The following is a 144,179-nucleotide window of genomic DNA, read 5'->3' on the forward strand; positions in this document are numbered from 1 at the left end:
CTGTCTGTCTGTCTGTCTGTCTGTCTGTCTGCCTGCCTTTCTGTCCACAGGCAGTATTCATACAACTACAAGGGACAAGAACAGAAGATCTACAGAGCAGCTCCTGTCTCAGAGTCTGGCAGCTCCAAAGCTTATGTTTAAAACACCAACATGTTATTATTCTGTATGTTTAAAACACCCACATGTTATTATTTTGTTTTGTTTCTGCATTTCCAACTGTTACTGTGTCAGGGTTAGAGCCTCAGTCTGATAGCCTGGGTTAGACCCTCAGTCTGATAGCCTGGGTTAGACCCTCAGTCTGATAGCCTGGGTTAGAGCTTCCATCTGATAGCCTGGGTTAGAGCTTCCGTCTGATAGGCTGAGTTAGAGCCTGGGCTAGAGTTCTGCGGGACCGTCTGACCAGAGCCGTATAATAGAAGAGTTGCAACATCTCTGTTGACTCCCATGGACTAGTTTTTTACATTGCAAAAGGAACTTTTTATCAAAAAGGAACTTTTGAGAAGTAAGCTTCTGGATTAAGGAGCACTGTCAAGTTGCAGCAGAATGGACCCTTTGTGATGTACTTTGAACGGGTAAGACGTTTAAATAATCAAACTGTATATTATCAGCTTTAATTTATGCATTCAAACGTAGCCCCCTTCCTGGGCTTTTCACACTGCATTCTCTTATGGCTAGCCCTGCTCTAAGAATAGGGCTAGCCCTGGGCTAAGAATAGGGCTAGCCCTGGGCTAAGAATAGGGCTAGCCCTGGGCTAAGAATAGGGCTAGCCCTGGGCTAAGAATAGAGCTAGCCCTGGGCTAAGAATAGGGCTAGCCCTGGGCTAAGAATAGAGCTAGCCCTGGTCTAAGAATAGGGCTAGCCCTGGGCTAAGAATAGGGTTAGCCCTGGGCTAAGAATAGGGCTAGCCCTGGGCTAAGAATAGGGTTAGCCCTGGGCTAAGAATAGGGCTAGCCCTGGGCTTAGAATAGGGCTAGCCCTGGGCTAAGAATAGGGCTCGCCCTGGGCTAAGAATAGAGCTAGCCCTGGTCTAAGAATAGGGCTAGCCCTGGGCTAAGAATGGGGCTAGCCCTGGGCTAAGAATAGGGCTAGCCCTGGGCTAAGAATAGGGTTAGCCCTGGGTTAAGAATAGGGCTAGGATCGGTGGTTAACACCAAAAAGTCAGGGCTAACCCTGCTGCAGAGTAGGGCCAGGGCCCCTTTGGAATGTTCCAGGATTGTGCAAGTGTCAAATCTTTCTTAGCCTGGGGCTAACAGCTCCCTTAGTCCCAGGCTAAGAGACTCACTTAACCCCGGCTAAGTGTAGTGTGAAAAGCCCTCATGCTAACACTTTAGAATGTAAAATAATGCAATTGTTTACCCCCCCCCCCATGTTATTTTCACAATATATTTTAATTTTCATAACCTGACAATGTATGAATCCCTAAATAGTATTTTAACCAAAGGTTACATCAGAGGAAGTATCAATCTGATGTAAATTGTACGAAAATGTCTAGAGAAAATAAAACTATTGATTTCTGACTTTATTGGTGGTTGTTTGTTGTTACACAATGAATGGCTGAATCAGAAAACATCAGGTGACTTGGCTTCACACCCACAAACTGAAAAACCTCACCAGAATATCCAGGAATATTACACTCAAAACTCATGACTGATGGAAGGAAAAAAATCCCAAATATGAAAACATGCAAATTATTCCATACAGTTAACAGAGTAGGCTACCGCAGGAATGAGTCTGGAAAACATGGACACTATTCACTTGTCAAAAATGAGATAGGGTGTTTGCGCTCTTGCTACAAGTCCAAAGAAACACATCAGGTGCGTAGGCCAAAAAATTGTCAAGAAGGAACCAGGAGAAGCTCGCACACTGATAGAAAAAATGGAATGTCCACTCCAAAGGTTCACGGATGTGAAGATGCCATTATGTTTAATGGTCTGTGGAGTGTCACTGTGGGCTCGCCCCGACATGCGCCCTCCCAGAGGTAGGTGGAGCTCTTTGACCCTTGGCAGAGTGATTGAGGGGCGGTACATTCCCCGGTACCTACTCAATCAGTCTGAAATGATGGCTGGTGTGTCCGATCAAGCAAGTGAGGACAGCTGTGCCCTGATCAGCTGAGTATTAAACTGAGGCCAAACCTGCTCGGTCAGAGGCTCATTCTCCTGGGAGAGGAACGCATCGTCGGGCGGTAAGCTACACACACACTCCACTATGTTTAGGAGGAGATTTGTTGTAAATGGACATATTTGTAATAAGTCTACTCTCTCCTTCCATAGGCAACCTCTGGAGACTTATAACAGTCGGAACTGTTCATGAAACGCCCCATTGGGGAAGAAGATTTAAGTTGTTTGCATTATTCCCCCCCCCCCCCCCCCCATGTGACTTTGCCCTTTAATAAACCACTTTGTTTTTGGAAATTCAAGCCTCTCTGCCTCTTGGTGTTGGTCAGCGCTCACAGGTCCATAAATGAATATACAAAACAATACAAAGGTGCTACCATGTGAAACAAACAAAAAAAGAAAACTGAACAGAAACGTTTAGGCTACAAAGCCATCTTCAGTCTGCCTAAAGGGTTTGTCGTATCGTTTTTCCAACATATTGAAGTCCACATGGACATGAGATTAGATATATGACATTGCTAGTACTGCATGTGGAAAACTGTCTTATATCATACTGTAGCGATCTGGGGTTTTACATGTAATGTGGTGTTTCTGTGTTTAGCTAGGAACTGATGTGTGTGGGTGTGTTCCTGGGGGGAAGGGTGGGTATGTGACCATCCTGTCTCGTGGTTGCCAGTCTGTATATGGGAGAGAGCTGACTGGATGTGTGTATAGCAAGCAGCGAAGCTACAGCTAGGAGCTATGAGAATGAGCCTGTGAATAAAAGCCCTGTATCAACTACAAGTCTTCTGGTTCCTGTGGACGAATACCCGATTCGTTACATTGGTGTCTAGAAGTGGGATCGGTATCGCCTCTGCGTCGGCCGAGAGGGGAGAGAGTGAGAAGGAACGACGGAGAAAGTTGGAATTAACGGCTGAGGGCTCGAGCGACCTAGCGGTAGCAGGCTAGCTGCGTGTGCTAGCTGCTAGGAGCACCACGTGCGATGGTGCGCGGCGGAGAATGGCCATCGGTGAACGGGAGGAAAGAGGAGCTGACGATGGGGATCAGCTCTGTGCTGGCGGGCATGGAAGCCCGTTTGTTGAAAGAAGTCAGATGGCTGTTGGAAGCGACTCCTGCCTGGGCAGTGGAGCTGATGCGGGCGCTGCGGGAAGTCATGCAGCGTGTGGACTTGATGAGCACAGAGGTAAAGCAGCGGGGAGAACGGCCGGAGGAGCCGCAACAGAGACTGTGTTGGACATGCGGGGAACCGGGCCACGTGGCGAGGTGGTGTCGCAGCGGTCCCGGGGGACAGACCGGGTACGCTGAGCAACGGCACTGGGGATGGCAGGGAGCCTGCTGGGCATGCGGTGCATTGGGGCACTGTGGAGGAAAAATCCACTGCAATGTCCTGCTGATTCATCAATAATGAGTTATCCGTTTTAAATGTTCATACGAGGTTTTATTTCCACAATCATCTCTGCGCAGAGGTCTCCCCTTGTCTACATTTGACAATACGAGAGCCCCGAATTATTGTTTACATCACATCTTATACTGAAAACTATCGATGCCCGCCCCTCACCGTGGAGGGCAGTTCTTTCCATTCAGCCATGTAGCTAATCTGATGTTCAGAAGAATACATAACAAGTCCAGTCTAGAGCCACAACAAGACACAGGTTCTCACAGGAAACTCTATTCCCATAGACACTTCCCAAAACAAGACATATGTTCTCACAGAAACTTACATGTTCTCCTTGAACAGCAATCTTCTGCATTGATGAAAAACACAGTTCACAAAATACATCTTAGAAGGGCCATAATTAATAATTAATCAATCAATACACACTTGATCAATAATTTGCCATTACAATTCCACACTTTTGATAAGAATAAATCATTTATCAATATTAAAAATAAATTATTGATAAGAAACTATTACTTTGCTAACAAACTTTTATCACGATAAAATGAATATACTGCTGTACAATCAACAATAAGAAAACAACCTGTGAAACATCAAATGATAGGCTGTTTGCCTTTCTGCATAGATCAAAATTTCCCTCTGTGTTCACAATTACAATTAATAAATCCTCACTTAACTGCATTTCGGTTTATGGCTAAGTAAAACCACTGGAACTCAAATTTCACTTTTACTTGTATTACAATGTATCGCTCGCTCAAATCAAACTCTTGGCGATGCTAAATATCAAATCAAGCATGATTATTTACCCAGGATTTCATAGCATAAGCAAAGTGTGTCAGAGGCAAGATGGCCTTTTTATTGTTCCACACTTATATGACATTTCTGGTAAATGGGCCCCTGTTGTCCAATCGAAGACTGAAACCTTTAACTTGTTGCAGGTTACCTTCAAATTAAGCCCTACTTGGTAGTTTAGAATATGTTTATATTCATTTAACACACAATTTGATTAATTACCCCCAACCCTGCTTAATACACAATTTACACAACCTACAGAACACATTAGTCAGATTAACCTCTATGTTTTGGGTTCCCTTCCAAGCATCCGGCAGACATACATCCCAAGTCGACTTTGGCATGTACTCTGCTCAAAAGCCGGGAAATGAACCCGCGACCTATCAGCTCACAAGTCATCTTACAAGTCCAAGTCATGTCTTGAGTCCTTGTCCTCCTCTCCGCTCTCTAGTCACACTGGAGTCCATGAACATTCCTGTCTGGGTGTACAATAACATTGCCTTCAACAATCTCACTCCTTTCACTATTCCAAACCACACTCATTCACACTGTGTTCACACTTCCCCTGTCTCCTGTGGTTCCAAAACGCTTTTTAATACACATGATCACAGTTTTTTACACAAACCACACCAAGTACGACTCTCAGCATCTTACTCGCCAGGGGGAAACCGTCACGAAGGATGCACTCGCCTGAGTGCACCACACTGTCTGTCCTTCGCCATTCATCCGGTCTGTCCTCAAACTTTCGCATGTGTGTGTGTGTATGCAGAGACTAAGCTAATTGCGCTGGTGAAGGATGTGGGAGGCTGGATCTCAGCATCTGGCATTGGAGATCGTCCCAATCTACTGTCCAATCTGATTGTCTCAGTCACACAGGCACACAAACACATACACAACAAACAACACAAAAAAAATTAAAAACAAAACAAAAAACAGACACAAAAACAAAAGCTGCTTACCCCCTTTGACAGATGCGTTATATAACGCATGTGTCAATTAATTTAGCAGTTTTTCTATATACTTATTTTTTAGAGAGAGACACCCTTTAACTTGTCTCTGCCTCTCTCAGTCCTCTTGGGAAATGTGTGTGCGCTATGCACTGTGGTTATCTGGAGGGTGCTGCACCGCTTCAAGGCTTCAGGCCGAGAAGCGGGGGGGGGGGGAAATCTCAGTGTGTTCACAAACATTTACCTTTTCGCTTGGCAATAAGGGTTTTCCAGGCTAAACACTCACTTTTCCTAAAAAAAACATAACTTCTATTAAACAATACTGTACTAATGCATAAAAGTACTTTTGCTCTGTGTGCATTGCATGTACATAATGTATGCAGTGTGTGATTCTCTTACTAAAACAATGGTTTGTCAAACAGCTGTAACATGCAAATGTTCAAGTGTGTCATTACTTATCTGCTCATAATTGGTGTCTTTGGAGGAAGTTCTGCTGTGAACCCTCCACCCTCAACTGGCTTGCGTCTCCGGCCGTGTCAGTCTCTCGCCTGTTATTGACCAGCGCCTCACACCTTCTCCGCTCCGTCTTGCTTCGCCTCGCTTGAGTCCTCTCTGCTGTTACTGTCCAGGTCGGTCCCCCCACAGCGCATTGTTCATATCCAAGGGCAGATGTTATCCTGCTGGCGTCAACCTCCGGGCCAAGCTATGAATGGGAAACTCAACGGCAGTTATATATTCTTTTACAGCACGCTAACCACTCAATGATGCATTTATTTAGCCCGTTTACACCGGTGTGGTCAAACACTTACACGGGAGGGAGAGATAAATCTCTCCCACTGCTGGCCGCTAGCTGCGGTGTTCAGAGCTGTAGTGGCTTCGGATGTTGCTGCCGTCGGTTCCCTGGCTGAAGCCTGCCCGGGGTGTTGATGGTCTGCGCTTGAGCCTGGACTGCTGGTGGTCCTCAGTGTAGTTGAGCCTGGCGCTGACTCTCAGTCTGCTACATGATGGTGGTGAGGCGCGGGTCAATTTCCAGGTTGAGACCTTTTTAAGACACATTAAGAGACACTAGCGAAATATTAAACTCCTCACATAATAAATGAAAATGTATTTATGTATGGTATGTATGTATTGCTTCTGGCAGACATACTTTCTTTTCCCCCTTATAAAAAATGTGTTGCTGTTGTTTTCTGTGGTTTTTCAAAACCACCTAGGCCATAACTTTTATACAGTCTATATTTCCCTCTAAATGTGGTGTGTAGGTCTGCTTGAGACAAATGTGCTTTCCTGGTGTGTATTTCGACCTCTGCAAATACAAACCCATAGCTCCTCATGAGCTTTCTCTAAACAGCTGTGGTTTTGTTTGTGTGTGCGAAATCAAAACCAATACCTTGTGATATTACCAATAAAAACAAAATAACAACCAATCCCTCTTTTGTAGGCAAGTATGGGTTAAAATAAAACACACTGTGTATCCACATAACAAAATAAACAACCCTGTTTGTCCCCTGCCGGCCGGCTTATCTACACACATGTGAACGTTTAAGCCCCAAAAGAAAAAGTTTAATTTGAACGTTTAGCCCGTGTTTAACGCTTGAGTCCCAAAACAAAAAGTTCAATTTGAACGTTTAGCCCCAAAACAAAAAGTTTAGTTTGTGATTTTTCTTCCTCTCATTTTTCTCATTCAGAAATTTCTCATTCATATCTCAGTCATTTCCCATTCATTTCCCATTCATTTTTCATTCTTTCCCATTCATTTTTCATTCTTTCCCATTCATTTTTCATTCATTTTTCTCATTTTTTCCTTCCTCAATGAGCCTCACTGCTCAGAGAAATTTCTCAGTCATTTCCCATTCATTTTCCCATTTTTCTTCCTCAATGAGCCTCACTGCTCAGTTTCACCCACACTCTCAATGAGCCTCACTGCTCAGTTTCACCCACACTCTCAATGAGCCTCACTGCTCAGTTTCACCCACACTCTCAATGAGCCTCACTGCTCAGTTTCACCCACACTCTCAATGAGCCTCACTGCTCAGTTTCACCCACACTCTCCCCTTTTTTTTCTTTTTTTTTTTTAATTTTTTTTGTTCAAAGGAAAAAGACCTTTTGAAAACAACTTTTCTTTTTTTTCGCAACGCTCAGGTCTGGGTATGTGTTTTTTTCCACTTTATACTGCAGTTTTTAGACGCTAAGTATACCTTTCAACTTACGTCGACGCCAAGTGTACCTTTCAACCCGCGTCTTACTGTTTGCCCGTCGACAAACAGGCCGATTTTTCTCTCTAAATCTTGCCCAAAACGAGTCGGCTCATAGTAAGCTCCCTTACGCGTGCGCTCTAAGCTACGGCAATAGTGAGTTTTATCTAATATTATCTCACGCGAGCATCCCCAGGACACATCGCACTCCCCTCAAAGGCAAAAGATTTCCCCAGCCAGAAGTTACATCCGTTTTCCTAACGCAACGCCTCACCCTCTAGGCAGTGAGTATATCCGAAACGGCGATAGTGAGTTTTATCTAATATTATCTCACGCGAGCATCCCCAGGACCCCGCACTCCCCTCAAAGGCAAAAGATTGCCCAGGCAGAAGTTACATCCGTTCTCCACTACACAATCCCCCAGACCTGTACCTTTTACCAAAAATTGCAATTGCCTATGTTTTAAAACCAACTGTATAACAGTATTCAGCTAAACAAAATTTGCGATAATTGGTCAATCAACAACAATGCATTCCACACCTCTCACCGGATTTTTTTTTGTAGATCTCAATCACCGGGCAGGGCTGCGCAGGCGGGCCGACCCCTCCACTCGTAAGCTAACTCGAGTTTTGAGGTCCTGATAACAGGAGATGATCACAATCCCGGGCAGAGCCCCCAAGTTGTGGAGGAAAAATCCACTGCAATGTCCTGCTGATTCATCAATAATGAGATATCCGTTTTAAATGTTCATACGAGGTTTTATTTCCACAATCATCTCTGCGCAGAGGTCTCCCCTTGTCTACATTTGACAATACGAGAGCCCCGAATTATTGTTTACATCACATCTTATACTGAAAACTATCGATGCCCGCCCCTCACCGTGGAGGGCAGTTCTTTCCATTCAGCCATGTAGCTAATCTGATGTTCAGAAGAATACATAACAAGTCCAGTCTAGAGCCACAACAAGACACAGGTTCTCACAGGAAACTCTATTCCCATAGACACTTCCCAAAACAAGACATATGTTCTCACAGAAACTTACATGTTCTCCTTGAACAGCAATCTTCTGCATTGATGAAAAACACAGTTCACAAAATACATCTTAGAAGGGCCATAATTAATAATTAATCAATCAATACACACTTGATCAATAATTTGCCATTACAGCACCTAGCCAGAGAGTGTCAAGAGGCTGTCGGGGACCGGAGGACAGCGGGAGAGGAGAGACGTGCAGGCGGCGGACAGGTGAGACTCTGTTGGACGTGCCGTTTGCCTGAGCACTTAGCCAGAGAGTGCACTGAGACTTTGGGGAATGGAGGACACACACAGCCGGGGGAGCAGCCAGAGCAACAGGCAGAGGAACAGCGGAGCAGCCTGAGCAACAAGCAGCGGAGCAGCGGAGCAGTGCAGAGCCGGTCATTCAGGTCAGGAGAGTGTGTCCAGATGGACGGGTGTTGCTAACGCCGGAGGAGCCTAGCTGCTCTGCATACCAGCCGGTAGAGGGCGACATCATCATCAGCGACGAGACCATCAGGAGAGCGGGGATCGTTTTGAACAGCCAGAGGGAAGAGAGAGACATCACCTGCAACGCTGTTACAGCCGGGGGAGCGGCGCTCGTGTCCCTGGGGTGAGCGAGAGGGGTCAACGCCGGAGGAGCCGGTCCAACCAAGCCGCTACACACACCCCACGGTTGCTGCGCAGAAAGCCGAGGTGGAGATCGACGCCGGTGGTGTTCGCCCTGCTGTCCTGAACACGCCGCCCCCTGGGGGAGCGGGACGGGAGGACGAGCGAGTGCAAGAACGGGAGGACAACGACAGGGACATCTGGGCTGTCAACGTGGGTGAGTGGGGAGGCAGACAGATGGAGGATGCGGATATCGGTCCGGTGTACGCGTGGGTAGCGGCCGGACGCCGGCCCCCTGTGGAGGAGATTCACTTGTGTTCCGGTGCCACGAAGGGACTGTGGAACATGTTTCCAGACATGTGTCTGGATCAGGGGATTGTGAAGAGAAAGGGGCACGGATTCACGGGGTTCCAGTGGCTTGTACCTAGTTGCCTGAGAGGATTGGCGCTACGGTGGGCGCATAAGGGCCCTGGATCCAGTCATTGTGGGCCCGAAGAGACACTCAGTAGCATGTACTACTGGGGCAAACAAGGAGGACGTGCGGAGATACTGCAGTGCGTGTGATGACTGTAGAGCACAGAAAAGGGGCTGAAAAGAGTCACCCTGCGAAGGACTAACCCCACTGGGGGTTGAGCAGGACTAGAGTGCTTCAGGTGGAACAGAAGCTTTAAAAAGGGGGGATGGAAATGGTGGTGGTCGAAATGAAGGTAAAAGGGGAAAGAAATAATGTAAAGAAGAAATGTAAATGTGATGAGGTGATTTGAAAAGTTGATGATGGGAAGTAACGAAATGGTGGAATGCAAAATTAAGTGGTGTGTTGAAAAAAAGGAATGGGAATGTTGTTGGGGAATAAGAAAAGACTGTTTGTGGGGAAATAGAATTTGATGTGGTAACGGGAAAAAAGATGTTGGGGGTAAAAGTGTTGGTGTGTTTTGGTACAGGGGGGGATATGTGTGGGTTGTGGGTGTCAACGTGGGCATTGACTTATTGTTGGGCGGGGAATATGTAGCGATCCGGGGTTTTACATGTAATGTGGTGTTTCCGTGTTTAGCTAGGAACTGATGTGTGTGGGTGTGTTCCTGGGGGGAAGGGTGGGTATGTGACCATCCTGTCTCGTGGTTGCCAGTCTGTATATGGGAGAGAGCTGACTGGATGTGTGTATAGCAAGCAGCGAAGCTACAGCTAGGAGCTATGAGAATGAGCCTGTGAATAAAAGCCCAACTACAAGTCTCCTGGTTCCTGTGGACGAATAGCCTACTGTAACACAAAAATTGGGTAGTTACTAAGGAACGAGTCAGGAACGAACCATTAGTTAATGATTAGTTCCTGAATAGTTAATAGGTAATTCCTTAATGATTAGTTCCTGAATAGTTAATAGGTAGTTCCTTAATGGTAGTTACTTAGTAACTGACCATTAGTTAGCCTACCATGTTAAGAACCAGTAAGTAATGATTACTTCCTTAAAAATATATATATATTTTATTTTTTATTTAGCTAGTTCATGAGTAGTTAATGGGTAGTTCCTTAATGACCCTTAATGGTAGTTCCTTAAAGATCCTTAATGGTAGTTACTTAAGAACTGACCATTAGTTACCATGTTAACGAACCAGTAAGTTATGATTACTTCCTTAATTTTTTCTGCTAGTTCATGAGTAGTTAATGGGTAGTTACTTAAGAACAGACTATTAGTTACCATAGTTACTAGGGAATTCATCATTAGTTCATGATTACTTCACATTACATTTACATTACATTACATTACGTCATTTGGCAGACGCTTTTATCCAAAGCGACTTACAATAACACATTTTCTGTCAGCAATAGAGCAATCAACTATGGAGCACAGTCTATGACAACTACAACTTCTGAAGGAACAGTGGTACAAGTTTAGGTTAGTGGTACAAGGTTGGTTAGTTTTTTTTTTTTTTTTTAATAAGGAAAGAGAGAGAACGAAGTTAGATCAAGAAGGGCCCAGATGGAGCCTGAAAAGGTGAGTCTTTAGTCTTTTCCGAAAGATCGGCAGTGATTCAGCAGTCCTGACCGAAGGTGGAAGCTCGTTCCACCATTGAGGTGCCAGGGACGAGAAGAGTCGAGATCGGGATGAGCGACTTTTGAGTCCCCGTAGAGAAGGAGGGGCGAGGCGACCTGCACTGGTGGAGGAGCGAAGGGAGCGCTGAGAGGTTTGGAACCTGACCATGGATTGCAGGTACAGGGGAGCTGACTGGTGTACTGCCCTGTAGGCAAGTACCAGTGTCTTGAATTTGATGCGGGCCGAGATGGGAAGACAGTGGAGCTCCTGGAAGAGGGGCTTGACGTGAGAGAATTTGGGTTGGTTGAATACCAGACGGGCTGCAGCGTTCTGAATGAGCTGAAGCGGTCGGATGTCGGTGGCAGGTAGGCCGGCCAGGAGCACGTTGCAGTAGTCCAGGCGGGAGGAGACAAGAGACTGGACCAGTAGTTGAGTCGCTTCTCTTGTGAGAAAGGGACGGATTTTGCGGATGTTGTAGAGAGAGAACCTACAGGAGCGTGCTGTAGCAGCTATGTTGGCAGAGCAAGACAGCTGGTTGTCAAGGACCACCCCAAGGTTCTTAGCTGTTTGGGAGGGAAGTACAGTGGTGTTGTCAATGGAGATGGAGAGATCTGTGAGAGGGCAGTCTTTTCCTGGGAGGAAGAGTAGCTCTGTCTTACCAAGGTTGAGCTTGAGGTGGTGGGCAGACATCCAGTCGCCAATGTCTTTGAGGCATGCAGAGATGCGAGCTTCGATTTGAGTGTCGGAGGGGGGGAAGGAAAGGAAAAGCTGGGTGTCATCAGCATAGCAGTGATAAGAAAAGCAATGAGAAGAGATCACATAGGCAAGAGATCTGATATAGAGAAGGAAAAGTAAGGGGCCCAGGACTGAGCCCTGGGGGACACCAGTGGTAAGAGGACAGGATCTGGAGAGGGACCCTCTCCATGAGACCTGGTATGAGCGGTTTGAGAGGTAGGAAGCAAACCAGGAGAGTGCAGAACCTGAAATGCCGAGGTCAGACAGAGTGGAAAGAAGGATTTGGTGGTTGACTGTATCGAAAGCAGCAGACAGGTCAAGGAGGACAAGAACAGAGGAGAGGGATGAGGCCTTAGCAGTGTGAAGGGCCTCTGTGACAGCAAGAAGAGCTGTCTCAGTGGAGTGAGAGGCCTTGAAACCGGACTGCAGAGGGTCCAGGAGGTCATTTTGGGAGAGATAGAGAGAAAGTTGTTCGGACGCTGCTCGTTCGAGGGTTTTGGAAAGGAATGAGAGAAGAGAGACAGGTCTGTAGTTGTGAATAGCAGTAGGGTCAAGGGAGGGTTTCTTATTTTCATTTCATTTCATTTATTTATTTAATGTGACTCATTGACCATGATCACATGGTATGGAGCACAAACAAAACATACAAAAACAATATACAATGGCACACGGCATGGCTAGTGCATGTCATTTGAACAAAGGCAGGACATTCTTCAAAAAGGCACCTAATTTATACATGACTTTTTGTCTGTCTGATTGTAGTAGCAGAATCAGTTTAAACATAGAGGGACGTGTTAAATAATATCTGGGTAAATATAACTGTCTGAAATTCAAAATAATTACATTCTTACATTCAAACAAAACATGATACTCGTCTCCCACACAGTTGTCACTACAGAGATTACAGATCCTCATACTTCTATGCAGTCCTTTATATCTGCCAACAACCTTGGGGATTCTAGTGTTGTTAACCCTAAAGTTACAAATTGCATGTCTATGCCTCTGATTTACATACAGCAGATAATTTTCAAGTTTAAGTTCTTTTTTGAATTCTACGTACAAGTCACATGATGTCATACTTTTGAGCTCACTTTGCCATTTCTGCATAAACTGATCCTTAAGACTTAAGCAGAGGCTTGACTCTTGCAGTCTTTAGAGCAGGCGGAACAAGACCAGAGGACAGAGAGGAGTTAATGAAGGTGGTGAGGAAGGGAGATATGTTAGGTGAGATGGTTTGGAGGAGAGAGGAAGGGATAGGATCGAGGGGGCAGTAAGTGGCTCGGTTCGAGCTGATGAGTTTAAGCACTTCATCAGGAGAGAGGGGAGAGAAGGAAGGAAATCCAGGGACAGGGGGCCGAGGAGCAGGATTGGAGTCGGGAGTGTTAGTGAGGGTGCCTGGAGGATGGAAGGAGGAGCTGATGTCATCCACCTTTTTAGTAAAGAAGGTTACAAAATCATCAGCAGAGAGGGAGGAGGGAGGGGGAGGGGAGGGAGAGGAGCGTGGAGAAGGTGGCGAACAGTTTACTGGGATTGGATGCAGAGGACTGGATTTCAGAGATGAAGAAGGAGGTTTTTGCTTTAGAGACAGCATCAGTGAAGTTTGAGTGGATAAGGTGGTAGGAAGAGAGATCTTCAGGGAGATGTGATTTTCTCCATTTTCTCTCAGCTACCCGAAGCTCAGTTCGATAAGTTCGCAGAGATTCAGTCAGCCAAGGAGAAGGGGGAGAAGATCGGGCAGGCTTAGTGGTGAGTGGGCAAAGAGAATCAAGAGCGGAGGAGAGAGAGGAGAGAAGAGTAGTGGAAGCCTCGTCGGTGGACAGGAGAGCAAATTGCTCGGCAGGGGGAAGTAGGGAGAGGACGGTAGAAAGAGGGAGTCGGGAGAGAGAGTTTTTAGGTTGCGTCGGGTGGTGGTAGAGTGAGGGGGAGATGGGAGGGAGGAGGGGAGGGGGATGGGAAGGGAGAAGGTGATAAAGTGGTGGTCGGATACAGGAAGAGGAGTCACAGTGAGATTAGAGGTGGAGCAGGATCTGGTGAAGACCAGGTCAAGCACATTCCCTGCTTTGTGAGTAGGAGGAGATTGAGAGAGGTAAAGGTCAAAGGATGAGAAGAAGTTAAGGAAAGATGGAGATTGTAAGGTTACTGGCTGGATGTTGAAGTCTCCCAGAAGGATGAGTGGAGTACCATCCTCAGGAAAGACGGAGAGGAGGGTGTCCAGCTCGTCCAGAAAGTGACCAAGCGGACCAGGCGGGCGGTAGATTACCACAATGTTGAGCTTGATGGGTAGGGATACGGCAACTGCATGGGACTCAAAAGATGAGATAGACAGATGAGAGAGAGAGGTGACAGTGTAGGTCCATTTGGGAGAGATGAGGATACCAGTGCCACCGCCACGGCCAAAGGCTCTAGGGGTTTGCGAGAAGGAATATGCAGCAGAGAGCGCTGCAGGGGTAGCAGTGTTTTCAGGAATGATCCAGGTCTCTGTGAGAGCTAGAAAGTGGAGGGTTTGAGATAGAGCATGAGCCGAGATGGTCTCAGTTTTCTTAACAGCCGACTGACAGTTCCAGAGACCTCCGGCAATAGTAAAAGGACTGTTTGCGCGCTTAGGGTGGGAGAGATTACCATTAGTTACCATATTTGTGCACCCTCAAGTAAAGCAGGCCATCATACTTAGTTGTTACTAGGGATTTCTTTACCATTAGTTACCATGTTTGTGCCCCCTCAAGTAGGCTAAAGCAGGGCTTCATACTTAGTTGTTACTAGGGAATGCATCATTACTTCATGATTATCTTACCATTAGTTACCATCACCCTACCCTATAACAAATAAATACAAGAGTTGTTCCAGGTGAGGTTTGAACCCTTGGCCCCAAGAACGCAAGATTATTAGTCTCTACCAAATGAGCTATCTATTTGTTATAGGGTAGGGTGATGGTAACTAATGGTAAAGTAATCATGAAGTAATGATGAACTACCTAGTAACAACTAAGTATGTAGCCCTGCTTTACTTGAGGGGGCACAGACATGGTAACTAATGGTAAAGTAATCATGAACTAATGATTAATTCCCTAGTAACAACTATGGTAACTAATAGTCTGTAACTACCCATTAACTACTCATGAACTAGCAGAAAGAAATTAAGGAAGTAATCATTACTTAGGCTACTGGTTCGTTAACATGGTAACTAATGGTCAGTTCTTAAGTAACTACCATTAGGATATTTAAGGAACTACCATTAAGGCTCATTAAGGAACTACCAATTAACTACTCATGAAGTAGCTAAATATATATATATATATATATATATATATATATATATATATATATATATATATATATATATATATATATTTTTAAGGAAGTAATCATTACTTACTGGTTTGTTAACATGGTAACTAATGGTCAGTTCCTAAGTAACTATCATTAATGAACTACCTATTAACTATTCAGGAACTAATCATGAACTATTCATGAACTAATGGTTAGTTCCTGACTAGTTCCTCAATAACTACCAATTTTTTGTGTTACAGTATTATAAAGTGTTACCCAAAATTCAATACAATACCCACATTGAAATACAATACACATATCGAAAAGGCAATACACATATCGAAATACAATACACATATCGAAAATACAATACACATATCGAAAATACAATACAGTTGTTGTATTTTCAAGATGTGTATTGTATTTTCAATATGTGTATTGTATTTAAGCATTTTGGTATTGTATTTATTGTTACACATGTATTGTATTCTTCAGATGTGTATTGTATTTTCAATATATTGTAGAGAACATGCTGCGGGCGGGGATCATCGAGCCGTCAGAGAGCCCGTGGGCGTCGGGGGTAGTGTTGGTAAGGAAGAAAAATAGCTCGAAGATGCGGTTTTGTGTAGATTATAGGGGGCTGAACAAAGTGACTAAAAAGGACGCGTACCCGCTGCCCATCATCGAGGAGCTGTTAGACGCGGTGGGGGAGTCATCCTGGTTCTCATCCCTAGACCTCCGCAGCGGGTACTGGCAGGTGCCCCTCTGCGACGATGCCAAACCAAAGACCGCCTTCCGCACCGAGAGAGGGCTGTGGCAGTTTCGAGTACTCAGTTTCGGCCTGTGCAACGCACCCGCAACGTTCGAGAGGTTAATGGAGAAACTGCTGGGAGACATTCCCCAAACCGAATGCGTCGTATACTTAGATGACATCTTGACACACGGGGGCTCGTTTCAGGCAGCGGTGGGGGCGTTACGAAAGGTCCTACAGAAGATAGCTGAGGCGGGTCTGAAGTTACACCCAGATAAGTGCCACTTCCTGAAGAGGAGGGTGGAGTTCTTAGGGCATGGCATTGGCGCGGCGGGCATTCGCACCCTGGAAGAAAAGACACGGGCAATCGTAGAGTGGCCCACCCCCAGAGACAAAAGAGAACTCGAGAGCTTCGTAGGGTTAGCATCCTACTATAGGAAATTCGTAAAAGGATTTTCTAACATCGCAGAGCCACTGTTCCGGCTAAAAGAAAAGAACACCGACTTCCACTGGACGACAGAATGCCACCTAGCTTTCGAAGCCCTCAAGAAAGCGCTGACCGAGTCTCCGGTGCTCAGAGCACCAGACCCCACACTGCCGTTCATATTAGACACTGATGCCAGCAATGGGGGTATGGGGGCCGTGCTGTCCCAGATGGGGCCAGACGGGGAGCGGGTGGTGGCGTACTTCAGCAAGACATTTGATAAAACAGAACGAAACAACTGCGTCACACGCCGGGAGCTCCTCGCCGTGGTAGAAGCACTAAGACACTTTAGATACTACCTCCTGGGACAGCCTCGGTTCACCATACGGACCGATCACTCGGCGCTGCAGTGGCTGTGGTCCTTCCGAGAGCCGGAGGGGCAGGTGTGCCGCTGGTTAGAAAGGATGGCGGACTACAACTTCACCATAGAGCACAGAGCAGGGGCGCACCACGTCGACGCAGACGCCTGTCACGACGACCCTGCGCAGAGAGGGGGTGTGTGTACTGCGAGAAGAGAGAGGGAAGAGAGAGGGAGCTCCAAGAGGAAGCAAGGATATGCCCTAACCATACGGGGGATGGACCAGTGTGCAAGGCGCTGCGGATGGCAGAAGTGGCAGATTGGAGGGCCCATCAAGAAAACGACAGGGAGCTGTCACCAGTACTGCAATGGGTAGAAGAGGGCCAGAAGCCGCCGTGGGAAGAGGTGGCAGGGGTCACCGACACAACCAAAGGGCTGTGGTCAGAATTCGACACCCTGAGATTGAGCAGCGGGGTGCTGATGAAGTCCTGGAAGGAGCCAGCGACGGGAGAGAGCAAGTGGCGGAAAGTAGTGCCGACGACGTTGAGAGAGGAGGTGTGCAGGAGCTGCCATGGAACTGTAGGGGCCGGGCACTTTGGGGTAAACAAAACCCTCCGTCGTATTAGGCAGGGTTTCTATTGGGGGAGGATGAGGAGAGACGTGCAGGACTTTTGTCGACGCTGCGACCTCTGTGCAGCGTACAAGGGTCCGTTAGACCAGTCTCGCGCCCCGCTCCAACAGCTAGCAGCAGGAGCTCCCATGGAGAGGGTGGCGGTGGACGTGATGGGACCGTTTCCGCGCACAGACAGTGGAAATCGATACGTCCTGGCCGCCATGGACTATTTCACAAAATGGCCGACGGTGGTCGACGCACTGGTGACGGGCATGTTCAGTAGGTTCGGAGCACCGGAGACCCTCCACAGTGACCAAGGGAGGAACTTTGAGTCACGAGTGTTCGCCACCATGTGCGAGAAACTAAACATAAAGAAAACACGGACCACAGCATTGCACCCCCAGAGCGATGGCCTGGTGGAGAGATTCAATCGGACGCTGAAAAAACAGTTGGCCATCCTCACCGAGGAGCACCAGAAAGACTGGGACACGCACCTGCCTCTCATCCTCATGGCCTACAGATCTGCCACCCAAGAATCCACCTCCTGCACACCCGCCCTGCTCATGTTAGGCCGAGAACTGCGGACGCCAGCAGAAATGGCGTTCGGCAAACCACCAGACGCACTGCATGCACCCCCGGGCCGAGAGTACGCCAGGAGGCTGCAAGATCGATTAGAGTCCGCTCACAACTTCGCTCGAGGCCAGCTGGAGAAAGCGGGCATGAGACAAAAAAGGAACTATGACGTGAGGGCAAAGGGAAACCATTTCCAGGGGGGGGAGTTGGTCTGGGTGTACACACCCCGGAGAAAGAAAGGGCGTAGCCCTAAACTGGACTGTCACTGGACAGGCCCATGCAGGGTCCTGGAGAGAATGGGGGAGGTGGTGTACCGAGTGCAGATGCCACTTGGTGGCAGGAAGGTACTCCACCGAGACAGGTTGGCCCCGTACCGGGGGGGGGTGCACCCTTCCCCCAGATCTCGGTTGCCCAGCGGTTTCACCTAGACGTGCTGGGAGAAGGAATCTGTTTCCACAGAGAGGGGCGTCCGGCTATGACCGGACGGCCACCACCCAGGGACTTGAAGTCTCAGAGACACTGCAGGTGGGATCAGCCCCACAGGCAGAATCACAGAGACTAACACGGCCACGGAGAGAGCCATGGGCTCCAGGACACTTAGATAACTTTGAGCTGTACTAAAAAAAAAGAAAAAAAAAGAAAAGAAAGGAGGATGGTGGTTGGAAATGTTGTAAAAGAAAAGAAAATAATGTACATGGCATGAGATATTGTGGGGGAGGAAAGATGTGGGAGAAGCCAGAGAATTAAACATAAAATGTGGTTAAAAAACAAAAGAAGTTGCTAAAAGAAAGAAAGGATGTTTGGGTGTGTTTTGGTACAGGGGGATGTGTGGGTGTGGTGTCAACGTGGGCGTTGACTTATTGTTGGGCGGAGAGTATGTAGCGAATCAGTGTTACACATACAGTGGTGAGCAATGGAAGTGTCTCGACTACAGATAGGAACTGATGTGTGGGAGTGTTACTGGGGGGAACACTATGCTTGTGGGAGACTTCCGGGGGAGACTGAGCATGCGCGGGCAGTCTCCGGTTACTGCCTAGAGAGAAGCAGCTAGCTATGAGCGTGACAACCGCCAAGAGTTGGAAATAAGAATAACTGTGAATAAAGAACCCTGTACCAGCAAGAAGCCTCTGCCTCTTCAATACCAGGAACGCTACAATATGTATTGTATTTCCAATATGTGTATTGTATTTCAATGTGTGCATAGTATTTCGCACGATCGATCCACCCTCCATATAGACGGGTTCATGTGCAACGTCATCACGTAGATGCGCGCGCACGATCGGGGTAGGAAGGAAGCAGGAAGGAAGCCGCTCCACACAGTCAAAACACAGAGGCAGACAGACCGAGACAGACATGACAAGGAGCTGTGGCGCTGTAAACTGTACCAACCGTCAAAAAGACGGATGGAAGATGTACAATATACCGCGGGGATCTCATCCATTTGCAAAAAACAGAAGGAAATTATGGCTCCAGGCCATTAAAAGGGAAGATTGGGGTCCCACTGGTCCTAAAGGCGACGAGAGTCTGTGCGGTGCTCACTTCATATCTGGTAGGCTAACGTTATGTTTATGTTTGCTAACAACAACAAATAATGAGTAGCTAACTTAGCTAACGCTGTCATTGTATGATTCATACCAGTGATAGCTCATGATAGGCCCTTTCAGGGCTGTGTTTTCACTGTCTGTTTTGCCAGCTGTGTCGGCTGTGTTGTGCAGTAGCTGCCTGTCAGTAAGCTGACAACACTGTCCTGAAATGGGATAACTAATGTTAGTCAGTCATAGCATAACTTTGACTAACTGTCCAACTAAAGTTGTTGTGCATTAAATGTATCATACAGCTTTCTTTAACTCTGAATAGACATTAATGATTGATTTTGTCCGGTTGGTGCTCATTAACGTTATGGCTGCAGTTCCTGGTTTGTAAAATGTCAAACTGATGTTGGTTAAACAATTAGCAGCTAACTTACAGCTTACTCTCTCTTATCAGGAGCACCGTCAATGGATTATGAGAGTCCAGATTTTGTTCCATCAGTGTTTTCACACAGCACCCGCCGAAACACCACAGGAAAGCTGGCAAGGTCTGTGTCATGTCATGTAGAAAGTTACGGTATGGCCATTCAGTCATCATTTGTAATATAATATAATCTAACCTATCTTGGTAATGTAGCTTGTTTAGTATCTGAGAATATAAGATATATGTGTGTGTCCTTTATGTTATTGCATTGTTATCAATTAATATGTTGATAATTTTTAGCACGTTAACTTGACCATACTCGACTGTTGTCATAGATATGAAAGAAAGAGAAGGCGCGATGACACTACGGCCCCTGTTACCAGCCCCACAGGTGAAACTGAGGCGGGTCCTATTGAATCCTCTGAAGGTATGTGCAATCAGACTATTTTAGTGTTAGTGTGATAAAGAAACAGATGTTCTATGTGTGTGTGCGTTGCATGCATGTCTGTGTATGTTTGGAGCTGGCTCGTGAGAGTTAAGTAATTGTTCTCCTTTTTTGCGTTGCAGATGAAGGCGAGATGGTGCCCAAAAAAGAGATGGATCAGCTCAACCTGCAGTACAAGCAGCTCCGTGATGATTATGATGCTGTGAAAAGAGAACTGGAGGCCACACAGGACGAGAATAAACAACTGAAGCAGCAGCTTAAGCAGTCCAAATTTGGGTTTGATTCTATAAAAGACATGAACTCTAAAATACTTTTTTTTACTGGGTTACAGTCAGTGCAGGCTTTCAGGTGGCTGTTGGATATTGTAAAAAAAAGCAAACTTGTGCTTAAGGGTGGGTTAAGCTGGGAGAACCACCTCCTTTTGGTTCTAATGAAAGTCCGACTTGGACTCAGCAACAGAGACCTTGCCTACAGATTTGGACTTCCATTCTCAACTGTATCAAAAATATTAAGAGAGTGGATTCCCTTGTTGTCCTCAACATTGAAGCCTTTGATCGCGTGGCCTGATAAGGATGCAGTGAGAGCAAACATGCCCAAGTCTTTTAAACCTCAATTTAAGAAGTGTCGTTGTATTATAGACTGTACTGAGTTTTTTTATAGAGAGAACATACAATTTAAAGGCAAGGGCTGAAACCTGGTCAAATTACAAGCACCAAAACACAATCAAGTATCTGATTGGAATAACACCAGCAGGAGCGATATCTTTTTTGTCTGATGGGTGGGGAGGTCGTGCATCTGACAAGCTAATAACTTTACATTCTGGCTTTTTGGGGAAACTTGAGCATGGGGATGAGATCCTTGCAGATAGAGGTTTCCTTGTTAGAGAAGAATTGGCCAGTGTAGGAGCAACATTGAGAATCCCAAGTTTCACTAAGGGGAAGGCTCAGTTGCCTGGTTCCTGTGTTGACACTTCACGGCAGTTATCAAGAGTCCGCATACATGTGGAACGAGTGATAGGTCAGCTTAAAACCTTTCAGATACTGAACACTGTGATACCCATCAGCCAAGTCGATATGCTAGATGACATTGTAACCATATGTGCTGGTCTCACCAACATTAGGCGGACTGTGGTAGCCCGGCGTTAACTGTGTTAAAAGAACATTTATATGGGACACATAACTGTTAGGGTTTTGTTTGTTGGACTCAAGGGCAGAGACAGACAGAGACAGAATATCAAGTTGTAACACAGTTTGTTTATTTAAATGTTATTGGTTGAGTCCGGATGGACGAGATACCCAGGTTGCAGGATGGTAGGCTAGAGTCCAGGTAGGTGAACGAGCAGGCATACAGAAGTCCGGGCTGGCAGAGAGCAAGCAGGCTGAAGTCCAGGCGAACAGAGAGCAGGTAGACAGACAGGGGAGGATTGGCGCAGGTAGTCAGATGTAGGGCAGCAGACGTTCCTCTCCATGCAGGTGAGAAGATAATCTGACAGTGTCTTGACGTCTGGGCTGGGTATATGAAGCCTGCTGATTGGTGATGCTTGGCAGCTGCGATAGCTGGAGATCAGCTCCACACACCTGGCTCCAATCCTGTAATCACAACAGAAAGGAGGGGGCGAGAGAGACTAGGAGGCAGAGGTTGAGGGCATGACAGTACCCCCCCCTCTACGGGCGCCACCTGGCGCACGCCTGGCTCCGTCAGGGTGCTGGCGACGGAAGTCCCGGATGAGCGTGGGGTCCAGTATGTTCCGCCGAGGGACCCAGCAGCGCTCCTCCGGACCATATCCCTCCCAGTCGACCAAATACTGGAATCCGCGGCCCCGGCGACGGACATCCAGGATACGCCTCACGGTGTAGACTGGACCACCCTCCACCATCCGAGGAGGAGGAGGGGCGGCTGTGGGAGGGACAAGAGCACTGGACTGCACCGGCTTTAACAGAGACACATGAAATGTGGGATGGATCCTTTTAAGGGAGGAAGGGAGTTTAAGCCGAACAGCACATGGGTTAATGATGGTTTCAATTTCATACGCCCCAACGTAGCGAGGTGCAAGCTTTCGAGAATCCACCTTGAGGTAGATCTCTCGAAAGAAGCCATACCTTCTGCCCTGGAGCGTAGGCTGGAGCTGGCACACGGCGACGGTCGGCCTGGACCCGTGACCTGGAGGCAGCGCGGGCTCTTTTCCAGGTAGCGCGGCAGCGGCGCATCTGGGCCTGAACTGAAGGCACTGCAATCTCCTCCTCCTGGCCTGACAACAGAGGAGGTTGATAGCCCAAAGAACATACAAACGGAGACATACCCGAGGAGGCGTTGGGAAGGGTATTGTGGGCGTACTCCACCCAGGGCAGCTGTGAGCTCCAAGAGGAGGGGTTCGCCGCGGTGATACAGCGAAGAGCTGCTTCCATCTCCTGGTTCGCTCGCTCAGTCTGTCCGTTGGTCTGAGGATGGTACCCCGAAGATAAGCTGACGGTGGCTCCCATGGCCGTGCAGAATGCCCTCCAGACCTGTGAGGTGAATTGAGGCCCCCTGTCGGAGACAATGTCTGCAGGCAGCCCATGTACCCGAAACACATGTTGCACTAATAGATCGGCTGTCTCCCTAGCGGAAGGCAGCTTGGGCAGGGCAATGAAGTGTACTGCCTTAGAAAAACGGTCTATGACAGTAAGAACTGTGGTGTTACCTCCAGATGGGGGAAGGCCAGTGACGAAGTCCACTGCTATGTGTGACCATGGCCGGCTGGGTACAGGCAGTGGACGGAGCAGGCCAGAGCTGGGCTTTGTGGAGGTCTTGCTGCGAGCGCAGACAGAGCAAGCTGCAACATATGACCGTGTATCCTGGTCCATGGTGGGCCACCAGAAACTCTGCCGGAGGAAGGCCATTGTCCGACGAACCCCCGGGTGACAGGTAAGGCGGGATGAGTGAGCCCATTGCAGAACCTGGGAGCGGACAGAATCAGGTACAAACAGAAGGTTAGGAGGACCATTACCTGGGTCGGGCTGGGCCCTCTGGGCTTGGCGGACCTTAGATTCGATCTCCCAGGTAACGGCAGCGATGACACATGAAGATGGAAGAATGGGCTCTGGGTCCATGTTTGCCTCCTCCACCGCAAACTGGCGTGACAGCGCATCGGGCTTCACGTTCCTCGAACCGGGGCGGTAGGTGAGTGTGAAATTAAACCTGCCAAAAAACAGAGCCCACCCTGCTTGGCGTGAGTTAAGCCGCTTCGCCTCCTTGATGTAGGTGAGGTTTTTGTGCTCTGTCCACACGACGAATGGATGCTCGGCCCCCTCTAGCCAGTGTCGCCACTCCTCCAGCGCCACCTTCACAGCCAGAAGCTCTCTATTGCCGACGTCGTAGTTTCTTTCTGCGGGGGAAAGTTTATAGGACAGAAAGGCACATGGATGCAACTTGTCATCAGCCAGTGTGCGCTGAGAGAGGATTGCACCTACCCCCACATTAGAAGCGTCCACCTCCACAATGAACTGCCGGGTCCGGTCTGCCTGGATGAGCACTGGAGCGGAGACAAACCTGCGCTTGAGCTCCCCAAAGGCGGTCTCCGCCTCCGGTGTCCATCGAAACGAGATGGAGGTGGAAGTGAGTGCAGTCAGGGGGGCTGCTATGGTGCTGTAATTACGGACAAATCTTCGATAGAAGTTGGCAAATCCTAGAAACATTTGTAACTGTTTGCGGCTAGTAGGCACAGGCCAATCCAGAACTGCTGTCACTTTAGCCGGCTCCATCTCCATTTTCCCCGGGGAGATGACGAAACCCAGGAAGTGCACCGTGGAAGCATGAAATTCACACTTTTCTGCCTTAGCAAACAGTCTGTTTTCTAGGAGACGCTGCAGCACTGCCCGCACATGTTTCTGGTGTTCCTGGAGAGACTGGGAGTAAATCAGAATGTCATCAAGGTAAACAAATGCAAAATGACCAATCATGTCCCGGAGTACATCGTTGACGAGTGCCTGGAAGACTGCGGGCGCATTAGTGAGGCCGAAAGGCATCACCAGGTACTCAAAATGGCCCAGGTGAGTGTTGAAAGCAGTCTTCCATTCATCTCCATCTTTGATGCGCACCAGGTGGTACGCGTTCCGGAGGTCCAGTTTTGAAAACACTGTGGCGTCATGAAGGGGCACAAAAGCAGAGTCAATCAGAGGTAGGCAGTACTTTTTAACTGTGATGTCATTTAGTTTTTTATAGTCTATACATGGTCTCAAAGACCCATCCTTTTTGCCCACGAAGAAGGCACCTGCACCCACCGGAGAGGATGAAGGTCGGATGATCCCCGCTGCCAAGGAGTCCTGGATGTATTTCCCCATGGCTTGCTGTTCCGGCAGAGAGAGGTTGTAGAGCCTGCTAGAGGGTAGAGGAGCTCCGGGCAAAAGCTTTACCTCACAATCGTATGGTCTGTGCGGAGGGAGTGTTAATGCCTGTTGTTTACTGAATGCAGGAGCGAGGTCATGATATTCTTTTGGGACCGATGACAGATCTGGAGGTTCTGGTACTGGTAGAGGCTCAGAGGAAGGTGTCTGGGCGGAACGGAGGCAGTTGGCATGGCAGAAGGAGCTCCATGACCCCACCGTGCCGGTGGTCCAGTTGATCTGGGGGTTATGGAGTTTCAACCAGGGGAATCCCAACACTAGAGGTACATTGGGAGAATGAATGACGTGAAACTGAATTTTTTCTTGATGATTCCCAAACATGTGAAGGGACAGGGGAATGGTTTTTCTGTCCACTTGGGCCAGCAGTACCCCGTTAAGGGCTGTAGTATTTAGTGGGACATCGAGGGGCTCAGTCTCGATGCCCCACTGCTGGCACGTACCATTATGAATGAAATTCTCATCGGCTCCAGAGTCTATGAGTGCAGAGAGTGTAATGGTTTGCTGGCACCACACGATGGCGGCATCGAGCTGTGGACGGACAGGGAGAGAGGCAGTGGTTGCTCGACTCGACAATATCTCTCTAACTATTGCCGAGCCGGCCCTTTTGCTGGACGGACGGGGCAATCCGAAATACGGTGGCTGGGGTTTCCACAGTAGAAACAGGCCTGTGTGGCAGCCCGACGACGAGCCCTTTCCTCCGGGGACAGACGGACCCGGTCGAGTTGCATGGGTTCTGGTTCGGGAAAGTTTGGAGTATCGGGACGTGATGAGAACAGAGAGACGGGGGTGTCAGTACGCCACAGGGCGATTTGATCTGCAATCTTAATGGCCAGACTAATGGCGGCGTCTAAGGAATTTATTTCCCCCCGTAGTGCTATTTCCCTTCCAATCTCTCTATTCAGACCACTCTGAAATGCTGCAATGAGGGCCACATTATCCCACCCCGACTCAACAGCCAAACTGTGGAACTGGCTTATAAACTCACGGACTGGGAGTCTTCCTTGGCGAAGAGTCAACAGACGCTGCCCCGCCTGTTGCCCTCGTATTGGATGGTCGTACACTCGTTTGAGCTCGACAGCAAATCCCGCAAAGGACTGGGTGAGCGGAGAGCCCTGTTCAAAGAGAGCATTGAAAAAGTTAAGCGGGGGTCCCTCCAGTAGGTTAACCAGGTATGCAATTTTGGCAGCTTCCGTAAAGAAGCGGATGGGCTGAGCGTTGAACGACAATTGACACTGTGTGAGAAATTGACGACAGCTGTGTGGATCACCTGAGTATTTTGCTGGAGGTGGGATGTGAGGCTCCGGAGCTGTGGTAGCAGGCAGCGCTGGCTGGTCGGGCTGAGGCAGAGCGGCAACTGGAGCTGGTGTCAGACGCTCGGTGAGGCCCGTGATGGTCACACCAAGCCTCTGCATTTCTGTAGTCATGGTCCGCAGACGCTCCTCCTGGCCTCCTAGCCATTGGCCCTGCTGAGCAAGCGCTTGTCTCATTGCTTCTGCCTCTGCCGAGTCCATTTTGGTCAGATTATCCTGTTAGGGTTTTGTTTGTTGGACTCAAGGGCAGAGACAGACAGAGACAGAATATCAAGTTGTAACACAGTTTGTTTATTTAAATGTTATTGGTTGAGTCCGGATGGACGAGATACCCAGGTTGCAGGATGGTAGGCTAGAGTCCAGGTAGGTGAACGAGCAGGCATACAGAAGTCCGGGCTGGCAGAGAGCAAGCAGGCTGAAGTCCAGGCGAACAGAGAGCAGGTAGACAGACAGGGGAGGATTGGCGCAGGTAGTCAGATGTAGGGCAGCAGACGTTCCTCTCCATGCAGGTGAGAAGATAATCTGACAGTGTCTTGACGTCTGGGCTGGGTATATGAAGCCTGCTGATTGGTGATGCTTGGCAGCTGCGATAGCTGGAGATCAGCTCCACACACCTGGCTCCAATCCTGTAATCACAACAGAAAGGAGGGGGCGAGAGAGACTAGGAGGCAGAGGTTGAGGGCATGACAGTACCCCCCCCTCTACGGGCGCCACCTGGCGCACGCCTGGCTCCGTCAGGGTGCTGGCGACGGAAGTCCCGGATGAGCGTGGGGTCCAGTATGTTCCGCCGAGGGACCCAGCAGCGCTCCTCCGGACCATATCCCTCCCAGTCGACCAAATACTGGAATCCGCGGCCCCGGCGACGGACATCCAGGATACGCCTCACGGTGTAGACTGGACCACCCTCCACCATCCGAGGAGGAGGAGGGGCGGCTGTGGGAGGGACAAGAGCACTGGACTGCACCGGCTTTAACAGAGACACATGAAATGTGGGATGGATCCTTTTAAGGGAGGAAGGGAGTTTAAGCCGAACAGCACATGGGTTAATGATGGTTTCAATTTCATACGCCCCAACGTAGCGAGGTGCAAGCTTTCGAGAATCCACCTTGAGGTAGATCTCTCGAAAGAAGCCATACCTTCTGCCCTGGAGCGTAGGCTGGAGCTGGCACACGGCGACGGTCGGCCTGGACCCGTGACCTGGAGGCAGCGCGGGCTCTTTTCCAGGTAGCGCGGCAGCGGCGCATCTGGGCCTGAACTGAAGGCACTGCAATCTCCTCCTCCTGGCCTGACAACAGAGGAGGTTGATAGCCCAAAGAACATACAAACGGAGACATACCCGAGGAGGCGTTGGGAAGGGTATTGTGGGCGTACTCCACCCAGGGCAGCTGTGAGCTCCAAGAGGAGGGGTTCGCCGCGGTGATACAGCGAAGAGCTGCTTCCATCTCCTGGTTCGCTCGCTCAGTCTGTCCGTTGGTCTGAGGATGGTACCCCGAAGATAAGCTGACGGTGGCTCCCATGGCCGTGCAGAATGCCCTCCAGACCTGTGAGGTGAATTGAGGCCCCCTGTCGGAGACAATGTCTGCAGGCAGCCCATGTACCCGAAACACATGTTGCACTAATAGATCGGCTGTCTCCCTAGCGGAAGGCAGCTTGGGCAGGGCAATGAAGTGTACTGCCTTAGAAAAACGGTCTATGACAGTAAGAACTGTGGTGTTACCTCCAGATGGGGGAAGGCCAGTGACGAAGTCCACTGCTATGTGTGACCATGGCCGGCTGGGTACAGGCAGTGGACGGAGCAGGCCAGAGCTGGGCTTTGTGGAGGTCTTGCTGCGAGCGCAGACAGAGCAAGCTGCAACATATGACCGTGTATCCTGGTCCATGGTGGGCCACCAGAAACTCTGCCGGAGGAAGGCCATTGTCCGACGAACCCCCGGGTGACAGGTAAGGCGGGATGAGTGAGCCCATTGCAGAACCTGGGAGCGGACAGAATCAGGTACAAACAGAAGGTTAGGAGGACCATTACCTGGGTCGGGCTGGGCCCTCTGGGCTTGGCGGACCTTAGATTCGATCTCCCAGGTAACGGCAGCGATGACACATGAAGATGGAAGAATGGGCTCTGGGTCCATGTTTGCCTCCTCCACCGCAAACTGGCGTGACAGCGCATCGGGCTTCACGTTCCTCGAACCGGGGCGGTAGGTGAGTGTGAAATTAAACCTGCCAAAAAACAGAGCCCACCCTGCTTGGCGTGAGTTAAGCCGCTTCGCCTCCTTGATGTAGGTGAGGTTTTTGTGCTCTGTCCACACGACGAATGGATGCTCGGCCCCCTCTAGCCAGTGTCGCCACTCCTCCAGCGCCACCTTCACAGCCAGAAGCTCTCTATTGCCGACGTCGTAGTTTCTTTCTGCGGGGGAAAGTTTATAGGACAGAAAGGCACATGGATGCAACTTGTCATCAGCCAGTGTGCGCTGAGAGAGGATTGCACCTACCCCCACATTAGAAGCGTCCACCTCCACAATGAACTGCCGGGTCCGGTCTGCCTGGATGAGCACTGGAGCGGAGACAAACCTGCGCTTGAGCTCCCCAAAGGCGGTCTCCGCCTCCGGTGTCCATCGAAACGAGATGGAGGTGGAAGTGAGTGCAGTCAGGGGGGCTGCTATGGTGCTGTAATTACGGACAAATCTTCGATAGAAGTTGGCAAATCCTAGAAACATTTGTAACTGTTTGCGGCTAGTAGGCACAGGCCAATCCAGAACTGCTGTCACTTTAGCCGGCTCCATCTCCATTTTCCCCGGGGAGATGACGAAACCCAGGAAGTGCACCGTGGAAGCATGAAATTCACACTTTTCTGCCTTAGCAAACAGTCTGTTTTCTAGGAGACGCTGCAGCACTGCCCGCACATGTTTCTGGTGTTCCTGGAGAGACTGGGAGTAAATCAGAATGTCATCAAGGTAAACAAATGCAAAATGACCAATCATGTCCCGGAGTACATCGTTGACGAGTGCCTGGAAGACTGCGGGCGCATTAGTGAGGCCGAAAGGCATCACCAGGTACTCAAAATGGCCCAGGTGAGTGTTGAAAGCAGTCTTCCATTCATCTCCATCTTTGATGCGCACCAGGTGGTACGCGTTCCGGAGGTCCAGTTTTGAAAACACTGTGGCGTCATGAAGGGGCACAAAAGCAGAGTCAATCAGAGGTAGGCAGTACTTGTTTTTAACTGTGATGTCATTTAGTTTTTTATAGTCTATACATGGTCTCAAAGACCCATCCTTTTTGCCCACGAAGAAGGCACCTGCACCCACCGGAGAGGATGAAGGTCGGATGATCCCCGCTGCCAAGGAGTCCTGGATGTATTTCCCCATGGCTTGCTGTTCCGGCAGAGAGAGGTTGTAGAGCCTGCTAGAGGGTAGAGGAGCTCCGGGCAAAAGCTTTACCTCACAATCGTATGGTCTGTGCGGAGGGAGTGTTAATGCCTGTTGTTTACTGAATGCAGGAGCGAGGTCATGATATTCTTTTGGGACCGATGACAGATCTGGAGGTTCTGGTACTGGTAGAGGCTCAGAGGAAGGTGTCTGGGCGGAACGGAGGCAGTTGGCATGGCAGAAGGAGCTCCATGACCCCACCGTGCCGGTGGTCCAGTTGATCTGGGGGTTATGGAGTTTCAACCAGGGGAATCCCAACACTAGAGGTACATTGGGAGAATGAATGACGTGAAACTGAATTTTTTCTTGATGATTCCCAAACATGTGAAGGGACAGGGGAATGGTTTTTCTGTCCACTTGGGCCAGCAGTACCCCGTTAAGGGCTGTAGTATTTAGTGGGACATCGAGGGGCTCAGTCTCGATGCCCCACTGCTGGCACGTACCATTATGAATGAAATTCTCATCGGCTCCAGAGTCTATGAGTGCAGAGAGTGTAATGGTTTGCTGGCACCACACGATGGCGGCATCGAGCTGTGGACGGACAGGGAGAGAGGCAGTGGTTGCTCGACTCGACAATATCTCTCTAACTATTGCCGAGCCGGCCCTTTTGCTGGACGGACGGGGCAATCCGAAATACGGTGGCTGGGGTTTCCACAGTAGAAACAGGCCTGTGTGGCAGCCCGACGACGAGCCCTTTCCTCCGGGGACAGACGGACCCGGTCGAGTTGCATGGGTTCTGGTTCGGGAAAGTTTGGAGTATCGGGACGTGATGAGAACAGAGAGACGGGGGTGTCAGTACGCCACAGGGCGATTTGATCTGCAATCTTAATGGCCAGACTAATGGCGGCGTCTAAGGAATTTATTTCCCCCCGTAGTGCTATTTCCCTTCCAATCTCTCTATTCAGACCACTCTGAAATGCTGCAATGAGGGCCACATTATCCCACCCCGACTCAACAGCCAAACTGTGGAACTGGCTTATAAACTCACGGACTGGGAGTCTTCCTTGGCGAAGAGTCAACAGACGCTGCCCCGCCTGTTGCCCTCGTATTGGATGGTCGTACACTCGTTTGAGCTCGACAGCAAATCCCGCAAAGGACTGGGTGAGCGGAGAGCCCTGTTCAAAGAGAGCATTGAAAAAGTTAAGCGGGGGTCCCTCCAGTAGGTTAACCAGGTATGCAATTTTGGCAGCTTCCGTAAAGAAGCGGATGGGCTGAGCGTTGAACGACAATTGACACTGTGTGAGAAATTGACGACAGCTGTGTGGATCACCTGAGTATTTTGCTGGAGGTGGGATGTGAGGCTCCGGAGCTGTGGTAGCAGGCAGCGCTGGCTGGTCGGGCTGAGGCAGAGCGGCAACTGGAGCTGGTGTCAGACGCTCGGTGAGGCCCGTGATGGTCACACCAAGCCTCTGCATTTCTGTAGTCATGGTCCGCAGACGCTCCTCCTGGCCTCCTAGCCATTGGCCCTGCTGAGCAAGCGCTTGTCTCATTGCTTCTGCCTCTGCCGAGTCCATTTTGGTCAGATTATCCTGTTAGGGTTTTGTTTGTTGGACTCAAGGGCAGAGACAGACAGAGACAGAATATCAAGTTGTAACACAGTTTGTTTATTTAAATGTTATTGGTTGAGTCCGGATGGACGAGATACCCAGGTTGCAGGATGGTAGGCTAGAGTCCAGGTAGGTGAACGAGCAGGCATACAGAAGTCCGGGCTGGCAGAGAGCAAGCAGGCTGAAGTCCAGGCGGGCAGAGAGCAGGTAGGCTGAAGTCCAGGCGAACAGAGAGCAGGTAGACAGACAGGGGAGGATTGGCGCAGGTAGTCAGATGTAGGGCAGCAGACGTTCCTCTCCATGCAGGTGAGAAGATAATCTGACAGTGTGTCTTGACGTCTGGGCTGGGTATATGAAGCCTGCTGATTGGTGATGCTTGGCAGCTGCGATAGCTGGAGATCAGCTCCACACACCTGGCTCCAATCCTGTAATCACAACAGAAAGGAGGGGGCGAGAGAGACTAGGAGGCAGAGGTTGAGGGCATGACAATAACAGATATTTTTGATATTGCAACACACTTTCATATGACAGCAATTCAGAGTGATCATCTTCTAACATTTGATTTATTTTCTCCTTAGCTGGGAGCAGGGCCGTAGCCAGGGTTCCGAAATAGGGGAGGTCCAGCAAGGGAATTTTTTTTTAGTTTTTTTCCCCCCTTTTTAAGCCATATTTAGAGTAATATATCATTTTAAATCAACATTAGGATTATACTGTTGTGATGTCATTATTCAGTATATTCTCTTTCATGTCACCACAGGCAGAGAACAGGCTGTCTGTATGCAAATGTTTTATTTGATAATTTTAATGTTTTTCAATTGTATGTGTTTATGTGTTTGTTTGTTGTAACTTTGTGTTGCTGCTGTTTCTTGGCCAGGTCTCTCTTGTAAAAGAGATCTTTGATCTCAATGGGACAAACCTGGTTAAATAAAGGCTAAAAAAAAAAAAAAAAAAAAAAATCTCTGAAATATTAAAAAAATCTCTGAAATATTAGGGGAGGTCCGGACCTCCCCGGTCTCATAGCTAGCTACGGCCCTGGCTGGGAGTTCTTTATGCATCAACTGACAATGTTTTAACTGTGATTCAAAAAATAATTTTGTCCACATTAGGGCAATGGACCGAAATCTGGGAATAGTTTTGTTAGTTCTGATTTTCTCCAGAATCCCAGCAATCTCTGTATTTTATGTAGAGATATAACAGTGAAACTATGATCACAGTCATTGTTCAACATTCTCTAATCGTGTTAACTTGTAATGAAAATATTAGTGGGGACCCCCAGAATCCCCTGGACCCCACATTGAGAACCACTGCTTTAAATGCAAACTAATGAAAGCAATGTGTACTAAAAGAGAAATGCAGTTGTAAAATGTTCTCATCTATAACACATGTGAATAATTAATACAAAATGAAGAGAAATAACATTTCTGTTTGGAGGTGAATTTTTAAGACTTTTTCTTGCTTGTTAATTTTGATTTTTTTCTCCAGTGTCTGCAACTGCACTTGTCTCCATGCATTATTGGGATCTATTTGCATCCACATTTCCATTTTTTTGAGTATCTGGTAATGTTCACACATGGATAGTGGAAGTGTTGGCAGCAGTCTGGGCACTTGATCATTTTCCCAAAGCTAGGCCTTTTGCAGGAGAGACATTTGATCTCTTCAGCCAGGTCGGGGTCTTTGCGGCGACAGATAAGTTCTGGAAGGAGGTGGTCCATGAAGAAGACCTCAGCCTTGGGAATATTTTCTTGGAGAAAGGACTCATCTCTCCATAGCCGGCAAATGATGGTGCTTGTCTTGGTCCACACCATGAAATCACATTTGTCCATTTGACAAGCATACATTTGTAATTGAATCTGTGTGTAATATTGGTGAGTAGGTCGCAGATCATAGTTTTTGTCAAGGCAAAATGATGCATCAGACTCTGACCCCTCTAGTCCCTCCTTGTACTTGTATGGACATTTAATCTCCAACAGCCCTGTTCCACAGCAGGCACAGGAGAATACTCCATCAGGGGAAGCAGCCAGGTATGGCTCATCTGCTTTCACTCTTAGACCCACTTTTTTTACAGTCAAGTCCTTGTGTATCTTACTCATTTCTGTTTGGTAAGATTGCCGTGCAGTATCTTCCATTTGCCTTCCCCACATGACAGCTGGAACAGTGAGATCTGTGGATTCATACTGCATTATCTGTTTAACAACACTTTCAACTGAGGACTCCTTGCATTTAATAACCCTGTGAAAGCTACTGCCCGTTATACGTCCCACTGGATGGATGTTCCATGTTGTGCACTGTGCCTGCTCTTTAGTGACGTCCTGTAGATGTTCCAGTCTGTTAGCTGTGCATTGCCTTCTCATTTTGTCATAGCTGGCTTTGCACTTCTCGCTAAGGTCAGTTGACGACAGGTCCCTAGCAGATGGGTCATGCATAGCTGTCAGGGGCTCGGGGAGTTCATCTTCTGTTTCTGATGCTGTATCTGTCTCAGAGTCTGCAGCTGTGTTGATGGATGTAAACAGAGCAGCGTTTGGACATATCTTTTGCAGAGCCTGGAGATCTTCAGTTGTAATTGCTGTGTGTAGCAGGGAAAGTATGTAAGCAATAGCATAAAAGGGGGTCGTTTTACAGTAACAGTCTTATCAAAATCATTTATGTTAAATTAGATATTCAATTTAGTGCTGCGAGAAATTAGTGAAATTATTAGGTAGGCTATTGATTCGCCTATTGGGTACAGACAGGGGTGTAGTGCTGTGGGAGCACAGGGGAGCTCCCACACTTTTTGTTTGTTTTTACAATAGTAAAATTGGTGGTGGGGGGGGGGAGTTGTTCCCCATAGGTGCGCTCCCCAAGTTCTCCAGGTAAGCACTACACACCTGAATGAGGGTGTGCGTAATAGTTCACCAAGTACCAGCGCATTTACGCATCACCCGTGGCTTAATAACCTGCAGCCAGTGTTTCGCTCTTATTTACCTGGTACATTTTGTGGTGTTGGTGCGTGACGTAATTGGGGCAACTCTGTCAGATGTCGTTTTGGTCGGCTGAAGTTGATGTTCTTCAGGGTTTGTGGCTCTACTTTTTTTCTGGACATGTCCTTCCACTGATTTGCTTTGGATGTGCAAGCAACCTCCTCCTCGGTGCGTCTGCGCCCTGACAGTTCAACCTGCTGGCACATGATGGCTGCAGCATGACTGCAACAAGAGGCGAGACTGGAGCGATGGGTAGGTTATTAGCCAAAAAAGTGTGTGAAATCATGATCTCAGATTATCTGTTGTTTGATACTTACCCTGCCATGCATGTGCAGTTTGCCAAGGACGGACATGTTCGTCATTTCAAATACTAACGTAGAGTGCCAAGGACGGACATGTTCGTCAATTGCGTTTTTTGACGGTGGGGCGTCGATCAAAGCCTTCTGCCTCTGATGTACAAATATTATAGCTATTGGATGTGTCTAACCTATTTTACAGAACCCTTAGGTGGCGACAGTGCTCTCCACATAACAGAAAGGCAAGGAAAAAACAAAGAAGAAGTCGTTATGGAAACGGAAATCGCATCGCATCCGTATGCATTGATATGCTGAAGCACGTTACTGCAGCTGTGCCTGCAGCAGCCAATCTGCTCCCACAATTGAGCCGCTCCGGTTGCGACAGTACATCCGCACATCCACACCGTCGAGTTGTTATTATTCTCAACTGGAAGCATCGTTGCCGGTGACAAACACACGCGGAACGCTGTAAAAAAGCAGGATGTCAAGCACCCTTCACTGTGCGCACAGCAAACTCAGCAGAGAGCCACCACAGACAGGAGGAGGAGTGTGCAGTTGAGGCGGGGCGGGGCGGGGGGGGGGGGGGGGGGGGGGCACGCAGAGCAGCACACACACAACACCCAGACAGACCCAGGCAGCAGGACAGGATTGACAAACGCAAGCCAGAATATCCGATACCCACCAGCAGCAAATCAAAACCAGCAAGAAGCTGCAACCAGCAGCGCACGCAGGGGCCAGCGCTGCTGGTTGTAGCTAAAAATATTATTCTGCCAAACAAAATTCCCTGGCCTAAACTGTTTTATTGAAGGAAATTATTTTTGAGGTGTGACTACATTAGAAAAGATTAGCTTCAGAGTCAGTGATGTGCTTGAAATGATTAATTTCACAAAAGGCCAATTATCTCAGCTTCTAGAAAAAAATTGCTTTTTTTGGATGAATCAAGCTATCTTCTCCGGCTCATAACTAAAGAACGGAAAATGGGATCAATAAACTTTTTTTTGCAGATGATAGAATAGAGTCTCATCGTTCTTTGTGCGTGTTCAGTGTTTACATAGTAATATCACACAATATTCTGTGGGCCTCGAGAAATCACTGAAAACGCTCTGAAACTCTGGCACTGGGAGCGTCCGTTCTCCAAAAGTGGCTGGCACTCAATGAGTTAATATGTAGCCAAGGTCCTTATGCACGTAAACCCAGGCATCGTATGGTTTAGTTTTTAAGCCTTGTCTTTGGCTAGGTAGGACACCTGCCCTCAAAATGCAAAACCCTGAACCCGTATCATAATACTTGACCTCTTGTACATTTCCACAAAGTACATAATTATAGGCATCCAAGGATTTGTATGCACGCAGATTTTCTTTTGTGTAAACACTTGGCTTCTCTATGAGATATGTGTAGATATCTGGCCATATAATGGCGGGCCACTTGGACATATCTAAAATCCATTCATTGTCCGGAATAGAATATGGATCTGGTAATTTCTCACCATTGCTTAGTAGGCTACTAATTTATTCAGGTAATCGGCGCGGTCAGAGCTACATAGGCTTACAATATAATCGATAGGCATCTCCTCACCCTGGCATGGACTAGCTAGCTACTAGCTACCTGTCAGATGTTTGTTTACGTTAGCTAGCTGTGTGGCAGTAGGTCAGTAGGTTAACGAAGGTGAACGCCCATGCTTTGTCAATTAAAGGGACCGGCTCAACAACAAAACGGCCAAAGTAGCGAAATTATGTCAGCAAACCATACATATTTTTTGCAAAAGAAAGGCAAACACACATTTCCAACTCTGAAATTGAATTTTTATTAAGCAGTCGTCTTGCAAACAGTGCGATCTACGTGAATAGTCTACAATCTACTACAAAGTGCGAAATCTGCGTTGAGCTTTTACCCCAGGGATGCGCGCGCATCCACTCGTGTTTGTATACAAGAAACCCGTCTATAGCCAAACCGCCTTATTCCGGTCTTATTCCAACACACATGTAAAAAATAAAATATAGGAACTTCTTTGAAGGCACAATTGAAAAAACTCAGTTTAGCCTAGGCTATTGTTGTCAATTGTTTCTTGGGAGAGTTTTATTTATTTTGCACCATATATCAACTACAGGCTGAGGCGGAGCAAACTGTTGAAAGTGAAAGTAAAACGTGTCAGTTCAGAGAGCGAGTCAGACCGACTCCATTTGACGAGAGAGCAGAGCAGCAGGAGGGAGAAGCAGGGTGAGTGTTATTTACTACATTCTTATTCTTATCATTATTTTATTCAGGGATGAAACTAGTCACCTTTAGGTGACAGTCACCTTTAGGTAGCCTACATAGGTGAGGTAAAAGTCACCTTCTCACACTTGTGTTAAGTTAATGATTTGAGTGTTTTTTGTGTCTCTGCCCGGGCTGATATCTGTCACCTTTTTCCACTGAGTTTACGTCCCTGTTTATTGTAAAACCCTCTGAGTCAGTTGTCTACGGTCTTCTCCTGCGTTCTCCTGCCTATTTCCCTCTCTCTCAAAGCTCATAGAAAAGATGTAGGCTAACAGACAGTGAGATAATGACGTCAGTAAAACAACGAGAGAAGTTGATGTGGGCGGGGCCTGTACTTCACAGAAGACTGACATGACGCAGTTTATTAAACCGTTAAATTAGCCCAGTTTTATTCCATCTGTGTGTCTCTGGGAGATGAGCGTAGTTTCAGTCACATGACTCCTCATAAAGAGAGAAACGGCAGGCAGATCAGGACTTCAGAGCGGGGTGGGAAACTAATCTGCTTCATATTATATTAGCCCTACAGAGGGCCTACTACTGTAGGCTACATGCGTCGACTTGCCTACAGAGTCTGACTGGTCCGCTTGTGTTGTGTCATCCGCCTCTCGTCTCGACAGGCGGATGACACGGGCGGAGTTCTCATAAACCAGCAGTTTCACTGAAATCTGTGACCACCGTGGGTGACCACAGAGGGGCGCTGATGCACCTGTTCTACAGATTTCAGCACCTGACTGACAGTATCCACCCGACACTACAGCCAGCTGAGGATCTGCTTGAAAATGCAATTCTCATTCAAGACAAGTGCTGATAAAAAAACAATAATGAATGAAGCTAGAATAAAATGGTGTGTGTGTGTGTGTGTGTGTGTGTGTGTGTGTGTGTGTGTGTGTGTGTGTGTGTGTGTGTGTTGTGTTGTTTATGTTGAGGGTTCTCTAATAACGACACCGTTGTTACGACTTGAAGTACTTTACTTGGTAGTGCTGGTAAACAGGTTACAGGCATGGAGAGTAGTACGGCTCTGTCAGTCGCTTCCTGACAGCTTCTGAATAACCCCAGTGCGCATGCTCCAACTGTTAGGCTTGCAAGGCAGATCTAGCAAATGCCTATTTGCGCTTATCATTACATCTCCCTTTCTTGAAATAAAAGTATTTTACTTTTATGAACATAACATTTTCTTTTTTAGAATTAGCTTATGCCTCTTTAGCTTGAACTCTTAACCAGCTTAAATTTCACTATTAATAAAAGTTACTCCCCACTTCAGTGTGCAATTATAGTAATACTTAAAGAGAGCTTATGACAACATAACTTTACAACTACTGTAAACAAGTGTCCTTAAATCTGCTCAATAAGTCTCTCAGGTGGTTTCACTTGTCTTGATGATCTTTTGAGAGTTTGTTCTTGAACTCGGGCTGGTGCCTCAGGTGATGGACTCTCAATTGTGGGTTGTACAGCAGCATTGGTCCTCTGTTCTGTTGTGGTTGGTCCCATGAGAAGATCTCGACGATTCCGTCTCAGAACAGCGCCGTCTTCTGTCTGTATGGTGTATGACCTTGGTTGAACTTCACTGAGCACGGTAGCTTTCTGTGCCCACGTGTTTGTTTTGTCCTTGAACCTCACTTGGTCACCGGTATGAAGTTCAGGTAGGTCATGTGTTCCTCTGTCATAGTAGAACTTCTGCTTTTGTCTTTGCTGCTCCTTGAGCCTCTTCACCTTCTCCCCCTCTTTTGTTTTCAGCAGGTTCTCTTGGATGGGAAGGTTTGATCGCAGTCGACGTCCCATGAGGAGGTGTGCTGGCGACATTCCACACTCAAGCGGTGTTGTGCGGTACACTAGCAGGCTCTGGTAGAAGTCCGCTCCGCTGTCTTTCGCCTTGTGCATCAGCCTCTTCACTGTCTGGACTGACTTTTCCACTAACCCATTAGATTGCGGGTAGTGAGGACTCGATGTTGTGTGCACAAAGTTCCATTCTTCTGCAAAGTGTCGGAAACTTGTGTTGGAAAACTGCGGGCCATTATCAGTGAAGACCTCGCTTGGAACACCATGTCTGGAGAATATGGCTTTCATAGATGTTATCGCTGCATCTGCTGTTGTAGTGTGCAGTCTACAGACCTCTGGATACAGGGAATAGTAACCACTGTAACCACTATGTAGTCTTTTCCTCCAGAAACAAAGAGGTCAGCGCCTACTTTCTGATAAGGTCTGTCTGGCACTGGGTGTGGCTTTAGTGGCTCAGCTGGATTGCTTGCTTGATATTTCAGGCATGTGGTGCAGTTTGACACTTCATTAGTCACATCCTGATTGATCCGTGGCCAGTACATCACCTCGCGTGCTCTTTTCTTGCATTTCTCTATCCCAAGATGTCCTCTGTGGATCCTCTCCACCATTTCTTTTCGCAGACTCTTTGGGATAACTATTTTACTCCCTTTGTAGATGGTGTTTTCCACTACCGACAGCTCCGCTCTGCAGTTCCAATATTCTCTGATGTCGGGCGAGCAGTCTTGTTTCATGTTTGGCCATCCATCCATGATGGTTTTGCTCAGTCTCTGTAGAGTTTCATCTTTATCTGTCTCTGTCTTTATGAGTTCCATTTTTGCATCTGAAACTGGCAGTGCATTTGTGATCATATGCACATAAGCGTCCACTTCTTCATCCAGCTTGGTGTTCGCCGGCTCCTTCGGGTCCACCGCTCTGGACAGCGTGTCTGCTGTGTACATCAGTTTACCCGGGGTGTACATCACTTTCAGTGTGTAGCGTTGTAGCCGGATCATCATTCTTTGAATTCTCAGTGGACAGTTATTGAGTGGCTTCTGGAACAACGCAACCAGTGGCTTATGGTCAGTTTCGACACTGACTGCCTGTCCTGACACAAACTGGTGGAATCTTTCACACGCATATGTAATGCTGAGTAGCTCCTTTTCAATTTGTGCGTATCGCGTCTCAGCGTCTGTCATTGAGCGTGACGCGTATGCGATCGGTTGCCAGTCGTCATATTTCTGCAGAAGAACGGCTCCGAGCCCACTCTGTGATGCGTCTGATGAAATCTTGATGGGTCTCGCTGGGTCATAAAACCTAAGAACCGGTTCTTCTGTGAGCAGCTTCTTCATGTCGCTCCATGACTTCTCATGCTCATGTTCCCACTCCCACTCAACTCTTTTCTCTGTCAGCTGCCTTAAGGGTGCCATCTTTTCTGAGAGGTTGGGTATGAACTTCCCCAAATATGTTATCATTCCATTAAACCTCTGTACATCCTTTTTGTTTTGTGGCCTTGGCATATTTTCAATTGCTGACACTTTTCTGGGATCAGGTCTGATGCCCTCACCGCTCAGTATGTCTCCCACAAATGTCAGTTCTGTCACTCCAAGCTGACATTTCTCTTTATTCAGCTTTAAGTTAGCTTTTCTTGTAGCTTCCAGGACATTCTTCAATCTCATATCATGTTCAGCCTTCGTGCTCCCCCATACTATGATGTCATCTATTGAAGTGTCCACTCCTTCCAGATGCTCATATATCATGTGTACTGTCTTGTGGTACACTTCAGGTGCTGAAGCTATGCCAAATGGCAATCTGAGGAATCTGTACCTGCCATATGGACTGTTAAATGTGCACAGTTTTGTACTTGCATCGTCCAGCTTGAGTTGCCAAAATCCTGATGATGCATCCAACTTGCTGAAATATTGTGCATCTGCAAACTGTGCCATTATCTCTTCTCTTGTAGGAAGTTTGAAATGTTCTCTTTTTATTGCTCTAATTAGATCCCTTGGATCCATGCAGACTCTGGGCTTTCCGTTCTTTTTTTCCACAACGATGAGAGAACTGACCCAATCAGTCGGCTCATCGATCTTTTCAATCACTTTCAGGCTTTCCATCCTATCCAACTCTGCTTTCAGCGGCTTTTGAAGAGCAAACGGCACTTTTCGGCATGGATGTATCACAGGCGTCACTTCTTCATTCACTCTGATTGTGTGTTCTCCAGCGAGGCAGCCGAGACCCTGGAACAGGTCATTGTATTCCTTCATGAGTTGATAATAGTCTGTATCGTCTTCATTTTCTATGACGAAAACTCTTTTTACTAGGTTCAATCTCTCACAGGCAGATAAACCTAGTATGGCTTGCACATTCTTTGGCACCACTATGAATGCGAGTGTGTGCTCTTTGCCCTTGTGTGTCACTTTAACCCTGCATTTTCCTTTCACAGGTATTATTGCTCCTAAGTATCCTTTCACTTTTGTGTTTGTTGCATGTATTTTAGGTCTGGGTCTGATTTTCATGAACTCAGTCTCTGATATTACATTGGCTTGAGCTCCAGTATCCAGCTTCATGGGAATATGAATATCATTCACTTTCAGTGTCATTATCCAGTCCGCTTTCCCTGTTTTGTTTTCTGTCACTGCATCCACATAGAATTCCTCAGTGTCACTCTCATCCACTGTATGGACTTTGCTCTGTTGGGCTTGAGATTTACAGCAACGGGCATAATGGTTATCTCTGTTGCAATTATTGCATGTTTTGCCATATGCTGGGCACTTTCTGGGAGGATGCTGTGTGCCACATCGACTACATGACTTCCCTTGTCTGTCTCTGTTCTGTGGTTTCACTCCTCTGTTCATTTCGGGGACAGTGCTCTTCTTTCTGAATGCTCTGTGTGCGTCTTGTCTCACTGCATCCACGCTGCAGCTCTCACTGAAGAGTTCCTTTGCTTGTGTTTTCACAGTCTCTGCTGCTCTACACAGCGTTATAGCTCTTTCCAGGTTGAGATCATGTTCCCTCAATAGCCTTTCCCTCAGACTATTATCTGGAATCCCGCACACCAGTCTATCCTTTATCAATGAGTCTGTGAGCCCTCCGAATTCACATGTTTTACCTCTGTTCTTCAGCTCCGTCACATATTGATCAATTGTCTCTCCTGTTTTTTGTACGCACGTGAAGAATCTGTGTCTCTCAAACGTCACGTTTCTCTTTGGTATACAGTAAGCCTCAAATTTTTCCATTATTTTACTCAGCTTCATTTTGTCAGCAGCAGCAGCAAACGTGAAGTTATTATAAATCTCCAGCGCTTCATCACCCACAATGTGCAGGAACACTGATGCTTGCTTTTTATCAGTAGTGTCAACATCAGTGCCGATTGCAGACAGGTACAACTCAAAACGTTGTCTAAATCTCCTCCAATTCTCAGCTACGTTACCCGTCAGCTGGAGGTTGGGTGGTGGGTGTAGTCCTTCCATTTTTTATTTTATTTTTTTATTTCGTCTTTTGTCCTCCTCTTCCTGGGAAACAACGAGACTCTGCTGACTGCGTTAGCTTGATGCTAACGTTGATGCTAACGTTAATGCTAACGTTACACACCGCGGCTTATTTTCTTACTTCAAGACCAACTTCTGACACCATGTGTTGTTTATGTTGAGGGTTCTCTAATAACGACACCGTTGTTACGACTTGAAGTACTTTACTTGGTAGTGCTGGTAAACAGGTTACAGGCATGGAGAGTAGTACGGCTCTGTCAGTCGCTTCCTGACAGCTTCTGAATAACCCCAGTGCGCATGCTCCAACTGTTAGGCTTGCAAGGCAGATCTAGCAAATGCCTATTTGCGCTTATCATTACGTGTGTGTGTGTGTGTGTGTGTGTGTGTGTGTGTGTGTGTGTGTGTGTGTGTGTGTGTGTGTGGCATTGAAATAGCACAGTGGACATTAAGAGCGGTGCGGTGGGGGTTGGTGACCAGACGTTTGCCGGAGTTCGATTCCCAGCGTTTCTAAACCGTGAGTCGCATAAAAAAACACACACATGACCAAACCATTTCCCTAACCTGAACCAAGTTGTTTTAATTGTCTAAATATAACCGTTTACCCCCCCCCCCTCTCTCCCAGTATAACTGGTTTACCTCTGAGACTGACTGAAGTGTACAAGTGAGAAAATAACTAAAGCTTATTTGTATAGCACCTTTCACAGATACAAGATCACAAAGTCCAGAACATGTGGAAGGAGGAGGAGGAAGAAGATGGCAGAGCAGAGTCTCCAGTACCCAGCTGTCTGTCTATGAAGAGTGACCGGTCTAAAGACAATCCTCCACTCTTCAGTAATGAACCTGGACCGTCAGACACAAGGTAAGAGAACTGTTATCCCATAAGCCTACCTGATGGAATATGGTTCAATGAGATTGTATTCATGAAATCAAGTTAGTAGTAAAGATATGAAGGAATACTGGAAAGAGAAAAATACAGGCTCATTGCTATTTGAGTAGAAAAAAAGATGATTATTTCATTCACTAAGAATAAGAATAAGATAACAATAAAATGAGATAAGTTTAAATTATCTCTGTAGATTTGGATCAATTGAGCAACAAATAATTTCAAGATATATAAAACTAAATAAAATATAAGCTACAGTGGGTGGAATTAAATATAACACAACTGACAATTGCAAACACAACAAGCATTTAATGTGTGATAAGCTGGAAACTGTTTGTCTCTATGAAACCAAAAGCCTAACACAGCTTTTTAGTTACTTAAAACAATGCCTCCTTGGTCTCATCACATAATTATTAGCTCTCACATTTTTTTCACACAGTGTTAAGATACATTTATGAGTCAAGTCCTACATACTGAGGTCATCATAGTTATAAACTTTGGGATCAATAGATATAACGAGAAACAGTCAATTAGGAAAGGGGAGGGGAATTAAACGACACGGCCAATCAACTGGAAAGCCTCTCCTGAGTCAAACAAGTCATCCCTCATGTGAATGTGAGTTTGGATCAACAGATACAGATGATGAAAACCAGCCTGGCAACATGTGTAGAAATGTCTGCAACAGTTGACAGACTGACCTGTTCTACCACTAGAACATAACAAGGCCAAGAAACATGAATGAAAAGTATGTACAATATGAAAGTATAAATACATACAGTATGAAAACAAAGGAAAACATATAAACACTAGAGGGCACTCTGTAGAATGCATACCTCCGCCAACCTTTCTACAGAGTTTTGTGATGTTACGTGAATTCATTTGAAATGTAGGTGCCTTTTTGCGATTGGCCACACCCCCTTTTTGCCAATGGGCGTGCAAAGTACATGTACATGCATAATCTATAATAATAATCTAAACATAAGAAATAATCTAAATAATCTAAACAAATAAAATAGAAATCAACAAATGAAGACAATAGTAGAATATGAGAACAAAACATGAATTTTAAGTCACTAGAACTAATGATATGTATCAAACATTTGTGTTTCCAGAGGTCAGTACCACAGGCAGAGAGCAGAGTCTCCAGTACCCAGCTGTCTGTCTATGAAGAGTGACTGGTCTAAAGATTATCCTCCACACTTCAGTAATCAACCTGGACCTTCAGACACAAGGTTAGAGGACTGTTATACTATACTGTAATGAAGAAATGTTATTTGATAACCTAGACGATTGCACTGAAAACTACAGAGACAAGGAGTGACCATAGGGAGAAAAAACATATTTTATGGAGGACAATATATACAGTATATTTCACTTCCTGGATGTGGGTCAGACCTGCCGTCAGTTTGGCTGGATTCATGCACACAGAAGACATTTTAGTCCCTCAATTTTTTGTTTTTCATTCCTCCTAATTCATAATGTGTGCACACAAACTAATTATACAATTAAAACTTCACATCTTCTTCTTCTTCTTCTTCTTCTTCTTCTTTCGGCTATTCCCGTCAGGGGTCGCCACAGCGGATCATCTGTTTCCATCGGTTTCTGTCCTCTGCATCGTCCTCCGTCACGCCCACTGCCTGCATGTCCTCTTTCACTGCGTCCATGAACCTCCTCTTGGGCCTTCCCCTCCTCCTCTTTCCTGGCAGCTCCATCTCCAGCATCCTCCTCCCAATGTACCCCACCTCCCTCCTCCGCACATGTCCATACCATCTCAGTCTTGCCTCTCTCACTTTCTGTCCAAACTGCTCAACATGGGCGGTTCCTCGGATGTAATCGTTCTTTATCTTGTCCAGCCTCGTCACTCCCAGAGAGAAGCGTAACATCTTCATCTCTGCCACCTCCAGCTCTGCCACCTGCCTGTTTGTCAGTGCCACCGTCTCTAGACCGTACAGCATGGCTGGTCTCACTACCCTGCTGTAGACCTTTCCCTTCACTCTCGCTGGTACCCTTCTGTCACAGATCACCCCAGTCATCCTTCTCCACCCGCACCACCCCGCCTGCACTCTCTTCTTTACCTCCTTGCCACAGTCCCCACTACTCTGCACGGTTGACCCCAAGTATCTAAACTCCTCCACTTTTGGTACCTCTACTCCCTGCATCTTCACCCCCCCTCCATCTTCCCTCCCGTTCACACACATATACTCTGTCTTACTTCTACTTATTTTCATCCCTCTTCTCTCCAGCGCATGTCTCCACTTCTCTAGATTTTCTTCCACCTGCTCCCTGCTCTCACTACTCATTGCGATGTCGTCTGCAAACATCATAGTCCACGGGACTCCTGCCTGACCTCGTCTGTGAGCCTGTCCATCACCATTGCGAACAAGAATGGGCTGAGGGCCGACCCTTGGTGCAATCCCACCCCAACCTTGAACCCCTCAGTCACTCCCACTGCACACCTCACGACCGTCGCACTGCCCTCATACATGTCCTGCACTACTCTCACATACTTTTCAGCCACTCCTGACTTCCTCATACAGTACCACACCTCCTCTCTTGGTACCCTGTCGTATGCCTTCTCTAGGTCTACAAAGACGCAATGTAACTCCTTCTGGCCTTCTCTATACTTTTCCATCAGCATTCTCAGGGCAAACAATGCGTCTGTTGTGCTTCTTCCTGGCATGAACCCATACTGCTCCTCACTAATCTTCACCTCTCCTCTTAAGCTAGCCTCCACTACTCTTTCCCAAAGCTTCATAGTGTGACTCATCAGCTTTATGCCCCTGTAGTTGCTGCAACTCTGTGCGTCTCCCTTGTTCTTGAAAATAGGCACTAGTACACTTTGCCTCCACTCCTCTGGCATTTCCTCACTAACCAAGATGTTGTTAAACAGTCTTGTTAGAAAGTCCACTGCCAACTCTCCTAAGCATCTCCAGGCCTCCGCTGCTATGTCATCTGGGCCGACCGCCTTCCCTCTCTTCATCCTCTTCATAGCTGCCCTCACTTCCTCCTTACTTATCTGTTGTACTTCCTGGTTCACTGCCTCCACATTGTCCATCCTCCTCTCTCTCTCATTTTCTTCATTCATCAGCTCTTCGAAATACTCCTTCCACCTTCTCATCACACTGTCCTCGCTGGTCAGCACACTGCCCTCCTTATCCTTTATCACTCTAACCTGCTGTATATCCTTCCCTGCCTGGTCCCTCTGTCTAGCCAATCGATATAGATCCTTTTCTCCTTCCTTGGTATCCAACCTCTCATACAACTCGCTGAATGCTCTTTCCTTTGCCTTTGCCACCTCTCTCTTCGCCTCCCGCCGTGTCTCCTTGTATTTCTGTCTACTCTCCTCATCTCCGAATTTATCCCACCTCTTCTTCGCCAACCTCCTCCTCTGTACACTTTCCTGCACTTCCTCATTCCACCACCAGGTCTCCTTCTCTTCCTTCCTTTTTCCTGAAGACATACCAATACCTTTCTTGCTGTCTCCCTCACCACTTCTGCGGTGGCTGCCCAACCAACCGGCAGCTCTTCTCTACCCCCCAGCGCCTGTCTTACCTCCTCCCTGAACTCCACACAGCATTTCTCTCTCTTTAACTTCCACCATTTAATCCTTCGCTCTATCTTCCCTCCCTTGACTTTCTTCCCCTTGGCCTTCACTGTCATCCTACAGACCACCATCCGGTGCTGCCTAGCACAATTAAAACTTCACATCAATTATCCCAAAAAGCAGAGTCGTTGTGTTTGATCACCTCTGAAAAGATGTTGCCTTTTCTTTTGATTTGCAGAGGTCAGTACCACAGGCAGAGAGCAGAGTCTCCAGTACCCAGCTGTCTGTCTATGAAGACTGACTGGTCTAAAGATTATCCTCCACACTTCAGTAATGAACCTGGACCTTCAGACACAAGGTAAGAGAACTGTTATCCCATAAGCCTACCTGATGGAATATGGTTTAATGAGATTGTATTCATGAAATCAAGTTAGTAGTAAAGATATGAAGGAATACTGGAAAGAGAAAAATACAGGCTCATTGATATTTGAGTAGAAAAAAAGACGATTATTTCATTCACTAAGAATAAGAATAAGATAACAATAAAATGAGATAAGTTTAAATTATCTCTGTAGATTTGGATCAATTGAGCAACAAATAATTTCAAGATATATAAAAACTAAATAAAATATAAGCTACAGTGGGTGGAATTAAATATAACACAACTGACAATTGCAAACACAACAAGCATTTAATGTGTGATAAGCTGGAAACTGTTTGTCTCTATGAAACCAAAAGCCTAACACAGCTTTTTAGTTACTTAAAACAATGCCTCCTTGGTCTCATCACATAATTATTAGCTCTCACATTTTTTTCACACAGTGTTAAGATACATTTATGAGTCAAGTCCTACATACTGAGGTCATCATAGTTATAAACTTTGGGATCAATAGATATAACGAGAAACAGTCAATTAGGAAAGGGGAGGGGAATTAAACGACACGGCCAATCAACCGGAAAGCGTCTCCTGAGTCAAACAAGTCATCACTCATGTGAATGTGAGTTTGGATCAACACATACAGATGATGAAAACCAGCCTGGCAACATGTGTAGAAATGTCTGCAACAGATGACAGACTGACCTGTTCTACCACTAGAACATAACAAGGCCAAGAAACATGAATGAAAAGTATGTACAATATGAAAGTATAAATACATACAGTATGAAAACAAAGGAAAACATATAAACACTAGAGGGCACTCTGTAGAATGCATACCTCCGCCAACCTTTCTACAGAGTTTTGTGATGTTACGTGAATTCATTTGAAATGTAGGTGCCTTTTTGCGATTGGCCACACCCCCTTTTTGCCAGTGGGCGTGCAAAGTACATGTACATGTAGGGTGACCAGATCCCAACTAGCCAAATGTGGGACAAAGAGTATGTTTGTGTGGGACAATGTGGGACGCGTTACCAATGCATCAATGTAGTCTAAAATGTTGATATAAATGTCTCTAACTTTAAAAAAAATAGACGTTTCTATTCTGCCCTTAGCTCATAACATCTCTATACTTTGCCCTCAGGTTGATTCAGTAGCACATAATATAGACAATGCAAATAACAACTTATTTCAGCTGCTGTTACCTTATCTGTGTTGGAATCCTGTTTGGGTTTCAGTATGAACGTATCCATAGACTGGGAAGCATCCTTTTGAGCCACACGTTTCTTGTGAGTCTTGCATTGTTTGTGTCGTTTCACATCGTATTCACCTCCGTGTGCAACTGAAAAATCACTCCAGCAAACGTCGCAAAACACTCTCTGAGAATCGCCTTGCACTGGTTTCACCCATGGGTAAATAGTGGTCCAGTCCTTATTGTAGCTGCATCTCCTTTTCTTGGCTGTAGTTTCTTCCCTTTCTCTTTCTTCCATGTTTCATATTCCGCGCGCAGCGTCAAATCGACTCGCTGTTCTTTTGTTGTGGTGGTGTGTGGGCGTACCCTAACCGGTTGCCTGCATTTGATTTGATCCCAGGACCTCGTGTACCCGCTCCAGTTTGATTGACATGTGACATCAGACATAGCCCGCCCCGTCATGACAGCTTTCCCTCCCTGCTTTCTCCACAGACCACACACAGCCTTCATAAGCCAGACTTTAGAAACGCGCATTTGAAAACTGGAGCCAGACGATCAAAATGCGGGACAACGTCTCAATTTGCGGGACGCTTGAAAAATCTTGAAAATGCTGTGCAGTCCCGCACAATGCGGGACATCTGGTCACCCTATGTACATGCATAATCTATGATAGTAATCTAAACATAAGAAATAATCTAAATAATCTAAACAAATAAAATAGAAATCAACAAATGAAGACAATAGTAGAATATGAGAACAAAACATGAATTTAAAGTCACTAGAACTAATGATATGTATCAAACATTTGTGTTTCCAGAGGTCAGTACCACAGGCAGATAGCAGAGTCTCCAGTATCCAGCTGTCTGTCTATGAAGAGTGACTGGTCTAAAGATTATCCTCCACACTTCAGTAATCAACCTGGACCTTCAGACACAAGGTTAGAGGACTGTTATACTATACTGTAATGAAGAAATGTTATTTGATAACCTAGACGATTGCACTGAAAACTACAGAGACAAGGAGTGACCATAGGGAGAAAAAACATATTTTATGGAGGACAATATATACAGTATATTTCACTTCCTGGATGTGGGTCAGACCTGCCGTCAGTTTGGCTGGATTCATGCACACAGAAGACATTTTAGTCCCTCAATTTTTTGTTTTTCATTCCTCCTAATTCATAATGTGTGCACACAAACTAATTATACAATTAAAACTTCACATCAATTATCCCAAAAAGCAGAGTCGTTGTGTTTGATCACCTCTGAAAACATGTTGCCTTTTCTTTTGATTTGCAGAGGTCAGTACCACAGGCAGAGAGCAGAGTCTCCAGTACCCAGCTGTCTGTCTATGAAGACTGACTGGTCTAAAGATTATCCTCCAGACTTCAGTAATGAACCTGGACCTTCAGACACAAGGTAAGAGAACTGTTATCCCATAAGCCTACCTGATGGAATATGGTTCAATGAGATTGTATTCATGAAATCAAGTTAGTAGTAAAGATATGAAGGAATACTGGAAATAGAAAAATACAGGCTCATTGATATTTGAGTAGAAAAAAAGATGATTATTTCATTCACTAAGAATAAGAATAAGATAACAATAAAATGAGATAAGTTTAAATTATCTCTGTAGATTTGGATCAATTGAGCAACAAATAATTTCAAGATATATAAAACTAAATAAAATATAAGCTACAGTGGGTGGAATTAAATATAACACAACTGACAATTGCAAACACAACAAGCATTTAATGTGTGATAAGCTGGAAACTGTTTGTCTCTATGAAACCAAAAGCCTAACACAGCTTTTTAGTTACTTAAAACAATGCCTCCTTGGTCTCATCACATAATTATTAGCTCTCACATTTTTTTCACACAGTGTTAACACGTTGACTGCCAACGACGTATTGATACGTCAAGCAGAATCCAACCGTTGACTGCCAGCGACGTATTGATACGTCAAAAAAAAAATCGTTTTGTTTTTTTTGACGGTGGGGCGTTGATCAATCCCTTTTACGTCTCCTATACAATTATTGGAGGTATTGAATGTGTATAATCTATTTTACCGACCCACTAAGTGTTGACAGTGCTCCCCCAGACGAGCGAAATCAAAGAAAAAACTGCCGCGGGAGCAAGCCATTCAAGGAAATGGCGAGGCGATTTTACAGTAATCCAGACTTGTCTTGCCCGAGAGCGGCCGCGCAGGCAGCAGCACACAGAGAGCGGAGAGCGATTTGCAAAATAGATTATAGGTGAAACACACTTTGAAACACCTCAGAAAGGCCAGAATCAACATCTGCCCATCGCCCACGCATTCCCCGGCCCATCTTGACTCGCACAAGGAGCGTCCGCACGCAGGCAAGCAGGCAGGCAGGCACGAAGGCAGGCAGGCAGGCAGCAGCAACGCGCTTCTGACACGCCCGCTGTAGAGCCAGGAGGAAGGAGGAGAAGACACACGGAGGGAGGAGTTTGAATGAGAGGGGTGTTTCCTGCTGTTATGGAGGAAATTACTGTTCAAAACTATTGTTTAGAATGTCTGACGGTCTTACTGATGCCAAAAATGAATGGTTAAAGTGACTGTTCTATCGAATTTCACAAAAAGCCATTTATCTCTGAATAAATTTCCAGACGCTGAAACCATGCTGTACTCAACGGCTAATATCTACATAACTACTAACTCTACAAACTAACTCTTTTAGACAGAGAAAGCACACATTCTATTAGTACTTTTCTGAACTTTGTGTTCACAAAGTCCAACCAGAAAATTATGCTCGGCTCTTGTAAAATGAGCCAGAATCCTCAAAAAAAGGCCTGGCAGAAGCTACCTACAGTAAAAAAAAAACGGCTGGCAGTCAATGTGTTAAGATACATTTATGAGTCAAGTCCTACATACTGAGGTCATCATAGTTATAAACTTTGGGATCAATAGATATAACGAGAAACAGTCAATTAGGAAAGGGGAGGGGAATTAAACGACACGGCCAATCAACTGGAAAGCCTCTCCTGAGTCAAACAAGTCATCACTCATGTGAATGTGAGTTTGGATCAACAGATACAGATGATGAAAACCAGCCTGGCAACATGTGTAGAAATGTCTGCAACAGTTGACAGACTGACCTGTTCTACCACTAGAACATAACAAGGCCAAGAAACATGAATGAAAAGTATGTACAATATGAAAGTATAAATACATACAGTATGAAAACAAAGGAAAACATATAAACACTAGAGGGCACTCTGTAGAATGCATACCTCCGCCAACCTTTCTACAGAGTTTTGTGATGTTACGTGAATTCATTTGAAATGTAGGTGCCTTTTTGCGATTGGCCACACCCCCTTTTTGCCAATGGGCGTGCAAAGTACATGTACATGCATAATCTATAATAATAATCTAAACATAAGAAATAATCTAAATAATCTAAACAAATAAAATAGAAATCAACAAATGAAGACAATAGTAGAATATGAGAACAAAACATGAATTTTAAGTCACTAGAACTAATGATATGTATCAAACATTTGTGTTTCCAGAGGTCAGTACCACAGGCAGAGAGCAGAGTCTCCAGTACCCAGCTGTCTGTCTATGAAGAGTGACTGGTCTAAAGATTATCCTCCACACTTCAGTAATCAACCTGGACCTTCAGACACAAGGTTAGAGGACTGTTATACTATACTGTAATGAAGAAATGTTATTTGATAACCTAGACGATTGCACTGAAAACTACAGAGACAAGGAGTGACCATAGGGAGAAAAAACATATTTTATGGAGGACAATATATACAGTATATTTCACTTCCTGGATGTGGGTCAGACCTGCCGTCAGTTTGGCTGGATTCATGCACACAGAAGACATTTTAGTCCCTCAATTTTTTGTTTTTCATTCCTCCTAATTCATAATGTGTGCACACAAACTAATTATACAATTAAAACTTCACATCTTCTTCTTCTTCTTCTTCTTCTTCTTTCGGCTATTCCCGTCAGGGGTCGCCACAGCGGATCATCTGTTTCCATCGGTTTCTGTCCTCTGCATCGTCCTCCGTCACGCCCACTGCCTGCATGTCCTCTTTCACTGCGTCCATGAACCTCCTCTTGGGCCTTCCCCTCCTCCTCTTTCCTGGCAGCTCCATCTCCAGCATACTCCTCCCAATGTACCCCACCTCCCTCCTCCGCACATGTCCATACCATCTCAGTCTTGCCTCTCTCACTTTCTGTCCAAACTGCTCAACATGGGCGGTTCCTCGGATGTAATCGTTCTTTATCTTGTCCAGCCTCGTCACTCCCAGAGAGAAGCGTAACATCTTCATCTCTGCCACCTCCAGCTCTGCCACCTGCCTGTTTGTCAGTGCCACCGTCTCTAGACCGTACAGCATGGCTGGTCTCACTACCCTGCTGTAGACCTTTCCCTTCACTCTCGCTGGTACCCTTCTGTCACAGATCACCCCAGTCATCCTTCTCCACCCGCACCACCCCGCCTGCACTCTCTTCTTTACCTCCTTGCCACAGTCCCCACTACTCTGCACAGTTGACCCCAAGTATCTAAACTCCTCCACTGTTGGTACCTCTACTCCCTGCATCTTCACCCCCCCTCCATCTTCCCTCCCGTTCACACACATATACTCTGTCTTACTTCTACTTATTTTCATCCCTCTTCTCTCCAGCGCATGTCTCCACTTCTCTAGATTTTCTTCCACCTGCTCCCTGCTCTCACTACTCATTGCGATGTCGTCTGCAAACATCATAGTCCACGGGGACTCCTGCCTGACCTCGTCTGTGAGCCTGTCCATCACCATTGCGAACAAGAATGGGCTGAGGGCCGACCCTTGGTGCAATCCCACCCCAACCTTGAACCCCTCAGTCACTCCCACTGCACACCTCACGACCGTCGCACTGCCCTCATACATGTCCTGCACTACTCTCACATACTTTTCAGCCACTCCTGACTTCCTCATACAGTACCACACCTCCTCTCTTGGTACCCTGTCGTATGCCTTCTCTAGGTCTACAAAGACGCAATGTAACTCCTTCTGGCCTTCTCTATACTTTTCCATCAGCATTCTCAGGGCAAACAATGCGTCTGTTGTGCTTCTTCCTGGCATGAACCCATACTGCTCCTCACTAATCTTCACCTCTCCTCTTAATCTAGCCTCCACTACTCTTTCCCAAAGCTTCATAGTGTGACTCATCAGCTTTATGCCCCTGTAGTTGCTGCAACTCTGTGCGTCTCCCTTGTTCTTGAAAATAGGCACTAGTACACTTTGCCTCCACTCCTCTGGCATTTCCTCACTAACCAAGATGTTGTTAAACAGTCTTGTTAGAAAGTCCACTGCCAACTCTCCTAAGCATCTCCAGGCCTCCGCTGCTATGTCATCTGGGCCGACCGCCTTCCCTCTCTTCATCCTCTTCATAGCTGCCCTCACTTCCTCCTTACTTATCTGTTGTACTTCCTGGTTCACTGCCTCCACATTGTCCATCCTCCTCTCTCTCTCATTTTCTTCATTCATCAGCTCTTCGAAATACTCCTTCCACCTTCTCATCACACTGTCCTCGCTGGTCAGCACACTGCCCTCCTTATCCTTTATCACTCTAACCTGCTGTATATCCTTCCCTGCCTGGTCCCTCTGTCTAGCCAATCGATATAGATCCTTTTCTCCTTCCTTGGTATCCAACCTCTCATACAACTCGCTGAATGCTCTTTCCTTTGCCTTTGCCACCTCTCTCTTCGCCTCCCGCCGTGTCTCCTTGTATTTCTGTCTACTCTCCTCATCTCCGAATTTATCCCACCTCTTCTTCGCCAACCTCCTCCTCTGTACACTTTCCTGCACTTCCTCATTCCACCACCAGGTCTCCTTCTCTTCCTTCCTTTTTCCTGAAGACATACCAATACCTTTCTTGCTGTCTCCCTCACCACTTCTGCGGTGGCTGCCCAACCAACCGGCAGCTCTTCTCTACCCCCCAGCGCCTGTCTTACCTCCTCCCTGAACTCCACACAGCATTTCTCTCTCTTTAACTTCCACCATTTAATCCTTCGCTCTATCTTCCCTCCCTTGACTTTCTTCCCCTTGGCCTTCACTGTCATCCTACAGACCACCATCCGGTGCTGCCTAGCACAATTAAAACTTCACATCAATTATCCCAAAAAGCAGAGTCGTTGTGTTTGATCACCTCTGAAAAGATGTTGCCTTTTCTTTTGATTTGCAGAGGTCAGTACCACAGGCAGAGAGCAGAGTCTCCAGTACCCAGCTGTCTGTCTATGAAGACTGACTGGTCTAAAGATTATCCTCCACACTTCAGTAATGAACCTGGACCTTCAGACACAAGGTAAGAGAACTGTTATCCCATAAGCCTACCTGATGGAATATGGTTTAATGAGATTGTATTCATGAAATCAAGTTACCGTAAATTCCGGACTATAAGCCGCGGCTTTTTTCCCGTTTTTTGGCCCCTGCGGCTTATATAACGGTGCGTCTTATCTATGGATTTTTTCAGAAAAAAAAAAAAAAAATACAAATAAAATCTCTCTTTTTTAGCACTCTTTCTAACTATAAATCCACTTCTGTTTTAATTTCCTCTCTTGCCCTCTTTTCACCACACCGCGGACACTGTGTGCACTGTAAAAATAAACAACGGTGGTGTTGTGTTATGTTGTTTTGTTGAAATGTTACGGTAATACGGTAAATGGGAGCTTCCTCAAATAGCCATCTCTTTCCCGACAATCCCCTCTGTGCGTGACCACTTACATATGGTAATTACGGTAAGCAAACGGCCACTCGGCCATCAACTCCCTCCCCCGACTACCAGGAGAAAATCACAAACTTCGGCGAATTCACACAAAGGAAGATCAAGGAATATTCCATCGAACCGGAGCAGATCATAAATATGGATGAAGTGCCTTTGACGTTCGACCTGCCACTCACTCGGACTGTTAACAAGAAGCGCCCTGGAGGATTCTTTCACCAAAAAAAAGCTTTGCTCGTTCTCGACAGCATGAGAACGAGCAGTAGAAGCAACACTCTCACTTACCATGGGGAAGGTACGCAGAAATTCACACGACGCAGCCTTCAAGTTGAAAGCAGTCAATCTCGCATTAAAAGAGGAAAACAGAGCAGCCGCGCGTAACCTGGGCATCGATGAGTCAATGGTGAGGCGTTGGACGGTGCAGCAGGAGGAACTGTCTCAGCACGGAATATTATAGGAGTGTGAAAACATCCACAATCACCAACGGGTTCCAAAACGCTGGACTGCTGCGGGATGAAGAGGATACGCCGCCGCAGCTGGCGCTGAGGGCCGTCAGAGGCTTCAGAGGCTGTTCGATGCCGACAGTGACGAAGAGGAGTTCGTTGGTTTTGAGTGACAATGAAGGAGAGAGGAGAGTGGTTGACGAAGCCACCCTGAACCTGTTCGTTTCCGACACTGAAGATGAGGACTTTGGTGGTTTCAGTACGCAGGAAGAAGAGGAAGACGAGGATTAGTGACTTGACTTCTCTGGTTACAGGTTTGCTGCACATATAGCCTATTGTTGTGTGATTTTGTCTGGGGATTAGTGACCTGACTTTTGTTTTGTTTTGTTGAAATGTTAATAAATGGGAGCTTCCCCAAACAGCCATCTATTTCCCGACATTCCTCTCTGTGCACGAACCCTTTCATATGGTAATTAAACATCAAAACACCCGCGGCTTATAGACCGGTGCGGCTTATAGAAGAAAAAAATAGTCAATTTTGGTCCCGCGGCTTATAGACCGGTGCGTCTTATAGTCCGGAATTTACGGTAGTAGTAAAGATATGAAGGAATACTGGAAAGAGAAAAATACAGGCTCATTGATATTTGAGTAGAAAAAAAGACGATTATTTCATTCACTAAGAATAAGAATAAGATAACAATAAAATGAGATAAGTTTAAATTATCTCTGTAGATTTGGATCAATTGAGCAACAAATAATTTCAAGATATATAAAAACTAAATAAAATATAAGCTACAGTGGGTGGAATTAAATATAACACAACTGACAATTGCAAACACAACAAGCATTTAATGTGTGATAAGCTGGAAACTGTTTGTCTCTATGAAACCAAAAGCCTAACACAGCTTTTTAGTTACTTAAAACAATGCCTCCTTGGTCTCATCACATAATTATTAGCTCTCACATTTTTTTCACACAGTGTTAAGATACATTTATGAGTCAAGTCCTACATACTGAGGTCATCATAGTTATAAACTTTGGGATCAATAGATATAACGAGAAACAGTCAATTAGGAAAGGGGAGGGGAATTAAACGACACGGCCAATCAACCGGAAAGCGTCTCCTGAGTCAAACAAGTCATCACTCATGTGAATGTGAGTTTGGATCAACACATACAGATGATGAAAACCAGCCTGGCAACATGTGTAGAAATGTCTGCAACAGTTGACAGACTGACCTGTTCTACCACTAGAACATAACAAGGCCAAGAAACATGAATGAAAAGTATGTACAATATGAAAGTATAAATACATACAGTATGAAAACAAAGGAAAACATATAAACACTAGAGGGCACTCTGTAGAATGCATACCTCCACCAACCTTTCTACAGAGTTTTGTGATGTTACGTGAATCCATTTGAAATGTAGGTGCCTTTTTGCGATTGGCCACACCCCCTTTTTGCCAATGGGCGTGCAAAGTACATGTACATGCATAATCTATGATAATAATCTAAACATAAGAAATAATCTAAATAATCTAAACAAATAAAATAGAAATCAACAAATGAAGACAATAGTAGAATATGAGAACAAAACATGAATTTAAAGTCACTAGAACTAATGATATGTATCAAACATTTGTGTTTCCAGAGGTCAGTACCACAGGCAGAGAGCAGAGTCTCCAGTACCCAGCTGTCTGTCTATGAAGAGTTACTGGTCTAAAGATTATCCTCCACACTTCAGTAATCAACCTGGACCTTCAGACACAAGGTTAGAGGACTGTTATACTATACTGTAATGAAGAAATGTTATTTGATAACCTAGACGATTGCACTGAAAACTACAGAGACAAGGAGTGACCATAGGGAGAAAAAACATATTTTATGGAGGACAATATATACAGTATATTTCACTTCCTGGATGTGGGTCAGACCTGCCGTCAGTTTGGCTGGATTCATGCACACAGAAGACATTTTAGTCCCTCAATTTTTTGTTTTTCATTCCTCCTAATTCATAATGTGTGCACACAAACTAATTATACAATTAAAACTTCACATCAATTATCCCAAAAAGCAGAGTCGTTGTGTTTGATCACCTCTGAAAACATGTTGCCTTTTCTTTTGATTTGCAGAGGTCAGCACCACAGGCAGAGAGCAGAGTCTCCAGTACCCAGCTGTCTGTCTATGAAGACTGACTGGTCTAAAGATTATCCTCCAGACTTCAGTAATGAACCTGAACCTTCAGACACAAGGTAAGAGAACTGTTATACTGTAAGCCTACCTGATAAAACTGGAGTAAGCTTGATGAAGGGAAAATGTTCTGTTGTTAGATAGTTTCCTTCACTGTTGCATCACACTATGAGAGGACTGTATTCATGAAGCAAATCTCCGGGCCCCAATGTTTTCTTACATATTTAAAAAGAAAAAGAAAAATTATGATGTTTGGAACTATGGCACTTGGCACTTACATTAACAAGCAGTGGAGGACTCGCACACAGAACTATAGACAAGACAGAGTCTTACAAAATCAGATCCATTTTATTGAGGATCGGCACAAATTGGCAGCAAACGTTTCAGTCCTAGTTGGACTATTGTCAGTGCAGTACTGGGCGGCCCTGGTGGCAGTGTCTTTGTAGAGTTCTCAATCAAGCTGGAGAGCTTAATTAGGCACATTGGAGGAGCCTCACATGGGGCAGGTAATCAGCACAGCTAGCTCATGTCAGACAAATCACATCAATCAATCAATCACATGTCTATACCTATACATGAACCAGAGGTATAAATGTAAGTATATACATTATTAAATTATAGGCCATGGGACTAGTAGTGCATACAGACATTCACAAAAAGCAGGCCACTTGGCACTTTCATGTCTGTCTACTGTCTATTGTCTGTGCCTTTTTAAAATGTAGTGACTCTCCCTGTAACCAAATCTACCTATGGGTACACATAAAGTAACCTTGACATTGACCTTGACTTAGAGATGCAGACTGATGCAATATCAGTATGGGGTGCCGATACTGACGTACCGGTAATTCACAAATCTGATATCAGACTGACGTTGTTGACCCTTAGCCCCGCCCCCCTCCCCAAGTTGCTCAAATTCCCTCATCCTGCTAGCCCCACCTTAAAAGCCACAACAGCTCACTGCTGGCCACACGCATAAGACACGCCCACAGGAAATGTTTGTGTTTGACATGTAAACACCATGGATGTATAGAGAGGTCCAGGGATGACGTATTTTTGTAGGCTGAATGCGGAAGTCCCGAACTTCCTGGTTCCACACTGTTTCTGTCTATGGGATTTTTGAATGGGTTTTTGGCGATATGCTTCAAATAATGTCTGTGGGCAACGCAAGTTTAATCAAACGCGAACCAAGGTTCAGCGGGATAATCTTCACACATGAGGACCACTTTCATGAGTTTTGTAGCGTAAATGCGAGCCCTAGAAGTAAAATGGACCTTCAGACACAAGGTTAGAGGACTGTTATACTATACTGTAATGAAGAAATGTTATTTGATAACCTAGACGATTGCACTGAAAACTACAGAGACAAGGAGTGACCATAGGGAGAAAAAACATATTTTATGGAGGACAATATATACAGTATATTTCACTTCCTGGATGTGGGTCAGACCTGCCGTCAGTTTGGCTGGATTCATGCACACAGAAGACATTTTAGTCCCTCAATTTTTTGTTTTTCATTCCTCCTAATTCATAATGTGTGCACACAAACTAATTATACAATTAAAACTTCACATCAATTATCCCAAAAAGCAGAGTCGTTGTGTTTGATCACCTCTGAAAACATGTTGCCTTTTCTTTTGATTTGCAGAGGTCAGCACCACAGGCAGAGAGCAGAGTCTCCAGTACCCAGCTGTCTGTCTATGAAGACTGACTGGTCTAAAGATTATCCTCCAGACTTCAGTAATGAACCTGAACCTTCAGACACAAGGTAAGAGAACTGTTATACTGTAAGCCTACCTGATAAAACTGGAGTAAGCTTGATGAAGGGAAAATGTTCTGTTGTTAGATAGTTTCCTTCACTGTTGCATCACACTATGAGAGGACTGTATTCATGAAGCAAATCTCCGGGCCCCAATGTTTTCTTACATATTTAAAAAGAAAAAGAAAAATTATGATGTTTGGAACTATGGCACTTGGCACTTACATTAACAAGCAGTGGAGGACTCGCACACAGAACTATAGACAAGACAGAGTCTTACAAAATCAGATCCATTTTATTGAGGATCGGCACAAATTGGCAGCAAACGTTTCAGTCCTAGTTGGACTATTGTCAGTGCAGTACTGGGCGGCCCTGGTGGCAGTGTCTTTGTAGAGTTCTCAATCAAGCTGGAGAGCTTAATTAGGCACATTGGAGGAGCCTCACATGGGGCAGGTAATCAGCACAGCTAGCTCATGTCAGACAAATCACATCAATCAATCAATCACATGTCTATACCTATACATGAACCAGAGGTATAAATGTAAGTATATACATTATTAAATTATAGGCCATGGGACTAGTAGTGCATACAGACATTCACAAAAAGCAGGCCACTTGGCACTTTCATGTCTGTCTACTGTCTATTGTCTGTGCCTTTTTAAAATGTAGTGACTCTCCCTGTAACCAAATCTACCTATGGGTACACATAAAGTAACCTTGACATTGACCTTGACTTAGAGATGCAGACTGATGCAATATCAGTATGGGGTGCCGATACTGACGTACCGGTAATTCACAAATCTGATATCAGACTGACGTTGTTGACCCTTAGCCCCGCCCCCCTCCCCAAGTTGCTCAAATTCCCTCATCCTGCTAGCCCCACCTTAAAAGCCACAACAGCTCACTGCTGGCCACACGCATAAGACACGCCCACAGGAAATGTTTGTGTTTGACATGTAAACACCATGGATGTATAGAGAGGTCCAGGGATGACGTATTTTTGTAGGCTGAATGCGGAAGTCCCGAACTTCCTGGTTCCACACTGTTTCTGTCTATGGGATTTTTGAATGGGTTTTTGGCGATATGCTTCAAATAATGTCTGTGGGCAACGCAAGTTTAATCAAACGCGAACCAAGGTTCAGCGGGATAATCTTCACACATGAGGACCACTTTCATGAGTTTTGTAGCGTAAATGCGAGCCCTAGAAGTAAAATGCTCGAGCTAAGCTAATCCTGAACTACACACTGTCGCATAGGCTTCACGTCACGTCAGCACTCAACCTGGACTGTTGTTGATGTGTGCACTGATTACCTCGGGCTGAACGGGGCTGAACCAGGTGAGGGAAAGAGAATTTCCGTGTTCGCCCTTTGAAGTGGTGACGTTATTGACGTATATATCCACATCGACTCAGCAGTGTAGTCTCATTTAGCCGTTTGCTAGCTAGCCGCCCGTTTAACGGCATGTAAAAGCTTCAAAACTCATAAAAGTGGTCTTCATGTGTGAAGATGATGTTACTAAACACTGGTTCGCGTTTGATTAAGCCAGCGTTGCCCAGAGAGATTATTAGAAGCATCGCGCCAAAAACCCATTCAAAACTCCCATAGGCGAAAACTGTATGGAACCAGGGGCGTTAGCATCGATGATTTCCGGACTCGTTACTGGACCTCTCTATTAAAAGAACTGGATAGGGGACGAGCCACGCCCACCCATGCATTCGGACGGAGGCTGCTCACTGGCGCATGAAGTCATCATGGGGGGGGTTTCTTCCTGGTTTTACTTCCTGACCATGCGGCCTAAAGCCGGGGCTACACCGGTACGCGGAACTTGTGCGCATGCGCCGCTCATCGTACCTACGCGCAGAAGTCGCTTAAAGTATCCACACAGAGAGCGCAGCTCACTTTGCGCGCTCTGCTCGTCCGCTATATATTTTGCCCCAGATCTACTGTCTTCGTTATCATGGGTAATAAATAACGATATAAATATATAAAGTAATATGTTTGGGATAACTGTTAATGGCTACCTTCGGCGTTATAAAATGCAATTGCATCATATTTAAGTCTGTTGTCCTCCAGTTTTCCCAGTGCGTGCTGTTGTAGAGAGAAGGCGAGTCCTAGCTCTCTACTTGTTGCTCCGCAGGCAACGAGCCCCTAGAAGCCGCTCCCCCTCTCCAACTGCTCTCTCTCTCTTTTCACACTTGCAAAGGGGCAATCAACAACGTAAATAAACATTATTTCACTTTGAAATTGGTTTTATTTGACGAATGTCCGGTTTCGGAGTTCCTGTCTGCCCTGATCTGATCTGTTCTGCTTGACAGAGTCGCTCACGGGCGCAGACAGCCGTGCAGGAAAATAGAAATCCAGGCTATCTTCGTGCGCCCTGAGCGTCCGCTGAGCTGAGCTGAGCTGCGCGCTGCGCAATTCGGTGTGGACTGACAGATCTGTTAACATGTCCTAATGAAAACTGGCTGCGCACAAGGTCGCGAATGGTCTCGCCGCGCAGCTTACTTGCAGGAGTCGCGTGCGGTGTGTTGACGTCTCCCACCCCTCCCACCCATTGATGTATTAAAAGAAGAAAATACACCCGTATACGGCTCTTAGTGGCTTTTGAGGAAAAAATGCCCCATACATTTTTTTTTGATAATTAAAAGAGTCGTTTTATACTTTGAGTGACACCCGGAAAAAAATCCCCTGGGTTTAACAGCTGCCGGGGTCCCCATGCAATTGGATGGGAATTTTCCTTTCTGGGCTGCATGGCGTCACGTGACTTGCAATACAGAGCTTCGCCACCATGTTCAAATGGCTTCACAGCCCAGCACTATTCCTGGGGGCTTGATAAACAGAGACAGTGATTGATACTGTAGATGTAATGTAATGGAACTCTACCATCCTATCTACCCTAACTGCTGTGATCAATCTCTGTGCCCTGCTAACACTATCTGTACTCAGAGGTTATCAAGAATTGAACTTATTTATTTAGTAATGACTGACAGACACTGTCTGTGTTCTGTAACAAATCAGTGTTGATGTTATAGGACTGTGTGTTGTTTGTATTGAGCTGCACATTCATTAATGATAATTACATATGAAACAAACAGAAAAACTGTTACAATTTTGCATTCATCCATGATCACCACAGTGACATTTATCCATAATGGGTATGCAATGTTGACTCCACTGATTAAACTACAACTATGACAACAGATACATGTGAAAATAAACTTTACATGTGATGGCAGCACAATGCTATCTGAGCATCTTTATTATTATTAGCCATAAAAATAGTATTGGCAAAATCTTTTAATAGTTTTACAATTTGAACAAGAGATAGTTCAAACTTTTGTTCAAATTATTTGTTTTACGTAGATCTTCATCTGATCAGTCATAATAAATTGCCTTCATCCCCACAGAATGAGGAAGAGGAGTCTAGGGGTTGTGAAGCAGCAGCTGTCCTGCTGTGCATTGTGTCATTGGGTCCTGAGGGATCCAGTCTCTACCAACTGTGGACACAGGTTCTGCAGACAGTGCATCACCTCATACTGGGCCCAGTCCAGTTCATCAGGAGACTCTACCTGTCCCCAGTGTAGAAAAAAGTCCAGAACAAGATCTGACCTGCAGACACCCAGTCAAACCAGCATTGCACAATGTAAGACTGGGGTTCTGTCTACTGTTGTCACCATTTCTAAAACCAGGAAACAACAGCATATCTGTTAAACAATTGCTTCTCTTTCTTCTCTTCCAGCCGACGGCGTTTTGCAGGAGGTTTTAGACGTTCATAAGATCAGTCTGATAATGAGATGTGACTTTGTGACAGAAGGAACAGCTGAAGCAGGAATTGGAACTCCCCTCAATAGGATCTACACTGCACTCTACATCACAGTGGGACAGAGTGAAGAGGTTAATACCCAACATGAGGTGTGGCAGCTGGAGACAGCATCCAAGATGGAGGCTCTCCATGACACTCAGATCAAGTGCCATGACATCTTTAAACCCTTACCTGACCAAGAGACACACATCAGAGTAGTTCTGACGAATGGTGTTGCTGGAATTGGAAAAACCTTCTCAGTGAAGAAGTTCACTCTGGACTGGGCAGAGGGCGTGGAAAATCAAGATGTCTTTCTTGTGATTCTGCTTTCGTTCCGGGAGCTGAACTTGATCAGAGATGAGCGGTACAGTCTTCTCATGCTCCTCCATGTTTTCCATCCAACCTTACAGAGGGTCACAGCAGAGAAGCTCTCTGTCTGTAAAGTTGCGTTCATCTTTGATGGCCTGGATGAAAGCAGACTTCCATTGGATTTCCACAACAATGAGGTGGTGTCTGATGTCAACCAGGTATCATCAGTAGATGTGCTGTTGACAAACCTCATCAAGGGGAATCTGCTTCCCTTGGCTCTCCTCTGGATAACTTCCAGACCTGCAGCAGCCAATCAGATCCCTCCTACATGTGTAAACAGGGTGACAGAAGTACAAGGCTTCACTGACCCCCAGAAGGAGGAGTACTTCAGGAGGAGATCCACTGATGAGGAGCTGTCCAGCAGAATCATCTCACACATCAAGGCATCCAGGACCATCCACATCATGTGCCACATCCCAGTCTTCTGTTGGATCACTGCTACAGTTCTGGAGCACATGTTGACTACAGACCAGAAAGGAGAGCTGCCCAAGACCCTGACTGAGATGTACTCACACTTCCTGCTGGTTCAGACTGAGAGGAAGAAACAGAAGTATGATGAGAGCCATGAGATGAGTCAACAGCAGCTCATGGAGACTGACAGGGAAGTTCTTCTGAAGCTGGGGAAGCTGGCGTTTGAAAATCTGGAGACGGGCAACCTCCTGTTCTACCAAGAAGACCTGGAGGAGTGTGGTCTTGATGTCAGAGAGGCCTTGGTGTTCTCAGGCATGTGCACAGAGATCTTCAAACGAGAGTGTGTGCTCTTCCAGAAGACGGTCTACTGCTTTGTTCATCTGAGCATCCAGGAGTTTCTCGCTGCAGTCTACATGTTCCACTGTTACACAAACAGGGCAGAGCACGTACTGGACAAATTCCTGGGAAAGGACTGGGGTGACGTAATGGGTCAAAGTGATTACTCCTTGGATGTCTTCCTGATGTCTTCCATGCTCAAAGCCCTGAAGAGTAAAAATGGCCACCTGGACCTCTTTGTCCGCTTCCTTTATGGCCTCTCACTCGAGTCCAACCAGAGTCTCTTAGGAGGCCTACTAGGTCACACAGAGAGAAGTCCAGACAGCATCCAGAAAGCCATCAGGAAACTGAAGGAGATGAACACCTCCAATACGTCTCCAGACAGAAGCATCAACATCTTCCACTGTTTGATGGAGATGAATGACCACTCAGTACATCAGGAGATCCAACAGTTCCTGAAGTCAGAGAACCCATCACAGAAAAAACTCTCTGAGGTCCACTGCTCAGCTCTGGCGTATATGCTGCAGATGTCAGAGGAGGTTCTGGATGTGTTGGACCTGAATGCCTACAACACATCAAAGGAGGGACGAAGCAGACTGATGCCAGCTGTGAGGAACTGCAGAGAGGCTCGGTTAGTCCTGATCTGAATTCTAACATTATCTACAGTGTCGTTACCTTCACACCTGATGCTATATGAACTATAAAGATATATAGTTCCTCAAACAAACACTATAAAACTGCTGTTCTACAGAGCAGTGGTAACACAGTGTTGGGCATAACACACAAAGTAATGTGCTATTCTTTTTCCTGTAACAGAGTAAATAAAGTAAGGCATTACTGTTACGGTGTCAGTAATCACATTGCAGTTACCAGTTTTGTCATTACTTGTGTTTCATTGTTTAGCCTCTTTAACATCTGTATTGGTGCAATGGCTCTGAAAGATTCTCGTCGTCTTCAAGTCTTGTTGGAAATATTGGAAATACAGGAGAGCGCACATAAACGAGCCAACAAAGTTGGGAAATACATCACGGAAAGTCTGAATTTAATGCTGTAGATTCAAAACCTTAAAAATCAGTAGGGTAGGCTAATCACTTTTCACTGGAATAAGTAAAGCGATTTGTTACTTTTAAGAAGAGTAACAAGTAATGTGTAATTTGCGTCTTCATTCCAAAGATTCCAATTCTGAAATGTTTGTTTATAGCTATCATGTTAGTTGGTGAACACAGTTTGTTTAGCTGTAATGATTGTTATTAACTTTACAGTTAAGTGTAGTTTTGATAGTTATCTTCCTTGGGCTGAAGACTTAATACAAAGCAGCCAATGAGCTCAGGAATGAAAGGATAAGACCAGTGTTTATAGTTTATGCTGCTTATCATCAAAAGATTCTATGAAAATAAAATAGCTGATTTTGTTACACCAATAAACCTTGTCCATGTAGCCATGTGTTTAGCTTACAATTGGGGACAATGACTTCCTGGTTGATGGCTAAAAATGATACGTGGGAAGTAACGGGAGTAGAGCAAATGTATTGTTGATTTTGTTATTTTCATAGGATTTGTTTGATGGTAACAAATGTCTTAAAAATGCCTTGTCCTTTAAGAGGCTGTGCTTAAAAAGTACCTACATTTTTATCACAACAGACAGCAGTATTTCTATTTTCCAGTGGACACTGTCTATATTACAGTTAGTTAGTTAGTTACTTGATATGGTTGTTTTAATCTACAGGAGTGTCATGTTAATCATATGTTGTCTAGCCAGAATTTGAAATGACCTGCCTGTGAAGCTTAGGCTAAATGTGTGTGTGTGTGTGTGTGTGTGTGTGTGTGTGTGTGTGTGTGTATATATATATATATATAAATATATATATATATATATATATATATATACAGTATATGGTTCGGTACGTACCTCGGTTTCGGGGTCACGGTTCGGTACGAATTCGGTACAACGGGGGGAAAGCAACAAATACCAAATTCTGTTTTAATCTTTCAGAATTCTGTGTTTTGCCTTTTACGCTTATTTAATCAGAAATAGTCTCCAATAAGTGGGAAAATGTCCACAGTTTAATCAGATCTAGGCAATGAATCCACACAAAAAGGTTTTACGCTACAGCAGCGATAGTGTACAGATGTCTGTATTCTAGCTGTTTAACAGGGCAAAGGCATTTTCCCCCACTTTAAATCTTTATTGTACACAGTTTGTAAACAGAATGCACGTGGAGTTGTCAGACAGCGGGGGAGGAAGTAACATACTGGAGGCGAGTTCATCATTTTTTTTACCATATGAATGATTACGTTCGACGTGTCATTGATAAAAAGTCATCATAATGGATTATTGGAACTTGACAAGGAGTCACGTCTTTCTCACCGCATCTTGCTTGTCATCTCACGCGATGTAAGTTGCTTGTTTACAAGTTAACAGCTTTGTCAGTGCTACGTAACGTTACATTACCTCGTTGGCTTTGGTTGAATTTACACAGAATTAGCAAAATAGCTTATTGCCTGAGTCATAAAAGTCATTAGAATACTGCTCTGCACTGAAGTCAGAGCTTAGTGCAGAATTTCTTCACTTTTTTGACAACGGTAAAGGGGGAGCATCTGGAGGCTTCGATATTGTTTGTGGTTTTGTGAAGTAGCATGGAAGTGACGTACGGCTCGTAAACACACTGGAGCGACCGCCGGTAATGTTTCTCACCACAAAACGTTCTATTCAGTGAACGCGGATTTCATATGGCTCTTGTGTTGTTTTGGTATGTCTTCTTCTGTGGTGTTTATGGCGTTCAAACATCGTTTAGGTGCTTTACCGCTACCTTCTGGATTCAACGTATTCTTCGTGTAGCTGCACGCACTGAACCGTGAAGCCCATACCGTGACGTACACAGGGCGAATACATGTACCGTGACACCCCTAATACATGTACATACGTGTGTGTGTCTATATATATATATATTTATATATATATATATATATATATATATATATATATATATATATATATATTAAAATCTATATATATTAAAATATATATATATATATATATATATATATATATATATATAATATACTGTATGTATATATATATATATATATATATATATATATATATATATATACCGTATTTCCTCTAATAGTAACCGGGGCCTTTATTTACTGAGCCGCAGAGAGCCCCCGTCCTATATTAGAGCAGAGGCCAGTAATCCAGTGAGGCCTTTATTTCTTAATATTAAACTCTCATGGACATACTCCTTTATTTTCATGACTTTTATTGCAAAATATTGCATAAAACCAAACAAAGCAAATACCGTAAATATTGGTGGTCACTCACTCACTCAGTATCCTCCTCCTCCTCATCTAGTATGTCGGTATCCTCCGCGGAAGGGCATGCTGCCCGAAACGTAACCACCGGTGTCAAATAAAAACACCTAAACTGGAGCCTCTGCAGTGTGCGAGCTTTATTTATTTTCTGTATTATTCTTGCCTCGAGCTCTGCACCTGCCCTACACAGGTTTTGGATGTGCGTGTCTCGCCTTTTTTCATATGGTATCCTCCGCGTCCTCATCATTCAGAACAACAAGTTCATTGTTGACCAGTTCCTCTTCATCTTCCTCATATCGGCTGCCTGTCTGTTCTCTGCAGCTGGGCGAGAGCCTCCCGTCCAGCGGCGCAGGGCTGTCCCTGCTTGAAGCAGTGGATGAGGTTGTCTTGACTCCCGTCAGTTTTCACAGACTGTCCACAAACTTGGAAGGACTTTTTGATCAGATCCTTGTCCAGCTTGTCCCAGGCGGCGATCACCCAGTCCACAAGCAGGCATCGAGCAGGCGCTTTTAGGTTTCCACCTCCAGCTGTGTACTGCTTATCTGCGTCCCCAGCTATCCACTCGTCGTAGGCATCATGCAGGCTCTGCTTGAAGGGCTGATTCCACATCACACTGTACCAAATGTTCCGCTGCATATTGCACAACGCTATCTTTAAACTTAAAGCAGCTACGAGCAACTTTTTCGATTGTTATTAAACAGTATAAATTTAATATCAATGCATCACATCTTACCTCTAATAGTCGACGAGACCAAAGCCGTGTGTATCTGAGATTGCTCCCTTAGGTGATTATTAAGTCTATAGTCTGTCTAAACTCGCGTCAACAGGGGGCTCTCTAGAGCGACCGGACCGGGTAACCCGGAAGTGAAACGCGGAAGTGAAACCAGGAAGTGAAACGCAGCTGCCTTCCTACGCCGTTTGCGCTGCCTAGCAACATAACATAAACAATGTGAACGCCACGCATACTCTCGGGAACATCTCTCGTTATATTTTAACAGGTTTTTTGGAAGTTATTTTGTGGTTATGGCCGAAGTGGCTGCTGCAAACCGTTTCATTTCACTTCCTGATCTGCCCTGGCTACAGACACACTAACACTGGCCGATTCACTCGGGGTTCAAGCGAGACTACTCTGCGTTGGTCTCGTCGACTATTAGAGGTAAGATGTGATGCATTGATATTAAATTTATACTGTTTAATAACAATCGAAAAAGTTGCTCGTAGCTGCTTTAACGTCAAACTTTCGTCTGGTTCGTTTGGTCTCTGCGTTACGTCCGGTTACGTCACACGGTAGATGCGTTGTGTTTTACAGTACCGTATTCACCGTAGTTTTTGCTCCTTCGTTTTTTGTTTTTTTTGACCCGGCCTGTATTGAGGGAGGGGCCTTTATTTGCCCGAGCAGGCCGTGCCCCCGTCCTATATTAGAGCAGAGGCCAGTAATGGAATACAGGCCACTAATAGAGGAAATACGGTATATATATATATATATATATATAATATACTGTATATATACTTTTTACAGAATTGCTTGTAATTGCATTCTGCTATGCTTTGCTTTGTGATATTACACATTCAGCACTTTTTGAAAAATTTCTAATTCTACAATACAATTTATTATCACTTTTTCTCTCATTATTATTACTATTATTGTTATTATTTGTATTAGAAGTAGTAGTATGCTGTGTCCGTTTTGATGTGGGCTTAGTCTCAGCTCTGCTTTCATAGAACTAATCTTACATTAAATCTGTGATCACAGACTTTCTGACTGTGGACTCTCAGAGACTCACTGTGAAGTCGTGGCCTCAGCTCTGAAGTCCAACCCCTCCCATCTGAGAGAGCTGGACATGAGTAACAACTACCTGCTAGATTCAGATGTGAAGCTTCTGTCTGCTGGACTGGAGAGTCCACACTGTCGACTGGAGACTCTCAGGTAAGATTTTAATTTACAGTTTTTCTCAGTTGATTTGACACATTTCTCTGCTTTCAATACAGTGCCTCTCAGGTCAGGATTCCTGACTCTGTAAAGGTTGACTCTGCAAGTTTTACAGAGAGCAGTAGTAGCTAAAGAGTCTGATTTATAATATATGTATGTAGTGTGAATGTTCTATACGTATGTAGTTCTGTATGTTGTGTGAACTGTCACAGTTTTAATGTGTGAATTTCGTAAAAAGGACATGCAAGACTAGCTCCATAGGGTCCCATTATGAAGGTTGAAAAAGTATAAACCTAACAGTACAAAAGATAAATTTAAGCTGAATTAAGGTGATAGAGTCCTAAAAGTGGTGACTCGTTAAATGTGAGTGTCGAGCTTAAAGTATGAAGGAGTAGGTAGAGTTCAAAGAGGGCGTGGTTTCACCATGAACTGCTGTTTAAAATGAATGGCAGTTACACCCAGAAATGTAACCTCTGTTTGTTTACAAACATGCTGGTTCATCTATAAACAGCAATTAACCTCAACCCTCATGCTTTGATATCTTATTTAGATTGCTGCACCTCTCTCTATTCCTGTCTCAAACCTCATGCTTTGATATCTTATTTAGATTGCTGCACCTCTCTATATTCCTGTCTCAAACCTCATGCTTTGATATCTTATTTAGATTGCTGCACCTCTCTATATTCCTGTCTCAAACCTCATGCTTTGATATCTTATGTAGATTGCTGCACCTCTCTCTATTCCTGTCTCAAACCTCATGCTTTGATATCTTATGTAGATTGCTGCACCTCTCTCTATTCCTGTCTCAAACCTCATGCTTTGATATCTTATGTAGATTGCTGCACCTCTCTCTATTCCTGTCTCAAACCTCATGCTTTGATATCTTATTTAGATTGCTGCACCTCTCTCTATTCCTGTCTCAAACCTCATGCTTTGATATCTTATGTAGATTGCTGCACCTCTCTCTATTCCTGTCTCAAACCTCATGCTTTGATATCTTATGTAGATTGCTGCACCTCTCTATATTCCTGTCTCAAACCTCATGCTTTGATATCTTATGTAGCTTGCTGCATCTCTCTCTATTCCTGTCTCAAACCTCATGCTTTGATATCTTATGTAGATTGCTGCACCTCTCTCTATTCCTGTCTCAAACCTCATGCTTTGATATCTTATGTAGATTGCTGCACCTCTCTATATTCCTGTCTCAAACCTCATGCTTTGATATCTTATTTAGATTGCTGCACCTCTCTCTATTCCTGCCTCAAACCTCATGCTTTGATATCTTATTTAGATTGCTGCACCTCTCTCTATTCCTGTCTCAAACCTCATGCTTTGAAATCTTATGTAGATTGCTGCACCTCTCTATATTCCTGTCTCAAACCTCATGCTTTGATATCTTATTTAGATTGCTGCACCTCTCTATATTCCTGTCTCAAACCTCATGCTTTGATATCTTATGTAGATTGCTGCACCTCTCTATATTCCTGTCTCAAACCTCATGCTTTGATATCTTATTTAGATTGCTGCACCTCTCTCTATTCCTGTCTCAAACCTCATGCTTTGATATCTTATGTAGATTGCTGCATCTCTCCCTATTCCTGTCTCAAACCTCATGCTTTAATATCTTATGTAGATTGCTGCACCTCTCTCTATTCCTGTCTCAAACCTCATGCTTTGATATCTTATTTAGATTGCTGCACCTCTCTATATTCCTGTCTCAAACCTCATGCTTTGATATCTTATTTAGATTGCTGCACCTCTCTCTATTCCTGTCTCAAACCTCATGCTTTGATATCTTATTTAGATTGCTGCATCTCTCTCTATTCCTGTCTCAAACCTCATGCTTTGATATCTTATTTAGATTGCTGCACCTCTCTATATTCCTGTCTCAAACCTCATGCTTTGATATCTTATTTAGATTGCTGCACCTCTCTATATTCCTGTCTCAAACCTCATGCTTTGATATCTTATGTAGATTGCTGCATCTCTCTCTATTCCTGTCTCAAACCTCATGCTTTGATATCTTATGTAGATTGCTGCACCTCTCTCTATTCCTGTCTCAAACCTCATGCTTTGATATCTTATGTAGATTGCTGCACCTCTCTCTATTCCTGTCTCAAACCTCATGCTTTGATATCTTATTTAGATTGCTGCACCTCTCTATATTCCTGTCTCAAACCTCATGCTTTGATATCTTATGTAGATTGCTGCACCTCTCTCTATTCCTGTCTCAAACCTCATGCTTTGATATCTTATTTAGATTGCTGCACCTCTCTATATTCCTGTCTCAAACCTCATGCTTTGATATCTTATGTAGATTGCTGCACCTCTCTCTATTCCTGTCTCAAACCTCATGCTTTGATATCTTATTTAGATTGCTGCACCTCTCTATATTCCTGTCTCAAACCTCATGCTTTGATATCTTATTTAGATTGCTGCACCTCTCTCTATTCCTGTCTCAAACCTCATGCTTTGATATCTTATGTAGATTGCTGCACCTCTCTATATTCCTGTCTCAAACCTCATGCTTTGATATCTTATTTAGATTGCTGCATCTCTCTCTATTCCTGTCTCAAACCTCATGCTTTGATATCTTATTTAGATTGCTGCACCTCTCTATATTTGCATTCATTAATAATCTGTTTACATAAGTTGTGTGACTGAAATGGTCAAATAATAATATTTCCTTATCTTTTCATATCCATTATTATTATTATTATATTTCTGCTAGACTATTAAGGCTGAGTGACTGTAAGCTGTCAGAGAGAAGCTGTGAAGCTCTGGCCTCAGTTCTCAGCTCCCAGTCCTCCAGTCTGAGAGAGCTGGACCTGAGTAATAATGACTTAAAGGACTCTGGAGTGAAGCTGATCTCTGTTGGACTGGAGAGTCCACACTGCAGACTGGAAACTCTCAGGTCAGTATTACTGATACTGTTCAACAGACCACCATTTAAATGTGGCTTTACATGCACATTAATATCAGTGAAGATTATGGCTGCACAATTAATCGTGTTTTCATCGTCATCGCAATATGAACATGCGCAATAAACACATCGCAAAGACTGCCTGAAACAAAAGTGGTTTTATTTACATGCGTCATGCATTCCCACTCAGCATCTGATCATTTTGTCTTGTGTTGTAAATCCAGCGTACACCTTTCCCTTGCAACAGTGCGCTCCGCCCCTCTGCCAAAGCCCAAACACGCTGTGTGTAGTTTCAGTTAGAGTCAGTGTGTATTTCATTTCTTTATTCAGTGGGCATAGGCTATGTTTGTCATCTATGTTAGCATTATTAAAGCAGAAAGACATAGGAACTGTATAGCTAATATATTTGTTTATTTATCGCAAGTCGTATCGTCATCGCTATATTGAACAATGTTATCGCACATCGCAGATTTTCCTCCTATCGTGCAGGCCTAGTGAAAATACCTGACCTCTGTATTTTCCTGCTGATGTGAGTTTTGAAAGCAGCTGAGATACCAACATTTATTACATCTAGTTTCTATCCTGTGATAGAATATTGCATCATCTCCTCTCTTTACTGCCTCTGTTGTTGAAACCTAAAGTAAAGGATTTATCACATTCTGTCACACATTGAGTCCAGAACTGAAATGAAAACACAAACCAGATCAGTTATAGTTCACTGTTACATCTCCAGCTGCTTCAGAATAGAGCAACTAGGATTTGAACCAGTGCTACAGGGAGTGACATCATCAGAGACCAGATGCCATACTGAACTCTGTATCTATATTTGCATTAATTAATAATCTGTTTGTGTGAGCTGTGTGACTGAAATGATAAAATCATATTTCCTTATCTTCTCATATCCATTAAGGCTGAGTGACTGTAATCTGTCAGAGAGAAGCTGTGAAGCTCTGGTCTCAGTTCTCAGCTGCCAGTCCTCCATTCTGAAAGAGCTGGACCTGAGTAACAATGACTTACAGGACTCTGGAGTGAAGCTGGTCTCTGCTGGACTGCAGAGTCCACACTGTAGACTGGAAACTCTCAGGTCAGTATTACTGATACTGTTCAACAGACCACCATTTAAATGTGGCTTTACATGCACATTAATATCAGTGAAAATACCTGACCTCTGTATTTTCCTGCTGATGTGAGTTTTGAAAGCAGCTGAGATACCAACATTTATCACATCTAGTTTATATCCTGTGGTAGAATATTGCATCATCCCCTCTCTTTACTGCCTCTGTTGTTGAAACCTAAAGTAAAGGACTTGTAAAGGACTAGCCCATCGGCTAACCGCAGTGAAAACATGTGACTGTCATCGCCCTGTCTCCTCTCCAGCCCAAAACAGAAGGAGCTAGGAGCCTCCATCTCCCTGAGCATGGAGAACCTAGCCCTCACAAGCACCCCCTTTGCTCGCTCCTGCAGGAACCCAGCCAAGTCCCTGCACAGCTCAGCCAGGTTGTGCTGCAGCCCCGGTCTATCCTGACAAACCAGCTCCTCCTCCACTTCCATAATGCTACACTCCAGCCCACTTAACAGCCTTCTAACCTCTGCTGTGGACAAAGCAGTGTACTGCAGGCACAAGTGTCTCATATGAGCCTTACCAGCTAGTCAAACTCCCTCTTCTTCTCTCTCCATCGAGCCCAGAAAGCCTCAAAGCTACAGAGCAAAAGGTATCCTGCAACAGCTTCACACTAAACTTCCAGTATGGTGACTGTTGTCAGCCTGATGTCACAGAGACATAAGCCTGGGCCAAGTGATGATCTGAAAAGCTAGCTGGAGCTATGCTAGCCTTCACTAGCCTGTTGCCGTGCCGACTGAGAATGTATGCGGTCTATACACGAATCCCACGGCCAATTTGTGTAGGCTGCCATCTAGTGGGGCCGCCATTACTGTGGGGGTAGGTCCCCGCAGCTAGACTGTGCTGCTGGCTGCTGCAGAATGCAGTAACGATATGCCAAATGATAACAGCGTCGTGAGCTGGATTGATAACGTGAGACAGTAGCCCCCAGTTACTGATGAAGGTACGACCTTATTATGGATGGGGATAGTAATTATTCAAATTGTAAATAGTGGAAAAAATACCACTTAACGAGCCGCATTTCAAGTGACGTTATTGTGTAAACATGCTAAAGTTAACTTCCAGCCTTTAGCTACATGAAGAGTGCCCCCCTGTCTGAAACCATAACGTTACATAAACATACAAATATAGATTCCCTGGACGTGCAGAGGACCGAGCTGTTCACCAGAGGTGGATCAAGAATATTAACATATTATTGTTCCCAATAACAACAGCACGGTAGGTTTTGGTTAACCATCGTAAATCGCTAACATTATTTCACCTCATAATGAGTAGCATGCAGCTGCCAGCTGCCTAGCCTAAGGTAACAGTGATTATGACGGGTTATGTCAACATTATGATGGTTGTTGATGGACTGTGAATATCGGACAGGTCCTTTCAGAATGATGTGTTCATCATCTGGTACAGTGCAATATTTGGCCAATCCATCCTGAGCTCAGGTCATTTTGACCCTCTATGAGAGACCTGTAGTTGGCATTCTGTTGCTCATCACAAGCCAGGCGATTAATAAAATACCCTTGAATGCCTATAAAAACACAAAATCGTTTTTTTTTTTTTTTTTTTTTTTACTACTGTAATTGGTGAGCAATGATTACATGCAACTTGATTGTTTATGCTAGCTAGTCAGTAAGTTAACATTAACATGTTTACACAATAACGTCACTTGAAATGCGGCTCGTTAAGTGGTATTTTTTCCGCTATTTACAATTTGAATAATTACTATCCCCATCCATAATAAGGTCGTACCTTCATGAGTAACTGGGGGCTACTGTCTCACGTTATCAATCCAGCTCACGACGCTGTTATCATTTGGCATAGCGTTACTGCATTCTGCAGCAGCCAGCAGCACAGTCTAGCTGCGGGGACCTACCCCCACAGTAATGGCGGCCCCACTAGATGGCAGCCTACACAAATTGGCCGTGGGATTCGTGTATAGTCGATGGCTGGAGAGTGAAGCACCCTGATGTCAGGCAGTTTACATGGATAAAGGTGGTGGGAGAGAAAGTGAGTGCAGCTCGTGTAAGTCACAGCTGCTCACAATGAGTGCGTTTACATGCACACAATAAACTGTTTATTAGCGGATTTCTGGAGTTACCTGATTATTCAAGTGGTCATGTAAACAGCATACACCGATAAGCTTTATCCGTTTATAGTCATAAACGGGTTAAGAGAAAACCGATAAACACACCTAGGTTTCTGGCCAATAATCGGTCTTCTCTCTGCATGTATACAGCATAACCAGCTTTTTTTTTTTATGACTTGTATTTTATTCAAGTTTTCAGTTTTTTTACATAATACAGACAAACACTTAAAGCAGCTACGAGCAACTTTTTCGATTGTTATTAAACAGTATAAATTTAATATCAATGCATCACATCTTACCTCTAATAGTCGACGAGACCAACGCAGATTAGTCTCGCTTGAGCCCCGAGTGAATCGGCCAGTGTAGGCTGTCTGTGGCCAGGGAAGATCAGGAAGTGAAATGAAACGGTTTGCAGCAGCCACTTCGGCCATAACCACAAAATAACTTCCAAAAAACCTGTTAGAATATAACGAGAGATGTTCGCGAGAGTATGCGTGGCATTCACATTGTTTATGTTATGTTGCTAGGCAGCGCAAACGGCGAGGCAGGCAGCTGCGTTTCACTTCTGCGTTTCACTTCCGGGTAGCCGGGCCGGCGGTAAGGAGAGAGAGAGAGAGAGCCCCCTGTTGACGCGAGTTTAGACAGACACAGACTTAATAATCATCCAAGGGAGCAATCTCCAATTCACACGGCTTTGGTCTCAACTACTATTATAGGTAAGATGTGATGCATCAATATTGTAATTATACTGTTTAATAACAATCGAAAAAGTTGCTCGTAGCTGCTTTAAGTAACAAACACAACAAAACTCTTTACATAGACAGAAGGAAAGAAAGAAAAAACTCCATGAGAAATAAAAATAAAATACAAATATTAATTCTAGGACAAGGAAAAATAAAACAAAATAAAATAAATGCCATGAGGGATCCCATATTCATCGTAATATTATGCCATGTCATCTAATGTACTCCAAGTAGTATTTCTGTTGTGCTATCTAATCCCAGCATTGGTCAGTCCCTATTACCCAAACCCAGGTGCATAATATACTTCCCCCATTTCTCTAAGTATTTATCATGCCTGTCAATTTTTCTGTAGATAATTTGTTCATGAGAGGCCACTTTGCTGAGTTCCGTGAACCAGTCTTGAAAAGATGGGCTCCCTGGTGTCTTCCACCCCCTCATCAGAACCTGCCTGCCCACCATAATGCATGTCAAAATCAAGTCGGCCACACTACAATGGGCAACTTGTAGAGGATCACCCAGTATATATAGCCTCGGCTCAAACTCAAAACTGTCCCCAGAAACTTCCGTGATGCGTTCATGGACCCGTCTCCAGAAATCTTGGATCACAGGGCACTCCCATAACACGTGAAATAAAGTGCCCTCTGACTCTGGGACCCGACACCTCCAACACTCCGCAGGGTCCTTAAGGCCTAGTCTGTGAAGACAAGAAGGTGTCCAGTAAAATCGGTTGAGAATCTTGAATTGGATAAGTCGAATTCTAAGATCTCTTGACATTTTCTTTGAATTTCCACAAATCCCCTCCCACTCCTGTTCACTAAAAGAGAGGCCCAGGTCCCGCTCCCAGATGGTCTTTAGAGCAATAGACACTGTATTGGCCTGATCAAAGAGCTCTGAATAATAGAATGAAGCCTCGTGGCCTGTCCCATACACCATAACGACCCCAGCGAGAATCTCTGGATTCTGAGGGACATTTCTGGGCGAGCCAAAGATCTGTGTTAGCAAGTGTTTTAGTTGTAAATATTGCCAAAATTTAGATTTGGGGAGGTCAAAATCTAGAGCTAGTTTGTCAAATGTCTTAAGAGTGTCTTCTTCATATAGGTCTCCAAGTTTGAGAATTCCTCTGTCCACCCACTCTTTCCATAAGAAGGGGGCTTTGCCTATTAGTAATTTTGGATTCAGCCATATACTTGACTCTGCGTTAAGATAAGGATTTAGATTGAATGTCCGACACATTATCTTCCACGTATCCTGCAGATGTGATATGATAGGATGAGATCGATACTGGGGAGACAATCTGGTAGACAAACAATTCAGCAGAGGGAGAGGGGAACTTATCACCTGCTCCATCTCATACCATGAGGGAGCCCTCTCTGGAGGCAATGCCCACTGGGCTAAATGTCTGGTACTAAAGGCATAATGATATAATAACAGCTTGGGCAGTCCCAATCCCCCCTTATCAACCGAGAGTTGCAGCTTTTCCAAACGTATCCTGGCCCGTTTCCCATTCCACAAGAAATTGTTACATATTTTATCAAAATGTTTAAAAAACTTTCTAGGTATATTAACTCATTGAGTGCCAGCCACTTTTGGAGAACGGACGCTCCCAGTGCCAGAGTTTTCAGAGCGTTTTCAGTGATTTCTCGAGGCCCACAGAATATTGTGTGATATTACTATGTAAACACCGAACACGCACAAAGAACGAACTGGCTCTATTGTATCATCAGCAAAAAAAAGTTTATTGATACCATTTTCCGTTCTTTAGTTATGAGCCGGAGAAGATAGGTCGTTTTGAGCAAATACAGGCGTTTCAAATTATTAGCTGAGATATTCCGCCTTTTGTGAAATGCAGCATTTCAAGCACATTCACTGAGTCTGAAGATAATATTTTCTGATGTAGTGACGTGGTGTAGTTGTGTGATGCCCTGCGTGCCCCACCCCCCTCTCCCCCCCTCCCCTCCTCAGCTGCAAACTCCTCCCCACACTACACAGCCTCACGCACCCACTCTATTTTCGGAGTGCTCCGTTTGTGTGTGCCTCCCAGCGCGATAGGGAAGAGCCAAACCGGACTGCTGAATGGTTTGGCGTCGGGTGCTGCTTTTCTGGTGGCTAATCGTGTGGAGAAACTATACAGACAGACAGACAGAGACAGAGGGGCTCAGTTGTGTGCGCGGATTGACTCCTGTTCGCAGCCAACGTCAGCTCCAGACAGAGCAATCTATATGGCTCTGGCTGCAGCATGCATCGGTTTCTCTTTGATCACGGCTTTTTCCTCCTGTTTCTCAGGACCTGTCTCTAATCTGGAGAGCACTGTCGCCACCTAATGGGTTTGTAAAATAGGTTATAGACCTCCAATAGCTACAATATTTGTACAGGAGATGCAGAAGGCTTTGATCGACGTCCCACCGTCAAAAAACGCATTGGACGTCGAAAGACGTCCTTGGCACTCTACGTCACTATTTAATTGGACGTCGAAAGACGTCCATGGCACTCAATGAGTTAATAGGTAGGGATTGAAGGAGGTAGTTTAACCTGGGGATGCAGTTCATCTTTAACACGTTCAGTGCCAGCGACGCCATATGGCGTCATTAGAAATTTACCGTACAGTGCCAGCGACGCCAAATGGCGTCATAACTCCAAATTGTTTTTTTGACGGGGGGGTGTCGATCTAAGCTTCTTACGTCGCCTCTAACAATATTGTAGCTATTGGAGGTCGATAACCTATTTTACAAACCCATTAGGTGGCGACAGCACTCTCCTGATCAGAGAAAAAGGAGCCAAACACACAGAAATAGTCACTGGGGAAAATGAGGAAATCGCATCGCATCCGTCCGTATGCATCGACGTGCCTCCATAAACGAGCACAACGCCAGCTGTGCCCCCAGCAGCAGCATCCGCTGTCACAACTGAGCACCTCCATGTACGCTGCAACAGCACATTCACATAATCAGCCTTATTATTCCGAACTGGAAGCATGCCAGCCCGTGACAAACACACGCGGAACCAAAAAGCTGAATGTCGCGCACCATTCACTGTGTGTGCGCAGCAAACTCAGCAGAGACTGAGAGCCACCAGACACATAAGACACACCCAGGAGGCGTGTGCAGTTGAGGGGGGGGGGGGGGGGGAGCACGCAGAGCAGCAGAGCAGCATACACTTCACCCAGACAGACCCAGACATCAGAAAATTAGCTTCAGAGTCAGTGATGTGCTTGAAATGTTTAATTTCACAAAAGGCTCATTATCTCAGCTCGTAGAAAAAAAGGGATGTTTTTGCTTCAATCAAGCTATCTTCTCCGGCTCATAACTAAAGAACGGAAAATGGGATCAATAAACTTTTTTTTGCAGGTGATAGAAGAGAGTCTCATCGTTATTTGTGCGTGTTCAGTGTTTACATAGTAATTATTAAAAAAATTATATGACTGTTTTAAAATGCATTGCGGCCTATGTGGCACAGCAAGCAACCTTTTGCCCAAGGGCCGTGGCACTCAAAGTGTTAATACGTTCACTTTCCCCCATAAGGATAGGAAGAGTGAGGACCATCTTTCCACATCAGATGAAATTTTCCTCAGAAGGGGCTCAAAGTTTTTTTCTACGATTTTGCCCAAATGACGAGGGAATAAGATGCCTAGGTACCTCATACCTTCTTGAGGCCATTGAAATTAACCTGCATGAAATAAGGAGCTGGGACAATAGGAAGATAATGGGCGCTTCAGATTTTGACCAGTTCACTTTGTATCCAGAGAGCTTTGAGAATGAATCAATAGAGTTAAGCAGAACTATGGACCTCACCGGATCGGATACCACCAATAAAATATCGTCTGCATACAACATCAGCTTGTGAACAGAATTCCCTATTCTGACCCCTGGGAAGGCGTCATTATGGCGTATTGCTGCCGCTAGCGGTTCCAGTGCTAAACAGAAGAGGGCAGGAGAGAGTCCGGAGCCTTGCCTCGTCCCCCTGCCTAATGTGAAATATGGAGAGATGATTCCATTTGTCTGCACTGCTGCCTCTGGATGATTATATAGAACCTCTATCCATTTCATGAATGTCTTACCAAACCCAAAGGCTCTAAGAGTGTGGAACAGGTATCTCCATTCCACACGATCAAACGCTTTTTCAGCGTCTAGTGAAATAGCCGCAATCAGGGAATTTAGATCTTGGACTGACCACATAATATCAAGTAGCCGCCTTATGTTGTCAGATGATTGTCTTTTACTAATAAAGCCGACCTGGTCAGGATGAATAAGGGATGTAATCACTTTGTCAATTCTATTGGCCAGCACTTTCGACAGAATTTTGCAGTCTGTTGAAATCAAGCTGATTGGTCTGAAGCTTTTACAATCACACGGGTCCTTGTCCTTTTTAAGAATAAGGGTAATGGCTTGTGATAAAGAAGGTGGCAGTTCTCCTTCTGTAAAGGCTTCCTGGAGCATCTGCATCATTAGAGGCATAAGTTCAGATGCATAGCATTTAAAGAACTCTGCTGTAAAACCATCTTGGCCTGGTGATTTACCCGAGGGTAATGCCTTTATTACATTATATAGTTCTGCCTCCGTAATTGGCCTGTCGAGATGTTCTTGTTGTTCCTCACTTAGCCTGGGCAGGTTCAAATCATCCAGAAAAGAGGTTATATCCTCATCAGTTGCAGAGCATTCTGATGTATACAAATCCATATAAAAACCCCTAAATGTATCATTAATATCCTTTGGATTGGTCAGAAGACTCCCTCCCCCAGACCGTATTGCAGGAATTGCTGAGCTGGACTGTTTCTGCTTGATATATCTAGCTAAAAATTTCCCTGCCCTATCCCCAGATTCAAAATACGTTTGTCTGGCCCGAAATAAGAGAAACTCCACCTTTTTGGAGAGTATACAGTTTTACTTCGTTTCGAACTCAAGCTCTCACTAGTGCCTACAACGCTGCGTACGCAGCACTATGGAAGACTGTCATTTTGCTCCAAAATTACTTTTCATTAAAACCGACCACCCACCCATAGGTGGCGTGGTGCCCCCCTGGGGCTGACGTGGCCACCCACCTCACCCACGTGACTACGTCACGTCCTGTCAGCCCCAGGGTCCGCCACTCTACGTTTCTTCCAGCCACTGAGAAGACGTGTTTTCAAAAGCTCCGCGGTTAACTCTGAGTTAGCGCTCTTACATAGCTTTAGATACTAGGCTCGTTCCGTCTTATTTGCCCACCTTAAGAGGTTTGCGTGGAACGAGGTAAAGCAGGCTTTGGGGACCCGATCCTGTTCTCTCCACCGGCGGCGTCGGATCAAGTTAGCTTACAGTGTAGCACTAGAACAATAGGCTAGTTAGCCCAGTTCTTGCGGATAAGCTAGCTTGCACCCGTGTGGTTAGCGTCCGTGTGCTTGTTATTTAGGCGCCGGCTATATTGTCAGAGTGCGCGCGTTACTCCGGCTGGAGTAGCGTTCGACAGATAGTTAGCTAGTTGCTTAGTGCAGTTAGCTTGGACTAGCTTGTAGCACTTCAGCTATCTTCACCGTTGTAAGCTACTGTTAAAGGTTAAAGCTTACGTGGTGTACTCCCGCTAATTCCTGGTTACAGTCGGTGGGGCTTGTTGCGAGTTAGCTTCGCTGAACTCGCGCATGGACCGGGTGGCGACCATGAGAAAGGGGGGGACAGCTAGGAGCTGTGTTAGTTGTGATGCTACTCTGGCGAGTTTCGACCATCACAGGGAGTGTGTGTTTTGCCTCGGGCACAACCATGCTACAGATGCCTTGCTGAATGCTGACTTTTGCCAGATCTGCAACGGCTTCACCCTGGGCGAGCTGCGGGAGAGAGCTTTGCTCTTTGTCCAGGTGAGACCAACCCTCAGCCATGCACCTCCCGAGGGAGGCGCTACCGCTGGGTCCGACCACTCGGTCGAAGGGGAGCTACCTGACGAGCAGGTCTCTCCGGTCCAACCTGAGCAGCAGACGCAGCGAAGCTTGGTTCTTAGTTGGGGGGATGAGCCCATCGATCCCGTGTTAGAACGGGGTGGGCTCTTCCCGTACGACCCCATAGTCGTCCCTCCCCTAGACACCCCCCAAGAGGAGATGTCAGGCGGGAAAGACTGGGACGGTGTAACCACTGTCACCTCTCTGGTAGGGGCCCGCTCGGAGACGAGCGTCAACGAGCCCTACCAGAGACAGTTTCAAGGGGTGATGTCTACGGCCGCAGCGAAGCTCGGCATCGCTCGGGCCGAACCACCCCCGCCCCCCGAGTCAGTGCTGCTGGGATGTTACTTCCAGCCACGCCAGGCACCACAGGCGCCCCGCCCGAAGCCCCTCTTACCCGTCTGTATAGACGTGGTTCGCACGGTGCAGATGGGATGGGAGAAGCCTCAGGAGGCCAAGCCGCTCTGCGCAGGCATGGCTCCGTGGTCAGCGTTAGAAGGGGGGGATAAGCTCGCGTTTTCCGCGATGCCTCCCCTCGAGGAAATGGTGGCCAGACACCTGGCCCCCAACCCCGCGAGGCCCACCTTGCCTTCGAGGGTGTGCCAACTTACGGCCAAGCTGGCCGAGAAGGCGTACTTGGCGGCGGGCCAGTCCGCCGCCATGTCCAACAACCTGGCTATCCTGCAGGGTTACCAGGCAGTACTCTTGCGGGAGATGCAGGGTGACCCCGCCCCCAAGCTATTTACAGAGCTCAGGATGGCCACGGACTACGCCCTGCGTATGGTCGACTGCTTAGCGCAGAACAGCGGGAAGGTCATGGCCTTCTCCGTTATGACTCACCGTCACCTGTGGCTGAACCTCACCCAGCTCCCGGAGCAGGATAAGAGGAGGCTGCTAGGGGTCCAGATCTCTCCAGAGGGACTGTTCGGTCCTTCCGTGGAGGATTTGGCACAGTGGTTGGAGAAGCGGCAGCGGGACTCCGTGGCGGTCAGTACCCTCATGCCTAGGCGAAGAGGGGAGGACCGTCGGTTCCAGGTGCAAGCGCGCTTGCAGAGTCGCCCTCCGGGGCCTCCAGCGCCGCGATCCACCCCACGCCCGCGGGTACGGGCCCCACCTATGGCACCTCTGCTGGAGGCACCCCACCCAGCCGCAGTGGGCTCGTCCTGGGTCCCACGACAGGCCAGGGTGCGCGGCCCCTGCCCCCCAAAGCGGGGGGGGGGGGGGGGGTGTGCGGCGGGCGGGTGACCAGTCCCATACTTAGTCTCCTCCCGGGGGAAGGGGGGGGCTATGAGCCCACCGTCATTGGAGCTCAGCGCTCAACTTCGGGCCGGGACTCAGCAGGGGCCTACCCACACCATCACTCGCCGGTGCGTTACGCCCGGTGGGGACGGCAGCTCGCCAAGGCTTGGCCTCAGGGCCAGCCTTCAGCTTGTAGCTCTAAGGACAAGCCCACCGTCCTCGGTGCCCACGGCCTGAGTTCGGTCGGGAGCTCTCCCAGGGTCTCATACCCACCGTCAAGAGGCCCCTGGGACAAGCGCACCATCAATGGTGCCATGGGCACATTGTTGGTCGGGAGCTCTCCTGGGGACCACACGAGCGGACAAGTCCGCGTGCGGCGGTCGAAAGAGAGCCTTGCCTCCTTGGTCCCCCCAGCCTGCGAAAGCCGCACAGCGGGGGGGTTATGCCGGTTCAACACGCTCACAGGGCACGTCAGTAGGCGGAGCCCGCGTAAAAAACCGGCAGGGGGGCATAGCCTCTTCTGTCCTGCCCCCCCCCCATTTTCTTCCCCAACCAAGATACCGCGTCAGAACCCGGTACCCAACAATTTACTCATGACCAAGGGGGCGGGTTCCGCCCCCTTCGGCCACAAGAGACCATCTCTGTCCAGCAGGCTCGATGCCTGTGAACGTCTGTGTTCCCCGTCCCCATGGTTGCGGCGCACCCTCCAGAAGGGATACGCCCTGCAATTTGCCAGGCCCCCGCCCAGGTTTGACGGGACCCACGATACGGCCGTGGAAGGGGAGTCCATGGACATACTCCACAAGGAGGTTATTTCGCTCCTTGCCAAAGGGGCGATCCGCTCGGTTCCCAAGGCAGAGGTGCGCTCGGGTTTCTACCACAGGTACTTGTCGTGCCCAAAAAGGACGGCTCCATGCGTCCAATTCTGGACCTTCGGCGTCTCAACAAGACGCTGAGGAAGTTCCCGTTCCGAATGCTCTCCTTTTCCCACCTGTTCAACGCGTTGAGACAGGGGGATTTCTTTACTTCCGTGGATCTGAAAGATGCATTCTTCCATGTCCACGTGGTCAAGAGGCACAGGAAATACCTGAGGTTCTCCTTCCTAGGGAAGGCTTACGAGTTCTGTGTGTTGCCTTTCAGCATGTCTTTGAGCCCGCTAACCTTCACGGCATGCATGGAGACAGCCTTGGCCCCCCTCCGCGCGAGGGGGATTCGCATCTTCCTTTATCTCGACAACGCTCTTATTATGGCCGACTCGAGGGTCGGTGCCACAAAACATACCAAGGTGGTGACCGATCACCTACAAACCTTAGGGTTCTTGGTGAACTGGAAAAAGAGCTGCCTCGCCCCAGAGCAGACGGCGACCTTCCTGGGGCTCGAGTTAAACTCCCGGGCCATGCGAGCCCGCCTTTCACCGGAGCGACAGGCTCGGACGGTGCGGACAGCGAGGACATTAAGTCTGTACTCCTCGGTGTCAGTGCATCAGTGCACAGTCATGTTGGGCCTGATGGCCTCGGCACTGCATGTGCTCCCTCTGGGGAGGCTACACATGCGTCCGTTCCAAATCTGGTTCCTCGGGTTGCGCTTGGATCCGGCCAGGGACCGTCATCGCAGGGTTCCTCTGACAGGTCAGGCCCGCCAGGCGCTGGCCATGTGGGCAGACCCCCGTTACCTCTCGAGGGGCACTCGATTGGGCCCTGTCCCGCTCAGGTTAGTGATTTGCACCGACGCCTCCCTCTGGGCTTGGGGTGTGGTGTGCGAGCATTTGTTGGCAAACGGCCAGTGGGAGGCTCAGGAGGTTCGCCACATAAACGTGCTAGAGCTGGAGGTGATTCGCCTGGCTCTGCTTCACTTCCAGCGGATCATACATGGACGCCATGTGCTGATTCGCTCGGACAATATGGCGGCGATCGCCCACCTGAACAAACAGGGCAGTGTGCGGTCGAAGGCGCTGAACTAGTTAGCGGCGGAGATTCACCTGTGGGCGTATCCCCGTCTCCTGTCAGTGTCGGCGGTCTATCTGCCGGGACGGCTGAATTACGGCGCCGACCTGCTGTCTCGAGGCTACCCCCGTCATATGGCGTGGTGCCTCCACCCTCAGGTGGTGGAACAGATTTGGGCCAGGTTCGGTCGTGCCCGCGTCGATCTCTTCGCATCGCGGCGCGCAACGCACTGCCCATTGTGGTTCTTGATCCAGGAGGACAGTCCCCCGTTGGGACACGACGCGTTAGCGAACGCGTGGCCACGGGAGGGGCTCTATGCGTTTCCACCGATCCCCCTGATCCGTCAGGTGTTGGACAGGGTGAAGGAACAGCGCCTCCGGCTCATTCTAGTGGCTCCGTTCTGGCCCAGGCAGGCATGGTTTGCGGACCTGGTCTCCCTGGCGCAGGGCCCGCCTTGGGCGTTGCCGGTGTGGGCCGATCTCCTTTCCCAGGCGGAGGGGGAGGTGTTCCACCCCTCCCCAGGCAGGTGGAAGCTAGCAGTCTGGCTCCTGAACGGGACCAGTTGCTAGCCCAGGGCTTGCCTGATAATGTGGTACGCACTATTCAGAGTGCTAGGGCTGCTTCGACCCGCACTCAGTACGCGTACAAGTGGCGGGTCTTTTCGCGTTGGTGCACAAGTAAGGGTGTGGATCCAGTGAACTGCAGTGTGCGACCAGTTCTCTGTTTCCTTCAGAGCTTGCTTGACGCGAGTCAGTCCCCGCAGTCGCTTAAGGTGTACGTAGCCGCGATCTCGGCTTGCCACATGGGAATTGAAGGGAGCCCCGTGGGGGCGTGCCCTTTGGTCTCGCGCTTTATGAAGGGGGCGCGTAAACTGCGCCCGCCGTCGCAGTGCGTTTTTCCCCCAAAAAAAACGGTTACGGTGCTGGATGGTCTAACGGGTCATCCGTTTGAGCCCTTGGACTCCGCCGATTTAAAGGTTCTGTCCTTAAAGACCGCGCTGCTGCTGGCTTTGTCGTCAGGAAAGAGAGTCGGTGACCTGATTGCCCTCTCGGTGCAGCAGGCCTGTATGGTTTTTGGGGATGATGGGCGCAGGGTTACGTTGCGACCTAACCCGGCTTACCAACCCAAGAATATTAATGCCAGCTATAGGTCTATGGTCATAGACTTATCGGCATTCTGTCCCCCGCCGTTCAGTTCGGGTGAGGAGAGAGGCTTGCACATGCTGTGCCCCGTAAGGGCGCTCTCGGCCAGGACGCGTTCTTCACGCATTACAGACCAGTTGTTGGCCTGCTTTGGGCAAAAGGCCCAGGGCGGGCCCCTTTCCAAGGATCGCTTGTCTCACTGGATAGTGGAGGCGATCGCATTGGCATACTCTGCTGTGGGCAAGGTACCCCCGGAGGGTATCAAGGCGCATTCTATGCGAGGTGTTGCGACATCCTCTGCGTTGTTGCGTGGTGTTTCGGTGTAGGACATGTGTGCCGCGGCCTCATGGTCCTCTCATCACACATTTGTGATGGGCGCAGGCGTGATGGGCGCAGGCGTCGACCAGGAAGCCCGCTTGTCGCAGTAGCTCGTTCGTTTTCGTGCTCTTTGTATTTATATTATTAAGATCGCTCTTTTTCTAACACTTAACGTGTGTATATATTGTGTAAATAGTGTATCCGACAGTAACCATGTGGTTCAGAGGAATTTTTACCTTATTTTTGACCTGTTTACTCCTCTCGGAATGTTTCGCATGGGGACATCAGCTGGAGCCCACACATGGGGCTATTGTTTACAGCAGGGAACAGCTGCTGGGGCCATGCTCGCCGGCCGGCGAGGCGGTATCGGCGCCGCTTATTCCGGAGGAATTAACAAGAAACGCACGGCGTGGAAGGAGGGGGAGAGGCAGGAGAGCGAGGCAAAGGAAAAACGAAGCAAGGAGGGAACGTAGAAGATTCAAGCCAAGTCTCCCCTCTCTGATTATGGGCAATGTAAGATCGTTAGCGAATAAGATGGAGGAATTAACAGGTCTGGCGAGGACACAGAGAGAATTTCGAGAGTGCAGCTTAATGTGCTTCACGGAATCCTGGCTAAATAAAGATATCCCGGACTTTAATGCATCAATTGATGGATTCCAGACGATACGAGCGGATCGGGACAGCACCTTTCTCAGCCATTCTCGTAAACAATAGATGGTGCAATCCGGCTCATATCTGCATTAAAGAACGCTCGTGCTCACCGGACACGGAGTTTTTAGCTGTGGGACTACGGCCATATTATTTACCAAGGGAGTTCTCTCATGTGATTGTTGTGGCGATTTACATCCCCCCTTCCGCTAATCCGATATCAGCGTGTGACACTATCCACAACGCCATTGCTGGACTCCAGACTAAGCATCCGAGTGCATTGGTACTGATATCGGGGGATTTTAACTCATTGAGTGCCAATGACGACAGTTGTCGTCAATTCGAATACTAACGTAGAGTGCCAAAGACGACGATTGTCGTCAATTGCCTTTTTTGACGGTGGGACGTGGATCAAAGCCTTATGTATGTCCTGTACAAATATTGTAGCTATTGAAGCTGTATAACCTATTTTACGGACTCATCAGGTGGCGACAGTGCTCTCCAGATGTCCGAAATATAGCCTGAAAAAGCCCCCTGATCAAAGAGAAACCGCTCATGCTGCAGCCCAGAGCCATGTAGATTGCTCTGGCTGCAACTGACGGTGCCTGGCAACAGCAGTCAATCCGCGCACACAACTGAGCTCCTCTGCCTCTGTCTGTCTGTCTGCATAGTTTCTTCACACGATTAGCCGCCAGAAAGGCAGCACCCAACGCCGAAGTGCCAACCCTTTCCCTGCAGTCCGGCTTGGCATTTCCTTGTCGCGCTGCCTGGGAGGTGGCGCACAAAAAGCACTCCGAAAATAGACACTGGGTGCGTGAGGCTGTGTGTTACTAGTGTGGGGAGGAGTTTGTAGCTGAGGGGGGGAGAGGGGGGTGGGACACCCAGGGCAGCACACAACTACACCACGTCACTACATCAGAAAATATTAGCTAGAGTCAGTGAATGTGCTTGAAATGCTGCATTTCACAAAAGGCTGAATATCTCAGCTTCTAGATAGAAATGCCTGTATTTGCTGTTTTTGACCTATCTTCTCCAGCTGATAACTAAAGAACGGAAAATGGTATCAATAAACTTTTTTTTGCTGATGATACAATAGAGTCTCCTTGTTCTTTTTGCGTGTTCGGTGTTTACATAGTAATATCACACAATATTCTGTGGGCCTCGAGAAATCACTGAAAACGCTCTGAAACTCTGGCACTGGGAGCGTCCGTTCTCCAAAAGTGGCTGGCACTCAATGAGTTAATCACGTGACTATGACGAAGACACTGCCCAACTTTAAACAGTACGTGAGCTGTAGCACTAGGGGCGACAGAACTATAGACCTGATGTACGCGAACGTGAAGGATGCGGCCTACTCTTCGTCACCCCTCCCCCCGCTCGGCCGCTCCGACCACAATCTAGTCTTCCTCAGATCCAGATATACCCCGATAGTGAAAAAACTGCCTGTGACCTCTAGGACAGTGAGGGTATGGTCAGAGGAAGGAACGGAGGCTCTTAGAGCCTGTTTTGAGACAACAGACTGGCAGGCACTCTGTGACCCACATGGTGAGGATATCGATGGGATCACTGAGTGCATTACGGACTACATAAACTTTTGTGTGGATTGCAACATACCCACAAAGGAAATAAAATGTTTCCTGAATAATAAGCTCTGGGTAACTAAAGACATCAAGGCCATCCTAAACGCCAAGAAAAGAGCATTTAGGTCGGGGGATAGAGATAGGATCAGAGCCATCCAGGGGGAGCTGAAGGTGAGCATCAGAGTGGCAAAAGAGTGCTACAGGTCGAAGCTTGAGGCGAAGCTCCAGCAAAACAACATGAGGGAGGTGTGGAGAGGTGTGAAAGCCATTACTGGCTTTAACAAAACGGGGGGCGGGGGGGGTGGGGGGGGGGTTGATCGGGCCAATGAATTGAATTTGTTTTTCAATAGATTTGATACGGCTGGCCCGGGGGCCCCCTCCCCCGACTCTCCTGACTGCAGTATACAAACAGCAGCCCCCGCCACACGGCTCTCCCCCCCCCCCCTCTCTCTCCCTCTGGCTCCGGCTGATGGCCCACCTCCCCCCCCCCCTCATCCCCCAGGCTATACCCCGTCACCCAGTGACGAGGCCTCACCCCCCCTCCCCCCCCCGAAGGGCTTCAGAGCTGATGATGCCACCCCCCCCCACACACGCTGACCATCACAGCGGACCAGGTGAAGAATCAGCTTATGAGACTACACACAAGGAAAGCGGCTGGCCCGGATGGCGTCAGCCCCATGGTGCTCAAAGCCTGTGCCCCCCAGCTGTGTGATGTTCTACAACATCTACAACAACAAGAGCCTGAGTCTCCAAAAGGTCCCCGTGATGTGGAAAATGTCCTGTATCGTTCCTGTACCGAAAAAGCCAAGACCCAGTGGCTCCAACGACTACAGGCCGGTAGCTTTGACGTCCCACATCAACAAGACCCTGGAGAAACTCGTCCTGGAGCAGCTCAGGCCTATGGTCAAACCATCCCTTGACCCCCTCCAGTTCACCTACCAGCCCCGACTGGGAGTGGAGGACGCGGTCATCTACCTTACCAACCGCGCCTACGCCCACCTTGACAACCCGGCCAGCACTGTGAGAGTCATGTTCTTCGACTTCTCCAGTGCTTTCAACACCATCAGGCCGGCTCTACTGGGTGAGAAGCTGACGGCGATGCGAGTGGATGCCCCCCTGGTGGCCTGGATTGTGGACTACCTGTCTGGCAGACCACAGTATGTGCGCCTGCAGAACTGTGTGTCAGACAGAGTGGTCAGCAATACGGGAGCACCACAGGGGACGGTCTTCTCTCCCTTCTTCTTCACCATCTACACCACGGACTTCACCTACCAGACAGAGTCTTGCCACCTTCAGAAGTTCTCTGACGACTCTGCGATTGTGGGATGTATCAAAGATGGTGACGACGATGAGTATCGGGATGTGGTGGCCAACTTTGTCACATGGTGTGAGCAGAACCACCTGCAGCTCAACGTGTCAAAGACAAAGGAGCTAGTGGTGGACCTGAGGAGGGTCAAGGCTCCGGTGACCCCTGTTTCAATCCACGGGGTCAGTGTTGACATAGTGGAGGATTACAAGTACCTTGGAGTGTACATTGACAATAAACTAGACTGGGCTAAGAACTCTGATGCACTCTACAAGAAGGGGCAAAGCGGTCTCTACTTTCTGAGAAGGCTGAGGTCCTTCAACGTCTGCCGGACCATGCTGAGGATCAAGTCAAGTCAAGTCAAGTTTATTTATATAGCCCTAATTCACAAGCATGTCTCAGAGGGCTTCACAGAAAGTATGTCTAGCTGATTCTAGCTAACACAACAGTAACAAGAATATACAGAATAAAGATAACATTTGAACAATTGATAATATAGAAAATATAGAAATGAAGAGAGAGCAGAGGAGAGAGCAGGAGAAGGGGGAAGAGCAGGGGGAATGTGAGAGAGTGATGGGGTGGGGAGGGAATGGGAGATGTTGGAGGGTATAGGAGGTGGGGAAGGAGCAAGAGGAGAGAGCAGGAGAGGGGAAGGGGGAGGGGTGTGGGGGAGAAGAGAGCAGGGGGAGGGAGGAGGTGGGGAGAGAATGAGAAATATAGACGCACATCTTGCAAACGGACATATGTCAATTTCTAAGCAACCAAACTATGCCTAATTTAATTGGCTGCAAGCCTTTAGTAGTGAGTCCTTTTGCCAAATAAGCACATGTTCACATATAGAGCTTATGGGTGCCTTGCTTTAGGGAAGAGTGGGTGCCATGCTTTGAATAGTGGCTAAAAACTAAGAGCATGGGTGCCATGCTTTAAATAGTGGCGGAATATTGCCATGCTATGCCATGCTTTAAATAGTGGCGGAATATTGGAGGGGATAGAGTGGGTGCCATGCTTTGGAGTAAAATGTGTACTATGCTTTAGAGTAGTGGGGGAAGGGGGGAAGAGGAAGAACACCGGGAAGAGGAGAAAGCAGGAGAGTGGAGGAGGGAGGGAGAGCAGGGGGATGTGAGGGAGGAGAGGGGGGACGTGGGGAGAAAATAGGAAATGTGGAGGAGGAGAGAACAGAGGAGGAGAGATGAGGGTGCAGGGGAGGGAGAGCCAGGGTAGAGGTAGGGTCTAGGGTTGGGGGAGGGAGTATGATACGGGCCCGGATTAGGGCGAGGGTGGGGAGAAATGGGAAATGTGGAGGAGGAGAGAACAGAGAAGGAGAGGTGGGAGGGTGCAGGGGAGGGAGAGCAGGGGGAATGTGAGAGGGAGGAGAGGACAGAGAGCAGGAGAGAACAGAGAAGGAGAGGTGGGAGGGTGCAGGGGAAGGAGAGCAGGGGGAATGTGAGAGAGGGAAGAGGACAGAGAGGAGGAGAGAACAGAGAAGGAGAGGTGGAAGGGTACAGGGGAGGCAGAGCAGGGGGAATGTGAGAGGGAGGAGGTGGGGGGGAAATGGGAAATGTGGAGGAGGAGGGAACAGAGAAGGAGAGATGGGAGGGTGCAGGGGAGGGAGAGCCAGGGTAGAGGTAGGGTCTAGGGTTGGGGGAGGGGAGGGGGTAGGATACGGGCCCGGATTAGGGCGAGGGTGGGGAGAAAATGGGAAATGTGGAGGAGGAGAGAACAGAGAAGGAGAGGTGGGAGGGTGCAGGGGAAGGAGAGCAGGGGGAATGTGAGAGAGGGGAGAGGACAGAGAGGAGAGAACAGAGAAGGAGAGGTGGGAGGGTGCAGGGGAAGGAGAGCAGGGGGAATGTAAGAGAGGGGAGAGGACAGAGAGGAGGAGAGAACAGAGAAGGAGAGGTGGGAGGGTGCAGGGGAGGGAGAGCAGGGGGAATGTGAGAGGGAGGAGGTGGGGAGAAAATGGGAAATGTGGAGGAGGAGGGAACAGAGAAGGAGAGGTGGGAGGGTGCAGGGGAGGGAGAGCCAGGGTAGAGGTAGGGAGGGAGTAGGATACGGGCCCGGATTAGGGCGAGGGTGGGGAGAAAATGGGAAATGTGGAGGAGGAGAGAACAGAGAAGGAGAGGTGGGAGGGTGCAGGGGAAGGAGAGCAGGGGGAATGTGAGAGAGGGGAGAGGACAGAGAGGAGGAGAGAGGCAGAGAAGGAGAGGTGGATGGAGGAGGATGTTCTATGAGTCGGTAGTGGCTAGTGGCTTCCTTTATGCTATTGTGTGCTGGGGCAGCAGGCTGAAGGCAGCGGATGCCAACAGACTCAACAAATTGATCCGTAATGCCAGGGACATTGTGGGGCTGGATCTGGGATCTCTGACTGCGGTGTCAGAGAAGAGAACATTATCCAGGCTACGCTCCATTATGAGCAATGACTCGCACCCACTCCATGGCGTGCTAGTCAAACACAGGAGTACATTCAGTGAGAGACTGATTCCACCTAGGTGCAACACGGAGAGGCACAGGAAATCATTCCTGCCTGTGGCCATTGGTCTATTTAATGCCTCTCTTAAAAGAGCACCTAGGAGACGCTCAGTCTCCCTGAGACTGAGCCAGCCGATAGGCTAACTGAAAAAAAAAGTGCCTGGCTGAGGCACGTGTAATGTATAGGGCAAGCCGAATAATATATGTTCAATGTGCAATAAAGACAATTGGCACGTAAGGTATTACTTACTCTTCGTATTTGCTTACTTAGACGTAGACGTACTCCACTATTTTGCTCCTATCGCATTTAATACTGTTTACCCCATGCTATGTTGTGTTCTTTCTTCTTTTATTCTGCTTATTTTATTATCGCATTACTACTGTGTATTTTATTTTATGCTATGTGTGTTATGTGAGCGAGCTACTGTAACTTGTCCCAATTTCCCCCCGGGGATCATTAAAGTCTTTCTGATTCTGATTCTGATTCTGATTCTGATTTGTTAGGTACTACAGTCTCGACGTGTCCGGTTCGCAATTCGCGCACGCGGTGCTGTCGGTGGCAAGGGAGTAGTATCATTGCCACTCTAATATGTCAGACGGTCAGGCATGAACATTGCCATACGGCCGTGGTTTACCGGTGCCTTTCGGGTCGCCCTGTGGGGTGCTCCCGGCAGCATGGTCGGTTGAATTAAGGCACTAGTGAGAGCTTGAGTTCGAAACGAAGTAAAACGTTAGGGTTGTGCTACAACCCGGGTTTTACGAGTGATAACGAGAGCTCTCACTACCCAGCCTTGCTGCGTCGGTGCGTCGGATCTCAGCTGGCTGGAAGAAATGAGTGGCGGACCCTGGGGCTGACAGGATGTGACGTAGTCACGTGGGTGAGGTGGGTGGCCACGTCAGCCCCAGGGGGGCACCACGCCACCTACGGGTGGGTGGTCGGTTTTAATGAAAAGTAATTTTGGAGCAAAATGACAGTCTTCCATAGTGCTGCGTACGCAGCGTTGTAGGCACTAGTGAGAGCTCTCGTTCTCACTCGTAAAACCCGGGTTGTAGCACAACCCTAACGTTATACTCATATTTGAGTTGTGTTATAACCAGCTTTCTTTCGGGTTTATACATCTGCGCATGTACACGTTGCGGGAGAGAGAGGCAGCTGGAGACGCACGCTGCTCACTCACTCACGGGCCCCCTTTCTGCTTCTTCTCCCCGGCCATGACGCACCACAGCCGGCTTGATGAGATGAAGGTGAGCAGCATGGAGCTCCTGCAACAGGCGTTTCCCAACCTGCTGCCTCCCCGTTGCTGCACTGCTATGTTGTAATGTGGATACAGGAGATGACGAATATTTGTCTCGAATTGCGAATAGAACGACGTATTAATAAAACGCATTGGACTCAGTGTGCAAGCCGTCATCTGTGTGTGACGATTTTTTTTAGATGACGGATTAAAAAGATTTATACGAACAAAATGTAGCCTACTCAGCTGTTCAAAACACAAGTTATCTGCCACTAAAGACCTTAATTCTCTCCATTTTCTGACAGCTATTATAATCCAAGAGTTCATACGGAACTTGGAAAAACTGCTTTTAACTACTGTGCACCTCATACATGGAACACCATTCAACAAACACTAAAACTCAATGCCCTGGTATCTTTCGGTCAGTTTAAATCTCTGATCACCAACCATTCCACCACCATAACCTGCACTTGTTTTGGTTGACTGTACACACTTTATATTTTTACCATTGTTTATGTTTGCATTTTGTACATTTATTGTATTTATTATGTATGTATTTCTTTACTCGACATCATTGCAAATGAGGCTTGTCCTCAATTAATTTTCGAGTTTAAATAAAGATTGAAAAAAATTCAGTTGGGTCAAGATCTGTATCGTTCATGTTATTTGACGGGCTTCAGCCTGTCTCTGCTCTATGCTTGGTAAAGTTGGAAATATATGACAGATTCACACTTCCAAAGCGACGCCTCCCTAGTTAGACAACAAGATACAAACTAATTTTCACCTAAACCATCCTCCGAGCCGGACAAAGAAGTAATGAAAATGTGATTTTGCATTTTGCAAATACTTTTGTTTGATTGTGGAATTACCGCTGCCTTCTGGAGAGAAATCCGACTAATTGACTGAATCATGTAGACCCGGGTTTTTCCTATTGTCGGATTATTAAAGTGCATGTAAACGCAGAAATCAGATTACTAAACTGATTATTCTCAGTTATCCGTTTATTGTTTGCATGTAAACACACTCATTGTCTCTGCTGCAGCACCTGGATGGGGCTCCTCCCCTCTCCTATCCATGGTGGGGTCTATCGTACAGTTCCAATCACCTGCCATAACTCAAATCTTCTCCTCTCCTATTCACGCTATGTAGCTCCGCCCAATTGATCCAGTTGTGTTATGACTTCCTGTTCAAAACACTTTCTATTTGACCTGCTCACTAGTACTGTACTGTCACAGGAAGTGTCAACACAATAGGAAGTAACTGGCTGAGCCCTGTGTTGGAACATAAGGTGAATGGAGCTCCTGCCTTAGGGCAGCAAACAGCACCTCTCTCTCTTCCTATAAGCATCAATGTGAACAAAAACAAAAAGCTTGTTATGAATGCAGCCTCTCACCACCAACAGCTGCCCTGATGAACCTCCTTCTGTGACACAATAGTGACCTCCAGCCCTTTGCTTGACATATTCCAATCATAACTAAGCCCCTTTTGCCCTGCATGGTCTCTGGTGCTATTGATGTTAAGTGTACCAAAGAGAGAAAGAGAAAGAAGGAGAGAGAGGGAGAGAAAGAGAAAGAGGGAGAGAGAGAAAGAGAGGGAGTGACAGAAACAGGGAGGGAGAGAAAGAGAGGGAGAGAGAAAGGAAGGGAGAGGGAAAGAGGGAGGGAGAGTGAAAGAGAGGGAGGTAGAGAAAGAGGGAGGGAGAGAAAGAGAAAGAGAGGGAGTGACAGAAACAGGGAGGGAGAGAAAGAGAGGGAGAGAGAAAGAGGAAGGGAGAGAGAAAGAGGAAGGGAGAGAGAAAGAGGAAGGGAGAGGGAAAGAGGGAGGGAGGGAGAGTGAAAGAGAGGGAGGTAGAGAAAGAGGAAGGCAGAGAAAGAGAGGGAGGGAGAGAAAGAGGGAGGGAGAGCAAAAGAGAGAGAAAGAGAGGGATGGAGAGACAGAGAGGGGGAGAGAAAGAGAGGGAGTGACAGAAACAGGGAGGGAGAGAAAGAGGAAGGGAGAGGGAAAGAGGGAGGGAGGGAGAGTGAAAGAGAGGGAGGTAGAGAAAGAGAGGAAGGGAGAGAAAGAGAGGGAGGGAGAGACAGAAAGAGAGGGAGGGAGAGCAAAAGAGAGAGAAAGAGAGGGATGGAGAGACGGGGAGAGAGGGAGGGAGATAAAGACTTTTGATGTTCCTTTAATGAACAGTCAACTTATCCGAAAAAACAGAGTGACCTAACAATGCCAAAAACTAAACAAACTCAATGCCTCGCCACACACACACACACACACACACACACACACACACACACACACACACACACACACACACACACACACACACACACAGACAGACACAGCAGGGATTAAAAAAAAACTTGCCACCAACAAACCCCACAGATGCAATGAAAGCAAGGTTAACAAAGCCACACCGGCTACTCACACTCAAATACAAATGTGCAGACTGCCCCCCTCAGCCCCTCCTCCCCCACAGTGCAGACTGCCCCCTCAGCCCCTCCTCCCCCACAGTGCAGACTGCCCCCTCAGCCCCTCCTCCCCCACAGTGCAGACTGCGCCCCTCAGCCCCTCCTCCCCCACAGTGCAGACCGCGCCCCTCCTCCTCCACAGTGCAGACTGCCCCCTCAGCCCCTCCTCCTCCACAGTGCAGACTGCCCCCTCAGCCCCTCCTCCCCCACAGTGCAGACTGCGCCCCTCAGCCCCTCCTCCCCCACAGTGCAGACTGCCCACTCAGCCCCTCCTCCCCTACAGTGCAGACTGCGCCCCTCAGCCCCTCCTCCTCCACAGTGCAGACTGCCCCCTCAGCCCCTCCTCCCCCACAGTGCAGACTGCCCCCTCAGTCCCTCCTCCCCCACAGTGCAGACTGCGCCCCTCAGCCCCTCCTCCTCCACAGTGCAGACTTCCCCTTCAGCCCCTCCTCCTCCACAGTGCAGACTGCCCCCTCAGCCCCTCCTCCCCCACAGTGCAGACTGCGCCCCTCAGCCCCTCCTCCTCCACAGTGCAGACTGCCCCCTCAGCCCCTCCTCCTCCACAGTGCAGACTTCCCCCCTCAGCCCCTCCTCCCCCACAGTGCAGACTGCGCCCCTCAGCCCCTCCTCCTCCACAGTGCAGACTGCCCCCTCAGCCCCTCCTCCTCCACAGTGCAGACTGCCCCCTCAGCCCCCCCCCCACACAGTGCAGACTGCAGCCCTCAGCCCCTACTCCTCCACAGTGCAGACTGCCCCCTCAGCCCCTCCTCCTCCACAGTGCAGACTGCCCCCCTCAGCCCCTCCTCCCCCACAGTGCAGACTGCCCCCTCAGCCCCTCCTCCCCCACAGTGCAGACTGCCCCCCTCAGCCCCTCCTCCTCCACAGTGCAGACTGCCCCCCTTAGCCCCTCCTCCTCCACAGTGCAGACTGCCCCCCTCAGCCCCTCCTCCTCCACAGTGCAGACTGCCCCCCTCAGCCCCTCCTCCCCCACAGTGCAGACTGCCCCCCTCAGCCCCTCCTCCCCCACAGTGCAGACTGCTCCCCTCATCCCTCCTCCCTCACAGTGCAGACTGTCCCCCTCACCCCTCCTCCCCCACAGTGCAGACTGCCCCCTCAGCCCCTCCTCCCCCACAGTAAAGACTGCCCTTCTCAGCCCCTCCTCCCCCACAGTGGAGACTGCCCTTCTCAGCCCCTCCTCCCCACAGTGCAGACTTCCCCCCTCAGCCCCTCCTCCCCCACAGTGCAGACTGCCCCCCCCCCCACAGTGCAGACTTCCCCACTCACCCCTCCTCCCCCACAGTGCAGACTGCCCCCTCAGCCCCTCCTCCTCCACAGTGCAGACTGCCCCCCTCAGCCCCTCCTCCTCCACAGTGCAGACTGCCCCCTCAGCTCCTCCTCCCCCACAGTGCAGACCGCCCCCCTCAGCCCCTCCTCCTCCACAGTGCAGACTACCCCCCTCAGCTCCACCTCCTCCACAGTGCAGACTGCCCCCCTCAGTCCTCAAACACTGTTAACACATTGAGTGCCAGCGACGCCATATGGCGTCATTAGAAATTTACCGTAGGCTGCCAGCGACGCCAAATGGCGTCAGTAACTCCAAATTGTTTTTTTGACGGGGGGGTGTCGATCTAAGCTTCTTACATCGCCTCTTACAATATTGTAGCTATTGGAGGTCTATAACCTATTTTACAAACCCCATTAGGTGGCGACAGCACTCTCCTGATAAGAGAAAGTGTAGCCAAACACACAGAAGAAGTCGCTGGGGAAAAAGGAAATCGCATCGCATCCGTCCGTATGCATCGACATGCATGAAGCCAAACGCCAGTGCCTGTGCCCGCAGCAGCTGCATCCGCTGTCACAACTGAGCACCTCCGTGTCCGATAGCAACAGCAACCTGCGACAGCACATTCGCATAATCAGTCTTATTATTCTCAACTGGAAGCATTGTGGCCCGTGACAAACACACGCGGAACCAAAAAGCTGGATGTCGCGCACCATTCACTGTGTGTGCAGCAGCAGAGAGCCACCAGACACATAAGACACACCCAGGAGGAGGCGTGTGCAGTTGAGGGGGGGGGGGGGTGGGGCACGCAGAGCACGCAGAGCAGCATACACTTCACCCAGACAGACCCAGACATCAGAAAATTAGCTTCAGAGTCAGTGATGTGCTTGAAATGTTTAATTTCACAAAAGGCTCATTATCTCAGCTCGTAGAAAACAAGGGCTGTTTTTGGTTCAATCAAGCTATCTTCTCCGGCTCATAACTAAAGAACGGAAAATGGGATCAATAAACTTTTTTTTGCAGGTGATAGAAGAGAGTCTCATCGTTATTTGTGCGTGTTCAGTGTTTACATAGTAATTATTAAAGAAATTATATGACTGTTTTAAAATGCATTGCGGCCTATGTGGCACAGCAAGCAACCTTTTGCCCAAGGGCCGTGGCACTCAAAGTGTTAAAAGCCTCCACATCATTATTCATGATATCATACATGTACTCCATCCTGAGGTGAGCTGTGACCGTCCCCCTGACCACAGAAAGACAGAAAGAGGTGGAGAGAGAGAAAGAGAGGGGGAGAGGAAGAGAGAAAGAGAGGGAGGGAGAGAGAGAGGGACAGAGAGAAAGAGAGGGGGGGGGGGGAGGGAGGGAAAGAGAGGGAGAGAGGGAGAGAGAAAGAGAGGGAGGGAGAGGTAGAGAGAAAAATAGAGGAGTAGAGAGAAAGAGAAGGAGAGAGAGAAAGAGGGGGAGAGAAATAGAGGGAGGGAGAGAAATAGAGGGAGAGAGAAAGAGAGAGAGAAATAGAGGGAAAGACAGAAAAATGGAGAGAGAAATATAGGGAGAGAGATAATGAGGGGGAGAGAGAAAGGGAGGGAGGGAGGGAGAGAAAGAGAGGGAGTAGAGAAAGAGAGGGAGAGAGAGAGAAAGGGAGGGACAGAAAGAGAGGGAGATACAGAAAGAGGGGGAGAGAGAAAGGGGAAGGGAGATGGAGGGAGGGAGAGAAAAAGAGGGAGAGAGAGAAAGACATGGAGGGAGAGAAAGAGAGTGAGAGACAGAAAGAGAGGGAGGGAGAGAAAGAGAGGGAGAGAGAAATAGAGGATTAGATAGAGAAGGAGAGAGAGAAAGAGAGGGGGAGACAGAAAGAGGTAGAGAGAAAGAGAGGGAGAGAGAGAAGCAAAGTGACAGAAAAAAGAAGTAGAGAGAGAAACAGTCTGTGTGTGTGTGTGTGGGGGGGGGGGGGGGCGTTGACGTGATTGGCCACTGCAGTGTGATGTCAGGTTGTGTTTCTCCAAAAGTGTAATGTGTTCCAACTTTTCGGCTGCAGACCCCATTAAAGTGTGTGTGTGTGTGTGTGTGTGTGTGTGTGTGTGTGTGTGTGTGTGTGTGTGTGTGCAGGCTGTCAGGCTGTCTGCTCACAGAGGAAGGCTGTGCTTCTCTGGCCTCAGCTCTCAGCTCCAACCCCTCCCATCTGAGAGAGCTGGACCTGAGCTACAATCATCCAGAAGCCTCAGTGAAGCTTGGACTGGAGGATCCAACCTGGAGACTGGAGACTCTCAGGTATGAAGAGACAACATCTGCTAGAAGGCTGAGAGTCACACACATTTTCTCTGTCACACTGAGAAGATGAGGAATATGTTTCATGTTTAATGGAGGATATGAGTGGAAATCCTTCATATTGAAGCTTATTAAATGTTTCCATCATTAAAGAGAATCTGCTGGTCTGACTTCTTCTCTGTTTATTCCTCCAGGGTGGAACATGGTGGAGTGCAGAGGTTGAGACCAGGTCTGAAGAAATGTAAGTGTGTATTTTATTTAGTTTGATTCATAAAAACAAAGCAACACATTCAACTAGTGAGAAGGAAAGTGCATCTACAGCACAGTCTGTGACGTCCATTCATTCACATCCTGTGAGTCAGGAAGATGGCTGACATGTGACATCATCAAACTGCTGAGAAATGAACTGTCAATAAATCAACAAACAAACAAACATGTTTATTAAATGAGAAGCTGCTGCTGTAACGAGTCTTGTTGTCTCATCAGATGCCTGTGATCTCACACTGGACCCAAACACAGCACACAGAAACCTCCTCCTGTCTGAAGACAACAGAAAGGTGATGAGGGTGTGGGAGCAGCAGCCATATCCTGATCACCCAGAGAGATTTGACAGCTACAGGCCTCAGCTGCTGTGTAGAGATGGTCTGACTGGTCGCTGTTACTGGGAGGTGGAGAGGAAAGGAGGGGTTGATATAGGAGTGACTTACAGAGGAATCAGCAGGAGAGGACGGGGTGTTGACTGTGAGCTTGGAGGGAATGAAAAGTCCTGGAGGCTGTACTGCTCTGATGATCTTTACACTACCCGGCACAATAACAGAGGCAAAGACATACCTCTCCCCTCCCCTGTCTCTAACAGAGTCGCAGTGTATCTTGACTGGCCTGCTGGCTCTCTGTCCTTCTACACAGTTTCCTCTGACAAACTGATTCACCTCCACACTTTCCAGTCCAAATTCACTGAATCACTTTACCCTGCGTTTGGGTTTAACTCTGGTGCCTCCGTGTCTCTGTGTCAGATAGAGGAGTGATAGAGAAACACACTGTGACCAAACACAAACACCTCAAGTCAGAATAGTGTTTGCATGCAAGTTCAACAGGCAATTGTGTGTGTGTGTGTGTGTGTGTGGGGGGGGGGGGGGGGTGGGGGGGGGGGGGGGGGGTGTAACTGGTCAGAGTTGTAACATCACATGCAACAAGAACAGACATTTTAGTCTGAAAATGATCAACATTAAATGCAGAATGTTTGATCTGTATAGTTTGAAACAGAACTTGTTGACTTGAATATGTCATTATTGTTGTCTTTAAATAAAGCAGTGTATTATTGCTCTGTTGTTAAATCAGTTGAGTGATGAAAATCAAGGAACATGTAACTGTTGATTGACATTAGTGTGTGATTGGTTGGAGATGTGACTGAGCCTCTGATTGGCCTTCATGTACAGTATCTACTAAGCACTAAGTACTCATGTGAAGCACTTAGCAGCATGTGTCTCTGCTGACATCATAACAGCAACAATGTAGAACTTTAGATCACAGAATTATTACAAACTGTCTTCTGTCTCTGCTTTCATATGATGTCATGTAGCCTATACCCGATTCGTTACAATACTTTTTGCCAGTAGTATGACTAGCAAAAGTACTTGTACGCTTACATGAATCTCTGCACACTGTAGCTACAAGAACGACAAGGAAAATTCTATTCTATTCTATTCTATTCTATTCTATTCTATTCTATTCTATTCACTTGTAAAAGTGAATGGGATTTTTGTATGGGGATTTCGGATAAATGCATGAAATAAGTAAGGTCTGTGGTTAACAAAAGTTTATGAAACAGCTAAGTTTGTGTTCAGCAAGATAATCTTCACAAATGAGGACCAAAAGTCGGTCTTCATTTGTATACGAGGGGATCAGCCGAGCAACATTTTGGTAAACAAACTGCATCACTGGGTGGCAAGGGCAATGGAACCCTATGGAGCCCAAGTGGCACGAAGCGTGAGTGTCTGACTCTATTAGCCAGTTAACTTTGTTTACATTTTACAAACTGCACACAACTTTAACACGACATGCATATATTATACATCAAACTCTTGAGCTACTTCTGCTCTCACTCAAAATGTCAAAATATAAGCGATGTGATGTATAGTTTTTGAGATATTAACATTTGTTTGCCACAACTCATACTATTAACTGCCGCAGGGTTCAGCATTTCTGGGTGTCAAGTGAAGTCACACTGATTCGTCCTATAGGGCTCGCCCGCTGCACAGACTTGCATACGCAGCTTGGCCGCTGCGTGACCTCGCCTGCCCTATTGCCATGTGCAGCATCACTGATGATGTCAGTGAGTGATCAGTAGTGAGAGAAAGGTAGTCTGCTGCACATTGACTGATGATGTAATAGACACTGTGACATCATCAGTGACATCACAATTGCTCGAGTGACCATCACTGCTGACATGGAGTGCTCGAGTGACATCACTGATGATGTCATACACATTGTTATTGTGACATCATGATGATGTCATAAACATTGTTATTGTGACATCATCAGTGACCATCTTTACTGACCGAAATCATCACACATCTCACAAAGTGGGACAAAAATCGCAGACAGACAGAGAAACAGACATAATTGTATGGGGAATAGAGAGGTCATAGACGACCATGTCACCATGCTCTGACACCTGGTACATAGGCTACAGTCAAAGTAAGCAGCACCTGAGAGCAGAGGAGCTGTCTATTTCACTGTGGTTCTGAAATTACCGCTGACTTAAATTTAACATGTTTAATGTTGATTTAAAAACTTCATTGGTTGATACGTTGATAACGCTACATCTCTGCCACCACTATGGATCTATTAAATTATCACCCTTCAATTTATATCTGACGTCATTTCTCCGCGACACTCCAGGAAGTCCCCTCCAAAATGGACGTGAAGTTGAAGGAGAGGAGTGAAGAAGCAGATGTGGGCTAGCCAGTTTAGCTGCAGTGGATTATTTAACACAGCAAACTCTGAGATACTGACAGACAGACCGATCCTGAAGCAGCGGCCCGCGGCCTGGAGGAGGGACGCAGGTAGATGGTGTGAGTCGTCGCTTTTCACTGCGAACGTCTCGAGCTAGCTTAGCTAAGTTAGCATGCTAAGCTAACCAGCGTTAACATGTCAAGTCACGGGTGTTTGTTTGTCTGCTAATCAGCTAGCACACACACAACACAGCAGCTCCACGATCAGCGCGCCTGCGCTGCTAGCTGATATGAACGACTCGAATGGCATGTGTACGTTACTATGGGTTGGTTGTTCTGTGGCTAACGTTAGCCTGGACCATTATCAGTATGATTCTGGGTGCTTTCCTTCAGCAACACAATGCTAACTAGCTAACGTTAACATTACTGCTGGCCAACTACAGTAGCTACGTCAGATGAACGCCAGTCGCTTGTTGGTGAACGTAAACACAGTGTAGGACTGTGCATTATATACAGTGTACAATTGGGCAAACGTCCAATAACGTTAACGTTACACCAGGCAGTTCCCGTTTAATTAATGAACTTCAGCTGTTCAACCAGAGTAGACAGGTATGGTATGACTTCATTGGCTGACCAGTCTCCTAAGTGGGCGTGGCAGTGGCGAAACCTTTGAGGCACAGATACAGCAAGTGACTGGAAGTTGGGGTTTATATTAACACATTCACTGCCAGCCGTTTTTTTTTTACTGTAGGTAGGTTCTGCCAGAGTTTTTTTTTGAGGATTCTGGCTCATCTTTCAAGACCCGAGGATTCTTTTCTGCTAAGATTTTGTGAACACACAATATCTCAAAAGAACTACGGTAATAGAATGTGTGCTTTCTCTGTCTAAAAGAGTTAGTTTGTAGAGTTAGTAGTTATGTAAGCATTAGCAGTTGAATACAGCATGGTTTCAGCGTCTGAAAAATTATTCAGAGATAAACGGCTTTTTGTGAAATTCGATAGAACAGTCACTTTAACCATTCATTTTTGGCATCAGTAAGACGTCAGACATCTAAACAATAGTTTTGGACAGTAATTTCCTCCATAACAGCAGGAAACACCCCTCTCTTTCAAACTCCTCCCTCCGTGTGTGTCTTATTGGCTGCAGCGGCCGTGTCACAAGCTCGTTTCTGCTGCTGTAACCTCGCGTCACCAGTCTCACTGCTTTGCTGCTGCTGTGCCTGTCTGCGCGGCCGCTCTTTGAGGAAGTCTGGATGGACTCGCTCGTTTCTTGGAGTTTTGGTTGAGAGCTTTGATGAAGCTTTTGCGATTCTGGTCATATTTATGCTGCGTGTTTCAAAGTGTGTTCCACCCGTAATCTATTATGCAAATTTGCAATCCCGCACCGCCAGCAATCAGCGCGCGTTTTCGCCAATCCATTTTCATGAGAATGGCTTTCTCACACTGCTTTTTGCTTGCCTTCCTCTAGTCAGGAGAGCACTGTCGCCACTTAGTGGGTCGGTGGAATGGGTTGTAAACGTTCGGTGGCTCCAATAATTATATAAGAGATGTAAAAGGGTTAGATGCACATCCCACGGTCAAAAAAAAAAAATTCATTTTTTTGACTGAGTAATACGTCATTGGCAGTAAACCGTTGGATTTTTTTTGACGGAGTAATACGTCGTTGGCAGTGAACGTGTTAAACTATCTGGTTGAACCGTTGAATTGAACTTGAACTTCATTAAAGACCACCGCTATGGGTTATGCCCACTGACGACGCCAAACTCAATACAAAAACCTGTCAGTTTTACTGTTGTCTTGCTTGTCACTAAGTGTGTCAGACTGACATAACATGACTTTAGACCTGTTATGAATCAGTGGGGTCTTTTTCAATATTTGGGCTGAAAACCGAAGCTCAGGGGGGCACGGTGGTGCAGTGGTAGCGCTGTCGCCTCACAGCTCAAAGGTCCTGGGTTCGATTCCCACCTGGGATGCTGTGAACGCTGAAGGAATGCGTGCCCGTCCGCATGTCCTCGAGTGCCCACCGCCCGGGTGGGGTTGTCAAAAGGGCCTTTCTGTGTGGAGTTTGCATGTTCTCCCCGTGCCCCCTTGGGTTTTCCTTCATCTATGAACCCTTCACCAAAACATGCAATATCCTGGTTGCTGATGTGGTGCCTCCTCTGGTCGTTCGGTGCGCCTGTTCGGAGGGAGGGGAACTGGTTGGAATAGCGTGATCCTCCCACGTGCTATGTCCTACCGGTGAAACTTCCCCTCTCAGGTGAAAAGAAATGGCTGGCTAACTGCCCATGTCTCGGAGGAAGCATGGAGCCAGTTTCGGCTCTCCCCAGATCGGCAGAGGGTGGAGCAGCAACCAGGATAAATAAATTAAAATTAGCACTAATGGGGGATAAAAATGGGATAAAATAGTCGGGGGAAAAATATATAGTAAAAAAAAAAGAGAAAACCGAAGCTCAGACCACGTCTGTGTCACGTCTTGTGTCCTGCCCCCTTTGCTTGCGTGACGTCAGCGAAACCTTAAGAATTTGCCTGATGTCAGGGTGTCCGGACTGTCCGCAAGACACACATTCTTGCAGACACCCTGACATCACGCAACCGGAACTGGGGGCACACAGCAAGTCAAAACAATGAGCGCGCACGTGAAATCTGTGAGCAAACAAGTATGTGGTCTGAGCTTCAGTTTTTAACCCGAATATTACAAAATAAATATAAAATAAAAGCTGTCACTAAATACATCTCAGTAAGTCATTCCAGTGCTTATTTTCTTAATTTGATTTATGATGATCCTGCAACCGACCAGCACCTGATCATTCTACTGGCTGTGTGTGGGGAATCCTCTTCACTATAGGTCATGTTATAGCAGTCTGGCACACTTAGTGACAATCAACAGTAAAACGGACAGATCTTTGTATTGAGTTTGGCGTCGGTAGGCGTAAACCATAGGAGAGCGAGCCCCGTTTCCCCAGCACTGCGTAGCAATAACACTCAACAGGCCGGAAGCCGTCCGCGAGAATGGAACCCATTTTCATGCAGATATCTTGAGGTGAGAGGTCAGGTCAGTAGGTGTTCCCTTTGTGTGTGTGTGTGTGTGTGTGTGTGTGTGTGTGTGTGTGTGTGTGTGTGTGTGTGTGTGTGTGTGTGTGTTTGCCATAATGTATTATTTAGCTGCCTTCCCGACAAGCTAGCATTGGTCTTAATGGATGTCTTCAGCGCTTCCCAACCTTTTCCCACTCGTTGGCTACTTGAAAATCTCAAAAATGTTCCCAGCCCACATGTGACCGTAAAGTTTAAACACTGCGGATCATGTGTTCTCAGAGCACTTTTTATTGTAACGATAAAAGGAGCTGTTCATCAGCACACCGAAATCACCACACCGAAATCAGAAAGTTAAAGAAGGCTATCATTCAACAATGTGTCGTTACAAAAAGATGATTATATTGATGTAAGTATGATTATATTTGCAGGATATGAAATTCAGCCCTGGTGATACTGTTGCTGCCATGTGTTCTGACTGAGGTGTGTGTGTGTGTGTGTGTGTGTGTGTGTGTGTGTGTGTGTGTGTGTGTGTGTGTGTGTGTGTGTCTGTGCGCGTGTGTGTGTGTGTGTGTCAGGTGGCCATGGCGGAGCGGCGTGTGGAGTGCACATGGAAGAGACACATCTTGGAGCAGCTGAAGCTCAGAGACAGAGTCCAGAGACACGCCTTTGAGGAGATCATCCACCAATGTTCGTATATCTGACCACTTTAAGCTGCCATGATGATAATGACCATGTGTGTGCTGTCCACACAGTCTGCTAGCTAGCATGCTCATCAGGTTCCTTAAGATTGATAATGTCACTCCAACATCTGGTGTCGCATGTCACTTTTTTTCCACCAGTGGCAATTGTACTTGTCCTGCTGAGATAGATAGAAACACGATCTATGTCTGTGAAACATGTTTCTATCTCTCCTTAACGTAATGTAAAGGCGCTGACAAGGTTCTGCGCAGCCTCGACTTGGAGCCTTGCCACCGCCGAGCGGCGACAGCGAGACTGTGCATACTCGAACGTTAACTCGGCACGTTGGCTGCGGTACACGTCCAAAACGTTATCGTGTCGTTTACCAAGAACTTGCAATCATGTCGGTGGGGGTGGGGGGACATTTTATTGTCCCTCCATTTCAAAACTCATTCCGGTGAGCCTGCAGAAGGCTTTGCTAGATGAGGGACAAGCACTGTTAAATGAGGAAATGGCATTTCCTCATTCCTCACAACAAGGAGTTTACGCCGGCGCGGAGTCACATTTTCGAGGAGCTGCGCGGCCCCTCCGCCGAGCTGCGCCGATAGGACGGCCAGCTGCGGCGACCCCCTCGGCGCAGTTAGCGCCGGCGATTTCGCTCGAGCATAATTTGCACTTTAGCTTCCAAAACAGCCCAGCCCACACGAATCTAATGTTATCCGACAGTCATTTGGTCTGTTTTCTGCCAGCTAGTTGAATTCAACACACACGTTGTGGGTCAGGGTCTGTAGCGCTAACGTTAATTGTTTTGCACCTTTCAATATTGGTAGTGATGTAGTGATACCGATAGCCTACTGCTCCAGTCGCCTGCCTCTGTGCGTTGGTGTCTCACATGCAGAGGTCAGCTGTCCTTGTAAACGTGCACTGCAGCGGCACAGCCATGCGGTATCGTAGCGACTGTCAAGTACCCGAGTACTCGTTCATAATAGGAGGGTACTCCAGTATTTAAAAAAAAAATAATAATAAATTATAAATAAATATAGTGATTTAATTGATCGTTAACATGACCAATTAATCGATTAATGAAATTGATAAAAAATTGCAAGTGGACTTTATAACCCACAGTGCATTTTGATTTTTACCTTTTTGGAACCAGTTTGTGTCCACTTGGAGTACTTAGCACAGTGCTAGACTCAGCTCTCAGTCTTAATCCGTTTCACTACTGTAAGACTGAGAATCTTACTATTTAAATATTTTCATAACGTTAGGTGGTGCTGTTGGAAGCCTTGCATCGGAGAACCAATCATGAGTGTTGTGGGCGGGCCTGCTTTCTGGGGGCAGTGACGCTCATGCAGAACCGGTGCTGTCACATTTGCGGAGAAACATATTAATCACTTAGAAACAAACATAACCTGTTAATAGGACGTGTTTCATCCGGCCCCGGATGCTAGAGGTCTTTCCCCCAGCGATAAGCCCGACTCCCGAGGCTACGTTACAGAGCCTGCTGATGACATGGATGTATTGGCTGATGACTTCACAGCATTCACAGTAGCAAGCGGACCACTTCCGGGTAGGAAAAATTATTGTAAAATAAACAACAGGTATAAACTCTATATAGTTTAGCACAGCGCAGGACATTTAGAAAATATTTTGGGGGCAAATTTTGCCCCCACGGTCTAAAAAATGGGGGCATTTACAAAATTTTGGGGGCACTTAAAAAAAGTAATTAGTGCATAAAGTTGCTAAAGCGTAGTGTGGACAACAGCGGACTGTTTGTGTGAGTGTGTTTTCTTCGTCTTCTTCCGGCAACCAGCTTGCAGGTGTTGAGTGTGTGTTAGAGATGGAAATGAAATGAGTTTAACGAAAAGAAAATCATCATCACTGATGATTTTACTAGCGAGGCTACTGAACACTGTCAAAGGAACAGGCCTTTGGAGGAGGGCGCCATGGGACTGACGGTGACGCCATTCTCCCTATTAGACGTCAGTGTAGCATCAAAAAGATTAAAAAGCTGTCATATTAAGGTACGAGTGTAATGGGGCTTTAAGCTGCAAAACAAATCCCCTCAAATGAATATAGACCATTTGTATCCTTCTCTGTGTGTGTGTGTGTGTGTGTGTGTGTGTGTGTGTGTGTGTGTGTGTGTGTGTGTGTGCGCAGATAACCGCCTGTTGGAGAAGTCGGACCTGCAGACCGTTCTGTCAGAGAGATACCAACCAGAGAAATATGACGTGCAGAGAGGGCACGACAGCAGGTGAGACCTGACGGAGAGACCAACCCTAAAGCTGCTGCAAACCATATTTGTTAAAATAAGTGTTAAATAGCTCCATTCTTACAGCAATCACTGATATAGAGCGTTTGCTCAGTAGACTAATGTGCAGTATCGTCGCCTTGTTACATTTTCAAACTGGCAGATGGAAGAAAAGAAACGATTCAACTTTTAGGCTACTTTACTCACCAATGTGTGCGTCAACACCCCGTCGTCATGGTAGTGTGTGTTTGTGTGTGTGTGTGTTTGTGTGTGTGTGTGTGTGTGTGTGTGTGTGTGTGTGTTTGTGTGTTTTAGCGCGGGGGCGGACCCCATGCGGAGCGATGGCCTGCAACAGGAGATGGCTCAGATGCGGCTCAAACACCAGCAGGAGGAGCTGACGGACCTACACAAGAAACGAGGAGAGGTCAGTCACAGACCAGAGTCGTGTCACGTGTCCAGCCCCCGGAAAGTTGAGAGCCGCGCGCCATTGTTGTGTTTTGCGGTAACGGTGGGCTACTCGTGTAAAATAACGTTACTTCGTCGTAAAAAAAGCCAAACTCGGACTGTAAAGAAAAAAACATTGCATGGATGCATAACTGGGACGTATCCTCAGTGATGTACCCTGGGGTCATAGGATGTTTCGGGTCTCGCAACATCATACACCCTCGCCCAGGTGACCCAGCCGGGGCTGGCCAAGCCCCAACTTACCTCCCAGTAGCTACCCACGGTCAGCCCTATAGGGAGGGTTGAAGGTGGTCATGTGGTCAGGGCCACTCAATCCGCTGCTCCGGAACTACTCTGCCGGGACCGGGGGAGGGAGAGGCTCTGGTACGTAGAGGGACCGGGCTCTGTGGGTTGCCACCCGGCCGGGTTCCTCCCTCGTCTCACCAGGTCTACGACCTGTGCGCTGCACCAGACTCCCCCGCTCCAAACATCTCATTCCGAGGTGATGGTATCTTAGTGGACACCATGCAGTACCAGTACTTGGTGGCACTGCGGTCTCCACTTGCGGCTTGAATGGCCCTCCTAAAAGGCCTCTCGTGGGTTGTTGGGCTTCTTCCTCACGGAAGACGCAGGCTGGGGAGCTAACCCATACTGCTACCCGGGTGCCGTCCCTGTTCCGGCTGTCAACTGTAATAGTAACACGGCACACAGAGAACAATCCGAGCAGCCTGGTATCCAAGTTTGAAGCTTCACATAAACAAGGAAGTGATGACGCGGAAGCTGCGTTCCCGCGGCCATGGATGTGCATTCATGGACCCCCAGAAAATACAGCTTAAAATACGCCTCCTGGTGGAAAAAGAGAAAAATTAGCTAATGAAAAAATATTTGATAATCAAAAGAGTCGTTTTTGACTTTTGAGTGACACCTGGAAACATTTTCCCTGGGCTTAACAGCTGCTGCTTTCCCCCCATGTAAGTGGATGAGAATTTCTCTTTCTGGGCTGCATGGCGTCACGTGACTTGCACTACCGAGCTTGGCCACCATGTACAATTTCTTTTGTCACTGCAGAGAGTTTGTGTCGTTTAAAACCCTGTGTTCACACTGTGTTATCACTCCATGTTATTACAGCTACATGTCTCTGTGCTGGAGGTAAAACCCAACATGGCCTGACCAGCTGAAGCTGCTGTGTGGTCACTTACACAACAGCAGGGCGGCATTTCTCAACTATGGCGTTTCCTTTCAAAACACCTCAACGTTTCCTATAGAGAAATAACGGCTTGCGGCTCCCACCCACAGAGTGACTGCAGTGCTCACATCAAATCACTCTTTTTAGGAGGTGGTTGTTGTTGGGCTGTTGTTTGCTGATGATTTCCACATGTTTTCCTTCAATTTGGAGTGAAATCCTAAATATTGCAGATTTTTTGGGAACAGGCCCCTATTCTGTTGGAGCGATGCTGCTGTCATGTGCTTCCCCATTCTGCCCTGCTGCTGTGTGTTGAAACTAAACACACTCTCTGGACACTAGTCCAGGGCCTTAGGGAGATATTCGGGTCAGGGGTGTCAAAATTAATCGTATAATCGATGCATCGCGATGCGGACGTGTGAATCGAATCGGATCGAATCGTTGACAGATGAATCGTTGAATCGTTTGTTTACATTTCTGTTGACATTCCGATTTTAAAGCGCTTTCCAAGTAAAAAAGGGACTTGATATTTATCTGACTGCTTGTATTAGATGAAAAAGTAGCCATGTGCAGTAATAATACAGAAAATTGAGGATTTGATACTTTGAGCTGTATCGTGATGCATCGTCGAATCGAATCGTTGACAGATGAATCGTAATCCAATCGTGAGGCCAGTGAAGATTCACAGCCCTGCAAAAGCACCAAATCTGCTCTATTCGTTTACCCAGAGCGCCCGAGCCACCCACCCCTGGGATCGTCTTGGCGCCAAATCTAATATGGCCGCCGAGCTTAAAATGGCCATATCTCAATTAGGGCTGTGAATCTTCACTGGCCTCCCGATTCGATTCGATTACGATTCATCTGTCAACGATTCGATTCGATTCGATTAAACGATGCATCACGATGCATCGCGATGCATCTTAAATCGATGCATCACTTTTTCCGCAATACATGATTTATTTTTTCTCACTTTCTTTTTTCTCACTGTGTGGCTACTTTTAAAATAAAAGTGCATTTGGAATTGCATTGTATTATGATCCATAATTAAAATAAACAACTGCATGTACTTACATTCTATTTTATTTGATTATAATTTTTTTTTTTTTTTTTTTTTTTTTTTTTTTTAACACATTGACTGCCAGCCGTTTTTTTCTTGCTGTAGGTAGCTTCTGCCAAGCCGTTTTTTGAGGATTGTGGCTCATTTTACAAGCGCCGAGGATTATTTTCTGCTTGGAGTTTGTGAACATACAATATCTCAAAAGTACTAATAGAATGTGTACTTTCTCTGTCTAAAAGAGTTAGTTTGTAGAGTTAGTAGTTATGTAAGCATTTGCAGTTGAATACAGCATGGTTTTAGCATCAGAAAAAATATTCAGAGATAAACGGCTTTTTGTGAAATTCGATAGAACTGTCACTTTAACCATTCATTTTTGGCTCTCTCTCTCTCTCTCTCTCCCTCCCCCTCTCGCTCTCTCTCTCTCTCCCTTCCCCTCGCTCTCCCTCCCTCTCTCTCTCTCTCTCTCTCTCTCTCCCTCCCTCTCGCTCTCCCTCCCTCTCTCTCTCTCTCCCTCCCTCTCGGGAGGGAGACGCACTAGGTTTAATCCTAGTGAGAGGGGGAGAGGGAGAGAGAGAGAGAGAGAGGGAGGGAGGGAGAGAGAGAGAGCGAGAGAGAGAGAGAGAGAGAGAGGGAGAGAGCGAGAGGCAGAGTTGCTTCAACTCCTCCCTCTTCTTGGCTGCAGCGGCCGTCACAGTCTCAGTGCTTTTGCTGCTGTCCTGTGCCTGTCTGCAGGCTGCTGTTTGAGGAAGTCGGCATGGACTCGCTCGCTTCTTGGGAGTTTTGGTTGAGAGAAGCTTTTGCGATTCTGGTCATATTTATGCTGCGTGTTTCAAAGTGTGTTCCACCTGTAATGTATTATGTAAATTTGCAATCCCGCATCGCCAGCAATCAGCGCGAAAACGAGAGCGTTTTCCCCCAACCATTTTCATGAGAATGTAATACTGTAAAATCGCCTCGCCATTTCCTTGAATGGCTTGCTCCCTTTTTCTTTGATTTCGCTCGTCTGGGGGAGCACTGTCAACACTTAGTGGGTCGGTAAAATAGATTATACACATTCAATACCTCCAATAATTGTATAGGAGACGTAAAAGGGATTGATCAACGCCCCACCGTCAAAAAAAAAAAAACGATTTTTTTGACGAGTACACTCGTCGCTGGCAGTTAACAGCTGGATTGTGTTTGACGAGTACACTCGTCGCTGGCAATCAAGGTGTTAATAATCGATTTTTGATATTTGTTAATCGATGCAGAATCGTGCACGTCCGCATCGCGATGCATCGTATAATCGATTATTTTTGACACCCCTAATCTCAATCACTATTCAACCTAGAAAGGTGGGTCATCTTGGTCATTTCATTCAGTTAGGAACCTTCCATGTTTGCTACTGATGATGTCATTTGTCCTCAGGGTTGTGAGTCAGTCAGCCTTCCGAGTGACGTCACTCGAGCAATTGTCATCAGTGATGCCATCCATTAGTGAGTGATCTCATCAGTGATGTCATCAGTGAGTGAGTGATGTCATTAGTGATGTCACCTGACCATTTTGAGGGTTGTCAGTCAGTCAGCTTCCTTCCGACTTTCAGATTGAGGCTGGCAGCCAGCTTGCCTGGCAAAAAGAGAATTTGAACACAGCCCTGGACTTCATGTGAGAGCCAGTGATGTGGGTTGACTCTGTGTGTGTGTGTGTGTGTGTGTGTGTGTGTGTGTGTGTGTGTGTGTGTGTGTGTGTGTGTGTGTGTGTGTGTGTGTGTGTTTTTGTATCAGCTGGCCCAGAGTGTGATCGACCTGAACAACCAGATCCAACAGAAAGACAAGGAGATCCAGAGCAACGAGGCCAAGTCAGTCCCCCCCCCCCCCCCCACACACACACACACACACACACACACACGCACAGCATTGCATAGAGTGGTCGACGAATTGGCACCCCACTGCGCTGTGGGCTTCAAGGTATCTCTGCTTGTATGAGTCTGGACAGACATGGATGTTGACTTGCTCAATTTGTTCGCGATGTGGTATTTCTGGTTTTGTAGTGTTCTATTCCTCAAAAAGTGGGTTATCATTCATTCATTGCATTATATGCCATAGTGTTCTCTTGCACCTTTCGAAGCAAAATGTTGTAGTTGGGGTTAGGGGTTGTAGTTGGGGTAAATGAAGCAAAATGTTGTAGTTGGGGTAAATGAAGCAAAATGTTGTAGTTGGGGTAAATTAAGCAAAATGTTGTAGTTGGGGTAAATGAAGCAAAATGTTGTAGTTGGGGTAAATGAAGCAAAATGTTGTAGTTGGGGTAAATGAAGCAAAATGTTGTAGTTGGGGTAAATGGGGTAAATGGGCTACTTGGATTCAGAAATCAGGGAAAGAGGGGGTACTGAAGCCCAAAGAAAAGGCATCCACAGAGCATTTGTAACATTTCAACAGCTTATTAGTTGACATTCAACAATTCAACTGTTTAACAGATGTTTAACAGATGATCTATAGAGTCTATGTGACTATTCATGAACATACCTACATCATTTATTACACTAGATGCAGGTGTGTTGAACGGGACGTAAACGTGGCTACAATAAGATACAATATAACAGGATATTGGTAATATGCGTATGATGGATATAGAGCTGGATGTAAAGTCTTGCCGTGTCTCAGGATGTTGGAGTACCAGCAGCAGATCTCCAGCCTGGAGGGAGAGTGTCGGGATCTGAGGAGCTTTCTGCAGGTAGGAAGGAACCAGCTCACGTCTTCAGCCCTGGTCTGTCCGCTCCAGATCCGCTCCGGTATTTCCCCTTAACCCCCTCCCTGTCCCCCCCCGCCCGCCTGCAGGACCTGGAGCGAGCCAATCAGACGCTGAAGGACGAGTACGACGCGCTGCAGATCACCTTCAACGCTCTGGAGGAGAAGCTGAGGAGGACCACCGAGGACAACCAGGAGCTGGTGTCCCGCTGGATGGCGGAGAAGGCCCAGGAGGCCAACCGCCTCAACGCCCAGAACGAGAAGGACTGCAGGTGCTGCCTAACCCGAGACAAATCGTCACACTCCGATACTAGAGCTTTGAGCCAGTTTAGATCCACAGTTTGTGTTGATGATCAGAATAATGTTCAGATAGAGAGATGCTCTTATGACCCAGCTGCTGTCAGCATCATTATATGAAATACCCTGTTATGACCCAGCTGCTGTCAGCATCATTATATGAAATACCCTGTTATGACCCAGCTGCTGTCAGCATCAGTATATGAAATACCCTGCACCAGAATCACATCCAGTCAAGAACGTAGGCGGCAGGGTTCCCCAAATAGCGGCCCGCTGCGTGGCCCACGTAGTCTACTTCTGTTGTAACATTTCAGTCTGGAAGATTTTTCAATAATCTTGATGACTAAAAGGCTAAAAGTAATCTCATGTGTAAGAAATTACTGTTAAACACTGAGGAAGTTCAGTCACATCACAACCGTCTAATCCTACTGTTCATTTAAAATGAGCTATTCCTCTAAATCTGATTTCAAACTGCCAGCACCGGCGTTGGTCGCCCGGCAACCCCAACCGGCAGCCCCCCCCCCGCATGGACGTTTTTGCCCATCGGCCCTTGGCCCTCAGCATAAGTTGGCCCTTGGGGGGAACTAATTGGGGACCCCTGACGTAGGGTCTGCACAAAAATCACACAGGGTATCTGAGGGGTCTTGAAAAGTATTAAATCAATCAATTTAGGGAAATTTGGGAAAAAAAGTCTTAATAAAGGTAAAGTCCCACTGATTGTCACACAATGTGTGAAATTTGTTCTCCGCATTTGACCCATCCCCTGGGGGAGCGGTGAGCAGCAGCAGCAGCGCCGCGCTCGGGAATCATATGGTGATCTAACCCCCCAATTCCAACCCTTTGATGCTGAGTGCCAAGCAGGGAGGCAAATGGGTCCCATTTTTATAGTCTTTGGTATGACTCGGCCGGGGATCGAACTCACAACTTCCCAGTCTCAGGGCGGACACTCAGACCACAAGGCCACTGAGCTGGTCACCATTTGAGAGGTATTACATTTTGTAGCTATTGTGCTGATGGTGTTAAATTAGCATATGAATCGTCTCATATCGATCGCAGACCCCTGAATTGAATCAGCAGACTTTGTGTTATCAGAAACATATCGTTGTCCAAAGAATCGATATAATATCGTATCGTGATGACATTTGTGATTTACACGCCTATCGCTGATGTGACGAAAGTGGCGTCGAGCTCTTAAAATATATTGAAAGTCTTAAAAAGGTATTGAATTTAACTTCAGGATTCCTGCAGATACCCTGAGTCAAGAACAGGGTCTGCACCAAACTCACATCCAGTCAAGAACAATGGAAAAACGATACACTACACACACACACACACACGCACACACACACACACACGCACACACAAACACACACACACACACACACACACACGCGCACACACACACACACGTGAAGGTCTGGAGTATGGGATTTTGTTTTGATAGAAACTGTGGAGGAACCTGGTGTGTGTTGTGTGTGTTGTGTTCCAGACGCAGACAGGCCAAGCTGCAGAAGGACCTGGCTGACGCAGCCAAGGAGCCTTTTGCCATCGACCCGTGAGTACAGATCCCTCTGTTCACCTGTTCCATCCACCAGCTTTACATTTAGAAATGCTGCAAATATGTTTCTATGCAATTAGGTGTTTGAATCAGCTGAGTTGAAGCCCATAAAAAGGCTTCTAAATGTAGAATGTCACTAACATGACGCTGCCAGATGGTCTGTTTTCACATGAGCATATGGGAACGAGTTGCTCGGGAAACCCTTTCAAAGAGCAGGCACTTTAAAAGAAATAGCCGGCAGGTGATTGGATGAGCCATCTGTCTATCATCAGGGTATCCGCGGGGTCTTGAAAAGTTTTATTAAAAGTTGATAAATCAATTTAGGGGAAATGAAGACACTTAAAAAGTATTAAAAAGTCTTTATTGCCATGTGAGAGGTAAAACATTGTGTAGCTAATATGCTGATGGTGTTAAATGAGCATAGGATATCATCCCATATCGATCGCAGACCCCTGAATTGAATTGATAGACATCGTATCGCGACAGACTTTGTGATATCGGAAAATATCGTATCATTCTCCAAAGAATCTATATAATATCGTATCGTCTGGTGGAAAGTGTATGTGTGGTGTGATTTGTTGTTTATGAGGGTGAGGACCAGGGGTCTCATTTATCAATACGTGCCTAGAATCCATACTAAGACTATGACAGTAACTGTCTACGCCATCCAATCTGTGTTTCACAATCTAGTGTGGTCTTGCAAAGGTATTCCATGCATAAGAAAAAAAACACTTACAAAGACAACAAGACAACTTAGGCCAATAATTGAAGTCAATAGACCCTTTTCACGGGGGCCATGTTGTGTCAAAAAGGCAGGGTAAACACAGGTGCAAGCAAAACACTAATGAGGGTTTCCAACTTCCATGATTGGAATTTGGAAACCCTCATTAGTGTGTTGCTTGCACCTGGGTTTACCGTGCCTTTTCGGGACAAAATGGCCCCCGTGAAAAGGGTCTATTCTGAGCCTTGCTTAAGCACATTCTGGGAGACAAGTGTGCACACCTGCTGCAGGCAATTACCCTGTTATCAATTCACTCCACATTCCACATGTGGCTCCGCCCCAATCCAACCATAAATGGTCAATGCCAATTACCACATGAGGCTATGAATGAGCCCGATTATCAGTTGAGCAGGGAAAGTGCATGCAGGTGTGCCTGCCGTCACTCGATTGGGTAGTGGCTCTTTGAGTTCATCCTTAGTAGGCATCAGGAGAGCAGGAGAGCCCTGTGGAGGAGATGTTTGTCCAGCAGCTACAGCAGCAAGAAAGCCTTTGACGTTTCCAGCAGCCACTTTCCGAAATGTTGACGTTCAAACTGTGGTTGCTGGTTGCCTCCTGCAGAGTCCAGTGACAGAGTTAAGCCCCCTGCTGGCTGGACTGTGAACTGACCAGTGTTCTCCTCTGTTCTGTCTGTTCTCCTGTGTTTGTTCTCCTGTGTCTGTTCTCCTCTGTATGTCTTCTGTTTGTTCTCCTCTTGTTTGTTCTCCTGTATCTGTTCTCCTCTGTTCTCCTCAGGGACGATGACATCGAGGTTCTGGCAGAGGAGGCAGGGAAGGGAGGCGGAGAGCTTTCCCCCAACAGAGCACTCAGCAGGACCCCCAGGTCAGAGGTCACTCACACTCGACCACACACTGATGGCCCGTTCCTTTCAAACTGAGAAATGGGAATGTGACGGTTCAAAGGTCATGAGCTCCGACGGTGACGTCACCAGTGCTCGTATTTTCTCTCCCAAACTCGGAAGAGCCTCAGCAGCCCCGACCTCAAAAATCCAAGATGGCTGCTCTGCACATCAACAATAGTTAAAGGGATACTCCACTTTTTCGGAAGTTTAGCTCATTTGCCACATCCCCCCTCCCACATAACCAAGATACACCATGCCTTACCGGCACTGTCTGCGCAGTTTACAGTGAGCTACAGTCATGAAGTTAGTTAGTCTCACAATAGAATGGAGGGTAATGCTGATGCTAATCAAACTGAAGTTGTCAGGATGACTTAAACATCATATTTAAAGCTGGAAACCAGCTTTGTGTAAAAAAAACTGAATTCTCCTTTAAAGTTGAGCTGAACCCAAAAATGACTTATTTTCTTTTAATTCAAATACCTGGGTATTCAGTGCACCTATTTAATAATGTATGCAAAAAACCCACAAAAATCTAATTTCTTTAGTTGTTCACACTTTTTCACATCAAAAGTTCATTTTTCAAGATTTCATTCATAACAGTAATCTACAGTTTGCTGACGTCACCTAGTACTATACAATTTCTACTCCATTTCAACCAATCAAATTTCTACTCCATTTCAACCAATCATATCACGACATGGCAGCTGTCAATCAAATCTTCATTTCAGGATCATTTTCTCTTCCAAATGAAGGGGAAAATGGCACCTAGTGCCTGTCATCTGGCAGAGTTTCTAGCCCATAAACTAACTATTAACTTGAGCTCCACTCAGCCACTAACCTCGCGTCACCAGGCTCTTCCCGAGGAGAGCGCCACAACACGCTGAATCCCTCGATTTGGCCAAAGCCCAATCCAGTCCCCAGAATTGTCAAATAAAATCATCGACATGCTACTATGACCCACCTCCCAACCAAGTTATGTTTTGAGTCTGAAACGGACTCCAACGCACGTGACGAACGGGTTCAGTTCGACTTTAAGAATCTTGGTATTTGAAAGTTTGCCTTAAGAGTCTTTATGTGGTTGTTTCTTTTCCATAGTCAGATTTGTATTCCACCTGTTTCTTGTTTTGAATTTGTTTTGGGGGTTTGAAATTGTATTTTGTTTGTTTGTTTGTTCTCCAGTAAGCGGATATCCCAGCCTCCCCCCGGTGGGCTCCTGGACTCCATATCCAACATATTTGGGTATGTGTGTTTTAAAATGGCCTCCCGTCTCTGGGCTGTTAAAGTGGGCGTGACCATGTTGTGATTGACGACCTGTCTATCTGCCCGTCTGTCTGTCTTGTCTGCAGCGTGTCTGAGTGTGTCCAGCCTGGACTCCTCCCACCACACTCCAGGTGAAGGACCTGTCTGTCTGGCTGTGCGTTCACACGGTGCTCAGGCTGGCTGTGGGCGGGGCCACAGGCTCTGACATTTTGGAGATATGTTGTGGAAATTTACTGAGTGTTTCCGAAAGCATGTAGGGACATTAATTCCGCAATGCAGAAAAAATGGATGGAATCAAAATGGAATCTACTGTAAAACATGGATTATTGCAGAATTTTCCATAATTTGGCTGGACTTGATAAAAGTAGGCCTAATTATCAAAATCAAAAGTAGACATAATTATTGCCCTACGGCACTTAACAACTTGGTTGTTGTCACTTTGAAAAACCTGTCGAAGAGGCTGTCTGAGAGAGCAAAGTGTTAAAAAAAATATATATCGATTCCAACCCTTAGATTAAAATTAAAGTGGAAAAATACATAAAAGCTGATTTCATATAGCCCTAACCATGGCTGGATTTGAATTGTCAACAAAAAAAACTCCTAACTCCTCTTCCTAACCACTTGACCTTGACATGGACGGAGAACATCCTGAGGTCAAGGAAAGATGTGAAGGAGAATTCATAAGGACTTAGGAAAAGACGACCGCGGTGCTAAGAGAATCCAAATTGACTACGCTACGTACGTAGGCTAAGCTTCGCCGGGCTCAATATGCCACTGAGTGACTGAAACACAGGCTAATTTCAATGGTAAAACCCGTTTTGAAATGTGTGTCCGCGTTAGCAAGCTAAGCAGCCTATGGCTTGCCACAAGGAATTGTCGGACGGTATTATCGACTTTGCGTCCGTAAAGGATGGAATTCAGGAAGCATTGGAGCTCCTTTCCTCGGCGGTTAGCGAATTTAAACTGCTCTTATTATCATGGCTGCCACTTCAGTACTTCTGGGCCGCGTTGCACAGCAAGAAAAATCGTCTGTAGCCCCCGTTCTGAAGAGACTTAACACCAAACATCAGCCCATAGCAGACGGCAAATGGCAATTTCAGTTGCATGTTGTTTACTTTAAGATGTCAGACTTTACACAGATTTACTTTTGTGGTGTTATGTAATAATACAGTCACGTTCGTTCTGTGAAACCCTGTATAAAGAGTTCAAAACTCAAAGTGCGAAGATATCTCCAATTAACTAAAGATTTCACAAACTGCGTTGGTTACGACATGCTTTTGGAAACACATGGGGGGGGGGCACGGGGGGGTGGATTTCTTTCAAGACATTTTTAGCACAGCCACTGTCTGAACCGCCCCACACCTGATTGGCTGCTGACTGTCAACACCTGGCTGAAACCTCAGCCCTGGTGCCCCAGCGCCTCGCCCCACAGGCCACTGATGGTTTTGCTCGCAGTGTGAACGCACGGTCCGGGTTTGCGATTATTCTTGGCAATAATCTTAATACTAAACAATAACCTGTTTGCAATAACCCTGTTTACAACAAGTGTGTAGGCGGCCATCGCTCCTGTGTGGTTAAAGCCCGACAGAGGCAACTTCATGGACTTCATGGTGTGCATGAAGTTGCCTCTAGAGGTTGCTGTGTTTCTCACCCCCTTTAAGTACAGTAGATGACAAGATTTCCCCATGATACTGTTGCTCTTGGTTAACCGGGTGTTGGACAGTCTCCTCTCCTGCTGAAGGCAATATGTTGCCCCAGAAGCTGCCCTGTTATCTCTCCATCTACATTATAGTATACTTGCGCTGTTCACGTCAGCTGCGCCAGCCACGGTGCAGCCCTCAGCGCATTTCGGCGAGGGCGTTGATGCTGTTGCGTGTTTTCCACATAGATCACATGCAGTGATTGGGTCCCCATGTTGAGTGTCCACCATAGAAAATATTTTAGGGTAGACACTTTTTTGAAGATTCTAATTGGTCCGCTCAGGTCATATCTGTGTTGTGTTAAACTCGGCTTGTTTGATAAATTATTCTAATTTTAATCATTGGGTGAAGACAGAACTGCAGCGGGTCGAGTTAAAGTCAAGTTTATATCCCACAGGACATTTTCCTTATTTTTTTAAGCCGCCACGGTGTTTTTAGTAGACTTGGGTTGGAATTAAAACGGATAGATTTGTGTCTGACACTGCAGTGTCAGACACAGGGGGGAAATAATGAAGTCTTCCGTCTCAGCATTTCAATTTTCAAGATGTAACAACACTTGTGCTGTACAATCGTGTGTTACGCTTTGTTCACACCATACACCAACCATACGCCAAAGCCATGCTGAAGCTGAGCTCACGCTAAACCGGTCACACAAGAAGCACTCTTTTCCTCAGCGCCTGATCGGCGCTGCCTTCCCTCCGCCCACAACTTGCATTGACTTCATGCCTGGCAGCTCAGGTTCAGCACGCTGCACATTTGGAAAATGGAAAACTATCGGAGAAGCTGAAACTATCGGTTCAGCGTGGCTTCGGCATGGCGTGCGGCTGGTGTGAACGGACTCGCCTGTTAACAAGGACGCTGAAATGAAACTGCATGGCTTCAGCGTGGCATTGGCATATGGTGTGAACGTGCACTTAATCTTATTTGAAAAGATTCTTATCACACACGCGCACACACACACACACATATGCACACTTTACCTAACAGGTATTAATTATCCTGTCAGATTTTAGGACATCGGAGAAACTGGGTCCACGACCCAAACAGTCTCCAAGTAGGATTTACCAGCTCAAAACTGACTTTAATGGTTTTAAGTAGGAGCAGGGTTCCCACCGTCATGGGAAATCTGGGAAGGTCATGGAATTACTAAATCTTGTTTTCCAGGCCTGGAAAAGTCATGAAATTAGTAAAAAAAAAACTTTAAAGTTTTGGAAAAGTCATGGAATTAGTAAAAAGAAAACTTTAAAGTTTTGGAAAAGTCATGGAATTTTGATGTGTGTAATGGAAGTGCTACAGTAATCTTCTGTGGATAACCTTCCACGTAACGTAATGGCAAACAAAATTCTGTAGGTGTTGATGTAACGTAGCTCGAATGTGGATTTGAGTGCTGCTTGTATTTTATTTTAATATTTTTTTATAGAAAATTCCTGTTTTATTTCAATAGCTTCTATGTAATGTGATGCAGTGACTCTGAAGCACTAAAATCAAATAACAAGAGGTGTGTCCTCTTTGTCCAGTGTAGTAATGTATTGTTTCAGAGTCACCACCTTTTGAAATTTCATCCATGAAAATGTGTGGGAACCCTGTAGGAGGCTCAGATGGACCGGGCCTGACCACAGATCAGTTCTGTCTTCCTGATGTGACTGCATATTAACTGAAGGCCTGACCTCAGATCAGTTCTGTCTTCCTGATGTGACTGCATATTAACTGAAGGCCTGACCACAGATCAGTTCTGTCTTTCTGATGTGACTGCATATTAACTGAAGGCCTGATCACAGATCAGTTCTGTCTTTCTGATGTGACTGCATATTAACTGAAGGCCTGACCTCAGATCAGTTCTGTCTTTCTGATGTGACTGCATATTAACTGAAGGCCTGACCACAGATCAGTTCTGTCTTCCTCATGTGACTGCATATTAACTGAAGGCCTGACCACAGATCAGTTCTGTCTTCCTGATGTGACTCCATATTAACTGAAGGCCTGACCACAGATCAGTTCTGTCTTCCGGATGGGACTCCATATTAACTGAAGGCCTGACCTCAGATCAGTTCTGTCTTTCTGATGTGACTGCATATTAACTGAAGGCCTGACCACAGATCAGTTCTGTCTTCCTGATGTGACCGCATATTAACTGAAGGCCTGATCACAGATCAGTTCTGTCTTACCTGATGTGACTCCATATTAACTGAAGGCCTGACCACAGATCAGTTCTGTCTTTACTGATGTGACTCCATATTAACTGAAGGCCTGACCACAGATCAGTTCTGTCTTCCTGATGTGACTCCATATTAACTGAAGGCCTGATCACAGATCAGTTCTGTCTTTCCTGATGTGACTGCATATTAACTGAAGGCCTGATCACAGATCAGTTCTGTCTTTCTGATGTGACTGCATATTAACTGAAGGCCTGACCTCAGATCAGTTCTGTCTTTCTGATGTGACTGCATATTAACTGAAGGCCTGACCACAGATTCTTTCTGATGTGACTGCATATTAACTGAAGGCCTGACCACAGATCAGTTCTGTCTTCCTGATGTGACTGCATTGAACGCCTGATCACAGAGCAGTTCTGTCTTCCTGATGTGACTGCATTGAAGGCCTGACCACAGATCAGTTCCGTCTTCCTGATGTGACTGCATATTAACTGATGACAATCCGTCTTGTAAAAGGATGACGTTTAATTATTTATCCTCAGTCAAGTTAGCAGGTTAGCCGGCTCGGCTGGGTGGAAGTCTCTAGTGCGCATGCTCCAGGGCAGCAAGGCAATGAGATTGTGTTTTATAGATGAGTGGAGCTAGTCCTCCAGGGTCTGAGGCCAGTTTGATCATGGTGTGTTTAGATGAGTGGAGCTAGTCCTCCAAGGTCTGAGGCCAGTTTGAGCATGGTGTGTTTAGATGAGTGGAGCTAGTCCTCCAAGGTCTGAGGCCAGTTTGAGCATGGTGTGTTTAGATGAGTGGAGCTAGTCCTCCAGGGTCTGAGGCCAGTTTGAGCATGGTGTGTTTAGATGAGTGGAGCTAGTCCTCCAGGGTCTGAGGCCAGTTTGAGCATGGTGTGTTTAGATGAGTGGAGCTAGTCCTCCAGGGTCTGAGGCCAGTTTGATCATGGTGTGTTTAGATGAGAGTGGAGCTAGTCCTCCAGGGTCTGAGGCCAGTTTGAGCATGGTGTGTTCAGATGAGAGTGGAGCTAGTCCTCCAGGGTCTGAGGCCAGTTTGAGCATGGTGTGTTCAGATGAGTGGAGCTAGTCCTCCAGGGTCTGAGGCCAGTTTGAGCATGGTATGTTTAGATGAGAGTGGAGCTAGTCCTCCAGGGTCTGAGGCCAGTTTGAGCATGGTGTGTTTAGATGAGTGGAGCTAGTCCTCCAGGGTCTGAGGCCAGTTTGAGCATGGTGTGTTTGGATGAGAGTGGAGCTAGTCCTCCAGGGTCTGAGGCCAGTTTGAGCATGGTATGTTTAGATGAGAGTGGAGCTAGTCCTCCAGGGTCTGAGGCCAGTTTGAGCATGGTGTGTTTAGATGAGAGTGGAGCTAGTCCTCCAGGGTCTGAGGCCAGTTTGCACAAAACTCCTTGAGTTAAGATTTTCCTTCAAGTCTGAGGTTTTAAGGTTTTTAAGGTTTCCATGAAATAAAATTGGTTGCACAAAACACTTTTAAATCTTCTCCTTAAAGGAACACTCACCGATTTCTCAACTAGCTTTGTATCATTACAAAATCTGTAGCATCTCTGAAAGCTGTTTAGCAGACATTCGTTTAGTTTGACAGTTATTGAGAGTTGATTTGAGTTAAGTTGTGGACCAGTGATGTCATTCATGCACAAATGACATCACTGGTCCACAGTGTTGGGCAAGTTACTTACAAAATGTAATATACTACATATTACTAGTTCCTTTCATTTGAAAGTAATAAGTTACTTTACAATATTACTGTCTGTGTAGAGTAACTCGTTAGTTATTACACTACTTTTGCATTACTTTCACTGTAATAACAGCAGCAGCAGAATGACATCGCTGCCCCGGGACCATCATGAAAAATAATGTCAACCGTCTTGAAGTCAGTGTAAACAATCCAAAATTCTAAATGTTATTCTTTTCCTTTGTTATTGTCATCTGTAGTGGTTATTTGCATAAAAGCTTAATCAAAAAGTTTTTGATTAGGAAATGATTTAAATGTGTGCTTTGATAAAATCGATTTGTAACTTGAGTTACTTGACAAAGTAACTGGTTACTGAAATCCTAGAAGTAATAAGTTATATTACTGAGTTACTGCTAAAAGTAATACATTACATGTAATATGTTACTTTTGTAATGAGTTACCCCCAACACTGCTGGTCCACAACTTAACTCAAATCAACTCCGACTTTAAGGGAAAATCTTAACTCAAGCTGTTGTATGCAAACGGGCCCCTGGGAGCTGTTGGTGACCGCGGTGTCTCCCCTCCCCTCAGACGGCGGCCGGCCAACTCGTTCAGCTCGTCGCCGGAGTGCGCAGAGGCCCCCAGTGGAGTGTGTGCCGAGGTGCGCGTCCCGTCCACAGCCCTGCACGTCTTCGTAAGTCTCTTCTCTTTCTCCATTGCTCTCCACCACTCAACCAGTGTCACCAGTTTCAGGTGTCTCAGTCACCTGAAATTGATTTAGGAGAACTGAATTTGAATTGTGAGAGCTGAATACAGTTTCAGAGTAATTGAATTTGATGTTACATTCACCTTCAAGTTGATTGGAATTCAGTTTCAAACGAATGAATTCAATTTCAAATGATGCTATTTCAGTTTTCCATTACAATTATTCAGGTTAAGTAATTCACATTGTTGTTCAAATAAAGTTTTTCAATGCTGTTATTCAAGTTGAGCAGTTAATATGCAATTATAAATAATTCAAATTCAGTTTCTAGTGACACATACTTCTGATCATGGGTCCTGTAGTGTTTGCCCAGCCTTGCTTTATAGATGAACTGCGACTCCCATGCTAGCCTGGGAAAAACCATCCTGATGATAACATGACTTCACGTTCAATTTTGCTCTGTCTGGACTTCCAGCGGAGTTTATCGTGGGAAAGATGTTTTCGCCGTTCTTCTGAGTGGATTTGGATTAGGGCTGCACGATTAATCGTATTTTAATCGTCATCGCGATATGAAAATGCGCGATGAACACATCGCAAAAGTCACGTGTTATCGCAAAAAAAAAAAAGTACAGTGCACCTGAACGCAACATGCAAGATACTAGGGGTGGGGGAAAAAATCGATTCACCTAAGTATCGCGATTTTTAATGTCACGATTTTTTGGATCGATCTTTTATTCCAGAATCGATAATCGCAAATTAAAAAAAAAAAAAAAAAAAAAAATTTGGTGCTTGCAGTCAGGCCACTCACTGAACACCAGGCCAGGCGCCGCCTACTGGTTTACTAGTGGTTTTATTACTTTATTAGTTAGTCTGAAGTAATAATTACACTTCAGGGTTAAAGTGGGTGCATCTCATTGTAAAATTGGACTTCAAACGGCCCAAATCTGGCTTCAAACGGCCCAAATTTCACGCGCGTTGGCCCATATCGGCCTGGCCTGCTTGGTATCTAATGCCCGGCCTGAATTATGATCCCAGTCCGCCCCTGTTTTTAACTATATCGCCCAGCCCTACTCATGATATATAATATACAGTCTCTAGTGTATGATTCAACTTTTCCCATGTTCTAATCTAGTGTAAAAAAGCAAACAAACTGAAAAAATAAAAGAAAAAAATAAACAAAAATCGCAATAAATCGTAATATCGAATCGCAATAATCGTAGTATCGCAATACTTAAGAATCGCAATATAAATCGAATCGGGAGATAAGTGAATCGCCACAGCCCTACAAGATACCGGCTGAATAAGTGTCCAAATGTTCATGTCATTCTGGCCAATACTCCACTTCTGTTATAACATTTCAGTCTGGAATATGGAATATCTTTCAATAATCGTTATGACTAAAAGGCTAAAAGTAATCATGTGTGAGAAATGACTGTTGGTTTTGGATTTTTTTTTTGCTTCAAGAGTGCATTTTTGTTCGTATGACCCTCAACACAGGCTTTGAGAATCCCGTGCCACTTACTGATACGTATGCTTAAATTAACACACTCATATTGCAAAATGAATTTAGGCCCTCACTGTAATACTTCAGAAGTTGAATTTGAAGTTCAGCATTAATACATGTTTTGTCTTAGATTTACCTTTGTGTGTTATTGCAATATGAAACTACATAATTGAGAATCGATTCTAGATTCTGGAATTGAGAATCGTTGGAATCGAGAATCGATTCTGGAATCGGATCGTGACCCCAGGAATCGGGATCGGATCGTGGCTTAGCCGGATCGGAGCACCCTACCCATTAATATTTTTGTTTATAGCATTTTTTTATTTATCGCAGGTCATATCGTCATCGCAATATTGAACAGTGTTATCGCACATCGCAGCTTTTCCTCATATTGTGCAGCCCTAATTTGGATTGGATTTGGCGATGCTGATTGGGTGATGGAGTTGTCTGTCAAGGACTCCCGCCCACTGAAATCACTGTGGACCGTTGGAAGTCCAGACTGCTACGTAGAGCCAAACAGAATCTGAGGTCACATGATCATGATGGTTTGAACCAGGCTACTGAACCCGTGTCCACTAGTCACAGAGGGCCCATAGCCCAGGTGCATTATGGTCCAGATGAAGGTCAATGATGAACAGTAAAAGGTCTGATTACCCAGAATCCTCAACCTGCTCCTCGCCCTCTGGCTCCCAGCAGTCCCTGCTCTCTACCCAGCATGCTCTAGCAGTGCAACGCTGGTCCCAGGAGCCGCTGACATCACAGACAGGAAGTGACATCACAGCCCGAGTCAGTACAGAGATCCTCGGTGGCTCGGTGTGATGACGACGCACTTCCCACAGAACCAATCAGCACGGAGCGTCGGGGCGAGGGGGGAAGAGGAGGGGGCTGATCTCAAGTTTTCAAGCTGAGACCCAAACCAAGAAATCACAGTAGAAACTCAATCAGTGTCGACCAATAGAATCAGTGTTGATCCACTGTGTGTGTGTGTGTGTGTGTGTGTGTGTGTGTGTGTGTGTGTGTGTAGGAAGCTCATGACGGCGAGGTGAACGCGGTGAAGTTCAGCCCTGGCTCTCGTCTCCTAGCAACAGGAGGGATGGACCGGAGGGTGAAGCTGTGGGAGGTTGTCTCAGGTCAGCTCAAACTTATTACAACGTACTATCGTATAACACTATCTCTGCCAACATGATCTCAAAAGATATCTGCCAACATTATCTCAAAATATATCTCTGAAGGTGCGTTCACACCGACCTATTCAAGTTTTTCGCTGGCATCGAGTTTACATACAAAGTCAATGCAAACGAGCGATTGAGCGTATATTCTCCCGGGAGAAATATCGCTGGGCGACCGCGACAGAGCGATAGGGCGAAAATTCGCTCGTCACCCGAGATGAAATATCCCAACTCGAGCGAAATTTCGCTGCCAACAGTCACTCGCTGTTGAACGCTGATTGGCTGCTGTGTTGAGAGTGAGTCAAGGATCACACTGGCTTGGAACAAACCGCTGGTTTATTGTGTGGCAACAAACCGCATTGACAGCTGATTGACAGGCTGACAGCTGACATGAAGTGAAGTCTGTACTACCGGTATAGAGCTCGCGTTAGGAGCACGCTGATAGGCTTGGCTTGTAAACAACTACGGTGGCTCGTAGTGGACAAACATCCCAGGAATCCCAGGCCGGGTCGCTATCACTCCAATGACGTCATACAAGCGAAAAAAAACTAGTCTTGAGAATTGTGCCTTTTGATGAGCGATTTAAACAGCGACAGAGCGATTCCAAAGGGTTGACTCGAGTGACAGAGAGGAAAATAAATATCTCGGTGTGAACACAGCTTGACTGATGTTGCAAAAAATGTGCCAGTGGTTCTGACACGGTCCAAATTTGCCAAGTTTCCACGCCAAGTCTTTTACACAAAACACAAGATGTCAAGTCAAGTTTATTTGTATAGCACATTTCATACACAGAAGCAATTCAAAGTGCTTCACATAAAATGGATGACAGAAGAAAATAAAAGAGGATAAAATAAACATTTAAAAGCATCACAACCGAACTTTGAAAAAGAGCATAAAAAGTGCATTACGCGACAAGCGTAGTAGTTGCAAAAATAGCTAAAAACTTAGAGGACTTGAAACATCATTGGGTTTGCATAAAATCAGATGATATTTTCGTCAGTTGGTAGATCATGGCTATATAAGAAAACATGTTTAATGACTTAGTTTTCTTGTAATAGCATACCTTTTAAACCTATAATTTTATACCTCCTTTCGCAGAACCCGGCCTGGATACGATTTATCTTTAAACTGCAGTTTTACGCAAAGTATATCATGAGTGGCTACATCAACACATTCAACTGCACCCCAGAGAGCGGTGCTCGATAACTTCCGTTACTGGTGCCCGTCGACAACCAGGCCGGTTTATTTCTCTAAACCTTGCACAAAAAGAGATACGGCTACATCAATGTATATACGATACGGCTACATCCACATATCGTCACGAGTGGCTACATCAACCCGTCGTTAGAAATGTCAAAAGTCAAAACGTTAGAAACCTTTTCAAGTCATCAAAGTACTGTACAAGTCAGAGTCAAGTCACCAGGACTCGAGTCACCTAAGCTGTAACCTGTGTGTGTGTGTGTGTGTGTGTGTGTGTACAGGTCGCTGTGAGCCTAAAGGAGCCCTGACTGGCAGCAACGCGGGCATCACCAGCATCGAGTTTGACAGCGCTGTGAGTAGAGTTCTCAACAGGCCTAAGAATTCAGACCCGACTCTAGTAAGTTGAAGCCCGACGACTAATTAGCATAAATGATCAGCCCAAACTCGGGTCGGGTTCCGTCGGGCTCCGGCTGAAACGGAGAACTCTTAAGCTGTGCATGTGTGTGCGTGCATGAAATAGAGTGACAGAGAATAAAGAGAGAGTATGTGAAAAGAGGTCTGAAAAGAGGAGCGAGGCGAACAGGAGATACAGATACGAGAGTCCGTGTTTTTGTTTTTTTATTTAGGACTCGGGCGAGATGTTTTTACAGTAGGGATGTCAACCGATAACCGTTTAACCGCTAACTGACGATTAATAATAACTGACGATTAATCTGAGTTAATAAGTTAAAAAAAGTTTACTTTACCCCAAGTAATAAGTTTGTTGGCACGGAAAAATAAGCTATACAACCTATTTCTTAACTCATTGAGTGCCAGCCAGAGTTTCAGAGCGTTTTCAGTGATTTCTCGAGGCCCACAGAATATTGTGTGATTTTACTATGTAAACACCGAACACGCACAAAGAACGGTGAGACTCTCTTCTATCATCTGCAAAAAAGTTTATTGATACCATTTTCCGTTCTTTAGTTATGAGCCGGAGAAGATAGGTTGTTTTGAGCAAAAAGACACATTTCAATTTAGAATCTGAGATATTCAGCCTTTTGTGAAAGGAAACATTTCAAGCACATCATTGACTCTGAAACTAATATTTTCTGATGTAATGACACCTCAAAAATAATTTCCTTCAATAAAAGAGTGAAAACAAAGGAATTCTGTTTGGCCAAATAATATTTTTTAGCTGCAACCAGCAGCGCTGGCCCCTGCGTGCGCAGACCCTACACCTTCTTGCTGGTCTTGATTTACTGCTGGTGGGCATCAGATAGCCTATTCTAGCTTGTTTGCTCTCTGTGCATCGAGCCTGCTGCTGCCTGGGTCTGTGTGTACAGTCAATGGTTGTATGCTGTAGTGCCCTGCGTGCCCCACCCCCCTCCTCCTCCTCCTCCGTGGTGGGAGGAGTGTTCTGGGGCTCTGCAGCGGTTTGCTCTGAGTTTGCTCTGCACTGAAAAGTCCGCTGCACCCTGCTTTTTTACAGCGTGTCGCTGGCTCCCAGCTGAGAATAATGTAACTTTTCAGAAAGACACTGGTGTCGGCAACTAAATCATATGGAGGGGCTATCGCAGCGGACACGGATGGGGCTCAATTGTAGCAGCAGATGACTGCTGTTCACAGGCACAGCTAACGTTATGCTTCATGCATATCGATGCGATTTCCGTGTCCACATTACTTCTCTCTTTTTTCCTCGCCTTTCTCTAATCTGGAGAGCACTGTCGCCACCTAATGGGTCCCTAAAATAGCTTTTACACGTTCAACAGCCACCATACTTTCACAGGAGATGGATCTTGCTTTGATGCACGTCCCACCGTCAAAAAACGCAATTGCCGAACATACTCGTCCTTGGCACTCTACGTTACTAAACCAATTGCCGAACATACTCGTCCTTGGCACTCTACGTTACTAAACCAATTGACGAACATACTCGTCCATGGCACTCAATGAGTTAAATAACTCATGCAGGCGACGTGCTGTGTATTGTGTAGCCTATACAGTGTAACAGTGTTTCTCTGTCCTTGTGGTCCTCAGGGATCCTACCTGCTGGCTGCCTCCAATGACTTCGCCAGTCGGATCTGGACTGTAGACGACTTCAGGCTGAGGGTGAGTCCGCACGGCAGCCCGCCACGGGCAGGTCCGTCCCAAAACCTGACCCCAAATCAAAACATTCCTGTACGGAACAAAAATATAAATGCGACTATTTTGTTTGTGCTCCCATTTTTCATGAGTTGAACTAAAAGATCTCAGACTTTTTACCTAAGGCTTATTTCTCTCATTTTGTTCACACGTGTTTAAATCCATGTTAGTGAGCACTTTCACCTGACATGGCTGGGGTTACAGATACAACTTTTTTGAAGACCAGTCAGTATCTGGTGATAAAACGGCACCTTTGAGAGTGGCCTTTTATCGTGAGCAGATTTTGTTTTCTTCAGGTCGATGATGTCATGTTCTGGTCAATGATGTCATGTAAAAGGTCTGAAGCTCAGATCCGCCTCGGCAGCCATGTTGCTCCCAGCAGCCCCTGCTCTTCTCCCAGCATGCTCTAGTGAAGCAGCGCGGGGCCCCGGGGGCTGCTGACAAGACACACAGGATGTGACTTCACATCCCGAGTCTGTAGAGAGATCCCATTGGCTCGGTGTGATGACACGCGCATCCAACAAAACCAATCGCCAAGGAGCGTGGGCTCTGTGGGCGGGGCTAGGCTGGTGATCTCACTCTACTACTGAGACCAGAACTGAACGCTGCCTGCAATATGAATCTATTTATTTACGCTAATACTTTTATTCAGAGATTTATTCAGGACTTCATTCCAAAATGATGAACAATTTAGCAAATAAATGTATTGCCTCTCACACTTGGGCTCATCAAAGTGTGTGTGTGTGTGTGTGTGTGTGTGTGTGTGTGTGTGTGTGTCGGTCCCACAGCACACCCTGACGGGCCACAGTGGGAAGGTGCTGTCAGCTCGCTTCCTATTGGACAACGCCCGCATCGTCTCCGGGAGCTACGACCGCACCCTGAAGCTGTGGGACCTCCGCAGCAAAGTCTGTACGTGATTGGTCGGCTTCTTTTGACTGACAGCTTCTCATTCTCCTCCCACAGCGGCCCGGGACGGTCTGGAGAGTAAACCTGAGCGTGTCCGGGCCTGTGGACTCCATCCTTTCATATATAGAGACAGTCTGCATGTCTGGGAACGCCCATACAGGCTCTAGAAATGCCCACAATAGACGCTGGGTTAGCCTGGGGGCGGGGTCAGGGTGGGGTAAATTGCCCCGTTCTATCCATTCAGCAAAGTTAGAATTTAGCTGATAGCCCAGCCCAGGCAGACACGATGGGGGATTTAACCACCGCAGTAAACGCACATTTGAGCAGACGTCTTGTGTTCTGCTCTAGAACCCCCAAACCTGTATTTAGAGCCGCAGCACCGTCTTTTGGTGAGTCAGCCCATGAGATATATGGGCGGTTTTACCCCACTCGCGCGCCAGCCGTAAAACATTTTGTGGGCGTTCACAGACATGCGGACTGTCTCTATTGTGATAAATTAAAGGATTTTCAACCAGCTCTGTATCGTTACAAAATCAGTAGTCTACGCAGATTATGACCATGTTCAACTTGCCTCCATCTTGCCTGGACTGAGAGCTCCCCATTCATTCACAGAACTTTCTGGATCAAATGATGTCATAATGATGTCATTTGGTCCAGGAAGTTCTGAGAATGAAGGTAGAGAGAGCAGCAATGATAGTGATGGTGATAATGACACCATGAAGGTAGAGAGAGCAACAATGATAGTGATAGTGATAATGACACCATGGCAAAACTGCGCCAAATGACATCACTTGGATCAGGATTAAGTTCTGTGAATGAACGGAGAGCTCTCGGGTCAAGGCAAGATGGAGGCAAGTTAAACATGGTTCATTTCCATGTAGGCGACTGATTTTGTAGCTGTTTGAACGTCGGCAAAGTGGTCCTTTTTAATTTTCAAATTCACTCTAGAAATTCATGGGATAGTCTGGTGCTGCTGAACTCTCCATCTGCTATTGGCTGATCCTCTGTGCCAAGTGATGACGTCACCCTCCATAGAGAACAACAGGTGGCACAGGAAGTGAAATGTGGGTCTAGTAGCTGATTTGTCGGTGTCCTCCTGCAGGTATGAAGACGGTGTTCGCCGGCTCCAGCTGTAACGACATTGTGTGCACGGAGCAGTGCGTCATGAGCGGCCATTTTGACAAGAAGGTTCGCTTCTGGGACATCAGGTGAGGAGAGCTGGAGAGGCGCCTGGACCGTTCAGTTTAGACTGGTTGGTGTGACATGGGCTTTAGACTGGTTGGTGTGACATGGGCTTTAGACTGGTTGGTGTGACATGGGCTTTAGACTGGTTGGTGTGACATGGGCTTTAGACTGGTTGGTGTGACATGGGCTTTAGACTGGTTGGTGTGACATGGGCTTTAGACTGGTTGGTGTGACATGGGCTTGATGTAATGTGCTGGTGTCTGGGCAGGTCGGAGAGCATCGTGCGGGAGCTGGAGCTGCTGGGCAGGGTGACGTCTCTGGACCTGAACCACGAGCGCACAGAGCTGCTCACCTGCTCCAGAGACGACCTGCTCAAGATCATCGACCTGCGCACCAACGCCGTAAAGCAGACCTTCAGGTGGGTGGGGCTCATCTCACAATTGGTGAGAAAAAACAACTTGATTTAAAAAGAAGGAAAGCTGAGGTTCTGATGTGTGTAGATCCAGTATTAGACCCAGACTGAGCAGGCTTCTGAACAGAACCAGCCTGTGGTTTGGTATATAATAATATCATGTACAGTAATAGTGCGATTGTAGATAATAACATGTGATAAAACAGTGTCTGTGTATAGTGTCTTTATTTAATAACATCACGATTCAATATGTTATTGCCATGTCACCAGAGTTGATAGGAATGTGCCTCAGTGCAGAATGGGTAGATGGTATAGAAAACACACAGGTGATTAAAAAAAAGAAATAAGAACACCAAAAACAATTATCAATCATACATCGTGCAATAGTGGGAGTGTATATCATAACTTGTGATTGGAGATGTAACGGTATGAAAGATTCACATCACGATTATCGTGACCAAAATGATCACGGTTGTCGTACTATCACGGTATTCGTAAAAATTGCTGAAAATTTTCAAAAAGTACTGAGAGACTCACTGAAATCATTTTACGTTTTATATTGAAAACTCAGACCCAAAACGGATTGATACACTCACTGAAATCATTTCTCCAAGGCTGCACGTCTGCACCTGGGAGACTGTTGCCAACTTTGGTTGACGATGGACAGTATTTACCATGTTTTTCAAAGCACTGTAATCACGGTACCACGCTTTTAATGATAATTTGAAACGGTACGGTTATCGTGAGGAATTTTATCACGGTTATCATTACAACCGGTTGTAATGATAAACATGTCATAGTGAGAGTGTATATAATAACATGTGATATGTGTGTATAGTAAGTGAGATGTTGTCTGTCTCTGTAGCGCTCAGGGCTTCAAGTGTGGAGCGGACTGGACCAGAGTCACCTTCAGGTCAGTTCACACCAGCTCACAGCTGGAAGCACCATGACTCACTTTCACACCAGCTTCTCATACCGTAGTTTGTTTTTGTTTTTTTAACGTGTGTGTGTGTGTGTGTGTGTGTGTGTGTGTGTGTGTGTGTGTGTGTAGTCCTGATGGCAGCTACGTGGCCGGAGGCTCGGCTGACGGGACGCTGTACGTGTGGAACGTCCTGACGGGGAAGGTGGACCGCACCCTGGACAAGAACCACAGGTCAATAATCATCTGACTACTATAATAAGGCCAGGTGTTACGCACCTGTGTGTGAAGCTCCGCCCAGCCCCGGCCCTGACAGCAGGCTGCAGCTCGAGTCAGAGAGAGTTTCTTATAAGAGGGTCTATTAGCGGTAAAGAATAAATAAATAAACGGATGCTCGCTCATAGCTACTTCATTCTGCCCCAGATCAAATGTAATGCCTCCCTGCCTACAATTCCAGACATTTTTTAGACATTTAAAATCAAAAACTAAATTTAAGAATTGAATGATGCACGGGGGACCCTGCATTCACCAGCGATGTGTACCACCCACCTGCTCCAGAATGCTCACCACACAGCGGCTATCACCGTGGAGATTTGAGGACTGAAAGAGCCAATTAAGTAACGAGGGATGATTAGGTAGCCATGGTGGAAGGAAGGCCTGTGTGGGAATTTAGCCAGAGCACCGGTGATACACCCCCCAGGGCCCCCGGGGATACACCCCCCCCAGGGCCCCCGGGGATACACCCCCCAGGGTTTACAGTTTACTGGAGTGTTTACTGTTATTTACTGGTGTTTACTGCCATGTTTACTGCTGTTTACTAGTGTATTTACTGGTATTTACTGGTGTTTACTAGTGTGTTTACCGGTATTTACTGGTGTTTACTAGTGTGTTTACCGGTATTTACTGGTGTTTACTTGTGTTTACTAGTGTATTTACTGGTGTTTACTTGTGTTGTGCAGCTCTGCCATCAACTCTGTGTCCTGGTCGCCATCGGGAGCGTTCGTGGTGAGCGTGGAGAAGGGCAGCAAGGCCGTGCTGTGGTCCGACATGTGATTGGCTGAGCTCGGTCACGGCCCTACCCCCCGTGGTCGGTACCGCGGGGTTGAGGGCACGGACATTGGCCGGCGAGGGTTGTCCGTCAAACAAACCCCCCTGTGGGCGGGGCCAGACTGTCGGCCGTGTGCTGGGACGTTGACATGTCTGCAGGGCCGGTCCACTGCTGCTGAACGGGGGGGGGTGGTGGTGTTGAACGCAGCAACAAACTGTGTTCACCTGACTGCACGGCGGCCATGTTGTGTCCCTCCCGGTAATTGTTTGGTTGAATTATAATGGAGAGACAAAATGGCGCCCCTGGAAGCAGCTGGGCCGAAAGGACGGTGGTCTGCTGCGTGAAGACCAGACGAACGGGACATCAGAGTCCCAACAAATTATATATTATCCATATCTTGACATCTAGCAAAGGCAAATATATCAAGACACCTGAACGAGCTTTGAGATCATGTTGATTTGAACAGAGCTGAACAGAGGCTTTTAAAATGGCTTGAATCCAATGTGTAAATGTGTTTTTTTTTAAGGTTTGCGTGCGTTTACAGGCTTTTAACGCTGAAAGAATCTTGTCTCGTTGATGTGAGTTTTTGATCCGCTGTGTTTGTTTTGGCCTCAAGGAACAGCTCACCCCAAACATTTAAATTCACTCATTATCTAATCTACCCCCCTCCCCACCTCATGCTCACGGGAAGTCAGGTGAAGTTTTGTCGTCCACAAAACCGTCCTGGAGCTTCACAGCAAAAACAGCATTGCCAAGTTATCCTAAACAACTGAAGTTCACGTGGACTTGTTATGAAACTTACAAAAAAAAATGGCTCCATACTGCTCATCTGCTATAATCCAAGTTAACAGAAATCACAACATGCCAGGTTACCTTGAAAATATGACCTTTACACCCTGTTTCAAGCTCAAATATTCACTAACCGCTGAGCTCCCAGCCGTGTCCGTTAGCGCACAGCCTGTCTGAACTGTGTGTGTGACCTCTGACCTCCAAGGCTCATACATGCACCACTAGAAGTATTAGCAGGTTTCTTCCCTGGATGTTTGGACGGTAATCCTCTGGTGAAAGAGGTCGGCTACACACCTGCACTGCACGGAGATTCAACCATTGATAGTAAATGGTATGGATGAAATGAGCGTGATGTCACCCGTCACAAAATGAAGTTCAAATCTCCTTATTTCCGGGTAATGTTTCCCGGAGCATCATGGGAAATCTGTGTACTGCACGGGGGGGGGGGGGGGTCACGTGGTGCAGCCCAGCTGACCGGCCGCCTGTCTTGTGTTGATATACAACCGCCAAACAGAAGAAGAAGCAGCCTCCACCCTGTTAGCTGCTGTTAATCCTCCACAAAGTAAATCAGATTTCTAAATATGCGTTATTTTGATCAACTGACCTCACGATGGGGATCTATACAGTTATGTGTATCTACTAACATTAAAACATCAAGATCATGCTGTTTCTGATAGTTTGCTAAATTACTACATGCTAATCTGCTAGCAGCTATCTGGTGAGCTTCTTCTGCTGCTTCTAATAGCTTTCCGACAGACTAGATGCCTCGCGGCACATTGCTGCCTCTCACTGGTCGGAAGTACTACTGTTCTTATTTAATGTATTTATTGTCTTTTACCCTCGAAATGGGACCATAATTTAGAAAACGGAGGAAATGAGAGCATGAAAAAGACTTGAAATTGTTGATTCAGACCATAAACTCATTTGCAAAGTCTTTATTTAAGACCTAGACTGAAAGAGAAGTCGGGGTCGTTTTCCCATTCACTTCCATGTTACAGATTTTGTTTCTGCAGTACCCAGGTCGCCCCCCACTGGCCATTCGGAAGAACACAATTTCCGCGTTCGCCTCAAACGGGAAGGCTGAGCTGGTCGCTGGATTCAACAGAGCACTTAAGATCCAGGTGAAGAGCGCATGCGACACATGTACGAATGTACTGAATTTTGATTTGTGGGTGAACTGTTCCTTTAAGGAGCAGAGAGCTGCCTGTATCATATCTGGCCTCCTTCACACCTGTGTTAGCCTGCCACCTGCTGGCGAAACCCTGTAAAATCTGCTTGGCTAAATCTGGTTAAACGAGGTGACAATTTCAGTGTAATAATAATGATCAGAAGGAAAACTTGTAAAGCTCATACAGGGTCGTTTACTGCGGTTGTGTTTTAGTAGAGAAGTATTTGGAAGTTGTAGTTGGTGAATGTTTATTTTTTCTTAATGCACTTTGTGAATGACTGTGAAGGCACTGAAGGCTCTGAAGATCTGACGATCTGACAAGTCCACCGTCTTCAGCCCACACAGGAGTCACGTCAACACAAGTCAACATGTTGTAACTGAACTAAACGGCAGTCTTCTCTGTCTCGGACGAGCTCTTCCTCTGCTTTGAGAAATAAAAATCACGTGTACAGAAACGCCAGTTTCTTACAGGGTTCCTACGTCTGTCTGGAAAGTCTGGACGAGTATTAAAAATGAATTTGATCATTTCCAGCTCTTGAATAGTTTGAGAATTTTGGACCTTTTTTTTTTTAATGTGGTTCAGGTTTCTACCTTAGCTTTGATGTTTGAGCCACTTTTAGTCCAGAGAATGTCTGCCTTCAGGAATCCTCATGGCAGGTATGAATGTGAGATTTAATTTGCCTTTTCCATCTTTTTGTTTGTGTGAGATCAATGAAGGTAGTTCTAGAACTGTCATTCATCTGCGGTTCATCTCATGCCCCCTGCTGACCAGATTAGGAAGAAACTTGCAGGAATCTTTTGAAGATGACACTGGTCCAGTGAGCTGCTGCGATTAGGCTATTCATAGTATTCCCATGATGTCACAAGCATTTTCCCTACCAATGTGGCGCTACAGTACACACCGCTCATTGGCTGTAAGTGTCACTTGATTGGAATCACCTGTTAATTGATCACAATCACCTGTTATTTTCCTCCCAAGATGGCCGTGTGCTGATGTAACAGAATACTATCAATAGGTGCTTTGCAGATGATTCCCTGCTGCTGGGATGCCATAGTGTGGGGAACAGGTAGCCTGGGAACCTGACCAATCTGCCAGCTAGCAAACTACTCCTGCTCACGGGCTCCTGGAGGGTTTCCTAGCTGCACCCCTGACACCACACACATCTTGATTAGCAATTTACAGTATTTACCGTGAGACCATAAAAGGCATTTACTTTACCCACTTTGGAAATGTAACCCATCATGGGCCAATTGTACGCCTTCTTCTCACTAAGAGACCGGGCTTTTTGGACCGAGCAGGATTCAAATCAAAATGATGGCTCCCACCCAAACTGGACTGGGAGCAGGCAGCTGCTGTCACATTTTATCACCTCTATAGCTCTCGCCTGCTTCTGAACCACGTCCCCGCCTCCTCACCCTACAGCCTCGCCTGGCTCTCCACCTGCTTCTGACCCACGTCCCCGCCTCGCCCTACAGCCTCGCCTGGCTCTCCGCCTGCTTCTGACCCACGTCCCCGCCTCGCCCTACAGCCTCGCCTGGCTCTCCACCTGCTTCTGACCCACGTCCCCGCCTCGCCCTACAGCCTCGCCTGGCTCTCCGCCTGCTTCTGACCCACGTCCCCGCCTCGCCCTACAGCCTCGCCTGGCTCTCCGCCTGCTTCTGACCCACGTCCCCGCCTCGCCCTACAGCCTCGCCTGGCTTTCCACCTGCTTCTGACCCACGTCCCTGCCTCGCCTGGCTCTCCACCTGCTTCTGACCCACGTCCCCGCCTCGCCTGGCTCTCCACCTGCTTCTGACCCACGTCCCCGCCTCGCCTGGCTCTCCACCTGCTTCTGACCCACGTCCCCGCCTCGCCTGGCTCTCCGCCTGCTTCTGACCCACGTCCCCGCCTCGCCTGGCTCTCCGCCTGCTTCTGACCCACGTCCCCGCCTCGCCCTACAGCCTCGCCTGGCTCTCCGCCTGCTTCTGACCCACGTCCCCCCCTCGCCCTACAGCCTCGCCTGGCTCTCCGCCTGCTTCTGACCCACGTCCCCCCCTCGCCCTACAGCCTCGCCTGGCTCTCCACCTGCTTCTGACCCACGTCCCCGCCTCGCCCTACAGCCTCGCCTGGCTCTCCACCTGCTTCAATGACTTTTATCATTCAAATGATAAAAGTCAATGATCCTGTCTGTAGCTGCCAAGTCCCACAACATCCCCACAGTATTGAGAAGCATTTATTCCAGCGCTGAACTCATCCCGTCCTCATCAGTGATAACCTCGATGTGAGATAGAAGAGCTCCAACATTCCAAATGAGAAGAACATCGTCCCAGGTGTCATTTTTCTATCTGAGCCATGATGTCCCCGCCACTTTTCAACACAAAGTGATGCCCTTTGCACCCTCCACATTAGCCCTGCCTCCTGCCACTTTGCAAAATATCTTCGGGCTGGACAGAAATCGTACCTTCAAATATCACATTGAGTCACTAGTTAAGAAAGTCAAGTTTACACTCGGTCTCTCATACAGATTAAAATCATGTTTCTCCATCTTCTCTAACGGCTGGTGACAGACGGGCCTTTTCCTGTCTCCGCTGGATTGTGGCGATACCATTTACAGATTTGCAGTGTTGGGCAAGTTAATTTGAAAATGTAATATACTACATATTACGAGTTACTTTCATTTGAAAGTAATAAGTCACTTTGCAATATTACTCTCTGTGTAGAGTAACTTGTTACTTATTACACTACTTTTGCATTACTTTCACCAAAACAACAGCAGTAGCAGAATGACATCGCTGCCCCGGGAAACCATCCCGAAAAATAATGTCAACCGTCTTGAAGTCAGTGTAAACAATCCAAAATTCTAAATGTTATTCTTTTCCTTTGTTATTGTCATCTGTAGTGGTTATTTGTATACAAACAGTTTGATTAGGAAATTATTGTATCTTTATTGAAATATGTGCTTTGATTTAAAAAAATATGTAACTCAACTTGTAACTTGAGTTACTTGACAAAGTAACTGGTATAATATTACTGCAATCCTATAAGTAATAAGTTATATTACCGAGTTACTGCTAAAAGTAATGCATTACATGTAATATGTTACTTTTGTAATGAGTTACCCCAACACTGCAGATTTGCTTGTCCTACCCAATACATACATGGTCCCACCATGGACATATCTCAGTGGGTCCCATCTGGCCAAACTTGATGCACTTTATCATACTGCTCTCAGATATATTTCAAACTCAGCCTACAGGGGGCATCACCATAGCTCTGCACATCTTGTACATGGACAGGCTGTAGTAGGCTACATATCTACATACTGTACAGTCATCTTTGACTCATCTGCCTATATCCTACTTTTAAACTTGTGTTACCTATAGCCTTATGTAGCCTACATATTTGTTTGTAAAATAGAAATACATAGCTCTGTTGACACATCTCTGTATTAAAACAGGCTATCATTGTGCTACATTTTTGTTTATAATTGTTATTTTATAGGTTTATTATTATATGTTGTGTTATATTATTGTGCATTTTTGATTTGTTTTACACTTGCTGTGTGTGTGTGTGTGTGTGTGTGTGTGTGTGTGTGTGTGTGTGTGTGTGTGTGTGTGTGTGTGTGTGTGTGTGTGTGTGTGTGTGTGTGTGTGTGTGTGTGTGTGTGTGTGTGTGTGTGTGTGTGTGTGTGTGTGTGTGTGTGTGTGTGTGTGTGTGTGTGTGTGTGTGTGTGTGTGTGTGTGTGTGTGTGTGTGTGTGTGTGTGTGTGTGTGTGTGTGTGTGCGCGCGCGCGCGCGAGAGAGAGAGAGACTGTGCGCAGATTGGGAAATAACGCTGAGTGAGGATGTCGCAACGAGTTTCCGAGGAGGAGCGTAATCACCCGGAATAAAACTGCTTTTACTTCCTACACAGACACACACACACAGAGACACACGCTCACACACATCACACAATGTGTGTTGTGACAACACACATTCAGACTGTTTAGCTACAGTCTTTCACACACTTCTGACCGGAGCGGAGCGGCAGTCCTTGGTGACGGAACAGAAGAACAGGACAGGCTGAGAGCGGCTCTCTCCGCCCAGGGCGCGGGGTGGACTCCCAAAAGGTATAACTGCCGTGTCGGGCTCAGTCAGAGTGAGTTAATTAGCCTAGTTAGTTAGCTAATTAGTTAATTATCCTAAAGTTAATCCGGCGGGGTTGTTTATAATGTAGACCTCCGGGGCCGAGTTTTGTGCACGCTGGGCTCAGTGCGCCACCGTTAACCGTGCTGGTGCCCCGCCCCCGACCCCATCGGCCCCGTTAATCATCAGAGACGTCGAGCCCGTCCTCAGCCCGACCGGACCGGGACCACCGACGGGACCGGACAGGATCAGACCCCGAGCACACCCTCCCAGCTACTCTAATGTAAGTGATTCTCTCTCTCTCTCTCTCTCTCTCTCTCTCTCTCTCTCCCCCCTGCTGACTTTATCCTGACATGTAAGGCAGTGGTTCTCAACTGTGGGCTCTGGGGCCCACCAGGGGCCCTTGATACGGAGTCCGGGGATATCATCAAGCTCTTTCATTTCTTATTAGTCCACATTCAAGTCACAGAGCCCATCTGGTGACATGTTGTCTCTCTGACCCAATGCTGAGAACCTCTTTAGTTAGTCCAGAACTCCATCACTCTGTATTGTTACTTTTGTAGGTAACGTTAGAGAGATAACAGAACTCCATCACTCTGTATTGTTTTGTAGGTAACGTTAGAGAGATAACAGAACTCTATGACTGTCTGTATTGTTTTGTAGGTAACGTTAGAGAGATAACAGAACTCCATCACTCTGTATTGTTTTGTAGGCAACGTTAGAGAGATAACAGAACTCCATCACTCTGTATTGTTTTGTAGGTAACGTTAGAGAGATAACAGAACTCTATGACTGTCTGTATTGTTTTGTAGGTAACGTTAGAGAGATAACAGAACTCCATCACTCTGTATTGTTTTGTAGGCAACGTTAGAGAGATAACAGACAAACTAATGTATCAAGAATTCAACATAGTCATTCTGCAACATTTTCTAGTAGGCTAGATGGTTTAACTTCTAGTGAATATAGTTAATAATAATAATAATAATAATGATATAATAGTTTAACAAATGATAATTTTGCTGGACCCCCTGGAACCCCTTCAAGAACCCCTGGGGATCCCCAGACCCCACATTGAGAACCACTGGTGGGCTATAGAATACATACACACAGCTCGCTCTGAGAGAGGTACACCAAACTCCAGTCAAAAAATAATCCTGCAATGTAATGTTCTAATTTTCTGCCTGCCTGCCTGCCTGCCTGTCTGTCTGTCTGTCTGTCTGACTAAATGACTGACTAAATGACTGACTGCTTGCTGGCAGCAGGCGGGTATTGATCCAGTCTGATAATCAGATTATGTGAATCAGAATGAAGCTGCTGTAACCCAGTCAGCACAACATGCTGCACCGGTCTTCATCCTCCTCCTCCTCGTCATAATTAGAGTGATTGATTGATTGATTGATTTCATTGATTAGTCTTTAGTGTCTGTGTTAGGAGAAAATTGACGCAGCAGCACGCCTCTCCTCCATATACACACAGTAGGTCCATACATGATGTACAGTCAAACTAGTAACAAACACTACGGCTGAGTATCGGTATCGGTATTGACCCAAATAACCCAGTATCAAGTAGTATCGAAACTTCTCCAGTCAAATGATACCTACATTCCATCCTTTTTGTACACAGATCTAGAAAAAAAAGACTATTTGTGTGGTCTTGCTCAAATGCCGATCAAGGCAAGTGTTGCAGCTACAACCCGTACAGTGTGGTGGTGGAGTGGAGCGCAGTGCATGTGATGGAGGTGTGTGTGATGGAGGTGTGTGTGATGGAGTTGAGAGAGGCTGGTCATGTTAAAGCCATCAGGAACTTAGGAGAGAGGCTGGTCATGTTAAAGCCATCAGGAACTTAGGAGAGAGGCTGGTCATGTTAAAGCCATCAGGAGCAGAGGAGAGAGGCTGGTCATGTTAAAGCCATCAGGAACAGAGGAGAGAGGCTGGTCATGTTAAAGCCATCAGGAACAGAGGAGAGAGGCTGGTCATGTTAAAGCCATCAGGAGCAGAGGAGAGAGGCTGGTCATGTTAAAGCCATCAGGAACAGAGGAGAGAGGCTGGTCATGTTAAAGCCATCAGGAACAGAGGAGAGAGGCTGGTCATGTTAAAGCCATCAGGAACAGAGGAGAGAGGCTGGTCATGTTAAAGCCATCAGGAACAGAGGAGAGAGGCTGGTCATGTTAAAGCCATCAGGAACTTAGGAGAGAGGCTGGTCATGTTAAAGCCATCAGGAGCAGAGGAGAGAGGCTGGTCATGTTAAAGCCATCAGGAACAGAGGAGAGAGGCTGGTCATGTTAAAGCCATCAGGAACAGAGGAGAGAGGCTGGTCATGTTAAAGCCATCAGGAACAGAGGAGAGAGGCTGGTCATGTTAAAGCCATCAGGAACAGAGGAGAGAGGCTGGTCATGTTAAAGCCATCAGGAACTTAGGAGAGAGGCTGGTCATGTTAAAGCCATCAGGAACAGAGGAGAGAGGCTGGTCATGTTAAAGCCATCAGGAACTTAGGAGAGAGGCTGGTCATGTTAAAGCCATCAGGAACAGAGGAGAGAGGCTGGTCATGTTAAAGCCATCAGGAGCAGAGGAGAGAGGCTGGTCATGTTAAAGCCATCAGGAACAGAGGAGAGAGGCTGGTCATGTTAAAGCCATCAGGAACAGAGGAGAGAGGCTGGTCATGTTAAAGCCATCAGGAACAGAGGAGAGAGGCTGGTCATGTTAAAGCCATCAGGAACAGAGGAGAGAGGCTGGTCATGTTAAAGCCATCAGGAACAGAGGAGAGAGGCTGGTCATGTTAAAGCCATCAG

General features: G+C 46.6%; 2 protein-coding genes and 1 long non-coding RNA gene across 6 annotated transcripts; all 3 read left to right on the forward strand.

The window, feature by feature from the left end:
* The first annotated feature begins 19,150 nt into the window (after positions 1–19,150).
* Positions 19,151–20,196, forward strand: LOC310777625. Of its 2 annotated transcripts, none has more exons than XR_014552748.1 (3): positions 19,151–19,365; positions 19,803–19,922; positions 20,105–20,196. It is a non-coding gene; the product is annotated as an uncharacterized lncRNA (long non-coding RNA). The 2 variants fall into 2 exon arrangements; XR_014552749.1 differs by having other exon boundaries at positions 19,803–19,893.
* A 21,863-nt stretch (positions 20,197–42,059) lies between these two features.
* Positions 42,060–100,647, forward strand: LOC310776778 (uncharacterized protein). Its single transcript, XM_083636955.1, has 16 exons — positions 42,060–42,135; positions 42,314–42,480; positions 43,617–43,736; positions 46,287–46,406; positions 48,434–48,553; positions 48,915–49,034; positions 51,150–51,269; positions 53,818–53,937; positions 62,151–62,386; positions 62,483–64,292; positions 68,729–68,902; positions 71,637–71,819; positions 72,739–72,912; positions 99,401–99,562; positions 99,754–99,800; positions 100,046–100,647. The coding sequence occupies exons 2-16, from the start codon at positions 42,350–42,352 to the stop codon at positions 100,582–100,584; spliced, it is 4,176 nt and encodes a 1,391-aa protein (XP_083493081.1). The 5' UTR covers positions 42,060–42,135; positions 42,314–42,349; the 3' UTR covers positions 100,585–100,647.
* Positions 100,648–102,473: 1,826 nt separating this feature from the next.
* Positions 102,474–136,564, forward strand: LOC310777133 (autophagy-related protein 16-1-like). Of its 3 annotated transcripts, XM_083637398.1 has the most exons (21): positions 102,474–102,631; positions 106,121–106,232; positions 108,384–108,477; positions 108,790–108,898; positions 112,922–112,995; positions 113,798–113,867; positions 113,972–114,153; positions 115,668–115,733; positions 117,250–117,336; positions 118,535–118,594; positions 118,702–118,746; positions 124,752–124,854; positions 127,392–127,497; positions 129,018–129,088; positions 130,756–130,827; positions 131,649–131,769; positions 132,869–132,974; positions 133,220–133,369; positions 134,229–134,276; positions 134,415–134,516; positions 135,242–136,564. In XM_083637398.1, the coding sequence occupies exons 1-21, from the start codon at positions 102,629–102,631 to the stop codon at positions 135,333–135,335; spliced, it is 1,875 nt and encodes a 624-aa protein (XP_083493524.1). In that variant the 5' UTR covers positions 102,474–102,628; the 3' UTR covers positions 135,336–136,564. The 3 variants fall into 3 exon arrangements, with proteins under 3 accessions (XP_083493524.1, XP_083493522.1, XP_083493523.1); XM_083637396.1 differs by lacking the exon at positions 118,702–118,746 and having other exon boundaries at positions 102,474–102,633; XM_083637397.1 differs by lacking the exon at positions 118,702–118,746 and having other exon boundaries at positions 102,474–102,624.
* The last annotated feature ends 7,615 nt before the right edge of the window (positions 136,565–144,179 follow it).

This window comes from Poromitra crassiceps (genome assembly GCF_964638095.1).
Source record: "Poromitra crassiceps genome assembly, chromosome: 5".
In the NCBI taxonomy this organism is placed as follows: domain Eukaryota; kingdom Metazoa; phylum Chordata; class Actinopteri; order Beryciformes; family Melamphaidae; genus Poromitra; species Poromitra crassiceps.

Coding starts and splice junctions, on each gene's coding strand:
- LOC310777133 (XM_083637398.1), top strand. Junction 106,233..108,383: donor TGAGGAGATCATCCACCAAT/GTTCGTATATCT, acceptor GTGTGTGCGCAG/ATAACCGCCTGTTGGAGAAG. Junction 118,595..118,701: donor TCCATATCCAACATATTTGG/GTATGTGTGTTT, acceptor TCTTGTCTGCAG/CGTGTCTGAGTGTGTCCAGC.
- LOC310776778 (XM_083636955.1), top strand. CDS start 42,350: ATGTGGAAGGAGGAGGAGGAAGAAGATGGCAGAGCAGAGTCTCCAGTA. Junction 49,035..51,149: donor CCTGGACCTTCAGACACAAG/GTAAGAGAACTG, acceptor TTGTGTTTCCAG/AGGTCAGTACCACAGGCAGA. Junction 53,938..62,150: donor CCTGGACCTTCAGACACAAG/GTAAGAGAACTG, acceptor TCATCCCCACAG/AATGAGGAAGAGGAGTCTAG.